Genomic DNA, 144,179 nt, shown 5'->3' on the forward strand with positions numbered 1-144,179 from the left:
GAGAGGATTTTGAATAGGATCATAGAAAAATATATCGTTGAATATTAATATAGTTCGGGAGGTATATAACGTCAGCAAAGGTTAAGTAAGAACATCGTTTTCCACAATTCATTAACTCTAGATTTTTAATAGGGATATTGAAATCAAAACTTAATTGATATTTTCTATTTGTTACTTGGGAAACAGAAATATAAATAAGTGTTCGTGACTATTAAATAAGTGAAATTCATGAACATAAATTCGATAGAAATAGACATCATCGAAACTAAGTGAAATCAAACCTCTATATAATTTTCTCTCATTGATATTTCTCAATTGTGTGTGTTTTCTTGCTGATTTTTCTAGTCAAATTATTTAATTTTGAATAAATCTGATTTTCTGAATTTTCTAAATAAAGTCTGGTCTATTTTAATTACAAGCATTAATATAATATTGAATACATACTTATCGTGAAAACGATACTTTACTTATCATATATTAAAACTTGACATCGTGCACTTGCAAGCATAAAATACACAACAAACAGCAGCAAAGATAGATCAGGTATTAGGTGGTCAAGAGCCTAGACATTATCGTAGACACTGTCATAGCTATCAATATATCGATGTAGGATGATCGTGCCATTGATTTGTTTAAATTAATAACTCTTATTCTTATTTACCTTAAAGTGGTAACCGGGTTACTACACTAACCAAATTCAAAATAATCTTTAGAACAATCCCTTTAAAATAAGCAAAAAATCTCCAAAACACTCTACATGTTTCTTCATCTCTGCAACTTGTGGACTTGTTAATGATGTGATGATATTTTCCTACATTTTTGTGTGTTAATTGGTGTGATTAGAAGAGTTTTCATTGATTAAATTTATTGTATAGTTACTAATGAATGTTTTTGGTTTGATTTAGGAAAAGTGAATAAATGGAGATAAAGATGGAAGGAAAAAAGTCGAGATAAGAGAAGAATATCTAAGCAACAATGGTCAGAAAATCATTTTTAATTTTAACTAAATCCAAATCCGATCTTCACCGTTCGGAATGCATTTCAAGATGTTTTGAAGCAGCTGTCCAAATTTTAGCTCAATCCGACGGCTAGATCTCTGGATATAAATTTTTCAAAATCACTGCTCGCTAGAAAAAAAATGCTCGCTCGATCCGTTCAATTAAACCGATCGAGCGGGAGCAGAAAGAAAAGTTGGACAGAAATTTGGCATAATTTGAGGAGCTCGATCCATCCAATTCTACCGATCGAGCGCGCGAGACGAAAAGTTGGGAATTTATATTTTAAATAGGAAACTTTCTTGGGAAAGACTCTATACTTTAAATATCATCTAGAAATCGAAAATATATCATCTTTGGACGGCAGAAAGCTTGAAGAACTCTCTTGGCGGCTAGGTTTCTTCTTTTTTCTTAGATTTAATTTTCTTTCATTAATTTTTCTACAAAATTCATGAATCGTTGTGGCTAGTTTTTAGTACTTGGTTGAGGAAGACAAACCCTTTAGTTATTTTATTTGTGAGATTCAGTTTTCTATTGTTTAATTCCAAATTGCATATCAAGAGTTGTTTTGGATTGATTGTCATGCTTGTATATGAGATTTTAGGATTGATCACCTTAGGATTTTGCTATACAATCTATTGCTAAATTAAAATTCAAATCTGTAATTGTTTGAATCATCTAATTTGTGAAACAACTATGATTAATATTTTCTGCTGTTGAATTTGTTAAATCGTAGGAACAACAATTGACTAGATTAAATACAATCGCTGGTATTTGTGTTGTCTAGATTCATCAGTTTTACTCATTTGAATGCTGCCGTGGATTTAAATCTAATGGCTGTTATTGGGTTAATTTATGGGATAAGGGTTAACTTAGAACGCTGGTATCTAGTTAACTAAAATTAAGGTGAAACAGGAATTAAATTTCCAATGATGAATATTCAATGTGGATTAATTATTTTTAGGGAATCGATGATCGAATGAATAATTTCAAGGGTGTAGTCGACCGATACCAAGTCTCGTTAGTTTATTGATCTTTCTTATTTTAATTCTTGCATAGTAGTTAATTCCAAAATCCAAAAAACCCCTTTTATTATTTTCAGTATTTTAAGAACACTATTTAAATTTTACTTTTCTCGTGGGAACGATCCCTACTCATACTACTGCATATTTTGTTATCTGATTTGAGTTGGGTAATTTGGGCGTGACACGACTTAGCGCTACCAGTTAACCAAGCACATCTTCCCTGCACGTAGGGATACCCGAAAACGTATGTCGTATCAAAAATTACGGTGTAAGAAAATTTTATTCTGCTAACGTACTGAAATTTTGGGTATATCAAAATTTTCGATACATATAACTAGCCTACCGATTATATCAAAATTTTACGGTATATCGAGGCTTCGGTACGGTATTGGTATATACCGTTTTATACCGCAAAAAACCTTATATTTTTTAAATTTTATAAATTTATTTTTTAAAAATATTATATATTTGTAAATATTTTATTTAATGTTTTGGTATATCGGTATACCGGTATGTATTGAAATTTTCACATTTCATACCGTTATCATACCGAAAAATTCGATATCGTTACCGTAGCGTACCGAAATCATCGGTTTACCGAAAATTCGATAAATTTGATATTTTTTTTCGGTATGATAACCTCGATATACCAAAAATTCATTATTTTTTCTCACCGTAATTAGGGGTGGGCAATCGGATTGGGTAGTTCGGGTCCCGACCCGACCCGAACCCGATCGGATGCAAAAAATCGGGTAGATCGGGTTTTTAATCGGGTTCGGGTAGTAACCGAACCCGACTAATATTTTGTCGAATCGGTTTCGGGTAGTAAAATGCTACCCGAACTACCCGATCGGGTACCCGACTACCCGATTTTTTAAATTTATTTAAAAAATATATTAATTATATTAAATCAAAAGGAGGAACACAACTTTATTAATTCCCAAACCACAAAGAAACCACCGAAAAATATTCCAAGAATTGAATGCGTAAAAAGATACAAAATAAAATACTAATAAAAATTTGAATAACGACAATGGAACTTGAAAGCATTAAAATAAATTAAATTAATAAAAATAAAAATATCGACATTGGAATTTGAAAGCAGTTAAAAAAATTAAATTCCCCGCATATCATAATGTTTCATTCAAGAATCAAGATTCTACCGAAAATTGATGAAGAATATAAATCCGAAAAATCCTAATTAAAATTCGCAAACCCATTTCAATAAATGAAAAGTCGATACAACCACAAAATCAGCCGAATTCATTACCATTCAGAATAAATTAATTAATTAACTACTAAAACACAAACTTAGAAACAAAAGGAGTTACCCTTGGTTGCTCAGGATTCAGGAACAAAAGCTTTTGAAACCATCTCCAAATCTACCTCTACCCGTCCAAATTCCTCAAAAGTATTATTTCTTAGATTTTTAAACACTCCACCCACAGTAGCCCAACACCTGGAGATTATACAAAATTTGCATCCATTTTTGCATTTTTTTTTAAAAACGGGTAACCCGAACCGAACCGAACCGAACCCGACTTAATCGTCGGGTACCCGAGGTTATCGATTCGGTTTCGGGTAGTATAAAACACTACCCAATTGATCGGGTACCCGATCCGAACTATCCGAAACCCGAAATACCCGACTCGTGCCCACCCCTAACCGTAATACCTGCAAGCTTTCATGATCAGCTCTTGGTCAAGATGAGTATTCAAAATATTCATTTTCCATATTGAGGGAGAGTATTAGAATAAATAAAAGAAAAACACGATTATACATATCTGATATCACATTTACACTTTGTTTTGTATTTACGTCTTCTTCTTTTTTTCTTCATCGTACACATATATTAACGGCGGTAATTCTCTAACTCGAGAATTCATATTTTTCACTTCAATACAATGCATCAATTCCTTCTCTCCAAGCTCATGATCTTCAATTATAATATTTTTGCAATTTTGATCATTTATATATTTCATTTTTTATAACTTAAATTTTTTTTCAAAGGAGTGCTAATGCAATATTGCATACGTTAATTATATGTTGACGGCACGTAATAATTGCAAAATTAAAAAATAAAGAAATAATTATAGCGGATCGATTAAAACTAAAATTTGACAAAAATGAAAGATCAATTTTTTTTAAAAAAAAAAAAATTATTTTCCTTGCAAAAAAAAAAAATTATTTTCCTTGCAAACTTAATGTACAAATCAAAACATTTCCTTTTATCATAATTCAAGATTATGTTCAAAACAGTGGCCTATCAATTTGCCTTCGTCAATCGTGTAGCATTTTAGTTTGGTTAATTCCCTTGACAAAATTCTTGATGTTTCTATTGATCCATGCCCACGGCTTCAAAAAGCAAACACTAACGTTTAGCACTCTATAATTTAATGTTTTTAAGTAATAAAAGCGTAATACAAAACTAAGGAATACCATATTGTATATGTTATGGAAAAAAAACAATAATCAATAACAATATCAAAACAAGTGTGTTTTGATACACTAACTTTTAATTTTCGATTATTTTGTTTCAATTGTTGACGTGACAACTTGACATATCAACATTTGTCGGTGTCACACTAGCAATTGAACTAAAATAACCGAAACTAAATGTTAATGTACCAAAAACAAATTCTGTAAAGTCAAGATCAAAAAAGAAAAATAAATAGAACAAAAAAAAATATGAATTTTCCTAAATGTATTCATAATAAATCATCATAAGTTCCCAGCATGTCCATCTGAGGAGGGTTACAAGACAAATAACTAGATTTAAATATCCCAGAAAATTGGTCTTGTATTTGAGGAGGGGTGAACACACCATCCAGAGAATCGGAACTAGTGGGCGATACTCCATACATGTCCATGTATGGCATCGACGATAGCATCATGTGATCAGGCTGCTCCTTAGCTAATTCTCCATTTTGATCATCGCAAAAATCTCTATCTTGCTCGAAATAATCGCCCTCCGTATACTCCGAGATATCGGAATTTTTACCAGTGAGTTGTTGCACCAATGCCCGGAATCTCGAGGCACTAGTCTTCACCTTCATCGGGCTAGAAATATACACTACTTTGAGGGGATCATTCTTTTTCTTCCTATTGACCTTATGGCTATTTTTTTGGCTCTTCTCCAATCTTGGAACCCTTCGATCGATATTGTCCATTCAAGAAAAATTATAGTGAACTTTTCGACGGTAGTAATTAGAGCAACAAGTGGATTGAAATATATATAGGAATAATTAGTTATGAGGATTTTCTTGGGTAATCTAGAAAACGGTGTTTCTTGGAAAGAGATAAAGATTGAATGGGTTGAAGAAAAAGTGGGTGTACTTGATTGGGAAATACGAAAGTTGGAGGAAATACTTGAATAAAGAAAGAAAGAAGGTTCTATTTAGAGATCCTTGGATGACCCGCAAGCTCATAGATTTTCTATGCTATTAATATAATTTAATTATATATATATACATGATGTGATATTATGTGGACGAAGGACAAACACGATAGATATGCACTATAGGATACATTTTAAAATATTTTGTTAAGTTCTCTCATAATTATTGACCATAAAATTAATACCAACTTTATCGACTAAAAAAAAAAAAATACCAACTTTGGAAATATGAAATTGGTATATAATTAACGTCGAGCGTTCTTAAGTGAAATTAATCGAAGATATATGGTCATCGGGTAACGTATCATAAGATAACTACTTATTTAATTATTTACACATGAAAAATGGTCATTGGGTAAAGTTTTGGCTCGATATATCGAAGAGCTTAAATTAGCTAGTACGAAACAACTTGTTTAATATTAGTATCATGGAGACGATACACATATATACATGTGTGTGGTGACATTATAATTGTGTAATATGTTACATCATTTGGTTTGAGGTATGGTATAAATAATATATAGATAAGTAGTATAATGTAATAAAAAATAAATAAGAAATGATAGTTAAAATAGTATTGGATTTGATTGATTGATTATAGTTTATTTGATTTGATTGATTAAATTTTATATAAACATGTTAAATGACTATTTTGTTTTTTTAACAATAAATAAAATAAAAAATATATTATTTATAAGGGGTAATATAGTAATTTAAATTCAATGATTTGATTGATGTGAGATAAATAATTAATGATTTGATTGATGTAAAATAAATAGTTAATATATGAATAAATAATATGATGAGAAGAACATGAGATTGGATGAAATGAGTTATACATATATTAGTAATATGGTGAACAGAACGGTGCCATATATGTATTACTATACTGTAAGCATTTCATAACTTTTGGAGCTTATAATATATTTAAATAGAATTAAATTCTTGCATCTTGTTATGAAACTGAGATTCTAGATGTTTGATAAGATATGCTGAGGAGGAAGAGTAATGTAAAATATATTGGGGTTTATTAGGCTGTCATGGATAAAACTCTAATTGAAAAGTAATAAATTTTTTATTACTCGAGTAGCGTCGGATATTTATTTTACAAAATTTAACCGTGAGATGATGTTTTTGTGAAAGTTTGTGTAATCATAAAATTTAAATAGTTTTATTTTAGTTTTCTAAAAGATTTTGTAATATCTTAAATAACTTATGTTTGATGATTCTTATATCACAAAAACTCATGTGAGACGATTTCACGCATAAATTTTGTAAGTCAGATTTTTTAAGAACGCGTATGATGTCCGTGAAAATTTAATGATTAAATATATGTTTATTAATATCTAATATATAATATAGAAGAGATTTTATTTAAAAAATATTAATTAAAACACAATATGATTAATTAAATGAGAAGTAATAAAGTAGAAAATGAAAGGTAAAAAAGAAATTCAAAATTCAAAGTGGTTTATTTTTATGTAAAATTTTTTAGATATATATATATATATATGATTTTATATACATGAAATTCTCACGTGCGCAGCCGTTGATGGAAGACTAAGTTGTTGTTGTTTAAGTATAATTGGTAGAAGAAAAAGAGCTTGTATGATTGTGGTATATTTGGTTGGAGGAGTTGAGAATGGAGACATACTCTGTACGTGGTTATTAATAGGATAGCTCCAAACCAATTCCTTGTTTATTCAAGAAAAGTTAGGTCGAAGAAATTCTATGGGTATGAACACTTTATTATATTTTATTTTTTATTCATTCATTTCTATTCAAATTTTTTCTAGAACTAAGGTCTAAGGATGTTATTCCTTAATAAGCAATCAATTCTAACACCACCTTTTCTTGATAAAATAATAGCATTTATATTGACTCAGGAGTTCGATTCCTCCTATCAACACCTTCTTGGACTAGCCTGTCACACATGATTTGCCTAGTGTGATTTATCTGACTAGCGTAGTTTGCAAGCTATTACATTAATCCGAGGGTTTATCCAGAGCGCACCAAAAGATAACGACTGCGGGTTTCCACGTCACAAAAAAAAATAATAGCATTTATATCCCGCATATTAATATGCAATATTTTTGTAGAAACTGATTTTTAAATAGTTGTAACTTATTAATTTAAGACAAATAAAAATGGGACACCTGCACTCTCAAAATATGCAAAAGAACTAACATCTCCATTAATGAATTCAATGACAATTTGATATTCTATGATGTGGACTGATGAAATTTTGGCTAATAAATTGTGTTGCAAAACAAAGACAATGAGGTTGATTAGAAGAACAAGGGTGCACGAAAATCGCAAGTATGAAGTTTATATCTATCAAGTATTCATTTCCAAAATATGCTAATAACAAGTTATCAGTTCTCAGGATCGATCCTGAAATGCTGATATATGCGTATACCTCAACAAGATATTCCAAAGCATCACAAATATAATCATACAAAACTAATTCTCTTGCCAAAATATCCCAAAGCACTATCAAACATTACTCAAGTTTTTCATAACTTAAACATTTTCTTGCCGCTCAAAGCAAAATATGTGTTTAAATCACATATATATGTGTATGTACGTACGTATGCACGTGTTCATTTTATGACTCATTTCATAGGTTTCATCCAAGGCTTATACTCCTGACAATGTGTGTAAATGTTAATTAACCAAAACTCGCGAAACTTATAAACGTTCCCCTTGTGACAAGTATATTCATGTGTGTGCATCTGCGCACGTGCGAGTGTGCTTGTGGGTGTTTCAAACGAAATATGGGAATGTAAAACATAAATCAGCTCATAACCATGGGTGGCAATAGCACCTAGGGCACCAGTATACAAGACCAATTTTAATTTTGTTAAAAGTTAAAATTGGACAACAACTTTCTATTACAAATCCCATGAAACATAGGAAAATGAATAGAACACTTATCCAACAGTAGGAATAACAATATGCAAACAGATTTCTCCTTATTACACCTTCAATCAAAAGGTAGATGAATAAAGAAACAAGGTTCAGAAGTAATTGCCTTTGTAGAAATTTTTCAGGAAATCAGACGTGCCATCCTTGACTCCTATATCATGGGTTAAACCATGACGACCTATAACGTACTGGCCGATAATGTGGTGTCGTTGCTTTGAATGCTCCACAATGTTATTCAATTCTTCTGTTCCCTTGAAGAGCAGCATATCAATGACCTGTGGATTCACCTAGAGTAATGAGAAAATGGAAAGCGCAGGATAAAATATTTACTTTATTGGAGATATTTTGAACCATAAAAATCTTCTGAGTTCATCTCAAGTACAGGTATGTCAAATTAGATGGTAACTCCAGTTATGCTTATAAATTAGAATGCAATCAAATGTCAAAATAAATTCTAGAGTATGACGTTGGGATTTCAAGATATTTTTCTTCTATAAACTTACAAATTAATAAAAGAACCAGTAATGATTTCAAATTCATCAAATTCCAATAACTGATTTGCTACACTTATGTCATTTGTTTCAAGAAAGGCCTCAAACTGGCTTCTGAAATCTCAACGGGCGTATTTTCCAAGAAGCATGAGTTAAGAGAATTCAATGCCTTCATAACTTTCTTACGTAACGTAATTCCATTACACACATATTTTATTCTGATATGTTGACAAATTCAGCTTTTGAGAATAGCAGGTACCATATAGTGACACAAGAGATGACTGGCAATCATGTCAAATGTCTTCGCAAATTAGCTAAGATCAGGTTTTCGTATTTAAACACACAGAGTAAAGTTGTATAATCACTTTCTAGGAGAGGTCTACTCCTATTACTCTTTCATATATCACATGCTTGGTTTTTTTATAAACTCGTAGGGATTTGCATAATTCCCCGCCACGACACAAAAAAAAATCAAGTTTATAGATTATAGTTTCCAGAAATGCTCAGATTGACCTTTTAAGTTTTGACCTATGCAACATTGAATAATGTATAATAGCATATGAAATGAAAGTGTGCCATATTCTGGAGTACAATGAATCAACTAGATATTTTATGCCTTCAACTAAGTCATGAATTTTGGCAACAAACAGTAAATGCCTGCATAAGTCCTCTTCAAGCCCTCCCGTATTTGGTTGGTTAGGAAACACCCGGCGAAGTAGCGGATTCTAAGTCCTTTCCGAAGAGAAAGGAACCATGATCTCTCATTGCTTTTAAACCAGTTGTGACAAGAGTATTTGTCTGGAATAAGGACAGGGCACAATCAACAAGACAAACGGATGCATCTGAAACTTGATCAATCTCCCAACAATTCGATTACAGTAATTTATAGTGCTTGTCGAGATTCCCTTTTCAAATGTTCGCCACTTTACAATGCAAAGTTAGCCACAAATTAATTAGTTCTAGTCTGTTGCTCTTCACATTCAAACTCCTTTTCCATATTCATGAAACTTGCAAAATTGAGACAGAAAGGTCAAGAAATTGTAGCACAACGAAAAACTATAGTATTTACAACAGAATCTCGGTAATTCCATGATGTGTAAAAAAAATATTAAACATCTAATCTAGTACTATTTTGAGCTGAACCTTTTGTTTAGTTATTAGCATGAAAATCTGTTAGAAGACTGCTCATTCCTAGCCTCAAGCATTCAGCAAAACACAAACCTTTTTTGCAGTTGTCACATACAAGACTCCAAAAAAATGCACTCGCTTCTTGAACAATCTTCTACTAGTGCAACGACCCACGCGTTGCGTGCTTGTACAGTCTTTTTTTGTAATTATTTTGATTTATGTTAAAATAAAGATAATATCATAATTGTGAAAAACTAATGCAGGACCATACTGCAATTTGAGAACTTGAAGAAAGGGGAAAGAAAGTGACCATACCATGAGATCATGTCGGTCTCATGGTCTCACCCTTAACTTAGTAGATAGATAATATGACTTCAATTTTAGTACTTCTCTACAAGGCTTCTCAAAACTTTGTTATAACTTCACATTCTCACGCATATGTGCGTGTACAAGTAAAATTCGGTGCATTAACCCACACAATGTCTACAATCACATAAAGATCAACCAACAAATTACATACGACCACATTTACATCAGTTGTTAGAGTTCTGAGGATGCCCAGAATTATTTTCAAGGTTCTTCTTTCCCCGCTTCCCTCACCGCACCCACTCTTTCAAGTGATAAATGTCTGTATTAGAATTGTATAGTCTTGGTATGAGTGCATTAGGTTTTTCGAAAACCTCTATGCGAAGAGAAAAGCTATAGAATCTTGCAAGGTCACAACTAAAAATAAAATTGATAATTTTTTTTGGATCACTCATTTTGTCATGCATTTCAACAAATACTGAGCAAATATATGCATTCAAGACAAGACAGTGCACTTGAAACAAACACATTATACCATAGGGATTAGAGAAACCCAACGCATGGACATAACACAGTCTGATAGTATAAAATATTAGATGTTTTTCTAAATTCTGCAGAACCAAGTTTATATTCGGTTTCCACATTCCAAATGCAATAACGTTTTAGCCTGTGAGCGAGAGCGAAAAACAGGAACCATTCTCTATTGGTACTTGTACTAATCTTCCCCGTGTATGTCCAATTTTATCAGGTATAGAATTGTATTCAAAAAAAGCAGGAACATACACAATAACGCTTTTGGTTTCAATTATTTAAGCTGAGGTGGTACTGACTCAAAAGCATTCTTTCCGGGATTAGTAAAATTGATTCACGAATCGAAAAGAAAAGTTCACATTCAACTCATAATTTCTAGATAGATTAAGAGAAAGTGAGGAAGCGGACCTTGGTATTGGTGAGGTGAGCGTTTTTCCGGATCTCGGAGGCGACGGTGGAACGGAGCTGGGAGGGGGAAACAACGTCGTCGAGGTTATATATTTCCATGACGGAAGGGATCGATCGGCACGCCGTCTTGAAAAACTCGAACACGCGCCGCCGCGCCTCGGCCAAGCTCGCCGAGTTCGGCGGGACGCGCACGAACTTCACGGATGACGCCATCAATTTTTCCTTTTCTCGTGTTTTTCCCCGATTGTTATTGTCTATTGACGAGCATCACTTGCCTGCCTTTAAGTTTAACACAAAACACTCAATTTTGGTGAAATGATTTTAAATTTTTTTTGGGTAAATTTTCATTTTATTTATAAATCTAATCCAATCATTTCAATTTATATGTAATTTTAATATAGTTTCTGAAAAATAAAATAAAATATATTTTTATTATATATGATTGGTCAAATGTAAACATTTTTATACGTTGTTTGATTTTGTCCATTCGTGATTAGTGATATGTTTTTCTTGTTTCTGATTTTTAGTCACTCACTTTGATTTTTTTCTCCATTCACAACCAAGATACATTCATAAGTAAGGTAAATGTTCATAAAAAAAAAGTACGGTACGTTCACAAACGAAAACGAGGTATACGTACTTTGTTTCTCTGCTTTTCTTTTTGTTTGTTGTATATGGTTTGTGATAGTCTTCTTGCTTACAATGTTGGAAATTGGTTTTTAAATAATAATAATAATAATAATATGTTGAAAATGAATTTATTGATACGATTGATAGCAAAATAAATCTCAAATTCATTGAAATCCTACACGTTTTTTGCCCAAAAAAAAAAAAGATATTCATAACTATGATTTTTTTAGTTCAAGAAAGATATCATGACAAATATTATATGTGAATATGACGACGATTGAAAATTAAATGGGAATGACATTTGTAATTGGGGCTTTTGATTGCATTCTCAAATGATAACCATAACAATGGGAAAGATTTAAACTTGAAGTTTTTAGAAGTGAGCAGAGATAGATATCATAGCGACCCACCCATATTACATACTAATGACTTAATAATCATGCAAATTAACTTAAGGAGGGATAATGCAAAAACGATAAATAGTAATTCCAAATGTCACTACAGAATAATAAAAATGATAAACTGAAACACGATATATAGTGATCCGTCTCGGAATCACTAAGTAGTCAAAGCTAAAGCATGCAAAATAATTTAATATGCAATAATCAGATAAATCAGCGAAAACTTAAAATAATACAACTAAAATCTACTGGTAAGAATACAACCGGTCCCAAAATAAGTACTGATCAATGTTATACAATCCAATCGAAGATAGTGCTAAACTCCAAAAAGGAAAACCTGATACAGTACAATCCACTCTGCTGATGCTCAATAACCGCTACCTCCTGGTCCGTCCAACCTAAGTCTGATCTTGTAGAATAGGGTGTCCAGAACCAAAACCGGGGACGTGAGCTAACAATGCTTAGTACGAAAGTATGAGTATACACATGCTATGAATGCTAAATGCAAATGATCGGGTACCGAAAACCTATCACAGTAAAAACTCTTGCTCAAAAAATGGCACCATAGTATGTAGCACAATGAGTCGCTACATCAGGAGATACTCCCATACCATAAGAAATAAGTGGATTATCCGGACCCAAATCCATGGCATCCATCCACAAAAACCTCGGGCTGAGCAACCTCTCTATAGGTAATATCAAGGTATAGGCTCAACGTGATAATGCATGCAGCATAATAATCGTGACATAATAAAAGCACATAAGCCATGCCATATAAAACATGCAAAAATAGAACATGCATATTCAATCAGGATATCTCGGATAGTACGTCCGTACTTCAGAATAAGCAACCTAGTGATACTGGTTCCCTAGTCAAAGCCTAAAAGCAGACAGTCATCGTATCACTAAATGTCTACTAAAATCCTTAACTAGACTAATAGCTACTCACTGAAGCTAAACAGAGTCTAGCGATATGCCTACGTCCGTAGTCAGGTCTTTGATGGCGATGACCTTAAACCGTAGGCACAACTTCACTACAATCCCGGTAGCACTCTGCTATCAAACGACCCTCGAAACGACGTCTAAAACACGCCCAAAACCGACTAGAACATCTTAAAGTCGAGAGAGAAGTTTTAGGAATTGGCAAGAAAGAATGAACTCTCGGCCCCTATTTATAGACCACGATCGGAAGTTTCGATCCCTAGTTTGAAACTTTCGAACTTCGGAACCACCAATCGTCCTTCCGAACTCCCTCTACCGAATGCGTGTCTTTGATTGGACAACACACTATTGCCGATACAGTTCGGATATACCGAACTCTGGTTCGGAGCTTCCGAACACTCTCAAGTCCAATAACCTAATCAAAACCTATACCATGTTAGACTATCACAAGATCGGAACTTTCGATCTCCAGTTTGGTGTATCCAAACTACTCGGTAGTTTCCATCACTAACTATGGCTTCTGAAACCAGTTCGGTGCTTCCGGACTTGTAGCGATCCGACCCGGATCCACTACCTAATCAGAGTTAAGAGCATAATTAAGCATGCATTAAATAAAATCGCTGCGGAAGACTTAAATACAAGCAGGCCGACAGAATACAACCGGATAATCATCATCGATTTATACAACCCAATCGAATTTACAAAAACCTACAGCTAAATACTGCTGTCTTCAAGGTCGCTGGCTCCTCCAGGCTCCTGGTGCTCAATCCTGCACCTACATCTGCCCCGTCGAATAGGGTATCCAGATACACAGAAAACTCTGAACGTGAGCTCTAAGCTCAATACAAAAGCATGGATAAACATACAAATATGATGCATGCAAATGACAGGCTATCCATATCTAGGATAACTGTATACGAACTACTCAGACTGGCGCCTGGGATATAAGCTCATCACATCGGGGTAGCTAACCACTGTGTGCGACCACTCATTCTCGAATCACGGATGCGGACCACGGAGTCCTTCAGGTATCAGTACCTAAGGGTACTCGATATCAAACGTCCTAACAGGGCTGAGCAACCCTAACTGGCTCATCTCGAAAGATATACAGATGTTCAGGCACAATATGATATGCACATGCCGCATAACAATAATAACATGCAAACACATAAATGCAACATATAAGCATGCATATCCGCTGGCAATCTCAGTCAGTACTTACGTACCTTTCTAAGACAGTCCTAGTAGTCCCACTCTAGGTTCCAAGCCTATCATCAAGTCTACAATGCAAATATCCATGCATCATTCAATAAGCTCTAAAAGCCTTAACTAAGCTATTGCATACTCTTAAATAATTTAAGGAGACCATAGCTATACCTACGTCCGTCGTCAGCCCACTGATGGCGACTATCCCGCAACTAGGGCACTCCCCTGCTGCGAATCCACAGCCTCGAACATGGCTCTACAACACGAGCACTGCTCCGCTACTATGTCAGACACTGTCTGACTATACTAAAACAAATATCCTACTCCAACTCTAGAATAAGAGTACCCAAAGCCTTAAAATAGGACCACGAGGGCGAAGGAGAGAATTCGGAATTGGCAAGAAATGAATTCCTCGGACCTTATATTTATAGGCATCGATCGGAACTTCCGATCCTTGATCGGAACGTCCGATCCTGCCATCGGAGCTTCCGAACATCCTTATCTGCCACATGTCAAAATCTCACTGGTTGACTTCGGATAGGGGTGATCGGAGCTTCCGATCCTGTTCGGAGCTTTCGATCAACCACATGTCATGGATGACGTAATTCGATCGGAGCTTCCGATCGTTCATCGGAGCTTCCGATCACCTTCGGAGCATCCGATCCTAACTTCGGAGATTTCGATCTGTCTGACCCTCCGGACCATTTCTGATCATTTTGGGTCTATTTCCGGGCCCCGTTAATCCATTTAGAAGCCTCCTTAATCACGTTTTACTAAATATGACATGATCACACGATAATTACTCATTATCGTTAATTCTGGATATGGGCCACTACATTCCCACCACCTTAAAAGGATTTCGTCCTCGAAATCTAAGGTAAACCTCGGGACTATAGTATAAACCATTCGTCCAATTCATTAGTAGTTCCGGTTCAAAACATCTGGTCAAATAACCTTCGACAATACCAAACCTCGCTAAACCTGCAAGGTCTGTTCATTCACTGAACCACATCAAAACATAAACTCGATTTATAATTCGCATTGATTTCAAACTCGCACGCTTTTAACAATCACTCTGGAAATCACTGCCTTCTTATCAGCAATCCTGCGAGAATCGAGTAACACTGCTGACTATCATAAGTTATCCATCGATAACCGCAACAACACGGCACCTTCGGTCCAAATTGCCGACTGTATCAGCCACACTGCCTACAAATCTTAGCGATGACACTCCTGCTAAGATCGTAACTAGCCATCAGCTATTCTCTAGACATGCACGAACTCCATCGCTGCCCACGATAAAACCAGGTACAACACATTGTATTTCACTGGTCTAACGGTAACATTGCATCCCTTGACGTTATCTCAAAGCTCTTAAAACAAATTGATCTAGATTTGACTTTCGGTCAAATCCTATATATCCTTCTTTCAAGAACTCATGTGAGTTACTCTTTATCACGAAGGATAAAATATTTCTTCCCAAAACAGTACCTTATGCGAATAGAAATGGCAACTACCGGCCACCAGCTCGTAGAGCAATCGCACCACTGCACACGACTCTAACCATCTGAAACCCTCAAACTGATTGCAATAAACCTAGATCCGAATCTCGCTATCGTAGATAGCATCTACTCAATCGTATTAGTCATCCTTCCATGGATAACAACAAAATCCTGACAATTCCTGGCGTCATAGTACGTACTTTCAGTACTCACTCTGCCCGATGAATGTTTCCCAAAGAACACCAACTAAGTAACCAGATGACAAAAATCTTTATACACAATTTCTTATCTAAATGCATCCTTCGAGGTCGTCGCTTCGAAATTCACTACCATCCTGCTGAAACCCTCAGATGGACCAACACCACCCTCAGCATTAGTAGCCTATGTCGAATGCTTACTTCTATCTCGGAACTAGAGATAGTATCGACGAAAACGATTCCGGTTAATCCTGTTCCAGATAACCAAATCCTTGGATCCCTAGCGGGGATAACCAAACGGATTCAACTAGATCCCGCACAAAATCTATCAATACTAGCGGCAATCCCGCTATCTCAACCTCTCAATGACACAGCATATCAGAACGCACTGGGATATCAGTGACAACAACCCTGCCAGACTCAGAAACACAAGTCTCAGCTGTTTTCTCATCCCATGAAACAACTAATTCTAACCTGCTAATATTCATTGAAATTCATGAGCACTTGTCGAATCGCCTCTCAAGAACAAATCTCGAGAAATCTGCTGGAAGCACCCCAAGCAAAACACTCTGACTAACAGTCTTCAAAATTTGTCCACTGACAAACCTGGGACAATCACTGAATCCTATTTCCTCAAACTGGATCAATAATTGCTAACACCAAGCAATGCTCAGATCAAAATCCGTCACTGGTAGCCAAAGCAACGTTACCAACAACTACGATCACAAGAGCCAACTAATGAACACTTTCGTGATCCGCAGAATCCAAAAGTCACGATTCCCGCATTCCTAGAGATCCCTTAGCGGCTAAAGAATTTCCTAAATGCACTTGAATAGTTATATCAAAGCATACCATTCCCAGTACTTCTTGATTCACTATATCCCATCTGTACCGATTGGAATAATCTGATCAATCAAATCGATATACTGTAGCTCTCGCCATGCCTGACGATATCAACCCTAATCAGACAATCACTGATCAATGAAACTCTCATGGCTCGATCAATATCGATGATCTCACTGCCACACGTCCACATATCCCAAATACTTGGAATCAAAAGAATCACAGCTAATTCAATCACTCATCTTTGACAGAGTCAGACAACAGTTACAAGTAATCACTAGTGCTAAACCTGCACCAGTCTAGACATACTATCCACTGTCTATATTTATTCAAGATGATCATAAGGACTTGTTCAACCCAAGCCGCAATACAAGTCCAAAAGATTCCAACTATCGTTGAACATGCTCTTGATAACTATATTTCTTGCTAAGACTGCAACAAATCGAGACTGAGGTTACTTGCCGCGGTGTCCCACCTGAAATCACCACCAAGTGTACACTGGCATAAATCACGTTATCCTCACGCCTCAAATAGTCATGTACAATCCTTAGCATCGGATATAATCTATCACTGAAGGAAACCATCAATGCTGAAAAATTAATCATCCCCGAGTCAAATGTTTCAGGAATTTCACAAACCCATCTCCTGGATAGCCCCTATCACAAGAGCATCCAAACCCCGACTAGATCCACTATTCTAGCAATATCCAATAGAGTAAAACTATTTGCTCAGAGTACGCACTCGTCAAGGAAAATCCCTCCAAGACTGGTCCTTATGACAAAACTCCAAACCAATATCTCTGACGACAGTCAGTCGATATCTAAACCGCTGACACCTAACCAGGCATCCAATCCAATGTCATACCCCGTCGTGACTGTTACCAAAACTCTAGACTAAGTAGCCTTCCCATCGCCAAATCCTGAAGCACGAAGGCTTCCAGGAATTCTCCGAAGTACGAAAGACTCCCAGAGTAACACTGGCATAGGGTCGCGCTCCATCATGTCTAGTCATGATCTTAGTCCACAACTCTCGGCATATACTCGACTTGGTATTCCGATGAAATCCCATCATCATGAAGTCTCAACCTATGAAGGTCAATCAGACTACTGTCCTAAGGAAACAACTTAGAACAAAAACTCAAAATTCCAAACAAGATCAAAATTCTCATGCCCCCAGATGAATTACCTCATCAATGGCATTAACCCAGTCAAACGACTAATTAGGTCAGCCCTAGGAAGACACCTAGACTAACCCTATGTCAATTCGTTATCGCTGGCTTACCCAAAATTCATGAGTTAACATAGTTGATCACCAATCAACTAATTCCAAGCCAAACTTAGTAAAATTACTTGTAATCAAACACGAATCTTTGAATAAGTAAAACATGTATCATTACTTCAAGTTATGTACAATTTTCTTTATTACAATCTCATGTAATACATACAGTATTCAAAATACGACAAAATGTACATCCAATAACTTGAACTGATACAACCAAATTCTAATGATTCATTACAACTGAAATATTGTTTACAACTACAACAATACAGTATTTAAAATCATCGAATCTTATCTTCGTCCCTTGAGCATGAAGCTTCACATCCACACACGCATCGATACAAGCATACTCCCGTCCAAGTCTCTCTACATGTCCTCCAGCGAAGAACTCCGGAGAAATGGCACGTGATAGCTAACCAGTTATGCTCTACGTCAGTGCATGTCAGTCGACTTCTTTTACTCACGATCTACCATTAGCGTTCTTCTTGTATCCAAATCATGCTTTTGAACATGAAGTTTCCCGTATGCCTACCAAAAGCATCGATACAAGCATACCGGAAAAACCATGTTCTGCACGAGTTTACAGACCTTACGCTAGAAACCTGTCATGCTTTAGGCACTCAAGACATTCCCTGGTAAAGGTCTATCTGACAATCTCTCCAGCTACGAGTGGAGAATCTTCAAGGACTGGAACCACATGGATTATTAAACAACATTCGTTCCAAAAAGCCCTCAGAGGTATCTGACGCGATATACTCGATCTTCCCTTCCAATCTTCCCTGGTTGAAATCCATATGTTCTTCGATCAACATCCCAATGCATCGAATGATGAACTGTCCATAGCAGTAAGTCTATCTATCGATATGCTACTACTGGTGTTCTCAACACTGCTGCATTCCTTATAGTAAAGGCTTATGCCGCAAACCTCGGCAATGAAGAACCAAATCTTCTTTCGCTAGGCCTCAATCAATCCTACAAGGATAATCAAGAAGTCTTATTATCAATTTCCTAAGTCCCTTGCATGCAGCTCTGATACCAATAAATATAGCGACCCGACCCGGATCCACTACCTAATCAGAGTTAAGAGCATAATTAAGCATGCATTAAATAAAATCGCTGCGGAAGACTTAAATACAAGCAGGCCGACAGAATACAACCGGCTAATCATCATCGATTTATACAACCCAATCGAATTTACAAAAACCTACAGCTAAATACTGTTGTCTTCAAGGTCGCTGGCCCCTCCAGGCTCCTGGTGCTCAATCCTGCACCTGAACGTGAGCTCTAAGCTCAATACGAAAGCACGGATAAACATACAAATATGATGCATGAAAATGACAGGGTATCCATATCTGGGATAACTGTATACGAACTACTCAGACTGGCGCCTGGGATATAAGCTCGTCACATCGGGGTAGCTAACCACTGTGTGCGACCACTCATTCCCGAATCACGGACGCGGACCACGGAGTCCTTCAGGTATCAGTACCTAAGGGTACTCGATATCAAACGTCCTAACAGGGCTGAGCAACCCTAACTGGCTCATCTCGAAAGATATACAGATGTTCAGGCACAATATGATATGCACATGCCGCATAACTATAATAACATGCAAACACATAAATGCAACATATAAGCATGCATATCCGCTGGCAATCTCAGTCAGTACTTACGTACTTTTCTAAGGCAGTCCTAGTAGTCCCACTCTAGGTTCCAAGCCTATCATCAAGTCTACAATGCAAATATCCATGCATCATTCAATAAGCTCTAAAAGCCTTAACTAAGCTATTGCATACTCTTAAATAATTTAAGGAGACCATAGCTATACCTGCGTCCGTCGTCAGCCCACTGATGGCGACTATCCCGCAACTAGGGCACTCCCCTGCTGCGAATCCACAGCCTCGAACACGGCTCTACAACACGAGCACTGCTCCGCTACTATGTTAGACACTGTCTGACTATACTAAAACAAATATCCTACTCCAACTCTAGAATAAGAGTACCCAAAGCCTTAAAATAGGACCACGAGGGCGAAGGAGAGAATTCGGAATTGGCAAGAAATGAATGCCTCGGACCTTATATTTATAGGCATCGATCGGAACCTTCGATCCTCGATCGGAACTTCCGATCCTTGATCGGAACGTCCGATCCTGCCATCGGAGCTTCCGAATATCCTTATCTGCCACATGTCAAAATCTCACTTGTTGACTTCGGATAGGGGTGATCGGAGCTTCCGATCCTGTTCGGAGCTTCCGATCAACCACACGTCATGGATGACGTAATTTGATCGGAGCTTCCGATCGTTCATCAGAGCTTCCGATCACCTTCGGAGCATCCGATCCTAACTTCGGAGCTTCCGATCTGTCTGACCCTCCGGACCATTTCTGATCATTTTGGGTCTATTTCCGGGCCCCGTTAATCCATTTAGAAGCCTCCTTAATCACGTTTTACTAAATATAACATGATCACACGATAATTACTCATTATCGTTAATTCTGGATATGGGCCACTACAGAACTACACTTCGGAGCTTATGAACTGTCCCAACACTTAAAGCTGTCGGAACCATTTTTAATCGTTCTGAATATTTTCAACTACTTAAACCCAAATGAGAATCCCTGTGAGGACCTCGTCTCTAAACAACTAATCTCGAAATAAATATGCAATCCAAAATTAAATTCCAAGGCAGAAAATAAAAGAATTTTTTTTTTTGAAAGAACATGTCCGAACCTCGTGCACACATCTGTGCATTTAACTGAAGGGCACACGGACCCCGCACCACCTCCGTGCCCGGGTCCATGCGGAATCAATACTCTAAAAACATGAATTTCTGCCCGACCACACGGACCCTCACCCGGAGGTGGCACGGGGTCCGTGCACTCACAGAAAATAACACACTCTAACAAAATGCGAGGGGACACGGACCCTTGCACGGACGTGGCATGGTGTCCGTGCCCTGTTGCACCAGCAAAATAAAAGATTCAGCAGAACAGATTCCATGCCAACACAATTCAATTCTTCCATTCCAACATGCTACAAACTCATAAAACATGCATAAAATAGTACAAAGGTAGTTCTAAAGTTGTACATTATTCAAACCAGTAGAACATGTTTCGGTTCTCGATTACAATCCGAATACAAAACAAGTTCGAATTACATAATCAACTTCTAAAACACCAGATCCTCACTTCTATCAACTCAACCACCTAGCCATATGATCTTTGACTCGGTCCTGCCCCACCTATCGCCAAGCACACATACAAAGACAAGACAACAATCGGATGAACCGGTGAGAATAACATTCCCAGTATAAGCAACAAACATGCAATATCATCAAGTATATCAAATATGATATAACGACAGCATGACAAGTAATTTCAAGTAGTAAATCAACAACCTGAAATAATAGCAACTCGATTCAAATGCAATAAAATGCAATGCATGTATACGGGTTTCTAGATTATCAAACTCGGATAATCACAAGGAAATTATTTTCTTCGACTCAGCCTTTGGGATCCCTAGGCAAAGATATTCCCACAACTCACCGACTCTCCCGATCGAGGTGAATGTGGTATATCCTGCTTCCTCTAGACAATGGAGCATCTATAGAGAGTTAAAACGACCATTGGAGTAAACTCAACGACCAATGCCACTCAACTATAATCTCCAAATTGTCTATATCAATAGGTAATCAATAAATTGGCTCAATATGAATGCATATGAATTCAAAGGCATTCAAGTAATTCAACTGCTGCATATAATCAATCAAGCAAGGATTCATGCAAGTATGTGATTTTTTTGGGAAACTCAAATCGATTCGAATTTGAGTGACTCGTCCCATTCAAGTAGATGTTGTCTTATACCTTTCTCGATTCAATTTATGCTCCAAATTTTGAAAACAACAACGATAATCAACAAAGATCCAATCAATCTCATAAAAAAACTAGGTAAAACTCATTACCAACTTTGTCAATTCTTCTACGATTAGAAATTCTGTCAACTCCGAATCCAACGGCTTTCAATCAATCTGAAATGAAGCCACAAAGATCAATATCGACATTTGAACTTCAATCAAACCCCGGTTTGATCAATTCAACAAAACGATATCCAAAACTCAAACCGGCGGTATAACGGCTATATATCGACTAACCGAAAACACAGACATCAATAATATAACTCATTCAACTCAAATCAATATCAATTCATCAACTTCAACTCAAATCCAACAAATCTCAAACCCAAATCTCTAAAATCATCAATAAAATCATAACAATTTCGAACGACGTTCTTTTTTCGATCCGACTGAGAATAAATGATAATAACTAGTTCAAGAACATCATACTCAAAACTCATTTGATTTTAACAACATCCAAAAAATAAAGTATATTTGATCGAAGAAATACTTACGATAGAACAAAGCTCTCGCGGCCGGAATAGCGCATATGCCTTCATATTTAATTTTTAACGGACGGATCGAGCAGAAACCGAAATCTGAAAGCTTGAAGAAGTGTTGGGGAGTCTTCAATGGAGGAGGAGGCGTTGGAGATGATGAAGTGAAGGATAGAATGAGCCAAGTCAACTCAAATATCTTTTAAAGTCTAGATTTGCATTTTAGACCCTGAAATTTCCAAAAATTGCAAATCAGTCCCTGATCAAATACAAATCGGCCCTCAACTTCAATAATCTCCGATTATCTCAAATAAACTCAATCAAGATAAATTTGGGGCGTTACAATTCTCCCCCTCTAAGAATAGATTTCGTCCTCGAAATCAGATAAAATCAACACATAAGATAGAGAATAAAGAATCAAGAAACTGAATAAGGACTCACGTCAGATAAATAAGTCCTGAAATCTCTGTCGCATATCAGATTTTGTCTCTCATGTCGCTTCCTCGACCCCATGACGACTCCACTAAACCTTCACCAACGGAATCAACTTGGTTTTGAGTTGTTTATCCTTTCTGTCAAGGATCTGAATCGGTCGCTCAAAGTAGCTCAAGGTTTCATCCAGTTCAGCCTCGTCAGGTTGAAGAATATGAGAAAGATCTGGATGATATTTCCGCAACATAGAGACGTGAAAAATATCGTGAATACCAGATAAAGAAGGAGAAAGAGCTAATCTTTAGGCAAGATCGTCTATCTTCTCCAGAATCTCGTACGGACCATTGAATCTCGGTGACAATTTCCCTCGCTTCCCGAATCGAACAGTGCCTCTGAAAGGAGAAATATTATGAAAATCTCGGTCTCCCTAATCAAAATCCAGAGGTCTGCGTCTGATATTCGCATACTTCGGCTGTCTGTCTTGTGCCGTCTTCATTCTCAATCGAATAATCTTAACCTGCTCATACATGTCACGAATCAAATCTGATCCCAACTCAGGCAACTCAGAAATCTCATCCCAGTACAAAGGAGATCTGCACTTTTTTCCATACAACTCTTCGTAAGGTGCCATACCGATGCTCGTCTGATAGCTATTGTTGTACGAAAATTCGACAAGAGGCAACGAATCCTGCCAACTAGTGCCAAAGTCAAGCGCTACGGCAAGTAGCATGTCCTCAAGAGTCTGAATTGTCCGCTCAGACTGATCGTCAGTCTGAGGATGATATGATGTACTCAAGTGCAACCGAGTACCAAGAGCCTCTTGCAAACTGTGCCAGAAATGAGAAGTAAACCGAGGATCTCGGTCAGAAACAATCAACCTCGGCACACCGTGCAATCTAAAAATCTCTCTGACATACAACTCGGCTATCTGATCATGACGATAAGTCATCCTGTACGGAATAAAACAAGAAGATTTCATCAGTAGGTCAATCACTACCTAGATAGCATCACATCCATGGACTGATCGCCGTAGCTTCGTGACGAAATCCATTGAGATGTGATCCCACTTCCACTCTGGAATGGATAAACTGTGCAACAGACCACCCGGTCCCTTCCTCTCTGCTTTCACCTGTTGACAGTTCAAACATCAGGATACAAACTTCGTAACATCGCTCTTCATCTTCTTCCACCAGAACTGACTCCTCAAATCGTTATACATCTTCCGGCTACCTGGATGAACACTAAATCGACTGCAGTGTGCCTCTCGCAGAATACACTGTCTCAACTCAGAAATATCAGGCACAACAATATGGTTATTCACAAACAAAACATAATTCCTGACCTGAAACTCAGACTGATGTCCTGATCTGACTTTCTCTATCGAATTTTGGATATTCGCATCGGATTTCTGTGCTTCTTTGATCAACACAAATAATTCTGGCTTGGCTTGGATAGCACAAACTCTGATAGACCTCCTATCTGATTCAAACTCCAAACTAGAAGTACAGCAATCCTCGATCAACTGAGAAACACTGATAGTAGAAAGAGATAAAGAACAAAGCTTTTGGCTCAAAGCATCAGCAGCAGCATTCGAATTCCCCGAATAATACTTTATTTTGCAGTCGAAGTCCTTCAACAAATCTAGCCATCTCCTATGTCTCATATTCAGTTCGAACTGTGAAAACAAAAATTCCAGGCTCTTATGGTAAGAAAAGATCTCGAAGGACTCACCATAAAGATAGTGACGCCAAATCTTCAACGCAAACACAATCGCAGTGAGCTCAAGATCATGAATTGGATATCGAGTCTCGTATGGCTTCAGCTGCCTCGATGCATACGCTATCACATGATTCCTCTGCATAAGAACACATCCAAGACCTAGAAGAGAAACATCTCAATAAACGGTAAAACCTCCAGTACCTGATGGAATAGAAAGAATTGGAGCACTAGTCAATCTCTTCTTCAGATCAATAAAACTGGCCTCACACTCTTTAGTCCAAACAAAAGGTGCCTTCTTCTGAGTCAGCTGGGTAATCGGCTTCGCAATAGAAGAGAAACCCTGGATGAATCTACGATAGTAACCCGCTAAACCCATGAAACTTCGGATCTCAGGCACAGAAGTCGGTCTACGCCAGTACATAACCGCTTCAATCTTGCTGGGATCAATAGAAATCCCATCTCCAGAGATAATGTGACCAAGAAATACGACTCGGTCCAACCAGAACTCGCACTTTGACAATTTGGCATACAATTGTTCAGTCCTCAAAACCTGTAAAACGATCTTCAAGTGCTCTGCATGGTCAGTACGGCTCTTCGAATAGATAAGGATATCATCAATGAAAATAATAACAAACTCATCCAAATAACGCTGAAATATACGGTTCATCAAACTCATAAAGACTGCTGGAGCTTTTGTCAAACCGAACGACATGACAATGAATTCAAAGTGGCCATACCTCGTTCTAAATGCAGTCTTAGGAATGTCTTCATCACGAACCCTTAGCTGATGATATCCGGACCTCAAATCAATTTTCAAATAAACACAATAACCCTGCAGTTGATCAAAGAGGTCATCTATTCGAGGTAAAGGATACATATTCTTTATCGTCGCTTGATTCAGTTGGCGGTAGTCGATGCAGAGTCAAAATAGAACCATCTTTCTTTCGAACAAAAAGTACCAGAGCACTCCAAGACGATACACTAGATCGGATGTATCCCTTGGAAATCAAGTCCTCCAACTGCTCCTTCAATTCCTTCAATTCGAACGGAGCCATTCAATATGGAGCCTTGGAAATCGGCTGAGTACCTGACAATAGTTCTATACTGAATTCTACCTCACGAACAGGCGGTAATCCAGGAATATCATCCGGGAATACGTTATGAAACTCTTTAACCACTGGTATGTCAGTCAACCCAGGGCTAGACTTCAAAACATCCATTGCATAAATGAGAAGTCCCTCTGGTCCTCTCTATAACAGTCGAGTCATAGACAAAACAAATATTAAAGGAATTTTGGATCGAGAACCCTAACCAAAGAATTTGCACTCCTCGGCCATCTCCGGTCTGAATCTAACTACCTTCTGAAAACAATCGACTGTAGCACTGTACTTGGTCAAAGCATCTATACCAACAATGCAATCGAAATTGGATAACCCAAGTACAATACAATCAAATGCAATCACATTCTCATCAAATTCCAGTTCATAGTTCCTGACTAACCTCACTGAAACAATTCCTCCACCCAAATGTGAAGTAACAGAAACTATAGTAGGCAAAGGCTCGCTAGGCAAAGCATGCATCAAAACAAATTTCTCAGAAATAAAAGAGTGAGCCGCACCCGTATCTATCAAAACAAGAGCAGGATAACCAAATATCGAACAGTTACCTGCTATGACATCATCAGGTGTTGCCTGAGCCTGATCCTCATTCAAAGAAAAAACTCTAGCCTATTGTCTAGGAGGCTGATTCGCATTCTATCCACCTCCCTGTCGACTCTGCTGTGGTGGCTGAAAGGAATGTATAGCAGATGCTTGCCTCACAGGCTGAGCTGACTATCTCGACGAACTTCCACCCTGTGATTGCTCCAACCCACGCTGAGGACAGACCCTCGCGTAGTGCCCAGTCTGGTGGAAGATATGACAACTCCCAAGTACACCCCTACACTGATCATCGTAGTGGCGACCTCCGCACTTGTTGCAAGATTCTCTAGAGAATCCTGAGATCTGCCCTGAACTGAACTACTTCGAGCCTCCGAAACTCAAAGAACTGCTCCCAGATTTCTTAAACTGCTTTCCCTTGGGACTAAATTAGTTCTTTCTATTACCTCCACTGCTACCACCCTCTGATCTCTGAGGTTGGTTCTGATAATGAGACGGTTGTGCCTGAAACTGTCTCTGCTATTGCTGAGGTGCAAACTGATTCCCTCTTTGCCTCATCAGTCCTGACTCAGCACCCTTGGCCTGATCCATTGCATCCGCAAAATTATTGGGCCTCCCAGTATTCACAAGAGTAAAGATATCAGGATTCAAGCCGTTGATGAACTGATCGGCGTTGTCAGCAATGTGCGGTGCGAACCTCATTAAGCTGTCAAACTTGGTAACATACTCCTCGATATTCAAGTTCCCTTGTTTCAGATTAGCGAACTCGGCACCATTATATTTTCGGTACGAAACTGGGAAAAACCGCTTATAAAACTCAGATTTGAAAACATTCCAGTTAATAGCTATACCTCAATTTTTAATGGCTCTCTTTGTCACGATCCACCAGTTCTTAGCAACACCCCGCAGCTGATGAATAACCAACCTGGTTCTGCGGTCATCAGAATAGTCGAGAGAATCAAAAAGCTGATCTATATCATTCAACCAGCTATCACAGTCAACTGGATTCTCCGTACACTTCAGAATCGGGAGTCGGAAAGATTGGAACCTCTTTAATAAGTTCTCCATTGGCATAGATGTGGCATCCATATGATCTGTCACTGTACTGCCCTGTTCGTTCGGAGGAGTGACTGCAGGCGGATTCTCATTCGGAGAAATAACTGGCGGTGTGTTCATATTCAACATTATTCGATGACCTATAATCTGATAATCAAGAGTTAGGACACAGATAATCCAATTCCATCAATTCCATTTGGTGCCCAAAACCTCTTTCTCGAATAATTCAACCATCTCGAGAAGATTCGATTTCGATCCAGGAATCCAAGCAATTGATATCTCAATTAAATCATGCTTTAAAAATTTAAATCACATAATCATGTAATTCAAATAATTCTCAATTAATAAAGAATGATCGCATGGTATTTAATAAATCAATTAAATAACTCAAACACATGCGAGAATTCAATTCAAGTGGACTCGATCTATCCCGCTCACTCTAATTCAGTCCAAGAAACTTATCGCTCTGATACCACTTAATGTGAGGACCTCGTCTCTAAACAACTAATCTCAAAATAAATATGCAATCCAAAATTAAAAGCCAAGGCAGAAAATAAAAGAATTTTTTTTTAAAAAGAACATGCCCGAACCCCGTGCACACATCCGTGCACGGGTCCGTGCATTTAACTGAAAGGCACATGGACCCCGCACCACCTCCATGCCCGTGTCCGTGCGAAATCAATACTCTAAAAACATGACTTTATGCCCGATCACACGGACCCTCACCCGGAGGTGGCACGGGGTCCGTGCACTCACAAAAATAACACACATTAACAAAATGAGAGGGGACACGGACCCTTGCACGGACTTGGCATGGGGTCCGTGCCCTGTTGCACCAGCAAAAGAAAAGTTTCAGCAGAACAGATTCCATGCTAACACAATTCAATTCTTCCATTCCAACATGCTACAAACTCATAAAACATGCATAAAATAGTACAAGGTAGTTCTAAAGTTGTACATTATTCAAACCAGTAGAACATGCTTCGGTTCTAGATTACAATCCAAATACAAAACAAGTTTGAATTACATAATCAACTTCTAAAACACCAAGTCCTCACTTCTATCAACTCAACCACCTAGCCACGTGATCTCTGACTCGGTCCTGCCCCACCTGTCGCCAAGCACACATACAAAGACAAGACAACAGCCGGATGAACTGGTGAGAATAACATTCCCAGTATAAGCAACAAACATGCAATATCATCAAGTATATCAAATATGATATAACGACAGCATGACAAGTAATTTCAAGTAGTAAATCAACAACCTGAAATAACAGCAACTCGATTCCAATGCAATAAAATGCAATGCATGTATACATGTTTCTAGATTATCAAACTCGGATAATCACAAGGAGATTCTTTTCTTCGACTCAACCTTTGGGATCCCGAGGCCAAGATATTTCCACAACTCACCGACTCTCCCGATCGAGGTGAATGTGGTATATCCTGCTTCCTCTAGACTTTGGAGCATCTATAGAGAGTTAAAACAACCATTGGAGTAAACTCGACGACCAATGCCACTCAACTATAATCTCCTAATCTTCTATATCAATAGGTACTCAATAAATTTGATCAAGATGAATGCATATGAATTCAAAAGCATTCAAGCAATTCAACTACTGCATATAATCAAGCAAGCAAGGATTCATGCAAGTATGTGATTTCTTTGGGAAACTCAAATCGATTCGGATTCGAGTGACTCGTCCCATTCAAGTCGATGTTGTCTTATACATTTCTCGATTCAATTGATGCTCCAAATCTGGAAAACAACAACGATAATCAACAAAGATCCAATCAATCTCATAAACAAACTAGGTAAAACTCATTACCAACTCTGTCACTTCTTCTACGACTAGAAATTATGTCAACTCTGAATCCAACGACTTTCAATCAATCTGAAATGAAGCCACAAAGATCAATATCGACATTCGAACTTCAATCAAAACCCGATTCGATCAATTCAACAAAAAATATCCAAAACTCAGGCACAACGGCTATATATCGACTAACCGAAAATACAGACAACAATAATATAACTCATTCAACTCAAATCAATATCAATTCATCAACTTCAACTCAAATTCGACAAATCTCAAAACCAAATCTCGAAAATCATCAATAAAATCATAACAATTCCGAACAACGTTCTTTTTCCTATCCGACTGAGAATAAACGATAAGAACTAGTTCAAGAACATCATACTCGAAACTCATTTGATTTTAAAAACATTCGGAAAATAAAGTATATATGATCGAAGAAATACTTACGATAGAACAAAGCTCTCACGGCTGTGATCGCGCATATTCCTTCATATTTAATTTTTAACGAACGGATCCAGCAGAAATCGAAATATGAAAGCTTGAAGAAGTTTTGGGGCGTCTTCAATGCAGGAGGAGGTGTTGGAGAAGATGAAGTGAAGGATAGAATGAGCCAAGTCAACTCAAATATCTTTTAAAGTCTAGATTTGCATTTTAGACCCTGAAATTTCCGAAAATTGCAAATCAATCCCTGATCAAATACAAATCGGCCCTCAACTTCAATAATCTCCGATTATCTCAAATAAACTCAATTAAGATAAATTTGGGGCGTTACAATTCTCTCCCTCTAAGAATAGATTTCGTCCTCGAAATCAGATAAAATCAACACATAAGATAGAGAATAAAGAATCAAGAAACTGAATAAGGACTCACGTCAGATAAATAAGTCCGGAAATCTCTGTCGCATATCAGATTTTGTCTCCCAAGTCGCTTCCTCGACTCCATGAAGATTCCACTGAACCTTCACCAACGGAATCGACTTGGTTTTGAGTTGTTTATCCTTTCTGTCAAGGATCTGAATCGGTCGCTCGAAGTAGCTCAATGTTTCATCCAGTTCAGCCTCGTCAGGTTGAAGAATATGAGAAGGATCTGGATGATATTTCCGCAACATAAAGACGTGAAAAACGTCGTGAATACCAGATATATAAGGAGGAAGTGCTAATCTTTAGGCAAGATCGCCTATATTCTCCAGAATCTCGTATGGACCGATGAATCTCGGTGACAATTTCCCTCGCTTCCCGAATCGAAAAATGCCTCTGAAAGGAGAAATCTTAAGAAAAACTCGATCTCCCTGATCAAAATCCAGAGGTCTGCATCTGATATTTGCATACTTTGCCTGTTTGTCTTGTGCCGTCTTCATTCTCAATCGAATAATATTAACCTGCTCAGACATGTTACCAATAAAATCTGGTCCCAACTCAGGCAACTCAGAAATCTCATCCCAATACAAAGGAGATCTGCACTTCTTTCCGTACAACGCTTCGAAAGGTGTCATACTGATGCTCGTCTGATAGCTGTTGTTGTACGAAAATTCGACAAAAGGAAACGAATCCTGCCAACTAGTGCGGGTACGGGTTACTATATTCTCCCCTACTTAAGAAATTTCGTCATCAAAATTTAAGTCTATAGTAAAACGCAAAAAAACAAGCAAATGTTCTTTATTACAACTGAACATTACAAAGTATAAATTTTTTTTACAAGAAAAAGTACAAAAGCTCAAAACAACTCTGGATGCTCGGCTCGCATCCGGCTTTCTAGCTCCCAAGTTGCCTCTTCAGTTCCTCTACGCTGCCACTGCACCATCACTAGAGGTATGCTCTTATTGCGAAGCATCTTGTCCTTCCTGTCAAGAATCCTGAGGGGTCTCTCCACGTAGGACAAATCCTGATCCAATTGCACCTCAGTCGGAGGCAAGATGTGCGACTCATCCGCCACGTACTGCCTCAACAAGGACACGTGAAACACATCATGGATACTGGAAAGGTATGGTGGCTAAGCTAAACGATAAGCAGGGGCGGCCCTTGCCCAGGGCAGGCAGGGCACATGCCCAGGGCCCTACTTTTGGGTGGGGCCCCAAATATTTTAAAAAAAATTATTATATATATTTAAATTATAATTATTAATTTATTATACATTGGGCCCATGTAATTATTTTATATTATAAATAAAAATATAAATAAAGAAAGTCAAATCACATTATGGTAGCGTGTGAATTAATTTTGCAATTGAAATCTCCACAAACCTAACACATGCACGATGACACACTGCAACTAAGGGAGAAAATCAAAGGTATACACCCAAAACGCACCCAGTATATTTTCTTAAACAATTTGCTTTGATTTGATGTTAGATATTAATATTTGTTATTAATTTTATGTAGGGTTTGAAAACTCGAGGATCATAGAGGTTACAAATTCGAGGATTAGAGGTATGAATTTTTCGAAATTTTATTTTGAAAATTGGGGATTTGGTGAATTTGAATTTGAATAGCTAAATTAACTGGTTATAAATTAAATTAGCATCTGGATTGTGAGTTTTGATAGTTCATTGTGATTTTTTTTGGATAGTTCATATTTATGAAATACGAAAGATAATTTCATATATATCAATTATGTTGTTGAATTTGTACTTAATGTATCAGCACTTGAAGAAATATGTTGCCTAGAAAATACCCATCTGGAAGTGCTAAAAGGAAAAAAAAGGAAACGAAAAAGAAGATTACTCAATCAATGAAAGGTTCGATGGATAAGTTTGTTTTGAAAGAAACGAATGTAGTGCAAGAAATTTTGATTGACAATTTTAATGATCAGAACGCCCAAGAAAATCGTTCTGAAGAACAAATAGAAGCTGGTTATGTTGCAAACACTATGGGTATTGATGAAGACAAAAGAAATAATGAGGAAAGTGAAAGAATAGAATTTATAGATCATTCTCTGAATATATTTGATCCAAGAGTTTGGGAGAGTCTTGATACAAAAATGAAGGATTTACTCGTTGAAAAAGGCCCAATTAAAGAGGTTAATTTTGAGTACCCTCGTGATGAACTTGGTAGAAATTTTTCCTCGGAGTATTATAACATAGTGCTTCCAAACAAAACAAGTCATGAGAAAAAATGGCTAGTTTATTCAAAGGAGTTAGATAAAGTATTTTGTTTCTGTTGTAAGCTTTTCAAAACACTACAATCACGAAGTCAATTAGCAGAAGAGGGATCTAGAGACTGGAAACATTTAAGCGAGAAGCTTAGAGAACACGAAAAAAGTCGTGAACATCTTGCTAATTTGAGATCTATGGTGGAGTTACAAGTGAGATTGAGAAAAAATGAAACAATTGTCAAAGAATTGCAGGAACAGATTAAAAATGAGACACACCGTTGGAGAAGGGTTTTGACCAGAATTGTAGCAGTTGTAAAATGTTTGGCTAAAAATATTTTCTCCTTCCGTGGAAAGAATGAAAATTTGGAGGATAATTCAAAAGGTAATTTTCTGGGCCTGATTGAGATGATTGGCGAGTTTGATCCTATAATGCAAGAACATCGTCGGCTCATTAAAGGAAAAGAAATTCATCATCATTACCTCAGTCATAAAATTCAAAATGAGTTGATAACAAATATATCATTAAAGGTCAAAAATGTTGTCATTGAAAAAATTAAGAAAGCAAAGTATTATTCAGTGATACTTGATTGTACTACTGATGCAAGTCACAAGGAACAAATGACTTTAATATTACGGTGTGTTGATGTCTCATGTATTCCAGTAAAAATTGAGGAGTACTTTATAGAATTTCTGAATGTTGAAAATACGAGTGGATTGAGCCTTTTCAATGAATTGTGTGCTGCATTGGACTCTTTTGGACTTTATATTGATAATATTAGAGGACAAGGTTATGATAATGGCTCCAACATGAGAGGAAGACATCAGGGTGTTCAAAAAAGATTGCTTGATATAAATCCGATAGCCTTTTATATGCCATGTGGTAGTCATTGTCTTAATTTGGTGATTGTGATATGGCAAACTCTTGTGTTAAAGCAAAATCTTTTTTTGGAGCATGTCAATGCATGTATACAGTGTTCTCCAATTCTACAAAACGTTGGAGTATTCTACTTGATTGTTTGGATAATTTGACGCTTAAGTCATTGTGCACCAAGAGGTGGGAAAGTCATATCGAAAGCGTCAAGGCCATTAAGTCACAAGTTGGGCAAATCAGAGAAGCTTTACTTAAGGTAGCAGATTTAACTGATGATGCAAGATTGTCGAGAGATGCCAGATTGTTAGCAACACGTGAACTTAGTAGCTTTGAATTTTTTTCAAGATTGGTAATTTGGTATGATATTCTCTACAACATAAACTCGGTTTGTAAATCCTTACAATCTGAAACTATGCATATTGATGTTGCAGTGAAACAGTTGAAAGGGCTTGTTTCTTTTTTTGAGAATTACAGGGAAGAAGGATTTGCATCTGCCATAAATTCTGCTAAAAAAATTGCTTCCAATATAGGAGTTGATCCTGTATTTCCCGAGCGACGACAAACTTCTAGAAAGAGACAATTTGTTGAGATTGCTAATACTGAAAGAGAACCACAAATAGCTGAAGAACGTTTTAGGACTGATTATTTTCTTGTTGTGGTAGATATTTCTCTTTTGGAGTTGAGGAGTAGGTTTGAGCAATTGAATTCTTTCGAAGCTATGTTTGGATTCTTGATGGATGGAGGACAGTTAATGGCATTGGATGAAGACTATTTGAGAAAATATTGTGTGAATCTTGAATCTGCTTTGAAAAAGAATGATGTGTTTGATATTGATGCTAATGACCTGCTTTTAGAATTACAAATGTTGCAAAGCATGCTACCTCTAGAAGCATATGACACAAATAAATCTTGGACATCCATTAAAATTTTAGAGTTTGCATTGAAAATGGAAGTTTTTCCTTTGGTCGTGGTTGCCTATCAAATTTTATTGACTATTCATGTGACTGTAGCATCAGCTGAGAGGAGCTTTTTCAAGTTGAAATTATTGAAATCTTATTTAAGAACCACAATGAGTCAAGAGAGACTAAATGGTTTAGCGACTCTCTGCATCGAGAAAGACATATTGGAGGATATATCTTACGACGACATAATTGATGACTTTGCTTCAAAAAACGCAAGAAGAGTGCGTTTTAAATAATATTTATTGTTGAATAAATTATTTTTATGAATTATGTAAAACATTATTTATTATGTGTAGTACCTTGATTTATTTATTTTGTTTTACTTTAATCAAAATATTCAATATTTTTATATATATTCGACTTTTCAAGTTAATGCGAAAGGGGCCATATTTTAAGTTTTGCCCAGGGCCTCGTTTTTCTCAGGACCGCCCCTGACGATAAGACACGTCTCCAACCTTCTCAAGAATCTCAAACGGACCAATAAATCTCGGCGACAACTTTCCCTTGAGTTCAAATCTCATCACCTTCCGGAAAGGTGAAACTCGCAGGAACACATGTTCCCCTACCTCAAAATGTAACGGTCTGTGGTGAGTGTTAGCGTAGCTAACCTGTCGATCCTAGGATGCCTTAATCCTCTTACGGATCATCTCCACTGCATCGATCATCTGCTGAATCATCTGTGGACATTCGACTTGATGTTTGCCAATTTCGTCCCAAAACAAAGGCGTACGACAGCGGCGTCCATATAAGGCCTCGAATGGTGCCATGCCAATGTTGTTGTGGTAACTGTTGTTATAACAAAATTCTACCAAAGCCAAGTGGTCATGCCACGCTGGTCCAAAATCCATCACTGTCGCTCGAAGCATATCCTCGAGAGTACGAATGGTCCTCTCACTCTGCCTGTCGGTCTCCGGATGATAAGCTGTACTCAGACTCAGAGTAGTACCAAGAGCTCGCTGGAAACTACCCCAAAATCTAGAAGCAAACCTCGGATATCTGTCGCTGACAATACTCGAAGGAATTCCATGCAGACAAACAACCTCTTGAACATATAGATATGTCATTCGATCGAAAGTAAAGTCCCGATTATAAGGCATGAAATGCGCGGATTTCAACAATCGATCAACAACAACCCAAATAGCATCGCAGTTCCTGGAAGACATCGGCAAGTGGGTGAAAAAATCCATCGTCACATGCTCCCACTTCCACTCAGGAATCTCTAAACTCTGGAGCAATTCACCGGGTCGTCAAAATTCTGCCTTGACCCGCTGACACATAAGGCATCGAGACACGAACTGATACACACTGCATTTCATTCCTTTCCACCAAAACCTCGTACGTAGATCTTTGTACATTTTCGTGCTGCCTGGATGCACAAAAAATCTACTACGGTGAGCCTGTGACAGAATCTCCTCTCGTAGTGTGGAATCATCAGGAACTACCACACGTCCAGAGAGGCACAACAGACCATCATTCTGCAAATGAAAACCAGAAGTATTCCCATCCTGAGCCAATCGGGCTAACTTCTGCATCTTTGGATCAACGACCTGCGACTCACGTATACGAGTATACAAGGCTAGTTTGGCAAGCACCAACGAAACGCGAACTCCCTGTTGTTCCTTCTTGTGTCGAAAAGTGAAACCCAAGGAACAACACTTCTCTACCACTCATGCAAATGATCTGGTACAAAGCGAACTCACGTACACTTTGCGGCTAAGAGCATCCGCAATCGGATTAGATGTGCCTGGATGGTACTTGATCTCGCAATCGTAGTCCTTCAAAAGATCCATCCAACGACACTGCCTCATGTTCATCTCAGCCTGAGTGAAAAAATATTTCAAACTCTTATGGTCAGTGAAGATCTCAAACCTTTCACCGTACAAATAATGACGTCATATCTTAAGTGCAAAGACAGTGGCTGCAAGCTCTAAATCGTGTACGGGATAGTTCTCCTCGTGAGTCTTCAATTGCCTAGAGGCATAGGCAATCACATGACCTCTCTGCTATAACACACATCCCAAACCTCGGAGAGAAGCATCGGTGTGAACTACAAAGCCACCTGATTCTGACGGTAGAGCCAATACTGGAGCTGTAGTCAGACGGCACCGCAACTCGTGAAAACTCTCCTCGCACTTCGACGTCCAAACGAAAGGTACATCCTTCCTCGTCAGCTGCGTCAAAGGCTTAGCAATCTGAGAAAAGTTCTCCATGAATCTCCGATAGTAGCCTGCCATCCCAAGAAAACTACGAATCTCTGAAACTGTCGTCGGACGCAAACAGTTCAAAATGGCTTCCGTCTTACTAGGGTCAACGGAAACACCGTCTCGTGAAATCACATGACCAATAAAGACAACTCGATCAATCCAGAATTCACACCTGCTCAACTTAGCATACAACTACCTCTCTCTCAGTATCTGCAATATTGTACGGAGATGGAAAGGGTGCTCGTCAACATTGCGAGAATACACCAGGATATCATCGATGAACACTACCACGAAATTATCCAAAGAGTCGCGAAATACTCTGTTCATCAAATCCATGAAGACTACTGGAGCATTCGTCAAACCAAATGGCATCACTAAAAACTCGTAGTGACCATACCGCGTATGAAATGCTGTCTTAGAGATATCCTCATCTCTAACCCTCAACTGGTGATATCCCGACCGTAGATCAATCTTTGAATAAATAGAAGTACCATGTAACTGATCGAAAAAATCATCTATCCGCGGAAGAGAATACTTATTCTTCACCGTCGCTTGGTTAAGTTGTCGATAGTCTATGCAAAGACGCATCGACCCATCTTTCTTCTTAACAAAAAGGACTGGGGCTCCCCATGGCGAAACACTCGGCCGAATTTAGCCCTTGTCAAGAAGATATTGAAGTTGATTATGCAACTCTCTCATATCAGAGGGTGCTAAACGGTACGGAGCTCTAGAAATCGATGCTGTCCCTGGCACTAACTCAATGCCAAACTCGATCTCCCTCACTGGTGGTAAGCCTGGAATCTCTTCTGGAAACACATCGGGAAACTCACGGACTATGGGTATCTCCTGGATGTATGGTCCCTCCAAATATGCATCGATGGCGTAGATAAGGTAGTCTTCCCCGCCAAACTCTAAAGCACATCGGGCTTTCAGAGCGAAAACCACTGGCATCGGGGGTCGTGATCCCTCACCATAGAAATAACATGCCTCGCCATTCTCAGGATGAAACTGAACAAACCGCTGATAGCAATCCACTATCGCTCTGTAGGTAGTTAAGAGATCAATCCCAACAATGCAGTCAAAAGCCTCCATAGCTAGGATCATCAGGTTAGCACTAAGCTGATACCCCTCAAAATCCAGAGAGCAACCAACCACTAGACAATTAGCTAAGACCTTGCTACCCATCAGAGTAGATACCACTAACAACACGTCTAAAGTAATAAACGACAATCTATACTTCTTAGCAAAACTTGCTGATATGAATGAGTGTGATGCACTAGTGTCAATCAACACATACGCAGGAAAACCACATAAACTATAAGTACTTGCAATCATCCGGTCACTGTCTGCCTCCGCATACTCCTGGTTCAGTGCAAAGACTTGCCCCTAAACACGTGGTCGTAAGGAAGAATGACCACGGGAAGAAGTCTGTCGTGACGATGGCTGCGACTGCTGGCGCTGCTGATGAGAAGGTTGCTGCTGATACTGCTGCTGCGGCTGTTGTACTGATGCCTTGGAACCTCTGGAACCACTAGCCGCTCCTATCAACATAGGGCAGTCCCTCTTCATATGTCCCTCCTGACCACACTGGTAACATGCGCTGGCTGAAATAGGGCACGGTCCTGCAGGATGTCTTCGCTTGCACTGACGATGTAGTAGCCCAATTCCATTTTACAAGATTAAGTGATTTTAAACATGTTAGAAAATGACATATAATTTTAAAAGTGTCAAAACATGTTTAAGGAGTCCTTATTTGGTTAAAATAAGTGGAAAATCAGATCTGGAACGTCCGAAAATGGTGGGGTAGGTCCCGGGGGTCCCAGAGGACCAAAACCAGTTCGGAAGCATGAGAAACAGTTTGGAGCTACCGGGCAGATCGGAGCTTTCGATCCGAGATAGGAGCTTCCGATCCGAGAACGGAGCTTCTGATCTCAACCAAAAACAGGTGTCAAGGAGATTGAAACACGTGGCCAGATGCAGGAGATCGAAGCTTCCGATCCTACGATCGGAGCTTTCGATCTCGGCCGTCCAAAACGTGGCAAACATGCACCGATCGGAGCTTCCGATCGTGGCCTATAAATAGGGGTCCGAATCCCTCATTTTTAAGTGCAATTTTCCCTCTCCTCTCCCGGTAATCGCTCTATTTAAGGGCTTCGGGACTCTTTCTTTAAGAGTTGGAGTAGGAAATAGTTTATTTTATAGCGGATAGTGTCTGCAGTAGCAGCTAGGCGACGGAGCTCTGGCGAGGCATCTAGGAGTCGTAGCTAGGCTATGCCCAGGCTCTGGGGCATGCGATATCAGCGGGCTGACGACGGACGAAGGTATGGCTTTGGTTCCCTATAGTAAATAGGGAGTAGGCTATAGTTTAATTAAGGATTTTAGAGCCTAGTAGGTGATGTTTGGCATGCTAGGTAATGCATGGTTATTTATGTTGTAGTGCTGCATGGTAGGCTTGGACCTAGAGGGGGAGCTTCTAGGATCTGCCTTAGTAAGGTACGGAAGTATTATTCGAGATATCCAGATTGAGTATGCATGTATTATGTGTTTGCATGGATTATGTGATTGCATGTTTTATATGCCTTTATATACAGCATGTCATGACTGTATGTTGCATACATGAGCATATTGAGCTTTTACCTTAGAGGTATCCTGTAGTAGGGCGCTCACCCTACGAGTTTGTGGATGGTTGGATACGTAATTCTTGTGTCAGGTCACCTTTATGGTTGGACACATGTACTAGTATCAGGTCACCATTATCCACTGGGTATATGAGCCACCTCCTGATGCGACGGCACAGCGTGCTATATACCCTGGGCCCGGTCTATGAGCTTGTTTCTTGACCTGAGAGTCTTGGTACCCAGTTCACTTGCATACATGCACACATAACACCGTATACTCATACTCTCATACTGAGCATGTTAGGCTAACTTTCGGTTATTTTCTGTTGGCTAGATGCCCTATTCCATGGGGCAGATGTAGGTAGTTCTCCCGGAGACAGAGAGGTTAGGTGGTGACCAAGTCTGGATAGCGGGGTTGACCACTAGGTTTTGCTTACCTGGTATTTGACTTACTTTAATTCCGCAGTTTCTCTGATTAAGATTATTTTATTAATTAATTGCATGCTTAAGTTCTGATTAGTAGGTGATCACGGTGCGGGTCACTACAAACGACACCGGCTCATCCTGTGGCTACCGAAACGCTGCACTCCGCCAGATCCGGAAGAAGAAGAAGAAGAAGAAGAAGAAGAAGAAGAAGAAGAAGAAGAAGAAGAAGAAGAAGAAGAAGAAGTACCACCTTGCTTCCTGAAAGGCTGGCCTCTCGGACCCAAGGAACTAGTCGGTCTAGATGAAAAGGAAGGAATCATAGATCGGTTCCTCCGAAGACTATCCTCAGCTTGATGGAAACGGTCCACCAAACCCTCATAGGTCATGTCGCTCCCAACAACAACCATCTGATGAATCTCAGGGTTCAAACCCTGAAGGAAATGATCAAACTTGGCCACAGAACTCTCAGCGATATGCGGGAAATAAGGAAGTAGATCAAATAACTTATGCTGATACTCCTCAATAGTTATCGTCCTCTGTCGCAGTCTAAGCAACTCACTAGCTTTTGCCTGACGAAGGGCTGGAGGAAAATACAATCTCTGAAAAGCAGTATGAAACTCAGTACAAGTAGCTGCTCCTCTCGCTGCTACAAACGGTGCTGAGTAGATCTCCACCACTTCCTCGCTCGACCCTCTAGCGGAAAACCAAGAGTCTCCATATTTTATGCATCTATGAAACGGAACTCTCTGAAGCAATGCTCCATCCTCTCTAGCCAGTCCTCAGCAGTCTCTGGGGTCTCGCCTCCCGCTAATGGCTTAGGGCTCACTTGCATAAACCTATGCATGCTGACTCTCCTCCGCTCTTCGCAGTGTCCAAGGAGATGTCGACGACCGTCTCCATCATCCCAACGACCATCACCTCCACTGTCATGGCTCTCGTCGTAATTTTTCATCTGTCAATTAATAACAAATAACAAATAATGTATTAATACGCTTTACTAATTACCAGTTGCAATGCGCTCTGATACCAATAAATGTAGCGACCCAACCCGGATCCACTACCTAATCAGAGTTAATAAATCGCATGCAATAATAATAAAAGTGTGAATAGCGGAATATTCAAAATACAACAAATCCAATCGGCATAATACAACCGACGATAAAAGTAGTGTATAAATACTCTTATACAACCAAATCAAAAGTCTTAGGGTAACAAACCCTACCGCTAAAGTCTCGTAGCAGGATTGAGGTTACTAACTGTTGCAGCGAGGCTTTAATGGTAGGGTTTATTACCCTAAGACTTTCGATTTGGTTGTATAAGAGTATTTATACACTAATTTTGTCGTCGGTTGTATTCTGTCGTTTGGATTTGTAGTATTTTGAATAATCCTCTATTCACGCTTTTATTATATTGCATGCGCTTTATTAACTCTGATTAGGTAGTGGATCCGGGTAGGGTTGCTACAGTAAGTATCGCTAACTTTTGCATCTTTGGATCAGAAAACTGCACTTCTATGATACGGGAAAATAAATATGGCTCAGCTAGTACTGAAAACACTCGGATACCCTCTCGTACTTTCTTGTTCCGGAACATGAATTCCAAGGAACAACACTCCTGAACTGTACTAGCCAAAGGACTAGTTCGAAGAACACTAACACTCACCTTACGGCTAAGTGCGTCTGCCACTAGATTTGTAGAACTTGGATGGTAGTTAATCTCGCAATCTTAGTCCTTGAGAAGATTGCATCCAACGACGCTGTCGCATGTTCAATTATGCCTTAGTGAACAAATAATTCAAACTCTTTTGGTCCAAAAAGATCTCAAACCACTCGCCATACAGGTAATGTTGTCAAATCTTCAATGCAAACACGATCGTTGCAAGCTCTAGATCGTGCACTGGGTAGTTTCATTCGTTGGTATTCAACTGTCTAGAAGCATAGACAATTACGTGCTCTTCTTTGTCAACACACAACCCAACCCTTGAAGAGATGCATCGGTGTAAACCACATAGCCTTCGGGTCCAGAAGGTAATGAGAGAACAGACTAGGTAGTCAGTAGACTCCTCAACTCGTCGAAACTCTGCTCACCCTCGCTCAACTAGACAAAAATGTTGGAAAACGTGTTCAGATCAATTAGAATTGATACCCGGTGCAGCGGAAGTTTAAAAATTTATTTTATTAATATGGAACGATTCCATATATGGGTATCAAAACTTTTACGATTAAATTAGTGTAAGTAAAACAAATAATCACTATTAAATATTTTAACTTGAAATCTCGAAGCGAGATTATGGACACCAACAGAATTTAATCTGCTCTTGTTGTATATCCCCGGAACTGATGAACGAACGTTTCTTCAATCAGGTCCACGAATAGAAAACAAAACCCTCTGATTGACTGCACTAGAAATCAATCAGAAGTTTGCGTAGAGAATAAACAGATATGATCTGTTAATTCAGATTGTAATTTTTCACAAAAACACAACCCGAATTTTTCTCCAAAAGGGACAGAGGATTTCGAAAATCCCCTTGAATAATATAGGCTGAAATTCGAAAATTGCAAGACTGAAATCTTTTTTATTTTCGAACACAGTACATATATTTATAGATAATTTCTAGACTATATTAAGTTATAATTGCATTAGGACTCTAACTTCTTAGGGCCCACAATCCAGAACTTAAGCCCAACAAGCCAAGCCCGTTGTTCTAGAAATTAATATAAAATTCATCGTGACTCCGATTGATAAACTGATTTTACCAATGTGCACAGAAACCATTTCTGCATCTTTTAGAGTCAAGATAATTTTTCTGAATCCGAATTCAGTGATTTCCAAAAATGCCCATCCCTATGTCATTTTAGGAAATCCCACTCCCTTTAGTTAAGAAGTCCAACTTCTCTTTCATTAAATTTAACTCTTTAAATTTAACTATCTCTACGGGGTTTTAGTAATCCATTACTTGTGTAACCCTCAATGGTTCAGGAATACAGCTAGCCGTGGGCTCACAACTCCTTGTGACTCAGAACAACAATTTCCGACTTACCCATCGAATCATGGTAAGAGCGCCTAGCAACATCGCCCCATGATTCCATAGGTATTACTGATAGTGCCTGCAAGAACCAGTAGATTTTGGTTAGCGTACAGTACGGTCCCTTCATCCATATATCCCGATCGAATCAACAATCATTGGTATATCGAGAGTCGTTCGAGATTCGATAACTATGCATTACATCTTGGAGATCAAATAGTGACATCGCATGTGTTACTAGGAAAACTCATTAACCTAAAACACATCATGTACTCTGGCCAGAGATTCGTCACACTAATATCTCCTCAGATCGCATAGGATATCCACACTCGCAAGTATGTGGTGAATCCTTGACAACAAAGCATCGACTCCTATATGTGTCGTAACTGTACCCAATCCCGATACCTGATGACCCCAATAGAGTCGGTAAACGAGTCAAAGTACAGTACTAGCATATAGAGTCTCAATGATGTTTCAAGTAATAAGGACTAATGGTGTACAACCAAAACCGCGGACTTTATCCACTCGATAAGTGATAACCACTTGGAAAGTCCGAATAGGGTAGTTCGATCATTCATCATATGAATATCCATTTGCATGCTTTGAACATCTCTATGTTCCATACCAATGAAACGTGGTACTCGGCATCGCAAATGCTAGTCTCAATCTCGAGCGATCATTATCCTTATTTGCGGACGGCTCAATTGACTAGGAACAGTTTAGAATATACAGTGACTATAAGATGTGTTTCATGATAGCCATCCCCATGTGCTACCACATCTTACATACACTATAGTATATTCAAGGTCTTTATCAAAACAACAATAGTATATCATAATATAACATTATGAAGAAAGATAAAGTCAATGCTATTATAAAAGTGTAAATTATATTAAACAAAAGATTATTTTACATAGAGTCATAAAAGCCCTTAGCCACAAGTTGGCTAACCGGGCACCCACTCTTTCAATCTCCCACTTGCCCTAAAGCCAACTAGTCATACTACGTAATCCCATTGCTTCGCGATGTTTGTCAAACAATGGTCCTGGCAAGGGCTTAGTAAGCGGATCAGCGATATTGTCTGTAGAGGCCACTCTCTCGACACTGATGTCTCCTCTTTCCACGATCTCCCGGATGATGTGGTATTTCCTCAGTACGTGTTTGGACTTCTGATGAGACCTTGGTTCCTTTGCCTGAGCAACGGCACCCATGTTGTCACAGTACACCGGGACTGGACCAACAGCTTCAGGAATTACACCCAACTCTTGGATGAATTTCCTTATCCAAACCTCCTCTTTAGCAGCAGCTGATGCTGCAATGTATTCTGCCTCAGTGGTGGAATCCGCTGTGGTGTCTTGCTTGGAACTCTTCCAAGACACAGCACCGCCATTGAGCACGAATACAAATCCAGAGGTTGATTTCGAGTCATCCACGTCACATTGGAAGATAGAGTCGGTATAGCCTTCCAACTTCAATTCTCTCCCTCCATAAACCATGAATAAATTCTTAGTCCTTCGCAAGTAATTAAGAATATCCTTCACGGCTTTCCAATGCATTTGACCGGGATTGGCTTGGTATCTGCTCGTGACGCTCAGAGCATAGGCCACATCCGGTCTGGTAGATATCATCCCATACATGATACTACCTATGGCTGACGCATATGGCACGTGTGTCATCTTCTCTATCTCTTCGTCAGTCTTGGGACACATAGACTTGGATAGAAAAACTCCATGACACATAGGTAGATGTCCTCTCTTGGACTCATCCATAGAAAACCTTTTCAATATGGTGTCGATGTAGGTTGATTGAGTGAGTCCTATCATTCTTTTAGATCTATCTCTATAGATCTGAATTCCTAGAACATAGGATGCCTCACCTAAATCCTTCATCGAGAATCTACCTGATAACCATATCTTTTTTTATTGCAACATCCCTACATCATTCCCCATGAGTAGGATGTCATCAACATAAAGTACTAAGAATGTTACCGCATTCTTAACTACTTTCTTGTACACGCATGGTTCCTCCGGGTTCTTGATGAAACCAAAATCCTTTATTGTTTCATCAAATTTCTGGTTCCAACTTCTTGATGCTTGTTTGAGACCATAGATTGATCTCTGAAGCTTGCATACCTTATGCTCGCTTCCCATGGATGTGTATTCCTCAGGCTGCGTCATATAGATCTCTTCCTTAATGTTTCCATTAAGAAATGCAGTCTTTACATCCATTTGCCATATCTCATAGTCATACCATGCTGCTATGGCAATAAGGATTCTTATGGACTTGAACATTGCGACTGGTGAAAAGATTTCATCATAGTCAACTCCTTGTCTTTGAGTATAACCTTTTGCCACCAATCGTGCCTTGTAGGTCAATACCTTTCCATCAGGCCCAAGCTTTCTCTTGTAGATCCATTTGCACCCAATTGGAACAATTCCATCGGGAGGATCTACTAAAGACCAAACTTGGTTAGAATGCATCAAATCTATTTCCGATTGCATAGCTTCAAGCCATAAATTCGATTCCGCATCAGAAATTGCTTCCTTGAAGTTTCTTGGATCACATCCAATGTCGGGTTCACTTTGATCCCCTTCAAGAAGAAGACCATATCTAATAAGAGGCCTAGAAGTCCTCTCGGATCTCCTAGTAGTAGGCGTGTCTTGTGATGATTCTTGAGGTGTAGGATCGCTATTTTGTATCTCGGGTTCTTCTCGAATTTCTTTGAGTTCCATCATCTTGCCTTTCTTATCCAATAAGAACTCCTTCTCCAAGAAGGTGGCATTCCTTGAAACAAACACTTTTGTTTCAGCAGGATGATAGAAATAATATCCAATTGAATTCTTCGGATACCCTACAAAATAACATAAGGTGGATCGACTATCCAACTTATCTCCCACTGTCTGCTTCACGTAAGCAGGACATCCCCAAATCCTCAAGTACGAATACTTAGGAGCTTTGCCATTCCATAACGTATGGTGTTTTATTTACCACTTTAGTGTGGACGTTGTTTAACAACAATACCGTCGTTTCAAGCGCGTAGCCCCAAAACGAAGGTGGGAGCTCAGTGAAGCTCATCATGGATCGAACCATGTCCAACAAAGTTCGATTGCGACGCTCCGAAACACCATTAAGATGAGGTGTCATAGGAGGAGTCCACTGAGAGAGAATCCCATTCTTTTTTAGATAGTCCAAAAACTCGGTACTTAAGTATTCTCCACCTCGATCCGATCGAAGTGCCTTAATACTTTTACCTAGTTTGTTTTCTACTTCAGCCTTGAATTCTTTGAACCTTTCAAATGCTTCAGACTTATATTTCATTAAATATAAATACCCATACCTAGAATGATCATCAGTAAAGGTAATGAAGTAGGTGTTGCCACATTTAGTACCAATCCTAAATGGACCGCAAACATCTGTATGGATCAAATCCAACAGATTTTGACTATGCTCAGGTTTCTCTTTGAAATAAGATTTAGTCATTTTTCCCTTTAGGCAGGACTCACAAGTAGGTAGAGAGTTAATATCAGACATATCAAACATGCCCTCTCCCACTAGTTTGTTCATCCTCCTTGAGGAAATATGACCTAGCCTAGCATGCCAAAGGTTTGCCGGGTTTTGACTATCGTCCTTCTTTTTAATTGTTGTTACCGGTTTATTAACATAATTAATTGGAACGTCTTTTAATTTTAAGCTATATAGATCGTTTTCAAGTTGTCCATTTCCAATCAAACATTCATTCTTGTAAATATTGCAAATCTCATTCACAAAATTGCAAGAAAAACCATCTCTATCAAGCATAGAAATAGATATAATGTTTTTGACCAAATCCGGAACATATAAAACATCTCTCAAAAATAACTTAAAATCGTTCTGCAAAACTAAATAAATGTCTCCTATAGCTTTGGCTTCGACTCTAGAACCATTCCCGAGCCTTAGCTGGGTCTCACCCATCCTTAGCTTACGACTTCTTGTCATCACCTGCAAATCATTGCAAATATGAGATACACATCCGGTATCCAATACCCAAGAAGAAGTATTAAGCGAAACATTTATTTCAATGTAAAACATACCCTTTGCAGTTCGCAACTGTTCGAGGTATTCCTTGCAGTTACGTTTCCAATGACCAGGTTTCTTGCAGTAATGGCAAACGTTTTCATCTTTTATCCCAATTGAAGCCTTGGCCTTTCCCTTCTTATTTGGTACAATCTTCTTGGGCGGGGCAGAACGTTTCTTACCCTTTCCACTTGGTCCTTTCTTAGAGTTAGAAGAGGAGCCAACCAAGAGTACCGGTTTATCCTTCTTTAGTGTGGCTTCATATGTGACAAGCATATTGACCATCTCTTCAAGGGTGGCCTCTATCTTGTTCATATTGAAGTTCATCACAAAACCGTCAAACGATGAAGGAAGTGATAGAAGCAACAAGTCCGTGCTAAGTTCATGCTCCAAAGTCAAGTCGAGTGTTACCAACTTTTCAATGAGCCCAATCAGGCGCACCCCATGCTCACGGACCGAAGTCCCATCTTGCATGCGGCTCGTCATGAGCTCTCTGACGGTGGCATACCTCTCCGACCTTGACTGAGCTCCAAAGAGTTCCTTGAGGTTCTTGTGAATTTCAGCAGCATTCATGGTATCCTCGAATCTCCTTTGAAGTTCATCAGACATCGAAGCCTGCATGTAGCATTTGGCCTTGATATCATGGTCCCACCATAAATCAAGTTTGGCCAACTCTTCCGGACTTGTATTAGCCGGGGCTTCCTTCGGAGGCGGCTTCTCTAACACGTAGAAAGCTTTTTCCGAAGTAAGAATAATTTTCAACTTACGGAACCATTCCGTATAGTTTGTGCCAGTCAATTTGTTTTGTTCGAGAATTGAAAATAGTGGATTGCGTGGATTCATCGTAATATAATACTGAAGAGGAAACAAACAATAATCAGTGATTTTTTTAATTAATTTACTAAGACATAAAATATGGTGAATTTTATTTTATGAATTACACTCCCACTATTTTAACGATTTCACTACCCTCTAGTGAAAACGGGAAACTGTTTTCCTTAGTGAGAACATGGAGTCCAATTGACAAATCATGATCCCGAATAATATCAGCCAACCATAATTTTCAAAAGGTAGAGCCCAATTACTTCCAAAGTAACCCCCATGTTTTACCTCATGTCCAATAAGGGCCCAATAATATGACGCCGTTTATTGTGACATGTCAAGATGACCCATCAATATTAAGTTGTGATAAACGGTCGCCATGTGGATCCCCCAATAATATGAGCCAATCTCATGGGAGTTCCACCCAACTTACAACATGTGTCGATCCAATGTACAGATTTCCGACGAACGGGCCCCCCCAATAATATGAGCCGGACCGTATCCGCGGGTAGCATCTCATACATTGATCGTTGATGGAAGGTAGAAATATTTAAACAATATTTAAATTCCCTTTTTATTAATCTTGATATCAATTTTAAATCATATTTAAAATGAGGGATTTTAATTTTGAAAATTTGTCTCATCATGCAATTTATGTATGCTTGCGGGATTCATAAAATTTAGTCTAAACATGCATACATCAATAATATCATATATTATTTAAGGATGATCGATCCCATTAACTAATCGACCCGTGGTTGCCAATCACGAGTCTAAGTCCAATCCTAGGTGATATGCAAGTATGCAATGCAATTCTATTACATTGTTCTTTCAATTTACATTTTTTCGGTCTTCATTGTCTGCTGGGCCCACCATTTCTTCAAATCTTTGTCTCCCACTAAGTCTAATAAATTTACAATAAATTTCGATGACAAATATGGGATACATTTTTAGGGGTGGGAACGGGCCATAAACCAGGCCCACTTTTATTACATATGACAATCATATTGGGCTATAAACCAAGCTCATTAATAAACACCAACAACAATAAGACAAATGTAAATCACCTAACATACACCTAAAACATTGGTCATGGCAATCGATCTTCCTTTATCCATTAATTAATTCAATAATTAAATAATTGGATAAACATGCAAAGGCATCATAATTTAAAAGATAAAATCATATTTTATCTTATACATCCATAAGATCATATCTTATCATCAATTGTACCAAAATAATTAATTTTATAAAATTTAATTTAACGGATAAAATTTATAAATTTTCCAAAAATTCAAATTTATCCAAAAATCAATTTTAAAATTTTCGGACTCGAACAATTCGATCCGATGCCTCGTGAACCAATCAAAAACAATTTTCGATCGGATCAAAAACAAGAATTTCAAAAAATTAAAATTTTAATTAAAAATTAAAAAAATAATTTTTTCCGGGCAGCGACGATCGCTGCCCCATTTGCCCATTAAAATTTAATTTTAAATTTTTGTTTTGTTTCAAAAACCGAGGCTTAAAAATTTTGTACAATCGATTAATTTAATCGTTTGATCTGAGCAACCTGGCTCTGATACCACTGTTGGAAAACGTGTTCAGATCAATTAGAATTGATACCCGGTGCAGCGGAAGTTTAAAAATTTATTTTATTAATATGGAACGATTCCATATATGGGTATCAAAACTTTTACGATTAAATTAGTGTAAGTAAAACAAATAATCACTATTAAATATTTTAACTTGAAATCTCGAAGCGAGATTATGGACACCAACAGAATTTAATCTGCTCTTGTTGTATATCCCCGGAACTGATGAACGAACGTTTCTTCAATCAGGTCCACGAATAGAAAACAAAACCCTCTGATTGACTGCACTAGAAATCAATCAGAAGTTTGCGTAGAGAATAAACAGATATGATCTGTTAATTCAGATTGTAATTTTTCACAAAAACACAACCCGAATTTTTCTCCAAAAGGGACAGAGGATTTCGAAAATCCCCTTGAATAATATAGGCTGAAATTCGAAAATTGCAAGACTGAAATCTTTTTTATTTTCGAACACAGTACATATATTTATAGATAATTTCTAAACTAGATTAAGTTATAATTGCATTAGGACTCTAACTCCTTAGGGCCCACAATCCATAACTTAAGCCCAACAAGCCAAGCCCGTTGTTCTAGAAATTAATATAAAATTCATCGTGACTCCGATTGATAAACTGATTTTACCAATGTGCATAGAAACCATTTCTGCATCTTTTAGAGTCAAGATAATTTTTCTGAATCCGAATTCAGTGATTTCCAAAAATGCCCATCCCTATGTCATTTTAGGAAATCTCACTCCCTTTAGTTAAGAAGTCCAACTTCTCTTTCATTAAATTGAACTCTTTAAATTTAACTATCTCTACGGGGTTTTAGTAATCCATTACTTGTGTAACCCTCAATGGTTCAGGATTACAGCTAGCCGTGAGCTCACAACTCCTTGTGACTCAGAACAACAATTTTCGACTTACCCATCGAATCATGGTAAGAGCGCCTAGCAACATCGTCCCATGATTCCATAGGTATTACTGATAGTGCCTGCAAGAACCAGTAGATTTTGGTTAGCGTACAGTACGGTCCCTTCATCCATATATCCCGATCGAATCAACAATCATTGGTATATCGAGAGTCGTTCGAGATTCGATAACTATGCATTACATCTTGGAGATCAAATAGTGACATCGCATGTGTTACTAGGAAAACTCATTAACCTAAAACACATCATGTACTCTGACCAGAGATTCGTCACACTAATATCTCCTCAGATCGCATAGGATATCCACACTCGCAAGTATGTGGTGAATCCTTGACAACAAAGCATCGACTCCTATATGTGTCGTAACACTACCCAATCCCGACATCTGATGACCCCAATAGAGTCGGTAAACGAGTCAAAGTACAGTACTAGCATATAGAGTCTCAATGATGTTTCAAGTAATAAAGACTAATGGTGTACAACCAAAACCGCGGACTTTATCCACTCGATAAGTGATAACCACTTGGAAAGTCCGAATAGGGTAGTTCGATCATTCATCATATGAATATCCATTTGCATGCTTTGAACATCTCTATGTTTCATACCAATGAAACGTGGTACTCGGCATCTCAAATGCTAGTCTCAATCTCGAGCGATCCTTATCCTTATTTGCGGACGGCTCAATTGACTAGGAACAGTTTAGAATATACAGTGACTATAAGATGTGTTTCATGATAGTCATCCCCATGTGCTACCACATCTTACATACACTATAGTATATTCAAGGTCTTTATCAAAACAACAATAGTATATAATAATATAACATTATGAAGAAAGATAAAGTCAATGCCATTATAAAAGTGTAAATTATATTAAACAAAAGATTGTTTTACATAGAGTCATAAAAGCCCTTAGCCACAAGTTGGCTAACCGGGCACCCACTCTTTCAAAAAAGAACATCCTTCCTTGTCAGGTGCGTCAACGGTCTAACAATCCATGAGAAATTCTAGATAAATTTACGGTAATACCTTGTTAAACCCAAAAAGCTATGAATCTCTGAAGTTGTCGTAGGACGCGACCAATTCAATATAGCTTTAGCCTTACTCGAGTCCACTGATACACCCTTATGAGAAATGAGATGACAAAAGAATACCACTCGGTCAATCCAAAACTCGCACTTATTGATCTAGGCGTATAACTGTTTCTCACGGAGAATCTGTAGTACAAGCCTCAAGTGCTACGCATGCTCGTTAATACTACGAGAGTAGACCAAAATATCGTCAATGAAAACCAAAAAAAACTTGTCCAGATAATTGCGGAAGACTCTGTTCATCAAATCCATGAAAACTGCAGATGCGTTTGTCAATCCAAAAGGCATCACTAGAAACTCGTAATGACCATACCTGGTACAAAATGATGTCTTCAAAACATACGCATCTCGAACAGGAAGTTGATGATACCCTGACCTGATATCAATCTTGGAATACACAGAGGTATCCTGAATTTGTTCGAACAAATCATCAATTCACGAAAAAAGGATACTTGTTCTTAATCGTCTCTTGTTTCAATTGTCTGTAATCGATACAGAGACGCATAGAATCATCATTTTTCTTGGCAAAAATAACTGGTGCTCCCCAAGGTTAAACGCTCGGTTGGATATATCCCTTATCCAACAAGTCCTGCAACTGATGTTGCAATCCCCTCATCTCTGCTGGTGCTAGACGATAAGGTGTACGAGAAATCAGTGTCGTCCCGGGCATAAGCTCAATCCTGAACTCGACCTCTTGAACTGGAGTAAACCCTAGAATCTCATACTGAAATACATCTGGGTACTCGCAAACTACTGGTAAATTCTCAACAGAACTGCTACCTGCGGACATATCAATCACATAGATAAGGTAGCCTTCCTCACCCGCCTTTAAAGCCTGAAAAACCTTCAGATCTGAAACTAGAGGCAATATAAGGGGTCGCACTCCCTCATAATAGAAAAACCAACTATCTTCCTCAACCGGACAAAATTGAACAACCTTTTGATAATAATCCATAGTAGCTCGATAAGATTCAAAACATTGATACCCAAAATTCAGTCAAAATCCTCCATCTCTAGAATAATAAAAATCACTGATAACTCAGAGCCCTCAAACTCTAATGAACAGTCCAGGACTAGACGCTTGGCCAAAGTCGAATGACCTGTCGGGGTAGATACAACAACTACTACGTCTAGGGGTATGTATGGAAATCTATAACCCTTAACAAAACGTGCTGAAATGAATGAATGCGATGCACCAGTATCACACTACTTAGAGGACATTGGCAAGTCGGCGCAACCCGTCGGTTGGCAGGACTTCGGTATCACAACGTCCTAACAAGGACTGAGCGACCCTTTACTGGCTTATCTCAAAGAGACACATGCTCAATATGATATGCACATGCAGCATAATATCTCAAAGCAGTAACATGCAATCATGGCCTATAAATGCAACACATAAGCATGCATACCCGCTAGAAATCTCAGTCAGTACTTACGTACCTCAATTCAATCCTAGATGTCTCCGCATCTAAAGTCCAGCACTACAATGCAAAATACGCATGTATCATCTATTATGCTTTAAAAGCCTTAACTAAGCTATTACATACTTTCTAATAATTTTAGGGAACTTGGGTCATACCTACGTCCGTCGTCAGCCCACTGATGGCGACTGCCCCACAACTTAAGCACAGCTTTGCTACGATCCCGGGACGCCTCCCTATCGCTCGACCATTGGGTACTATGGCCAAAAACCCCTAAAAACACTCAAGAACGAGAGAGAAAGAAATCGGAATGAGCACCAAATGAGGCTCTCGGATGGCCTATATATAGAGCACGATCGGAAGCTTCGATCTTCCATTCGGACGCTCCAAACCACCTGATTGGATGCTCAGATCTCTTGATTGGACGTTTCGATCTTGCATGCGCGCCGTGTGTAATTGTTCTTCGACAAGTGTCCCTGTCAGCACTTTGGAAGCTCCGATCACTCTTCGAAAGCTTTGATATCTCCACCCCAGATGTCACCCATGACATCATCAAGCTGACCTCATCCTTGTACAGCTAGCCTGTGGAGTTTGGACGCTCCAAACAAAGATCAGACGTTCCGATCACCCCTGGTTCCGAACACTAACTATGCTTCCGAACTTGTACACAGATCAAATGCTACGATCCTAGTTCAGACCTTTGGATCCCACCAAAGACTCAGGGACCCTCTGGGCTATTTTTGAGTGTTCTGGATCAATTTTCGAACTCCTTAGACCTATCTAGAAATCCCTTAATCATATTTTACATATCTTAAACATGATCTCTTGATTAATTACCACTTAATCATTAATTCTGGGTTTGGGTCACTACAGAGCCCCAATGGATTGCTGGAACAAAATCGTTATCACCTTATACCCAAAGTCCAAAACCCACTAATGATGAAAGAGTTCCGAATTATCAATTTGTGCAACGTCTGCTACAAAATAATTTCACGAGCATTGACTAACATATTGAGGCCGATTATGAGCAGTGTCATCGATGAAACATAGAGCTCTTTTGTTCCCGGATGATTGATCACAGATAACTGAATGCGGAATAGGAAAACATGGAAAGATGGCTTTGCAGATCTTAAATTGGACATGAGCAAAGCTATGATCAGGTGGAGTGGTACTTTATTGAATTAATAATGCGCAAGATGGGTTTCTGTGAGGGGTGGATAAGCAAAATTATGAGATGCATATCGAGTGTCAGCTACTCCATCTCACTAAATCAACAGTTGGTGGGTCACCTTAAACCTCAACGGGGGACCCATCAAGGGGATCCTATCTCCCCGTATCTATTTACATTTTGTGCTCAGGGGCTCTCGTCCATGCTTTCAAAATCAGAATCCAGGGGTTGCCTCAAAGGCATGCGTATCAGCTCCTCTTGCCCAGTGCTGACGCACCTCTTTTTTGCAGATGATAGTCTGGTATTCTTTAAAGAAACGAGAGAGATATGCTCAAGTATAGTGGAGTTCCTGCGTAAATATGAAAAATCTTCTGGACAGGTGATTAACTTTGAGAAATCGATGTTGTTTTTTACACCAAATACGATGTTATCTATGATAGAATGGATACAAACTGAACTAACAATCCTGGTGGTGCAGGGCCATGAGATCTATTTGGGGCTCTCGACGTTTTCTATGCGTGTTAAGAAAATAAAGTTTGGATATCTGCTAGAGAGAGTGGTGTGCCAAATAAATGGCTGGGAGGGTAAACCGTTTTCAGTGGGAGGAAAGGAAGTTTTTATTAAGTCTGTGCTGCAAGGTATGTCATCATATGCCATGTCTTGCTTCCGTATTCCGAAGGCGACCTGTGCCTTTATTGAGAAGTCTTGTGCAGACTTTTGGCGGGGTACAGATAAAGGTAAAAAGTGCATGCATTGAAGACGTGGGATTCTTTATGTCAACCAAAAAGCCAATGAGGGATTGGGTTCTGGAAATTGGAGATTTTCGATAAGGCATTTCTTGCCAATCAGATATGGAGAATTATTCAAATTCCGATAACTTTGGAGGAAAGAGTCCTGAATGCTAGGTGCTTTAAAAATATTGATATTATGAAGGCTACTCTTGGGAGAAACCCCTTCTTTATTTGGAGGTCTCTTTTATGGTGCAGAAATCTGTTGATGGAGGGCTTGCGCTGGCGAGTTGGCGATGGAGCTACAGTTGATTTGTTCAATGATAGGTGGATCCCATCGATGCGTGGTACACTTGGAGATTGGAATGTACAGCTATCGAAAATTTCCCATGTTAGCTCGATTATCCAGAATCATCAATGGAACGGGCATTTAATTAATTAGGTCTCCCCGCCCATCATAGTCCTGGCAATACTAAGAATCCCACAGCCCTATTCTGCCACTTGAGATACACGATTTTGGGAATATGATCCTAAAATAAGAAAGATCAATAAACTAACGAGACTTGGTATCGGTCGACTACACCCTTGAAATTATTCATTCGATCATCGATTCCCCAAAAATAATTAATTCACATTGAATATTCATCATTGAAAATTTAATTCCTGTTTCATCTTAATTTTAGTTAACTAGACACCAGCGTTCAAAGTTAACCCTTACCCCATAAATTAACCCAATACCAGCGATTAGATTTAAATCCACGGTAGCATTCAAATGAGTAAAACTGATGAATCTAGACAACACAATACCAACGATTGTATTTAATCTAGTCAATTGTTGTTCCTACGATTTAACAAATTCAACAGCAGAAAATATTAATCATAGTTGCTTCACAAATCAGATGATTCAAACAATTACGGATTTGAGTTCTAATTTAGCAATAGATTGTATAGAAAAAGCCTAAGGTGATCAATCCTAAAATCTTACATACAAGCATGACAATCAATCAAAAACAACTCTTGATACTCAATTTGGAATTAAACAATGAAAAATTCGAATCTCACAAATAAAATAACTCAAGTGTTTGTCTTCCTCAACCAAATACTAAAACTTAGCCAATAATATTCATGAATTTTCTAAAAAAATTCATGAAATAAAATTAAATCTAAGAAAAGAGAAGAAACCTAGCCGCCAAGAGAGTTCTTCAAGCTTTCTACAGTCCAAAGATGATCTATTTTCGATTTCTAGATGATATTTAAAGTATAGAGTTCTTTCCAAGAAAGTTTTTTATTTAAAATATAAATTCCCGACTTTTCGTCTTGTCCGCTCGATCGGTTAAATTGTACGGATCGAGCGCCCCAAATTATGCCAACTTTCTGTCCAGATTTTCTTTCTGCTTGTAGTGACCCTGCATGGAATCACCTACTAACTGGCAACTAATAACATGCATTAAACTTAATACAGCAAAATAATTAACAGAGTAAAACGTGCGGAAACATAATCCATAAATTACATATCAGCTTAGTAAAATATATCCAGGCTTAATATTGTAGTGATACAACCATATAGAAAAACTTAAAAGTAAATATTATACAGCTATATCGAATCCTGTTGTATAATTAACTCCTCAAGACTCCTGCTCCCTAGTCCTGTCTTGAACTACCAGCTCTGTCCATCCTGCGACCTGCCCCGTAGAATAGGGTGTCCAAGATAACAACTAGGACGTGAGCGCTAACGCCCAGTACATAAACATGAGTAAACATATGTATATAATGCATGCAACATGATGACTGGTAAAAGGTCATCTGAAAAGTCATGCTCAGTACCGGCGCCATATGAGTGCTGTCACCGCACGGATCAACCTCTGGGTACAACCACACTCGTCTAGTACACCAGAGTAGTCAGACATACATGTCCCCGCCGTCGCGGTACTCTCAGTGATAAACTATCGAGTATAGAGCTGAGCGGCTCTATAATCAGGTATAACAATATATAGGCTCAACGTGTATATGCACATCACATATGAATATAGAAAGCGGTAAATCATATATCATGCCATATAATAATGCCAAAAAAATGCAACATATAAACATGTATACTCGCTGGAAATCTCAGTCAATGTGTACGTACCTCTAGGCTAGTTCAAGTCTAGTAGGATCCTAGGTTCCAAGCCTATATTCAAAAGTTTACCGTATCACTACACAAGTTCTATAAGCCTTAACTAAGCTAATAAGTACTCCCAAAACTTAAATAGATTCCCAGACCATACCTTCGTCCGTAGTAAGCCCTTTGATGTCGCTAACTCTGGATGACTATAACAACTTCTTTGTTATTCCAGAATCTCACTATTACCGATAGGGCCCTCTGTATAACACTTACTATAAATTGAACACTCGGAATACTTGATTTATATCTAATTTCTCGTCCGAATGGCCCTATTTATATTCAAAATCTGCCGGAGTTCGGAGCCTCCGAACTAGGGTTCGGGCCCTCCGAACCTGCATGCCCGACATTTGTCGAAAATCGCGGATTAGTCATCTAGCATTGCTGTCTGGGGGAGTTCGGAGCCTCCGAACTGGGCTCGGAGCCTCCTAAGAGCTGGGTTCGGATCCTCCGAACCCAGGTTCGGATGGTCCGAACTTGGTATTTGAGTTCGGATGGTCCGAACTCATTTCGGTGCCTCCGAACTATCCGAGACCCCCGGAACCCTTCCTACCATTTTCGGACATTTCGGAGCTGATTTTCCAATTATTTTTACCAAATAAGGACTCCTTAATCATGTTTTGCCACTTTTAAAATTATATGCCATATCATAGCATGTAAAGTGGAACTTGGCTACTACCTTTATATGTAGCGCTCCATCTGGTGATTCTGAAGTCCTATTAAGCCCTGAAATTGGTTAATTACTAACCCTTAATCATGTTTAACATATTATTATCTTAAAATAGAATCTGGGTTACTACACTGCTCCCACTCGATCGGTTAAATTTGATGGATCGAGCGAACATCTTTTTTTTCCAGCGAGCAGCGATTTTGAAAAATTCATCTCCGGAGATCTAGCCGTCGGATTGAGTTGAAATTTGGACAGCTGCTTCAAAACATCTTGAACTTCATTCTGAATGGTGAAGATCGGATTTGGATTTTTTAAAATTAAAAATGATTTTCTGACCATTGCTGCTTCGTAATTCTTCTCTTATCTCAGCTCTTTTTCTTCCATATTTAGCTCCATTTATTCACTTTTCCTAAATCAAACCAAACATTCATTAGTAACTATACAATCAATTTAATCAATGCAAACTCTTCTAATCACACCAATTAACACACATAAATAAAGGAAAATATCATCACATCAAACTCCCCCATACTTAATTCTTGTTCGCCTTCGAGCAACACAAAACCAAAAATAAGCTCGAACTCATAATCCATAACAAAAATAACCATGATCTTCATATTTGTGCCTCAGGAATAAATTCAATGCATGATCAAGAAAGGCGTTAAATGCTAACAATGGAACAAGTTCAATATCCAGACATTTCAACCAGAGATATAGCCCTGAACATGTGTGTGTGTGTGTGTGTTTGGTCATTAGCCAGTGTCATGCACACTTCGCAGATTCATTCAATGTAAAACACCACAATAGCTCTTGGAATTTATAGGACTAGAATTTCAATCCACATTCCAATGGCTCCCCTCACCTTACTAATTCCATTCTTTACTCTTTTTATTTTTCTTTTTTCGATTAAGCTCAAAAGGGAGGTTGATAGGCTAGCGACTTCCTAAGACTATCACAAGGCTCACACGACCTTCACTATGTCATATACAATTCACAAGTCATGACTCATGCGTGCTTAAGAAAAATATTCAACAACCATATCAAAGTCTGATTTGCATTGGAGATCATAATGTTCCAAGGTTAGCAAATCATCTATTTTCAAAAGCATGCACGTCATCAATTAGATATCATCATGAGCTAGTGAATTTCAACAGTCAAATTCATCACAAACTATGAGCTCTAAATTTTATTTTTTTTCATAAAAACGGTTAAATTCTCTCTGACTGGCTAAGTCTGTCCCCCATACTTCAAATCTTACATTGTCCCCAATGTAAGAAAAATGAAAAACAAAAATAAATAAAAAAACTAAGAATGAAAATAAATACTTCCCTTTGGTTGCCTCCCAAGTAGCGCCTCTGTTTACAGTCGTCGGCCCGACTGTATTCTTCTTTTGCTCATGGTGGTTCATATCTAGTTTTTCTAACCACCTTCACCCACTTGCGTAGTTTTGCAGTAATTTTTGGTCTTTGCTTCCTCTTCTTCGATTTCCTGGGTACCTGCAGATCAGAACGAAAACTTTCAGCAGTAAAATTCTCAATAGGTCTTACAATAACCTCCTTAACTTTATCCTCATTTACAACATTCTTGTGTTCTTGCGACAAGTGATTAATGACATCAAAATTATTAACAACAATTTCACAATCAGGAATTTTCAGGGTATCAAAAATATGAAAAATTAACAACCTCCTTATCAAACTCCATAGTGAGAGTGTCATTGTTAACATCTATGATGGAATTTGAAGTTTTAAGAAATGGTCTTCCTAACAAATAGGACTATTCAAATCATTATTTTTCATATCAAGCACATAGAAATCAGCAGGAAATACCAAATTGTCAACTTGCACAAAAACATCTTCTAACAGACCCATAGGATAAATAGTAGATCTATCAATCATCTGGATAACAATTTCAGTTTTATTTAAAGGCCCTAAGTTTAAGGAAGCATAAATAGAGTATGACATGACATTAATCGATGCTCATAAATCTAGCATGTCCGTGTCAAGCTGAACATCTCCTATTTTACAAGGAATAGAAAACATACCTGGTCCTTGCATTTTGTAGGTATTTTTCTGTGAATTACGGCAGAAACCTGTTCTCCCAATTCAACTTTCTGACACCCCTTCAATTTGTGTTTTCTTTTCACAGTACACAACTTTTTCAAAAATTTAGCATAGCGAGGTACTTGTTTGATAGCATCTAATAAAGGAATATTCACCTCACATCTACGAAAAAATTCATACAACCCCTTAATTCCTTCATCCTTCCTAGACTCTTTCAATGCTAAGGAAAAATGGGCTACAGGTTTATACTCAGAAAAAAGAGGGAACTTACCTTTTGGTGCATCCGTTTGAACTGTTTCGTCCTCCTCTACCTTGGATTCCTGCTCATCTTTGTTCTGTACTGGTTCTTTCACCACTTCTTCATTAACCTTCAACTCCTTTCCACTCCTCAAGGTGATTGCACTCACATTCTCCTTCGGATTCACCACTGTCTATGATTGTAAGTTGTTAGAATTCAGTGCCTCCAACCTATTGACTGCGGTTGCCAACTGCCCCATTTGAGTGTTCAAGTGTTGGATACTTGCTCGAGTTTCCTGTTGAAAAGTTACAGTATTAGTAGCAAGATCCTTAACAATGTTTTCTAGAAACTCACCAGGCGTTGGAACTTGAGGACGCTGTGGCTGTGGAGGATACGGTGGCCTATAAGCTTGAGCATTCGATTGATTCACTGGAGGTGCGGACTGGTTCATTGCATGATTTCCATATCTGAGTTTTGGATGATCCTTCCAACCTGGATTGAATGTATTAGAATAAGGATCATAATTTCTCTGCTGTGGTGGCCCAGTAAATCCTCCTGCTGTATTGACTTGTTCAGTAGATCCATCTTGAAGTGTGAGACACATGTCAGTTGCATGTCCCACTGCAGCATAGATTCCACACTTTTTCACATTCTGTCCATTTCCTACAGTCATTTGACGCACAAGAGACGTCAGTTCAATCAATTGTTGTTCAAGAGAAGAAACATTTACCTCGTTGCCCCGTCTGGGCGCTGGATCACTCCTGTTAGTGCAAAATTGCTGAGAATTAGCAGCCATATTCTCTATCAAGTTCCTTGCTTGTACTGGAGTTTTGTCCACGAAAACTCCTCCACTGGCCGCATCTAACATACTCCTGTCATGAGACAACAAACCTTCATAGCAGTATTGGATTAAAATATTTTCACTTATCTGGTGCTGTAGACAGCTAGCACAAAGCTTCTTGAACCGCTTCCAATACTCGTGAAGTGACTCTCCTGTATACTGTTTAATGTCATAGGTCTCCTTTTTTATATTTGCTGCTCTTGAAGCTGGAAAATACTTTTCTAAGAAGATCCTCTTCATCTCAGTCCAGGTGGTAATGGATCCAAAAGGTAGGTAGTATAGCCAATCCTTAGCAGCATTCTTTAAAGAAAAAGGAAAGACTCTCAATTGAATTTGCTCCTCTGTTACTCCATGGGGTTTCATGCTTGTGCACGCCACATGGAATTCCATTAAGTGCTTGTGGGGATCCTCACCTGCAAGACCATGAAAAGCAGGCAACAAATGTATTAGTCCAGATTTAAGCTCAAAAGTAGCATTATTTTCTAGAGTAGGAAAAGTAATGCATAAAGGCTGCTGGTTGGGATCAGGAGTGCCCAATTGTCTCAAACTCAGATTGGCGTTGTCAGCCATTGCTCTTGTCAGATCTTCAACCACGCGCTCGGCCTCTTCTAGTCTCTCACGAGCTTCTCTCCTTCTCCTATGCAAAGTTCTTTCTATCTCCGGGTCGTATGGAAATTCTTCTTCCGAAGAGTCACCAGAAAGCATGAACAAACCCGAGAAGCACTGGGGAAAGAATAAAAAAACAAAAAAAAACAAGAACACGAATAAATTAAACACCGTTCCCCGGAAACGGCGCCAAAATTTGATAGCGCTAAGTCGTATCACGCCCAAATTACCCAACTAAAATCAGATAACAAAATATGCAGTAGTGTGAGTAGGGATCGTTCCCACGAGGAAAGTGAAATTTAAATAGTGTTCTTAAAATACTAAAAATAATAAAAGGGGATTTTTGGATTTTATTAACTACTATGCAAGAATTAAAATAAGAAAGATCAATAAACTAACGAGACTTGGTATCGATCGACTACACCCTTGAAATTATTCATTCGATCATCGATTCCTCAAAAATAATTAATTCACATTGAATATTCATCATTGGAAATTTAATTCCTGTTTCACCTTAATTTTAGTTAACTAGACACTAGCATTCTAAGTTAACCCTTACCCCATAAATTAACCCAATACCAGATATTAGATTTAAATCCACGGTAGCATTCAAATGAGTAAAAATGATGAATCTAGACAACACAATACCAACGATTGTATTTAATCTAGTCAATTGTTGTTCCTACGATTTAACAAATTCAACAGCAGAAAATATTTATCATAGTTGCTTCACAAATCAGATGATTCAAACAATTACGGATTTGAGTTCTAATTTAGCAATAGATTGTATAGCAAAATCCTAAGGTGATCAATTCTAAAATCTCACATACAAGCATGACAATCAATCCAAAACAACTCTTGATACTCAATTTGAAATTAAACAATGAAAAATTCGAATCTCACAAATAAAATAACTCAAGGGTTCGTCTTCCTCAACCAAGTACTAAAACTTAGCCAACAATATTCATGATTTTTTTAGAAAAATTCAAGAAAGAAAATTAAATCTAAGAAAAGAGAAGAAACCTAGCCGCCAAGAGAGTTTTCAAGCTTTCTACCATCCAAAGATGATCTATTTTTGAGTTCTAGATGATATATAAAGTATAGAGTCCTTTCCAAGAAAGTTTCCTATTTAAAATATAAATTCCCGACTTTTCGTCTCGCCCGCTCGATCGATTAAATTGCACGGATTGAGCGCCCCAAATTATGCCAACTTTCTGTCCAGATTTTCTTTCTTCTCCCGCTCGATCGTTTAAATTTGACGGATCGAGTGAGCACTTTTTTTCCAGTGAGCATCGACTTTGAAAAATTCATATCCAGAGATCTAGCCGTCGGATTGAGCTGAAATTTGGACAGATGCTTCAAAAAACTTGAACTTCATTGTGAACGGTGGAGATCGGATTTGTATTTCTCTAAAATTAAAAATGATTTTCTGACAATTGCTGTTTCGTAATTCTTCTCTTACCTCAGCTCTTTCCTTCCACTTTAGCTCCATTTATTCACTTTTCCTAAATCAAACCAAAAACATTCATTAGTAACTATACAATGAATTTAATCAATGCAAACTCTTCTAATCACACCAATTAACACACATAAATATAGAAAAATATCATCACATCATTTCCACAATATCATTCCGACAGCGGTGAATTTTCGTAAGCACCATGTACCGGTGGTATGTTGGTGTCCTTTGTGCCATTACTCGGAGAACACGACGCACCATGCCCTGATCTAATGCCAAGCCATTAGGAATTTTTGGAAGGAAAGTGAAGTATGGAGAAAACTAGGACGTAGTATGATATCCGATTCCACATATCTTTGTTGGTGCCTTCGTAATATGGAGTCAAGAACACAGGTAGAGAAATTTGCAGTTCAAGTTCGGATGCTTTGGGGAGAGAGATGTCGGGCAACTCATAGTAAGGAGAACCATGAGCCGCGAGCCACCTTGAGCAGCGCTGTTACGCTTCTGCATGATTACCAGAACTCGAGTAGGGCCTTACCTCATTATCGGTCTACTGTACCTATCGAGTCTCCCTCTCAGTGGCAGGTCCCCCTGGAAGACTGCCTACGCCGGGATGTGGATGCAAGTTTCAATCAGGAAACTAATTGTGGAGGATTAGACGGGGTTATTCGAAATCATCAGGGTCAGATCGTGGTTGCTTTTGGTAAACAAATTCAGATGTCCGGTTCTGTTGTCATGGGGGAACTACTAGCCATACGGGAAGGGTTGCAGGTGGTTATAAAGAACTATCCTAGATCATTGTTTATTACGACTCATTTTTGGCAATGCAAGAAGTCACGAAGTCAATATGTGATTTGAGCTTTTCTAGTCTATGTGCACAAGAAGTTAAAGATTTGATTTCTGAACTAAATATTATTTCTTTCAGTCTTGCAAGAAGAACAACCAATGTTGTGACACATTCTCTAGCCAAATTTGTTGTTTTTTCCCTTGCAATTTCTGTTAGGTGCCTGAGAATTATCCTAGTTAGTTGGTTAACCTTGTAATTCATGACATTAACTAGTGTGCAATAAAGTTACAAGTTAAACTGTAAAAAAAAAAAAAACTAATTACAAAAAATTTATATTGTGGGAATTATCCACTATCACTTATACTATTAGTATTAAAATGTCACACTTTAGTCCGTTAATTAGTCATCACATATATATATATGTGTATTTTAAAAAATAAAATAGTCAACTTAAATTTATTTTTTTTCAAAAAAACTATTTTTTGTTAAAAGAATATAATGAATAAATTTTTTTTAAAACTATTATAAATACTAACTATTTTCACATTACTAAATAAACAATTGTGTAATATCAATATAGTATTACTCTTTCCAATATATATAAATTAAATGATTTCATAAAAAATATTTTCCCCATAAAGTTTGATTATATTTTGAATCAAAAATCTTGAAATAAATTTTTAAACCAATAATTATTTTTGAATTTAAGATTTTCAACATATAATTTTCGAATATTTTTAAAAAAACTGTGTTTACATAAAAAGAATCCGTGAACGAATGTATTTAAAATATTAACATTTATTAGGCCGTTCATAATTATTAAATAAATTAATAACGTAAAGATAATTTGGCATATGCTATGTCAAATATTTTCAAAACTAAATTATTTTTTAAAAAATGAATAAAATTTTGTTGTTATTTTAATTCCAAAATTAGTATGATAAATTTGTTAAAGAAAATAAAAGGATGTGTCACTATTTTTTATTTTTTAAAAAAATAAGTAAAAAAGCACGTTGTAATTTTTAAGTCGTGAGTAAAAATAAGAGACTTAATTGAGAAGATTTTAATTTGAAAAAAAAAAATTGATTTCAAGCTTATTATTTAATACATAAAAATTTAGTTTTTGTTTAGCCCATAAAACTTATTTTATTTTATGAGCCCAAAAAAAAGTTCCTCTAGCCCAATCACTCCAGCCCATGAAGCAGAAAAAAAAAAGCATCACAATCAAATTGATTCGGCCCATCAAAAAGGAGTCCAAAAATTAAAAATTCAGCGGCAAAGAGTGGAAAGGAATTGGATTCAAACAATTTAAGACAAAGTCAAAATTGGTTGGAAAGGAAATGGGGAAGAGAACGTGGACCATTTTCATAGGAAGTGGGAAGTTACTCCAAGCAAGAACAAAAAGCTTCTCGGAAGCAACAATTGGGCTCTCGAAAATTCAACATAATTCAAGCTCAAAAAGCTCTGAAAATCTTCAGTAATATTTCTGCAAAATATTTCAATTTCCATCTCGTTATTTCCAGAAATTCTAGTGCACATATTTAGCATTTTTCGTTGGGTTCCTTGAACTATTACAACAACTTCTTTTATGTTATTTTGATAAATATTTGTCATTTCGAATTTTCAGTAGCAAAGAAGAGATATTCGATTGCTATTAATAATTCTCCTTCTATATTTCTTTTGTTCTTTGACATATAACTGGTGAAATTGAGACCGACGACGAAACCGATGCTCATTTCATTTTGATTTAAGAAGTTAGATTTTTTTACTTTTCAATTATATCATCTTTTGACACGATTGTACCTGGAACACCTGCAATACACCACTCGAGCCATTTTTATGAAGAAACATAATTTTGGCACGCCCAGTTGAACCTGATGCCGCCGAGGAACCGAAGAGATCAAGAGAAAGGAGACATCAAGTTGTCACAGGAGGGCCCAACAGGAGATTATGTTCCACATGTTGATGCTGCTGAAATTGTTGTTCAGCCAGAGGTGGAAAATATTGAGAAACACCCACAAACCAGTGAAGGAGAATATGGAGGAATTCCATAAATGCTGATGGTTCTTTTTTTGACCACTTTGACTCCATGGTCTCAAAGAAATTTGAAGACATGTGATAAGTGTATTTTATGCACTTAATTTGTTGATAATTTTACTTGACTCTTGTGAGATGTATTGGGAGATATTGCTTGAAGTTGTTGTTTTTGTGATCGTAGAAAAGAATAAAGAATAATGAGTTTAAGTGAAATTAAGCCTAAAAGAATGGAGAAAAGACTGGAAATCAAGAGTTGGAGAAAATAAGAAAATGGACAAATTTGAGACCAATGCGCGCCCGCGTGGTTTAGAGGAGCGCCCGCTCCTTCGGTGGAAAAGTTGAAGAAAAATGTGAGAGCTAGGTGCGCCCGCGCGATCCGGGAAATTTTGGAGAATGAATCAACATGAGTGAGGCGCGCCCGCGCAGTCAACTGGGAGCTCGCGCCGTCGCGTGATGCAAAATTTTAATGTTCGAGTTTTTACGGAAACTTTTGGTATTTTTCTTGGGCTTATTTTGGACGATCTTTGGGGCATATAAAAGGAGTTTTCTGAGCCTAAAGGGGAATGAATCGATCTTAGACGCAGAGATTGGAAGAAGAACGCTTGGCTAGATTTCTTCTCAGTTTTCTTAATTTTTCTTAGATTTACTTTTTCTTTCATGAAATCTTCTAGAGAATTCATGAATATCGTTTGCTATGTTTTAGAACTTGGTTAAGAAAGACGAATCCTTGAGTTTATTTATTTGTGAGATTCAGTTTTTCATTGTTTAATTCCAATTGCGTATCGAAAGTTGTTTTGGAGTTATATCATGCTTATATGTGAGATTTTATGATTGATCACCATGTGATTTTATCATACAATCTACTGCTAAATTAGATGTCAAATCCGTAATTGTTTGATCCCTTTAATTTGCGAAACAACTGAGATTAATATTTTTCGCTTGTGAGTTTGTTAATTCGTAGGAACAACAATTGACTAGATTAAATACAACTGTGTGTGTTTGTGTTGTCTAGGTTCATCAATTTCACTAGTTTGCGTTCTATCTTGAATTTAAACCTTAATCGGTTGTATTTGGGTTAATTCATTGGTAAGGATTAATTTAGAACGCTTGTGTTTAATTTACTAAAATTAAGGTGAGATAGGAATTAAATTTCCAATGGTGAATATTCAATGAGAATTAATTAATTTTAGGGAATCGATGATCGATTGAATAATTTCAAGTGTAGTCGACCGATACCAAGGCTTGTTTTCAATTGATTTCTTTGTTAAAATTTAATCTTGCATGCTAGTTAATAGAATTTCATTTTAAATTGCTTTTATTTAATAATAGTTAATTTCAATCCAAAACCCCCTTTGTTTATATTTAATATTTTAAGGAACACAATTAAATTTCACTTTCCTCGTGGAAACGATCCCTACTCACTCTACTACAGAATTTATTTATCTGATTGAGTTGGGTAATTTGGGCGCGACACGACTGAGCGCCACCAAATTTTGGCGCCCTTGCCGAGGACGGTGTTTAATTTATTGTGTTCTATTTATTTTGTAAAATTTTATTTTATTTATTTTCTTTGTTTCTAGTACTTTTCCAGTCGTTCATGCTTTCAGGTGACTCTTCAAAAGAAGAATTTTCATATGACCCGGAGATAGAAAGACCTTTGCATAGGCGAAGAAGAGAAGCTCGTAGGAGACAAGAATATGACGAACGCTTGGTTGAGAATCTTAAAGGGGCAATGGCTGAAAACGCGAACCATAGCCTGAGACAACTCGGCACTCTTGATCTAAATCAACAGCCTTTATGCATTACTTTTCCTACTCTAGAAAATAATGCTACATTTGAGTTGAAATCCGGATTAATTCACTTACTGCCTTCTTCTCATGTTCTCGCAGGTGAGGATCCTCACAAGCACTTGACGGAATTCCATGTGGTATGCACGAGTATGAAATCCTATGTAAGTTTCCTCATCTTTCTGAATATAAGCATGTAGCCCCTTTTCCCTTAGCACTTAAGGAATCTAGGAAGGATGAAGGGATTAAGGAACTCTACGATACTTTTCATAGATGTGAGGGAAACATTCTGTTGCTAGATGCTATTAAGCAGGTACCTCGCTATGCGAAATTTTTGATGGAATTGTGCACTGCAAAGAGAAAACAGACATTAAAGGGATGTCAGAAGGTAGAGTTGGGGGAAAATGTATATGCTGTGATCCAAAAGAAATTGCCTGCAAAATGCAAGGATCCAGGTATGTTCTCTATCCCATGCACAATAGGGAATGTTAGACTAGAAAATACCATGTTAAATCTAGGGGCATCGATCAATGTTATGCCGTATTCTATTTATGCATCCTTGAAGCTTGGTCCTTTGAACAAAACCGAAATTGTCATACAATTCTTTATAGAGCTTACATAGGTGCTCAGGGATACGTGACCAATGTCCTGGAGTGCCACATCTATAACAAGCACTCTCATATCTTTTTGAGTGATTTTTATTTTCATTCATATTTTCATGCTGCCTTTTTGGTGGGTGGTTCGTGACGTTCTTTTGAGATGAGTTATTGAAGTAACTATCTCGATAATTTTCATATATTCGGCTGCGACCACGACCGCGATCATTTCTACGTCCACATTCATGCCCACGTCCTCGACCTCGACCAAAATCTAGTTTATGCCTTTGATTTTGGTTTTCATTTTTACTTACGACATTTGCTTCTGGAAATGCCTTAGATACAATGGGTCGGGATTGATGATTTTTCATTAACAATTCGTTGTTCTTTTCTAGTGATATTGAGAGCAACGAATTCAAACTTTGCCAAATTTGACATGGTGGTACTAGAAAAATAACAATGCATTTTTTTAGTTAATTTTCATTAATATGACAATACAAAATAATGGAAAAACGACGAGTACAATCATGTTTAAAAATAAATAAAAAGTGCGAGTCGGATATTCACCGATAAATACAAGAATCGTGGACATGATAACCATAATAGTTATAAAAAATATCCTTAAAAACGCCATCATCTTCTTCTTCGAAAAACCGAGGAGAAATATTTTGAGAGAAAAAATGAATTTTGATGTGATTGAAATGAGTTTGAATGATCATATTTATAGGCCAAAAAATAGCCGTTTTGTTACCGTTTTGTGACTGTTGGGAGTAAGAAAAAAAATTGATTATGTGTTGAATAAAAAATTATGATAATAATGCGATGCATATAATGATAATCATAATTAAATAATTATGTATATCATATCACATTATTATAAGGTCGGTGTCATAGACTTCCTTTTGTATAATAACATGAATTATACAAATATGGTTAGCATATAAATACACAATAATATATATCATATCACATTATTATAAGGTCAGTGTCATAGACATTCTTTTATATAATAACATGAAATTATATATAAATATAGTTAGTACGTATACATAATAAATATATATCATATCACGTTATTATAAGGTCGGTGTCATAGACATCCTTTTATATAATAACATGAAATTATATATATATATAGTAAATATATATAAATAATAAAATAAATATTCTTACTTGTTAAATATTTTTTGTCTTCTCCTTGTGTTTTGGAGCGTCGAAAATTATAGAGAACCTTCGAGCGATCGTGCTGATAACGTGTTGTGAAAAAGTAAAAATTTAAGGTAAAAAGTAAAAACTCCAAAACTCAAAATATATCAAACTCTACATTCACAAATTTTTATCTCTCAATTCAATTGTGTTTTTCTACACAAATAGAGAGTCCTATTTATAGATCTCATTTGAAGATTAGTCCAAATATTAATAAATCATCATCTACATCATCACACACTAATTTTTCAAATTTTACAACTCTTATTTTCAACATTCAACTCTAATATAATAATAAAAGTGATGCTACATGTACAACGAAATTTATACACCAAATCTTACAATACAAAAAATTCAATACAAGAATTTAATCTATCAAAATCCCACGATACATTAAATACAAAATTTTGCGATAAAATAGCAAAATCTCATGATATTATTGTTATAAATATCATTGTACACGATATTTGTTATACTTTTAACATTTTTAATAATAATAATATATTTTCAACAAAAACAACAACTTTTCAACCAAAATAATAAATGAAGGTTATTAATTATGTTGGTAAAAAAAATAAATTATTTTGAAGTCAAACGAGTGATTTTCTACTCTCTCTACCCTCCCATTCTTCTCCATCGTCTCTCTGCAGTTTCCCCATTCCTCCTTTCAAAGTCTTAACCACCGGTGATCGTTTTTCGGAAAGCTCTCGCAAAGGCTATCAATTGATAGCCATTTTCCAGGTTTTATCACGACCCTTTCGAACCCGTCGCGCTTTTGCCGCCCGTTTTCGCCGGAATTCGTGAGGAAGCTTTGGTTTTTGGCTTCATAGCGCTCGTTCTATTAGATTTGAGTTCGATTTTGGATCTGTAGAAGGTAATTTCGAAAACTAGGCTTTCGAATTTTCTGAATTTTGATTCATTTAAATTACAATAATTGATATTTGTTATATCATTGGTTGTAGGTACCATATTTGTGCTGATTGGAGGTTTTGATATTTTTTTGGAATTTATTTGGATCATATTTCGAATTTTCAGATTTAATTAGTTGGCATTTTCGAATTTTAGTGTTTAATACTTTTATTTGGACGATTAGATGCTATTGAGTTGTCATAAATTAATTCCAGAATTATTGACAAATTTTCTGAAAATTCAGATTTGTTCAAGTTTGGTCATTTTCGCTATTTGTACATTGATAGGATGTAGCGATCTGAAATATAAATTTTGGAAATTTTTGTTTGAATTTTGAAACTAAAATTGTTGAGTTCTTGGATTATTTAAATGAAATAGTAATTGATATGAAATAAACAATATTTCCACAGCATTGGATTCTTCGATAAATATTTAAGCTATTTTTTATGGTAAATTAAGTGTCAGTCAAGGTACGTATGAATTGTTTTCATCAAGTGTCTACAATGACGCGGGATGATATTAAGTATCTTGTAATGAGTTGTGATGTGATGAGTTGTGATGTGATTTATGTGTTTATGTGGATTATATGACCGCATTCACGCATTTATATCGATCATTAATGTGCACAATTGAGAATAATCTCTATTTTTTTTAATAAAATAAAATAAATTCTCATTTTATTTCAAATAAATTTTATTGGAAAATATTATATGATATTCGTCAAATAAGCACGTTAACAGTATTACATAGCACGTTGAACTTTGACTCCTTTGACTGCTATTGATATTGATTTCTTGAGATGTATTGGGTCATTGATAGACCGAGTGACATAGGATTTAACACACTTTTGATGATTGCATGAGGCTGGGCGGGTCGCTCCCATCGCCCTCGATGCTACATGCGTGAATGAGCAGCGATGATATGATATATGTTGCATTCTTGGTATAGGTGACCGCTATTACTGTTATGATACGATTCGTTTTGACTCCGTTTGATATCTCTTATTCCATTGTTACTTTTCATGTATTGCATTCCATTGCATTTACTTGATTTTATTTCATGTCTGTTATATTTGTCGTAATTTTTCCAGTTCGTCGTACTGAGGCCCAACCCCTTCTTTTATATTTTTTTTATTTTTATATGTTGCGATTGTTTGTGATTCTATAACAGGTCATCCAGGGGATTTGACGCGTCTGGTGGTTGTCCATGTTTCTCTGTCTTTTTCTCCTTGAGAATCTTGTTTGTCAATGGATTGACTAGCTCCTGTCCTAATCAAACACTGTAATTGTTTGGTTTAAAATCCCTTTTGCTCTGAGGATCGTTGGTTGAACAATTTTGACATAATATCAAACCTAGTTTCTGCTTTAATTGGGGAGAAAGACGCCTGACTTTTCTCCGTCTGGCTGGCAATGTCAAATAAAGGACTGATGCTCATGTTTTAGTTTTAGCTCCCAAGAGAATTGCTTATATTCATAGTTACTTTTATCGCAATAAAGTTAGAATCTTGAATTGTTGCACAAATAGTTGGTAATTGGCGTTATTTTGTTCGAATCCGTTGATGTTGTCCAATTACTATTTGGCTGCAATATCAGTTTTGCTTTCGCTCGTATTCATGCTAAGATATTAGATGCATCCGTTTGTATGATGATAAAACATGCCATTTTGATCTCTGCTGTTAATCTAAATGTCAGTAAGCTGTGTCCCACACATCTAACCATTTTGCTTGGGTGATTGTGTCTGCCATTAACTTGTAGCTGTTGGATCAGTTCTTTTCCACTGTAGGCACATCGTCAAATATATTGATGCCATATAATGGTGTGGCCACTATACTTGAATCCTCTTGTCAATCATTGTTCATTGAACTTCAAATTCTTTTTTTTTTCTTTTCTCATCTCAGGAGGGATGGATGCTTGCTTGGTTTGACTGTTTTAAAGTTGTTAAATTTGCTTGTATTGTTGGGGAGTTGTACACAATTAATGTGTGGGTTTCTCCATTCAAGAGATCAAGACAAAATGAAGAACACATATATCCCAAAGCGCTACGTGATAGTATTTTTGACATTCATCTGCACTTGTGTCTGCTACATAGAACGTGTGGGTTTCTCCATTGCATATACTGCTGCGGCTGATGCAGCAGGGGTAAATCAGTCAAGCAAGGGCATGATACTTTCAACATTCTACTATGGGTATGCCTGTTCTCAAGTTCCTGGTGGTTGGGCTGCTCAGAAAATAGGGGGAAGGCGTGTCCTGTTTCTTTCATTTATTTTATGGTCTCTGACTTGTGCATTCGTTCCACTAGACCCTAATCGAGTTTCAGTCCTGGTCATAGCCCGCCTGCTTGTTGGAGTGGCCCAAGGCTGCATTTTTCCCTCCATTCACACCATTCTAGCTCAGTGGGTGCCACCGCATGAGAGGTCGAGATCTGTTTCTCTAACCACTTCAGGGATGTATTTTGGTGCAGCTGCTGGGATGCTTGTTCTCCCAAGTCTCGTCAAGTTTCGGGATCCGCAATTTGTATTTGTTGTTGAAGCTGCTTTAGGTGCCATATGGTCTTTACTGTGGTTTAAGTATTCCAGTGACCCTCCTCGTTCTGATCATCCAAAGGCTGCAGCTGCTGGTTTTGGGGAACCCTTTCTACCCATCACGGGGAATGAAAAGACAATACTCGAAAACAGAGGACATTCTGTTAGAACATCAAAAATTCCGTGGAAGAGAATTATGTGCAGCTTGCCAATTTGGGCAATAGTGGTAAATAATTTTACTTTCCATTATGCTCTTTATGTACTCATGAATTGGCTCCCGACATATTTTGAGCTGGGCCTCCAGCTAAGCCTACAAGAAATGGGTTCCTCTAAGATGATGCCTTATCTTAACATGTTTCTTTTCTTAAATATTGGTGGGGTGATTGCAGATCACTTGATTACGAGGAAAATTTTGTCTGTGACTAGAACGAGAAAGCTTTTAAACACTGTGGGATTTATGGTATCCTCTTTTGCTCTGATGGCTCTTCCCTTGTTCAGAACAGCCGATGGGGTTGTGTTCTGTTCTTCTGTGGCTCTCGGTTTCTTGGCACTCGGAAGAGCTGGTTTTGCGGTGAACCACATGGATGTTGCTCCGAGATATGCAGGGATCGTTATGGGGGTCTCTAATACAGCTGGCACCTTAGCTGGAATAGTTGGGGTTGATCTTACTGGCAGACTTCTCGAAGCTGCCAAGGCGGCTCGGTTGGATTTATCAAGTCCTGATAGCTGGACAACAGTTTTTGTAATCCCGGGTTCTCTCTGCATCTTCAGTGCGCTTATTTTTCTTCTACTGTCGACGGGAGAGAGGATTTTTGACTGAGTATGAGGCAACATTCCTTTTTTATATTACTGAGTAAGCCTTTTTCGCGTCAAGATGACACATTTGAGTTTTGACATACACAAAATCGTAAGCACTAATTGCCAGCTATTTAAATGCAAAAGATGGATGAGTTCACGTTTTCTTGGTTTACTTCTATGATCTTTTAATTATTTATTGTTTACCCATATTTTGCTTTCGTATCATGCAATAATATTAATAAAATATAACTTTTCGTGACATCTTTTACCATGTTATGTATGATATGTTTAGATTGATAGCAAAACCCGTTTCATATATGTAATTTATTTGTACTACTAAATTTTTAGTTGGAACCAAACAAATAAAATTGTCCTTTCTGGAGATATAATCATTTAAGTGAAATATATGATTTGTTATGTAAGAATATGAAATGGACAACTTGAAAAATCAGATGTTACTCAATTATATATATCGGATCAATCCGTGGAGTTAGAGCTGATCAAAATTTCTTAAAAACTGTTCTTACAAATCGAGCTGAATCAATCCACACCATTATATCTAATTTTATTTAATATACTGCGATTCTAAAATAAATTTTAATCCTCACCGCCCACTATAATTTGAAGGTAAAACCGCATCGATTGCACCGCATAATTAAAAAGATTTTTTTTATTAATTATATTATGTAATATTAGTTATTTTATATTTGATCTAAAGTCTAAAATTAAACAAAACCTACTTTCACCTTCTTCCTTATTCTATTGCAAGTCATTACTTGCTCTTTATTATTAAATTTCCCAGCTTCTGAAAAAAAAAATAAAAATTAAAAGCTTCTCGTCTTTTGAAAAACTTGTTTAAAACTTGAGCTCCTAATTCAATGATTGGCTAAAATGAACAAAAGAAATACGCTGGTTAGATAATAGAATCTATAATTTTTTTTAATCAGGCATTCAATGATATTTAATTGATAATCAAATGTCAGTTTTTCAATAATTTTTTTGTTTATGTTATATTTTCATTAAATTTAATGTGTCTTCAATTTATATGTGTTGTTCAATTATGTTCTAAAAAATTGGAGTCACTGTCATGACTTCTATTTGCTCAGTATGTTATTGTAGTAAAAACCTCCTAACCGTCAAAACTTCACAAGAGATTTTACCTAAAAAATAGTGATTTAAAAAAATTTATTGAAAAATGTTCACATCACACCATGATCATCATGCTTGCTTCGAGCATAGCTTAAGGATAACATCAAATTTTTATTTTTTTATTTTTATCTTTTTTAATTATTTACGTAAGTTTTTTTTACTTAGTCCACTAAAGCACACTTTTTCCAACCCAAGGTTCAGTCCACCTTCTTAATTGCCTGTGTTAATATATAGTATAATTGAATCAATTATTTATACGTAAAATAAAGTTTATTACATAAGTTCAAGCTCCCAAATCTAATTTTTAGGTCATCCCGAACAAACCCATGAGTTAATCCATATTGTTTAGATATGAGCTACTCATTGAGCAAAATATCACGTACCAAGAGATCTTATACATGGATACTAGAAGATATTTTATCTGTTAAATATCCATTATATAGGTTCTCGTGCAGGCATGAAGAAAGCTATATATGATCTGATTGAGCAATAACTTTTTTGAGACCGTTTAATATTTTTTAGATACAAAATAATATTTTTTCATGAGTTGAGTGGGGTTGGATATCTGTCTCATAAAATCGAATTGTGAGAGTCTGAGATCATCTCCCATGATTTTTTTATGTATTTTTGTTTTGGCTAGTTTAACTTGTAAATTACCTTAATGTGATAGAGATATTACACTTTGGTTTTTTGTTTTTGGATTTTGTTTTTAGTTTCGACATTTCAAATTGCATTTTAATCTCTTGATAATTTGTACAACCATGATATTACTCATATTCGAATATAAATCAAATTATATATATATATATATATATATATATATATATATATATTCCACTTTTAAATGTTATCAGATACTGAATTTAAATTTTTTAAATTTCAAATATATATATATATAATTAAATAATTACATAATGTATTGTTAAACTGAACTTAATTTGATATATAAGTGATTGAAATAAATTGTATAATATACTACATAATTATGTATTGTATTAGTAAATATATATAATACGATTAAATATGTACTAAACTCGATTTTTTCTAAAATAATGCATTTATTTTTTTTTATCTATTTTTTTGGTCATGGCCTAGTTAATTATTTTCATTTGGTGTTTATTATAAATAGTAAAATTACAATTAATTATAAATTAAAAAGAGATTAAAAAAATTTAACAATAAAATTTTAAATATATAAAATGAATCAAAAAATTTTAAAAAAATACGAAAGGACTATTGATAAGACAAGATCTTAATTTTGGTGATGACATAAACTTAATTTTGGTGATGACATAAAAGTGTTTTACTCAAACACGTTCGAGCAGACCAGATGATATGGTGAATAAAAACCAAGAACATATTCAATCTACATCATAATCAGTTTTTTAATATTTGATCTTAAACAAGACTAAAATAACAAGGAATATCTTATCATATTAGTAATTTTATTGGACCGAGCTAGTTTTGGCTAAATGAGAACTAGTCTAGTCCTTCTAGATCAATCTTCATTGCCCGACCAATTCTAGGCCACCGGACCAGTTCAGACAATTCAAAGCATATCAAATATTATCTTCAAACTTCGTTCACACTTTGATTTAAGATTGATCTAGGTTGTTGGAGAAAAAAATACAAATAGAATAAAGACATTATTCTCATATCTAGCTACATTTCTATTGCCCCGTACGATCTGTACTATATTTGAAAAGAAAACAAAGACACGTGATACATTCTGGTGAATTTTCGGCTATTCTTGGAAGAAATTTTCACCGGCTAGATTTGTAAACGTAGAACATTCTCTCCTATAAATATTAAAAGATGTACACAGTTGCAACCCTCCTGAATTTTTGAATCATAAAGCATATGTTCTCAAAGCTTTCACAATCTTCACTCAAGCAAAGAACCAGATCGAATACTTCGAGCTGCTATCACACATTCATTGTTATATCAGATCAAATTTAGTGATCAACTCGTGATACACAATCAAGCTTCAGGTATCATTAGTAGAATTTTTATTTGTTGTAAATTTATCAGAAAATGTTTTGATTTTGAGATAGCTTTGCTAGGAGTTCCAATCAAGGGTTGATTGGATTGAGTTTGTGCAAAGTGTTGTATAAATCAAAATTTTCTAGTGAACATCTTTCTGAAAACATAATAAGGGGTAGAAGTTTTAAGCTTCAAACTTCCATAAAAATATCTCGTGCCCTTTTACTTTTATTTACTTTTAGTCTGCCTAATTATCTAGTTCAATCTAGCATGTGAGAGTATTTTATCCTGATCAGCTCAGTTCTCACAAGTAAATTTTGTTAAGAAAAATTTTCGACAATCGAGCTGCTAACTCAGCTCAGTTGTTAAACAATTTTTTAAAAGTATTTTAAAGTCTGTATTCACTCTCTCTCTACACAAGTGGTATCAGAGAGGGGTTTCGCTTAACTTGAACTGCTTTTGATAGCTATGACATCCTTTAACAAGATTTCTATGTTTTCAAAGAGGAATATGATGATTGAAAAATTTGTATGCAGACACACCTGTCTGCACATGACGATGATATGTGGTACATCATCACTAATTAACCAATGAAGATTTTGACAGTCAACACTGCACTGGTCATACTGAAGGAGCATTCCAGATGATAGAAAAACCCAGACCAAAGTGGATTACTAAGGACAAAAAGAAGGCCAATCTAGACAATGTGGAAAAGGTATATTGTACAAAAATCTGGACAAAAATATGTTTAGCAAGATCAAGACATGTACTATTGCTAAGGAGATTTGGGAAAAACTCACTCAACTTTGTGAAGGATATGATTAGACCAAAGAAAACAAATTCACTGTGGAAATTAAAAAATTTGATAACATCAAAATGAAACTTGAAGAAACCATGAACGAGTTTGATGAAAGATTCAACAACATCATCATCGAGTTGAATGGATTGGGAAAGAGCTACAACAACAGAGAGGTTGCTCTAAAGGTTATGAGGGAATTACCAAGAGAATGAGATGTTTAAACCATTGTCATGAGGGAATCAAAGTACCTCAAAAGATCGAACTGCATGATCTGTTTGCAGACCTCAAAGCATATGAGTTCGAGCTGGGCGCTATAATTGAAGAAGAACCAAATGCTCCTCAAACCACCAAAGCCTTAACAGGAACAGATAAAACATCCACCTCAAAGACAACAGAAAAACTTAGAAGTGATTTCATGTCACTGTTTGCGAAGAAATTTGGCATATTCAAGAGAAAGAACCATAAGAACTTTCAAACTTCCAACAATTCAAGTTTTTTTAAAGAAAGAACCAGTGAATGATGATCAAGAATGCTGCAACTGTGGAAGAAAGGGACACTTCATAGTAGAGTGTACCAGACCAAAGAAAGATGAGAAGAAGTCATCTAACGAGAAGGATCTAGAGAAGAAAGAAAGAACTTCCGCAGAAAAAAGAGAAAAAGGCTTTGATTGCAGAAGAGAACAATAATTGGGCTGAATCAGATATGAGTCATCCAGTTCAGAAACATCTTCAAGTGAAACTGATGAGGAAGCTGTCAAATGATTAATGACTGGTGATGACTCAGAAGCCATATATGATGGAGAGGTACTTAAATTTACTTCTGATGAATTCAGTAGAGAAGATCTTATAAATGCGCTTCATGAGATGATAATTGTAGTGACCCTAACCCGGATTCACTACTAATCAAAGATTAAAGCTTAATGCATGCAATAAACATAATCAGAGATAAACGGCGGAAACTTAAATAAATGTTGTCCCGGCAGAATGAAACCGACAATTAAAATCTCATTAATACAACCCAATTGAAATAAATCAATTGATCCTAGCTACTACTCCTGTAGCTCGGCTTGGTCACTACCTAATCCCAAGTCCTGCAGGAAAAACTGCAACTGCCCCGTCGAATGGGGTGTCCAGAAAACACAGAAATACTGGACGTGAGTATTAAAGCTCAGTACGAGATGTACGAATATACACATGCTATGAATGCAAATACAAATGCAAATGAATGGGTACCGGAAAGCTATCAGAGATAGAACACTGCTTAGTCAAATGCGCCATGGTTTGTAGCACGTTGGGCCGTCACATCAGGAGGTGGTTCCCATACAACTTAGGTTTTCATCAGTTTAACCCATACATTCCCACACTTACACATATAGTTCCCAAATTCATTGTCTCCAAATTCACGCTTTCGCTGCAAAATCTGATAAAACCAAATATTACATCGTTCTTATTTGTCATTCTAATCTTAATCAAACTCGAAATTTTATATTTTTAACTACTCTTAGTACCATAAGTAAAATCATAATCATACGCCAACATAAACTTAAACATAAAACCAAATGTTTTACTCTAATGTTCATCTTCTTAATACCACAAATTCATGATAATTCAATTTCCATTGATTGTATAAACTCATATAATCCTAATATCTATCCTCAAATAACTGTGAGTCATGATTTTATTCTCAAATCGTTTGTTAAAACTTAGCAATTAAAACATCAACTTCAAAAATAAACTTATTTCACAAAACTTAACCTTGTAATCTCAAAAGAAATTTCACATTTCAACTTATTTTCTTGTAAAAACTTAATCCACAATCATTCTTCTTAAATCCAAAGCAAAACATCGAGAACATTCTTCGTCAACGAGTATGTCCTATACAACAAAGGTGCCCAATAAAAAAAAAAATTCAGTTATCATCTTACATTTCTCATGGTGCAAGTGCAACATCCACTAGAAAATAATCATAGCCATACTGTCCAAAGAAGAAATTTTACATCAACAAATTCAGTGTCATCACAAAATCTTTTAATCCAAACTATAACATCCAAAGTATATCGAACTAAATCAAATAATGATCACTTAGTTTCGTGAAACAAGATATTCCTATTAACCCAGTTTAGGAAAATAACAACAATCTCCATCCATGTTTTTGAGAAATGATAATTACTACCTCAAGATGCTCTTAATCAATTCAAGTTCAACACGATCACAATCCAAAATCCATTCAACACTCGAAAAATTTTCCTTTGAAAATCACACATGATCATAACTGTAAGAGAATCGCAATCAAAAATTTTCAAACATAGAACTTACAGTCATTGAGGCAGGATCATTCGAGTCCTTGGCGAAATTGCATGCACGAACTATCACCCAGAGCCAACCGCTCTGATACCAACTGTCACGTCCCGTATTTTAAACATGGAATAAAAATAGTTGCGGAAAAAGCGTGGAAAATTTTTTCAAAACTTAAAACCATGTAGGGGATGCATCACACTAATTCCAAAAGAATTTAAAATCTAAATCTTTAACAATAAAACTCGTGACTCAATGCTCATGAAGTATAAGAACACTGATGCAATCCTATAATAAAGATCATTTAAAATACGACACATCAAAACTTACTACTATCATTTAAATAGGATGGGAAAATGTGAGTTACTATAAACAAACTACATACATAAAATACATTTGAAATAATCGAGGAACTCACATAACAAATATCAAACTGAAATGAACATTTAAAAGACGAAACATTTGAAATCCTCGAAACCCATCTTTAAAAAGACTGACGATGTAAATAATTAAATCATTATTTTTAAACATCGTACATAAAATATTGTAACAATATAACATAAATAAACATAGGCAAATATTTTTGCTTTAAATACATCAGAGCTTCTGAACTATAGTATCATGCAATGTCTTCGCCTCTTGGACTTTTCAGCCGTGCTACCAAAGCTTTTTACATGAAAACTGATAAACCATCTGCACCATTCAAGTATAGTGAGTCTAAAGGACTCACCAAGATTAAAATATTCATATCGATATCATTATAGCTTCAAATTACTTTAAACTTAAAATGACTTGAACATACGTAACATGATACCTTGAACTTGAAGAACTTTAACTTAAACATCATGAAACTTTAAACTTAAAATCTTAAACATTAACTTCATGCATTTCTTCAAAACTTACTATTTCATTCTCAAATAAATATTTGCACTTAATATCTAATGAAAATCATGCAACTTGGACATACATTAATCCATGAACATAAACCATGAACATAACATAAAAACTTATCATTTTGGGGTGATGAATTATGTGAAATTGTGGCAACCGTCATAATGGGCACATTCGTAGTCCCTGTTGATCAACAAGCATTTTCTTTCTTTTCGGAGGCCCCTCCGGAGCTCATTCCGGAGTACCTAACCCGTACATTGAGCCATATGGAATTACGCCTCATAACATTCGTTCATTCATGTTTTGAGGCCCCTCCGAAGCTCATCCCGGAGTACCTAACCCGTACATTGAGCCATATTTGGAAAGGTCCCTCCAGAGCCCAAACCGAAGTACCAGTCCCGTATTGCCACTACAAAGACACATAAGACATCAAAATATTTTCGTGCATCAACATATCATATCTTCATGTTTCATCATAACATTATTCATTCATGCTTCATCATCTTATCATTTCATCATAACTTTCATCATTCATCATATCATTTCATTCATTATGAAGCATCATTGTTTCATCGTAACTTCCGTCATCACTTTCATTTTATGAACATACAACTTTACTCAATAACTTCATGCATGCCATAGATGATAAAAAATCATACTTTCATATTGAACATAGGTTTCATGAATGAAACTTAGACATGTACATGCATCACATAACGTAATCGATCCACGTAAGTCGTTCTTTTCGTTCTTGACTTAAAACTTGAAACTTTTTGTATAGAAACTCTTAAATATATTTTAGAAGCCTTAAAAGATCATAAACATGAATTTAGGATCCTAAAATAACATAAAAAAATCATGAATTCCGAAGGCCATGCGCGGCCGCTCAACTTCTCTAGCGCGGGCGCGCATGACCTGCGCAGATGGGTCTGCTTGATCGCTCTCAAACTCTACTTTACATTCTGAATTTGGAAACGTGGTAAAAATAAAAGTTGTAGACCTTGATCATGGCTTTCAAATTCCGAAAACCTCACCTTAATTGGATAATTCAGTAAAGAGTTATTCTCATTCACCCAAGATTTGTCAGTGCAAGAATTTCAAAACAATTGATGCATTTCGGGGCGATTTTAGTCAAAATTTCAAAATGATTTTAACAAAACTCAAAACATGAAAGTTGTATATAAATAAGTTATATTTCAAATAAAATTGGCCTCTTGTAATTTGAATTAGAACAGTAGTCTTGATCATCAAAATTGTAACCAGTGTTGCTAATCCGGTGCTACCGAACACGTCTCATTTCAAAGTTTTAACTTAAAAGTTAACTCCAATACTTCCAAATCATAAAAATCATATTTTTCACACTATAATACTTGAAATAAATTTCATAAAAACTACAAGAACTCTTCAAACTTAAAATAAACATGAAACTCTTGATTCAAACTCAAAAACTCGACAAGAAAGACTTATGCTTCACGATTTCATACCATCACATAACATGCTCTTCAAACCCTTAAAATCAAAACTTCATGCTCTTGAAATTATTGAAAATCATGCATACATATCTCAACATACATCTTTTCATATCAAAATAATTATATTTTGAATGGTGGTTTCAAAACCTTTAAAATTGTACTTAAGCCTTTGATCTTTGAAGAACGAAATCAACATGGACTTGTAGAGATTTAGCCTTACTAAAACGGAATCAAGACATTCTAAAAAGGTAGCCGAAGGAAGATGATATCCAAGAGGTTTTTAGCTTTCCTAAGATCAAAATAATACCTTTGCATGGTGAGGAGACACCAAAAACTGAAGACAAAATCCAAGAATAAATGCAGCAAAAACCAGGTGCAGAAATAGCTTACAAGAAGGCTTTGATATAGGCTGAAACGTCCACCAAAAATAGCGATGCATAGCTCAAATCGAAGGTACGGATGTAAGAAAGATAACCCTTCAAACGGATTAAAGTTTGGACACCAGATGAAGAAGTTATAAGCATAATACGGCAGCTGCTCAAAGGGATACGAGCTGAAGAAATGGAGATTGAGAAGAAGAGAGAAGAAGATGGAACCGTGTATAATAATGGAGAAAGGGAAAGGAAATGAGAACAATGGAAGAAGGAGACATGAGAGATAATGGGGTGGGGACCCGGGTAGATAGATAGGATAACGATCATTTAATATGTATCGTGCGTTGACTACTTAAAACACAGTCAGAATACACATCCCGACTCGGACTGATAAAAACAATAACCCCCGACTCGAACATTAAAAACATATCAATATTATACTCGAAACGCTCGTAAAAATATACTTTATGATCTCGTGCATAGGTTAGTCTCATTTTCTCAATCCAGGATCAATTCAATTGTAAAAACATTTAAATTATTTAGCAAGACATAAAAATATGTTAGACATATACCTAGCATAAATTAATTTAAATCACAACTTTACACTTCATAAATGAAGTGCATAAAACTATTAAAACCATTTAACACACAATAAATAAATGTATATTTTAACACATGAAATATCAAATTTTAAATCATTTACACAACACACAAAAGTATTTAGTTGATAATAAACATTAATTTATAAATAATAAAATACAATAACTTAAAATTCCTTTAATAAATCATGAATTGATTTATGGATTTTTCGGGTATTACAATCTACCCTCCTTAAAATAATTTCGTCCTCGAAATTCGAATGATCAATATTTAACAACTTAGGTTTTCATCAGTTTAACCCATACATTCCCACACTTACACATCTAGTTCCCAAATTCATTGTCTCCAAATTCATGCTTTCGCTGCGAAATCTAATAAAACCAAATATTACATCGTTCTTATTTGTCATTCTAATCTTAATCAAACTCGAAATTTTATATTTTTCACTACTCTTAGTACCATAAGTAAAATCTTAATCATACACCAACATAAACTTAAACATAAAACCCAATGTTTTACTCTAATGTTCATCTTTTTAATACCACAAATTCATGATAATTCAATTTCCACTGATTGTATAAACTCATATAATCCTAACATCTATCCTCAAATAACTGTGAGTCATGATTTTATTCTCACATCGTCTGTTAAAACTTAGCAATTAAAACATCAACTTCAAAAATAAACTTATTTCACAAAACTTAACCTTGTAATCTCAAAAGAAATTTCACATTTTAACTTATTTTCTTGTAAAAACTTAATCCACAATCATTCTTCTTAAATCCAAAGCAAAAAATCGAGAACATTCTTCGTCAATGAGTATGTCCTATACAACAAAGGTGCCCAATAAAAAAAAATTCAGTTATCATCTTACATTCCTCATGGTACAAGTGCAACATCCACTAGAAAATAATCATAGCCATACTGTCCAAAGAAGAAATTTTACATCAACAAATTCAGTGTCATCATGAAATCTTTTAATCCAAGCTATAACATCCAAAGTATATCGAACTAAATCAAATAATGATCACTTAGTTTCATGAAACAAGATATTCCTATTAACCCAGATTAGGAAAATAACAACAATCTCCATCCATGTTTTTGAGAAATGATCATTACTAACTCAAGATGCTCTTAATTCAAGTTCAACACGATCACAATCCAAAATCCATTCAACACTCGAAAAATTTTCCTTTGAAAATCACACATGATCATAACTGTAAGAGAATCGCAATCGAAAATTTTCAAACATAGAACTTACAGTCATTGAGGCAGGATCATTCGAGTCCTTGGAAACATTGCATGCACGAACTATCACCCAGAGCCAACCGCTCTGATACCAACTGTCACGTCCCGTATTTTAAACATGGAATGAAAATAGTTGCGGAAAAAGCGTGGAATTTTTTTGCAAAACTTAAAATCATGTAGGGGATGCATCACACTAATTCCAAAAGAATTAAAAATCTAAATCTTTAACAATAAAACTCGTGACTCAATGCTCACGAAGTATAAGAACACTGATGCAATCCTATAATAAAGACCATTTAAAATACGGCACGTCAAAACTCACTACTATCATTTAAATAGGATGGGAAAATGTGAGTTACTATAAACAAACTACATACATAAAATACATTTTTAATAATCGAGAAACTCACATAACAAATAGCAAATTAAAATGAGCATTTAAAAGACGAAACATTTGAAATCCTCAAAACCCATCTTTAAAAAGACCGACGATGTAAATAATTAAATCATTATTTTTAAACATCGTACATAAAATATTGTAACAATATAACATAAATAAACATAGGTAAATATTTTTGCTTTAAATACATCAGAGCTTCTGAACTATAGTATCATGCAATGTCTTCGCCTTTTGGACTCTTCAGCAGTGCTACCAAAGCTTTTTAAATGAAAACTGCTAAACCATCTGCACCATTCAAGTATAGTGAGTCTAAAGGACTCAGAAAGATTAAAATATGCATATCGATATCATTATAGCTTCAAATTACTTTAAACTTAAAATGACTTAAACATACGTAACATGATACCTTGAACTTGAAGAACTTTAACTTAAACATCATGAAACTTTAAACTTAAAATCTTGAACATGAACGTCATGCATTTCTTCAAAACTTACTATTTCATTCTCAAATAAATATTTTCACTTAACATCTAATGAAAATCATGCAACTTGGACATACATTAATCCATGAACATAAACCATGAACATAACATAAAAACTTATCATTTTGGGGTGATGAATTATGTGAAATTGTGGCAACATTCATAATGGGCACATTCGTAGTTCTTGTTGATCAACAAGAATTTTCTTTCTTTTCGGAGGCCCCTCCGGAGCTCATTCCGGAGTACCTAACCCGTACATTGAGCCATATGGCATTACGCCTCATAACATTCGTTCATTTATTTTTGGAGGCCCCTACGGAGCTCATCCCGGAGTACCTAACCCGTACATTGAGCCATATTTGGAAAGGTTCCTCCGGAGCCCAAACTGGAGTACCAGTCCCGTATTGCCACCACAAAAACACATAAAACATCAAAATATTTTCGTGCATCAACATATCATATCTTCATGTTTCATCATAACATTATTCATTCATGCTTCATCATGTTATCATTTCATCATAACTTTCATCATTCATCATGTCATTTCATTCATTATTGTTTCATCGTAACTTCCATCATCACTTTCATTTCATGAACATACAACTTTACTCAATAACTTCATGCATGTCATAGATGATAAAAATCATACTTTCATATTGAACATAGGTTTCATGAATGAAACTTAGACATGTACATGCATCACATAACGTAATCGATCCACGTAAGTCGTTCTTTTCGTTCTTGACTTAAAACTTGAAACTTTTTGCATAGAAACTCTTAAATATATTTTAGAAGCCTTAAAAGATCATAACCATAAATTTATGACCCTAAAATGACATAAACAAATCATGAATTCCGAAGGCCATGCGCGGCCGCTCCACTTCTCCGGCGCGGGCGCGCATGACCTGCGCAGATGGGTCTGCTTGATCGCTCTCACACTCTATTTTAAATTTTGAATTTGGAAACGTGGTAAAATTAAACGTTGTAGCCCTTGATCATGGCTTTCAAATTCCTAAAACCTCACCTTAATTGGATATTGCAGTAAATAGTTATGCTCATTCTCCCACGATTGGTCAGTGCAGGAATTTCAAAACAATCGATGCATTTCAGGGCGATTTTAGTCAAACTTTAAAAATGATTTGAACAAAACTCAAAACATGAAAGTTATATAAATAAGTTATCTTTCAAATACAATTGGCCTCATGTCATTTGAATTAGTACAGTAGTCGTGATCATCAAAATTGTAGCCGGTGTTGCTAATCTAGTGCTACCGAACACGTCTCATTTCAAAGTTTTAACTTAAAAGTTAACTCCAATACTTATAAATCATAAAAATCATATTTTTTACACTACAATACTTGAAATAACTTTCATAAAAACTACAAGAATTCTTCAAACTTAAAATAAACATGAAACTCTTGATTCAAACTCAAAAACTCGACAAGAAAGACTTATGCTTCACGATTTCATACCATCACATAACATGCTCTTCAAAACCTTAAAATCAAAACTTCATGCTTTTGAAATTCTTGAAAATCATGCATACATATCTCAACATACATCTTTTCATATCAAAATAATTATATTTTGAATGGTGGTTTCAAAACCTTTAAATTGTACTTAAGCCTTTGATCTTTGAAGAACGAAATCAACATGGACTTGTAGAGATTTAGCCTTAATCAAACGGAATCAAGAAATTCTAAAAAGGTAGCCAAAGGAAGATGAAATCCAAGAGGTTTTTTAGCTGTTCCTAAATCAAAATAACACCTTTGCATGGTGAGGAGACACCAAAAACCGAAGACAAAATCCAAGAATAAATGCAGCAGAAACCAGGTGCAGAAATAGCTTACAAGAAGGCTTTGATCTAGGCTGAAACATCCAGGAAAAATAGCGATTCATAACTCAAATCACAGGTACAGATGTAAGGAAGATAATCCTTCAAACGGATTGAAGTTTGGACACCGGATGAAGAAGTTATAAGCATAATACGACAGCTGCTCAAAGGGATACGAGCTGAAGAAATGGAGATTGAGAAGAAGAGAGAAGAAGATGGAACCGTGTATAATAATGGAGAAAGGGAAAGGAAATGAGAACAAGGGAACAAGGAGACATGGGAGATAGTGAGGTAGGGACCCGGATAGATAGATAGGATAACGATCATTTAATATGTATCGTGTGTTGACTACTTAAAATACAGTCAGAATACACATCCCGACTCGGACTGATAAAAACACTAATCCCCGACTCGAACATTAAAAACATATCAATATTATACTCGAAACACTCATAAAAATATATTTTATGATCTCGTGCATAGGTTAGTCTCGTTTTCTTAGTCCAGGATCAATTCAATTGTGAAAATATTTAAATTATTTAGCAAGACATAAAAATATGTTAGACATATACCTATCATAAATTAATTTATATCACAACTTTACACTTCATTAATGAAGTGCATAAAACTATTAAAACCATTTAACACACAATAAATAAATGTATATTTTAACACATGAAATATCAAATTTTAAATCATTTACACAACACACAAAAGTATTTAGTTGATAATAAACTTTAATTTATAAATAATAAAATACAATAACTTAAAATTCCTTTAATAAATCATGAATTTATTTATGGATTTTTTGGGTATTAAAATAAATATTGGATCCGAGGCTCACTTTCAACTCGCCCCTTTCCTCTCTTCTCTCTCTTTTTCTCTCTCGTTCTTAGCCTTTCTAGTCAGATCTAGGGATTTCTAGGCATCCTAATGGGAATTCGGAAGTAGCGGAGCGATCCCGACATCGTAGAGGAGTTGTGCCTAAGTTTTGAGGCAGTCGCCATCAGCGGGCTGACGACGGACGCAGGTATAGCTATGGTCTCCTTAAATTATTTAGGAGTATGCAATAGCTTAGTTAAATCTTTTAGAGCTTAAATATTGATGCATGAGTAATTGCATTGTAGAGTTGGATGGTAGGCTAGGAACCTAGAGTGAGACTGCTAGAACTGCCTTTGTAAGGTATGTAAGTACTGACTGAAATTTCCAGCGGGTATGGATGCTTATATGTTGCATTTATGTGTCATGGTTTTGCATGTTATTGCATGGGTTATTATGCGGCATGTGCATATCATATTGTTCCTGTACATATTTTGAGATGAGCAATGTAGAGGGCAGCTCAACCATGTTCGGATGGTTGATGTCGAGTGCCCCACGACCAACGGGTAGGCCGGCACTGGCATCTGGGGGACACGGTCCATGTCTGGTAGGAATGAGGGAAGTAACCAGGGGTTTGATTCCTCAAGTGTCACTACTCATATCCTAGGCGCCTGTCTGAGAATTTTGTATACAATTATCCTGGATATGGATACCCATTCATATTCATTTTCATGCATCATGTTTGTATGTTTACCCGTGCTTTTGTATTGAGCGTAGTCGCTCACGTCCAGTATTTTCTGTATGTTTGGACACCCCATTCGATGGGGCAGGTGCAGGTAGTACGTCCAGTAGTTCGGAGAGACCAGCGAACAGTGAAGACAACTAGATTAGTTGTTGGTTTCAATTCGATTGGGTTGTATATCAAATTTGTTTAGTCAGTTGTATTTCGCCGACCAGCATTTATTTATTTAAAGTCCTCCACAGCGAATTATTGTATTTATTTTAATTGCATGCTTAGTTATGCTCTAAACTCTAATTAAGTAGTGGATCTAGGTTAAGTCGCTACATTTATTGGTATCAGAGCAGCATGCAAAGAGACTTGGATATAGTAATGAAACTTTGTGTTATACTTGTAGGGATGATTAGACCTTTTTTTAGAGAAATGATGATAAGGCGTTTAAGTTTCCTGAAGACTATCATCATCGGCAGGATTTTTAAAGATTTGACTTTTTGGATGCTAGCAAGTACGGACAAGAGCGAAGGATCGTGTCCGAGTTATCAAGATTTCTAATCATATGGATCCTAGATTTGGATCGATTACTCGATGCCAGAGGCAGTGGCAAAGGATTGGTTGGGACACACTTGATGCTTGCATCTATACCGTTCGACCATGATGACACACCTTTGAAGATTCTCCACTCGTAGTTGGAGAGATTGTCATTAAAATCTTGCGTTTAACAAATCATGTCGGATGTATTCGTGCAGATCTTTAAGAGATATGGGGAGATTGAGGAAATATACTATACTAGAATGCTTATGTCAACGATCGGAAAACAGAGTAGATACCTCAAGATCAAGATGTGCATTACAATACAGACATGTTTTAAATACTGTATTTTGTTGTAAATAGTATTTTAGTTGTAAGTAATGAATCATTAAACTCTGGTTGTATCATTTCAAGTTATAGTTGTGCATTTTTCGGTGTATGTAAATTCTCAAGAATTTGTATCACATGAGATTGTAATAAAGAAATTGTACATAACTTGAAAAGATGATACATGTATTATTTTAGATTAATCCAGTGAGTAGTTGATTAGTGTTCAACTGTTGTAACTCATAGGTTTTGAGTAAGACGATTGTAACTGCTTGACATGTGGTTAGTCTAGGTGTTTTTGTGACGCCTAAAATCCAATCTACTAAATCGCATGCATTAATTTAATAGATATTAGGATTTTTATTTTTAAGTTTATCTGATTTAAATTCCTTATTTGAATTGCGTGCTAATAGAATATTTGATTATTTATTTAAATGATTTTATTATGCAATTTATTTGTTTTAAATATTTTAAAGGTTTAAACTTGCATATTTAAATGATTTTAATTGTTTAGCTTATTTGTTTAAATATTTTGAGTGTCCAACTTATTAATTTAAATAAGCATAAGTTTAGCGGTTAATTATTTTAAATTATTTTAAATGTCTAGCTTATTTATTTTAAATCTTTTTTAATTGTTCAAATCATTTTAAAAGTTTTTATTTCCGTTTGTGTTTTTATTTAAATTATTTTAAACATTAGTCTAGCCTGTTTAAATTATTTTAACTGCTCTGTTTATTTTTTAAAAATTTTATTTATCCACGCGACATCAAAATATTTAAAGTACTGATTTTTTTAATTCTAGGATAGCATTTTAATCCCAGGCTAGTAAAATCCAAATTTAATATTTTAAATTTTTAAATTTTGAACTTGTATTTTTTTTCAGCGCAAATTAAACTCCTAAATTCTAATTCCTAAGTTTAAATAGCATTTTTGGAGTTGTGTAGTATTTTCCCTTCTATTTATTTAACCCTTAAAAATTCCATTTAAAATACACAACCCTACTCCCCAAAACTCACACACTCTCGCCTACACACATACACGCCCCTCACGATTCACTCCTCTGTTTTGTCTCCTTCAAGAATCCATCGGCATCTTCCTCTCTTAAGCTTCCATTCCTTCATTTCTTCTCCAGAAATTGTTCCATAGCTAACAGGTCGTGAATCTTAAGCTCATTCCCAGCTCGATTTCAGCTCTAGCTCCAGCCCTATTATCGGCCGCCATAACTCCTCCATCTTCTTCTTCTCTGGCATAGCTTCTTATCGGCGTACAGGGCAAGATGGTTTCCCCTCCGTTAGAGCTCGAGTTCAGCCCCTTTCCATCTCGCGTCGGCCATAGCTCAATCGAGTTCCTTGTTTTTTCGAACGACCGCAGCTAGCATTTTTGTCCCTTTCGATTTCTCTGTTTTAGCTTAGGAAAGAATGTGGTTCATTTTCCTTACCTCGTAAATCTATTATGCTGTGTGTTTGGTTTATGGTTGCATTTCATTATTTTGAAAATGTATAGCAAGTGCTCTGCTCGATTTTTTCCCATTTCTGTCGTGAGTTGCATTTTTTTTACATGCTTGAGGAAAATGACATTTTAATTACTTGATGAAGATTGGAATGATTTTGAGTTTAATTGTATTTGGCATTGATGCCCTGTTATTTCAAAGAAAAAAATTTCAGAAACTTGCTTATCATGTAAATGCTGGGTTTGAACAGTTTATGTGGATTGTGATGTTTGGTTGGTGATTTAGGAACTACCATGGGTGAATGTAGTCACATGGTAGTGTTTAGAATGGCTTGAAGTTAATTGTGAGTTGGAGGTAAAGGAACTTTGATCGTGGAATTGGTTGGGCTCGGGTTTGGATGTGGTTAGGGGCTGCTCCTTGGAGTCACACCAGGCTTTGGGAAAGCTGTTCTAAGTGTTTAAAAAGAGTGTATGGGAGGTAATGTGGTTTGGTTATGGGCTGGAAACTTGGAAGTTCAAGGTTTGAAGGTCTTGAAAGAAAGCTAAGCTAAGGTTTAATTGTGCATAATTGTTTTAGTGTAGGAGCTGTCCGGAAATGGGCGGTTAAGACAGGGTTAGAGAAGAGTTATGGCTAAGGGATTGGGACTGGAAGTAGTTTAGGATGTTAGGAATATGTCGGTTCAAGCGGGAATCAATTCGGTTAATTCTTGGTTGAGTTCTAGATTTTTGAATGTATAGGTGCAGAATTATTGGATTTTAAGCTTGCCGCCCGGAATCTGTATTTTTATAAATTGGTTGCTTGGGAAATAAAATTTGATAATGACTTCTTAATATATTTGTAAGTGAAAGGAGGTAGTGGTTTCAAGCGGAACTCTTTTTTAGTAAGAATTGAGTAAGTTACAAATTTTTCGGTCAAACCGTTCGCATTGTCTTAAGCGCTACATTTTGGTTTACTTTTTCCCACCTTTTGGTTTGTCTCCCAAATCACCACCCCGATCATCCATGTGTTAGTCATATGCATGATTATTGATTAATATTTACATGTACGTCATATTTACATATGCATGCTAAGTCACATATTCAAGAAGGAAAGAAAATATTTTGAACGGAGTGAGATGATTGTGACTACATATTCACATGTAAGTGTGGTGCTGGAGACGTTTAGCTTCCCTTATCAACTATTCATGTGTATTGTGTGGGGCTGGAGACGTTTGGCTTCCCTTACCAAATTTTCATGTGTATGTGTGGGGCCAGGAGAAATCTTGGTCTCCCTTACCACCAGGGCAAGATGGGTTGAGAGATATCCTGACTCCTTGCGGTATAGTGCACTACAGCCATGATCATGATCGAAATCACAGAGTCACAATTCAAGGATCTAAGTTCACAGTTACAATTCACAGTTTTTATGACTACATTTTAGCACAGTTTATGCAGTTACATTTATTATAAATGACTTAGCCATATATATGTTATATTCATGTTCTCTCATTTTAGAAGTATATTTTTATTCAAATTAAGGGCACAAAGTATTTTATTATCAAGCTATTTTTAATCTGCGTGTGCTTGTATTTACGTAGTACTTGTTATCCCCCCCATATTCTTGCTGAGTCCTTTAGACTCACTACACTTATTTGTTTTCTGGTGAAGAGTATTTCATTGAGATCGAGGGGCAAGACTATCGAGTAGACGGCGACGCGGGCACTACACCTCCCTCCGACCTATGCTAGTTTTCCGCAACAATTTATTTTAACATTTCATAGTCTTTTATTCTGTTACTTGGATTAATGTAAACGTAAAGATTCATTGATCGTCTTTGGGCATGTAAATATCAAAGCATTAATTATTTTGATGGTTGGATTGTCTGATCTTCTTCTCAAGTCTTCGTTCTTTTCTCGGTCAAAATTATTTAGTGTTGTTGGTCGTTTTATTTTTGACTGATGTATGTGACAGGTGGGTTGTAACATAATCAAAGGGGTCATGCCGAAATTTTTAAGGATTTTTTTTGAAAATCCGTATTTTATTTAGTTTAATTTAAAGTAGAGTTAGGGACGTTTCAGTTGGTATCAGAGCATGGTTCTAGTTTGGGTTGTGCCTACTGCAGGTTGCAAGAAACTCGAGAAGTCTCGCCTCAAAGTCTGTAAGTTTTTAAAGAATTTCATATGTTAGTCATGCTTGAATTGATACTGTAAATGTTTTGATGTCATCTTCTTTTTAGAATATTTTCAAGACTAGATGTTTAATTTATTTAAGTGTGTAGTTTAGTGTTTATTTTTGTTTAAAACTTCTTTTATTATTTAAAGTGTATTATTTGACTGTTTATATTTGTAGCATGCGGTTCCATATTAAACGGAGTTGGTGTACTAATATTCCTTCTAGTTTTGGATAGTACGTGGATGTTGTTTGAGTTATTAGGTAGTGTTAATAATTTTATGAGATTGTAGGAGTTTGATGGAAAATATTAAACTTGCGTATTAGAAGGTATTATTTGATCTTTCCTTGTTGTAATTTATTCTCTTAGGGATGAAATATAGTTGGATAAAACTAAATGAATAGTTTGCTTAGAAATTGATAGATGTATGTTTTGTCAGTTAAGTTTATGAATCGAACTCGTGCGAAGACGTGAGATACGTACTTTGTTTTATATTATTATGGATAACTTGAGTTTTCTTTTGTTATTTAGGCAAATATGTTTTTTGTAAAATAGTGAGTCGGTTACTATGAGCCTTTCATTTATGTGAACTATTATTTCGATAATTATTTTCTTATTCTTCATTTGTGCTTGTATCTATTGCAACAAATACTTTTGAGTATTCAAAAATTTCTTTGCACATCCTTTGTTCATTTATGGATTTGTATGACATCAGTCAACGTGGTATTCTGGTACTTTGACCTTGGTTAAACTTCTTAATAAAATATTGTGTATATTTCGCACTTCTTGAAATTTTTCTTCGGTTTTAGAGCCACATGTTGATGTGAGTAAGATCCACTCTGTCTTCCTTTTTAGTGATCTACTCATGTTGTGGTTGACATATGAATATGTCTTAGGACCGTTGTTTTCCCTAATTATTGACTTGCGTGGACTTCTCTCGACCGAAGTCACGCCAATTGCCTTGTTTGTGCTTTGATTGTTTGAGAAAGATTTCTTTACCCACAGATGAATGATTACGAGATTTGGATCTTGTTGGCTCATGTTCATTATTCATGGAGCCTTCATTATTATTCATTCACCCCTAAAATTGGATTATGAGTGAGTTGTTTTCACTTATCTATATTTTTATTTTCAACTCGTTTGTTGTAATGCTTGCATTATTTCATTTCATATTAAACATCATTACTTGTATGTTTGTTTCCTTTCATGATCCATCATGATGAGAATATGGGTGGATCATAATTTCAAATATCATTTCAATTTCTTGTGTAGAGATTTGCTTGTAACCTCAAAGTAAGTGTTTAGACCGTTGGGATTTAGTATTAATACTAGGTTAAATCCTAAGTTATTGTTGTGATCCGAGGAATGATGACTACTAGCCATATCTAGTTTTAGCGAGAAGACTTCTGGTTAGTGAATTAATCGACTGGGTGTTTCAATTTTAAATGAGATCGTTAAGAGTAAACAGATAACTTTAGTAAGCTAAATGGGTGAACAGTTTCGAGATAGGAAATAGAATTGTCCCTAGAGACTTTTGGGTACTTTATATTAGTATTCAAAGAGTTTGTGAATGTCAACCGGTAAGACTATTGCACCAACTATGGGAATAGAATGACGAATAGAATATTCAGGCAGTTTTCCTCATAAGCTGTAGATTTATTTACCGGTGAAATACTAAGGTACTTGAGGAACAATGAGAAAGCATTTTCAATCGAATTAGAAACTCTTCAAGGTGTCCAATTGTATACTAAGTTCTTGAAATATGAATTCAGGTTGTACATATAATGATTTGGAAATTTTTGGATTTACAAACTTGCGGTCAAGTTAAACTAGGGATTTGAGATATGTCTTCTAGCGATAAGTAAGAATTGTTTGGTACTTAAAAACCGTCTAATCCAATAAGTGGATAATAACTCGTGGTATATTTTTGAGGTGTAAATTATGGATTTCTTAGTTGTTGTGTAAGGGATTGAACATAAGCCCAAACCATTAAGTGTAGCACTACTAATAAGTGGCATAGACCTTTAGAATTTCAAAATGGATATTAAGTTGTTCTGGAAGGTATCATTGTTCTGTAATATTACCGATTTGGGAATATAATGAAATTACTCGTTTTGTCGGTTCTTATGCGATTGTCGAGGAGATAGGTAATTTGTTTTATATGTTGAGCTGGCGCAGAGTTGTTAGGGATGCATGATGGGTTCATTTGTTGTGGAAGTACGAGTTAGAATCATCTAGTATCTTGAGGTCTAACGAGGTATAATCATATAGTCACTTAGCTATCATATTTAGAAAAGTTTAGTGTTTAGTTGCTAAGTATTTTAGGAACTTGTGAATTTCTTAAGAGCTCGAGTTCTATATTGTACGAGTTAAGTTTAATTGGTAAATAGACATTAAGCGTAGTATCATTGTTAGAAAGTTTTTAAGTTATGAGTATGATCGACATAAATTCTTTAATGGGTATACATGAACTTTAATGCTTGAAATTGCGATCCAGGATTTAAGGTTATCAAACTATGGAAGGTATCAGATATTTTAGGAGTTTAGGTGGCGAATTGAAAACTCTTACAGTTACATGGGAACAGTGATTAGAAAATTTTCTTAGGCTACAATCATACGGGGATAAATTGGAGTTTGCAAATTTATTTTGCAGTAAGAGTTAATTAGGCCCTTAATGGTATATATATCAGTAAACATCAGAGTGCCCAGCGAAAGCTGATTTGGGCCAACTCATGTGGGTGCATAGTTGGAAAATTTAGTGTTGATCTGGTCTAAAGTATTCAAACCTAGTTAGTAAGTCTCGAATTTCGAGGAAGAAATTCCATTTAAGGGGGAAAGAAATTGTGACGCCTAAAATTCAATCTACTAAATCGCATGCATTAATTTAATAAATATTAGGATTTTTATTTTTATGTTTATCTGATTTAAATTCCTTATTTGAATTGCGTGCTAATAGAATATTTGATTATTTATTTAAATGATTTTATTGTGCAATTTATTTGTTTTAAATATTTTAAAGGTTTAAACTTGCATATTTAAATGATTTTAATTTTTTAGCTTATTTGTTTAAATATTTTGAGTGTCCAACTTATTTATTTTAAATAAGCATAAGTTTAGCGGTTAATTATTTTAAATGTCTAGCTTATTTATTTTAAATCCTTTTTAATTGTTCAAATCATTTTAAAAGTTTTTATTTCCGTTTGTGTTTTTATTTAAATTATTTTAAACATTAGTCTAGTCTGTTTAAATTATTTTAACTGCTCTGTTTATTGTTTAAAAATTTTATTTATCGCTGCGACATCAAAATATTTAAAGTACTGATTTTTTTAATTCTAGGATAGCATTTTAATCCCGGGCTAGTAAAATCCAAATTTAATATTTTAAATTAAAAATTTTGAACTTGTATTTTTTTTCAGTGCAAATTAAACTCCTAAATTCTAATTCCTAAGTTTAAATAGCATTTTTGGAGTTGTGTAGTATTTTTCCTTCTATTTATTTAACCCTTAAAAATTCCATTTAAAATACACAACCCTACTCCCCAATTCTACTCCCCAAAACTCACACACTCTCGCCTACACACATACACGTCCCTCACGATTCACTCCCCTGTTTCATCTCCTTCAAGAATCCATCGGCATCTTCCTCTCTTAAGCTTCCATTCCTTCATTTATTCTCCAGAAATTGTTCCATAGCTAACTGGTCGTGAATCTTAAGCTCATTCCCAGCTCGATTTCAGCTCTAGCTCCAGCCCTCTCATCTGTCGCCGCAGCTCCTCCATATTCTTATTCTCTGGCGTAGCTTTTTATCGGCGTACAGGGCAAGCTGGTTTCCCCTCCGTTAGAGCTCGAGTTCAGCCCCTTTCCAGCTCACGTCGGCCATAGCTCAATCGAGCTCCTTGTTTCTTCGAATGACCGCAACTAGAATTTCTGTCCCTTTTGATTTCTCTGTTTTAGCTTAGGCAAGAATGTGGTTCATTTTCCTTACCTCGTAAATCTATTATGTTGTGTGTTTGGTTTATGGTTGCATTTCATTATTTCGAAAATGTATAGCAAGTGCCATGTTCGATTTTTCCCCATTTTTGTCGTGAGTTGCATTTTTTTTAAATGCTTGAGGAAAATGACATTTTAATTACTTGATGAAGATTTGAATGATTTTGAGTTGAATTGTAGTTGGCATTGATGCCCTGTTATTTCAAAGAAAAAAATTTCAGAAACTTGCTTATCATGTAAATGCTGGTTTTGAACAGTTTGTGTGGATTGTGATGTTTGGTTGGTGATTTAGGAACTACCATGGGTGAATGTAGTCACATGGTAGTGTTTAGAATGGCTTGAAGTTAATTGTGAGTTGGACGTGAAGGAACTTTGATCGTGGAATTGGTTGGGCTCGGGTTTGGATGTGGTTAGGGGCTGCTCCTTGGAGTCACACCAGGCTTTGGGAAAGCTGTTCTAAGTGTTTAAAAAGAGTGTACGGGAGGTCATGTTATTTGGTTATGGGCTGGAAACTTGGAAGTTCAAGGTTTGAAGGTCTTGAAAGAAAGATAAGCTAAGGTTTAATTGTGCATAATTTTTTTTAGTGTAGGAGCTGTCCGGAAATGGGCAGTTAAGACAGGGTTAGAGACGAGTTATGGCTAAGGGATTGGTACTGGAAATAGCCTTGGATGTTAGGAATATGTTGGTTCAAGAGGGAATCAATTCGGTTAATTCTTGGTTGAGTTCTAGATTTTTGAATGTCCGGTGCAGAATTATTGGCTTTTAAGCTTGCCGCCCGGAATCTGTATTTTTATAAATTGGTTGCTTGGGAAATAAAATCCGATAATGACTTCTTAATATAGTTCTAAGTGAAAGGAGGTAGTGGTTTCAAGCGGAACTCTTTTTGTGTAAGAATTGAGTAAGTTACAAATTTTTCGGTCAAACCGCTCGCATTGTCTTAAGCGCTACATTTTGGTTTACTTTTTCCCACCTTTTGGTTTGTCTCCTAAATCACCATCCCGATCATCCATGTGTGAGTCATATGCATGATTATTGATTAACATTTACATGTACGTCATATTTACATATGCATGCTAAGTCTCATATTCAAGAAGGAAAGAAAATATTTTGAACGAAGTGAGATGATTGTGACTACATATTCACGTGTAAGTGTGGGGCTGGAGACGTTTAGCTTCCCTTACCAACTATTTATGTGTATTGTGTGGGGCTGGAGATGTTTAGCTTCCCTTACCGACTAGTCATGTGTATTGTGTGGGGTCAAAGACGTTTGGCTTCCCTTACCAAATTTTCATGTGTGTGTGGGGCCAGGAAAAATCTTGGTCTCCCTTACCACCAGGGCAAGATGGATTGGGAGATATCCTGACTCCTTGCGGCATAGTGCACTACAGCCATGATCATAATCGAAATCACAGAGTCATAATTCAAGAATCTAAGTTCACAGTTACAATTCACAGTTTTTATGACTACGTTTCAGTACAGTTTATGCAGTTACATTGATTATAAATGACTTAGCCATGTATATGTTATAATCATGTTCTCTCATTTTAGAAGTATATTTTTATTCAAATTAAGGGCACAAAGTATTTTATTATCAAGCTATTTTTAATCTGCGTGTGATTGTATTTACGTAGTACTCGTTATCCCCTCATATTCTAGCTGAGTCTTTTACACTCACTAAACTTATTTGTTTTCAGGTGAAGAGTATTTCATTGAGATCGAGGGGAAAGACTATCGAGTGGACGGCGACGCTGGCACGGCACATCCCTCCGACCTATGCTAGTATTCCGCAACAGTTTATTTTAACATTTCATAGTCTTTTATTATGTTACTTGGATTAATGTAAACGTAAAGATTCATTGATCGTCTTTGGGCATGTAAATATCAAAGCTTTAATTATTTTGATTGTTGGATTGCCAGATATTCTTCTCAGGTCTTCGTTCTTTTCTCGGTCAGAATTATTTAGTGTTGTTGGTTGTTTTATTTTTTACTGATGTCTGTGACAGGTGGGTTGTAACATAATCAGAGGGGTCATCCCGAAATTTTAAGGGTTTTTTTTAAAAATCCGTATTTTATTTAGTTTAATTTAAAGTAGAGTTAGGGACGTTTCAGTTTTCCTAGGATTGACCTAGTTAGTCGATTGAATATGGTTAGTGTCAGCGATGAGGTGATTCCTCAGGAGGCATGGGAATATTGTTCTAAACTGCTTTCTTTAGAATGTTGAGTTTGTTCTAGGTTGTTTCCTTAGAACAATAGTTGTTTGACCTCTTTAGGTTGAGACCTTGTGATGACGGATTTTCATCATGGTTCCAGGTCGAGTAATACCAAGAGTGTGAGATATTAGCAGGAGTAGACGTGAGGTGGTGCGACCCTATGCCGGGGTACCTGGAAGCCTTTGTGCTTCAAGAGGTGGCGGTGGGAAGGCTACTCAGTCTAGGGATTGGTAACAATCACAATGGGGTATGACCTTGGTGTGGATAGATACCGGGTTTGGTATCGGCTGAAGTATTCAGAGATTTAGCGTGGGATTTCCCATGGGATGAAAATTATCTAGGTAGACAGATCGAGGGAAGCTTCTTGGGTTAGTTCGCCTTGGTGTTCTCTTTGAGTGAATAAGGTAGTGGTTAGTAGTTTTGAAATGGCGCAAGATGAGTGCTAGTGACTACTTTTAGTTATCTCCTGTTGCTGTCAGGGATAGATGTGTGAACCAGCGTGATTCTTGCATTTGGGAATAGTAGACTTGTGACAATTGGGTCGTGGTTATTGGTCGAGCCATGTAGGTTTCGAGGATCGATGGTTTTCTGATGTGATTTTCACTGACAGGCCTAGTGTGAGCCGCAGTAGATTGTCATGATCGACGAGTAAGTCCAACCAGTGATGGTTTGGATGTAGTAGATCGAGAGGTATTTGAGATAGTACTTTGACACAGTGTGCTCAAAGAATTAGTACTTGGTACAGTCTCAGAGCAGTTGACGATTTGAGTATAATTGGAATCTCTAGGATTTACAGAGACGGATCTTTTGGGATTGCTGCTAATCGAGGACAATTGCAAAATTGACTCGTGTAGTCAAGTTTTGGTGATAACTTGGCTATCAGCTGTAGTAAAGAGCAAGAAAAGAATTTTTAGTTTCCCAGTTTAGTGTTTTCTTGTTAAGAATAAGCCGAAATTGATCCAAGCAATTGCTTAGTATTAGCCATAGTATACTCAAGGTTGAGTAAGGAAGGGATCAAGTGGTTGCTCCATGTTGTTAGTGGACGACAATTCTCGAGTACTGTCAATAGAACATTTTGCTAAAGTGTTCCAGCGGTGACATATGAGAATGCCATTGAATTAAGATCCATCAAGTATTGGGAATTCCAATAGGCATTAGTAAGTAAACATCAGTTGTCTGATCATGGTATGAGACAATAGCTGAGACTTGGTTTTCAGAGTCTAGCAGGATTGTTGCCACTAATCTTCCCATAAGATTTTGATGTGTTGTGCCATTGAAATACTAGAATGGATTAAGGACAATGCATCTTGTCTAAATATTTTGGACTAATTGCCATGGTTATTGTGTTTCAGCAATAGCCAATAGTCGGATACGCGATGTGTCGTGAAGATTATTCCGAGCGTGTTAACGCTAGGCGTATCCTTTGAAGTACTTGGTAACTAGGTGGATTACGCTAGTGCCAGGAGTGACGTATTCGTCAAGAATCTAAGTCTTTTCCAATTCATGTCAGGGATGATGTGTTTCAGCAGGAACATGAGTTAGTGAAAATATTGAATCCGTTGGGACTAGTTTCTTTTAAAATCAGTTGGTCAGATCTCGCGAGGATAGAATTAGCGATGATGGTGTCATCAAAGACTCCGAGATGAGTTATACCAGGTGCAAATGACTGTTTATTTTGAGACAGTATAGGAAGCATTTCCATATGCCGGTGTACTGTGGGATGTCTCAGTTGAGCATTTTGGTGGAAGCTTGCCTTAGTCTTGATGAGCGTACAGTGATTGCAAGTATGTATAACTACCAGGAGGATGTCCAAAGTTAACTAAATCCTGTAGAGAGATTTGACTAGCCTATCGATTGAAATTCATGGCTAAGTAACATGTGGTCGAGATGATGTAGTTCATCATAGATGCGATGATTGCCATTACGGCGTATGCGTGGCTTCGCAGGCCAATGGTTAAGAGATGACTTAGTATCATGATTGGCAAGTGAGGATAGTTTTCAACAGAGCACAGTGATGAGTTATATTGAGAAACGTGAACTGTGATTAGTACTAGACTTGGTGGTCTGAGTTCTTAGTATTGCTTTAGAAGCTTGTCTTTGCTTCAGGGGAGCATGGGAAGGATGAACCAGTCTGGGAATCCTGTAAAGCAATTACGTTGAAGTGTAGCTTTGTGTCAACTGAATTCTCTTGAGGAGATATTCATGAGTTGATATATCAAGACAATGTTGGGATAAATATTCTACACTGAGAACTTTTGGGAACCATTAGATAGTTGGACCTAGTTAGTGATTCGAAGAATGTCGTAAGCCAGTTGGGTTTCGACGTGAGATTCATCTGTTTAATGCTTACTTTGGGATATTGAATATGAGCAGAAAAGTTTTGTTTGATTTGACCAGTGTAATCATGATTCGAATGGTGCGAGATTCATGACAAGTGGATACGCAGGAACTGTCTTCCGAGTTGATCAATAGACGCTCCAATGTGTCTCGAGTTGCGAGATATGATCATACGAGTGTCAACTCGTTAGAATAATCTTTAGCGATTCTAGTTGAGGTGGGAAGGTGTATCAGGGGGTTGAGATACATTCTCAGGTATTCACTAGATTTCGGGATGAAATATTTTAAGGGGGGGGGGGGGGGGGAGAGAATGTAGTAACCCGTATCCGAATAAGGTGATTAAGAGATTAATCAACATTAATTAAGAAATTAATGTAAGAATAGATTGGAAGGTCCGATGGGGCAGATCGGATGCTCTGTCGGCAAGATCGGACGCTCCGTTCTGCTAGGACTGACATCATCTGTGATGTCATCATGTTGACGTCACTTCTTACGCATGCAAGGTGACATCGGACGGTCCGATGGTCAGGATCGGACACTCCGATCGTACGTCAGGACAGGTGTGTGGTTGCATGCAATTGGATGGACGCGTGGCAGAGATCGAACGCTCCGATGGACAATCGGACGCTCCGATGGGGATAGGATGCTCCAATGTCATGATTGGACGGTCCGATCGCAGTCTATAAATATGGGATCCGAGGCTCACTTTCAACTCGCCCCTTTCCTCTCTTCTCTCTCTTGTTCTTAGCCTTTACAGTCAGATCTAGGGATTTCTAGGCATCCTATTGGGAATCCGGAAGTAGCGGAGTGATCTCGGCGTCGTAGCAGAGTTATGCCTAAGTTTTGAGGAAGTCGTCATCAGCGGGCTGACGACGGACGCAGGTATTGCTATGGTCTCCTTAAATTATTTAGGAGTATGAAATAGCTTAGTTAAGGCTTTTAGAGCTTAAATATTGATGCATAAGTAATTACATTATAGAGTTGGATGGTAGGCTTGGAACCTAGAGTGGGACTGCTAGGACTGCCTTAGTAAGGTACGTAAGTACTGACTGAGATTTCCAGCGGATATGCATGCTTATATGTTGCATTTATGTGCCATGATTTTGCATGTTATTGCATGGGTTATTATGCGGCATGTGCATATCATATCGTGGCTGTAAATATTTTGAGATGAGCCATGTAGGGCCGCTCAGCCCTGTCGGACAGTTGATGTCGAGTGCCCCGCAACTGACGGGTAGGCCGACACTGGCATCTAGGGGACACGGTACACGTCTGGTAGGAATGAGGGAAGTAACCATGGCTTTGATTCCTCAAGTGTCACTACTCATATCCTAGACACCAGTCTGAGAATTTTGTATACAGTTATCCCAGATATGGATACCCATTCATATTCATTTGCATGCATCATGTTTGTATGTTTACCCGTGCTTTCGTATTGAGCATAGTCGCTCACGTCCAGTATTTTTTGTATGTCAGGACACCCCATTCGACGGGGCAGGTGCATGTAGTACGCCCAGTAGCTTGGAGAGACCAGTGACCAATGAAGACAATAGGATTAGCTGTAGGTTTCAATTAGATTGGGTTGTATATCGAATTTGTTTAGTCGGTTGTATTTCGCCGACTATCATTAATTTATTTAAAGTCTTCCGCAGCGAATTATTGTAATTATTTTAATTGAATGCTTAGTTATGCTCTAAAATTTGATTAGGTAGTGGATCCGGGTTGGGTCGCTACACCGGCTCCAAATCCATGGAAATCCATCCACTAAAATACACGGGGCTGAGCGACCCCTACTATGGCTATGCAATCAAGGCATAAAGTTGAACGTGTCTATGTATGCAGAATAATATCCGTGACATAACAAATGCACATATAAAAATGCCACATAAAACATGCAAACATAGAATATGTATATTCTACCAGGCTATCTTGGATAATACGTCCGTACCTTACTAAGGATAGTTCTAGAAGCATCCCTCTAGATTCCAAGCCTATCATCAGCTCTACAATGCAAAGTACCCATGCATCATTAACCATGTTCTAAAAGCCTTAATTAAGATATTGCATACAACTAAATATTTTTAGGAAGCAAAAGCTATAACTTCATCCGTCGTCAGACTGCTGATGGAGATAGTCTCCAAAACTTGGACACGGCTCCGCTACTTGTCCCGTAGCACCTAGCCACTTACGGATTCCCAATAAGACGACTGGAAAGCCTAAAACTAGTTAGAAGAAAAGAGGAGAAAGAGGAAAGGTGCACTCAAATGGGAGCCTCGACACCACTATTTATAGAACACGTTCGGATGATTTGATCCCACCTTAGGATCGTCCGAACTCTACATGCTTGACAAGTGTCACTGCCAGCACTTCGGATCATCCGAATAGGCACTTTGTATCGTCCGATCTTGATATTACGTCATCCATGATGTCACACTCTCGGAAACCTGGCTGGACTACTGTTCGGAGCGTCCGATCTATACTTCGGAGCATCCGAAGTCCAATTCTCAACCAATCAAAATCATTCCTTATCTTATCCTATCTGATGGGGATCGGACCGTCCGATCATATTTCGGAGCGTCCGAACTCTGCCCATCCGAACTAGTTCAGGGCCTCCGAACTCACACACTTCGGACATCCGATCCTGAAGTTCAGAGCCTCCGATCTTTTCGAAGACTTGAAACCCTTCCGACTATTTCCGAGTGTTCTGGATCCAGTTTTGAACTCTTAGAATCGACTGGAAATCCTTTAATCATGTTTTACTTAATCTAAACATTATCACTTGATTAATTATTCATTAATCATAATTTTGGATACGGGTTACTACAATAATTGAGTATAGGAGACTATCTCCTTAGTTCGAGGAATTCAAAACAAACATAAAGGACATACTAGTTAAGTCAAACTAGATGAACTGTATAGAATCTAAAAGGTAAGATAGTCTGGAAGCTCAAGTAAGTTTGTTGATGACTGAGAACACTAACATGAGAAATGAAATCCAAGTCTTACTTTCAGAGAATCAAAGGTTGATGAACTTATTCAACACTTGGAATAAGTCTTCTATTTCATTAGATAAACTGAATGAAATTCAAAAGCAAGATGGTCATAGGACTAACCTAGACTTTAGCATGAATGACAGCAGTTCATCAGTCCTGTCTGGACAAACATAGTTCAAAATTTGTGAAATTTGTCATGTCCAGCACAATATATGAACACTTGGATCCTGAAATTCCTGTTAGTCCTCCAAAATACTGAGCATAACAAGCTTTTACACAAAGGATTGAGATATGTTCAACAAGAGAGTTCACAGCGTAGATGGACCAAAACCAGACCAGCTGAATTTGGACATGGTCAAGAAAGACAGAGCCCTATGAAGGCAAAACATAGATCATTTTTAAAAAATAAACCAGTTCAAAAGAGATATTGGAATCCTGATATGAAAAATCAGCCTAAACAGTAATTCACTCGGCACTCACAACATAGTGCACCAAAGGTATCAATTAGATCATATACTATTGGGGGGTTTTATGCTGGTAAGTCTGTGAGGATAATTCAAGTGTGGGTTCCTGTAGTAACCCGATCTCGTTTTAAGTAATTATATTAGCTAAGAATTTTTAAAATGATTAAAAATGATTAAAGAATTTTAATTTGGTTTTATTGAGTAAAAAATCGGATTCAGGACGATAAAAAATGGTCAGGGATAGTTCCAAGGGTTCGAGTGGTTCAGAAGGTCCGAACCTCTGAACTAGGAAGTTTGAAAGCTCCGAAGTGATCGGAAGGAGCGTTGAGTTCAGATGCAGACGGTGTTTTCGGGAGCTCCGAACTTACGATCGAAAGTTCCAAACTCCCTCGATCATATTGGGTATAAGTTTTGATTGGTGATTCAACGGGTGACAGATCGGAAGCTCCAAACCTAGAGATCGGAAAGTTCGAACTCCGTCGGCAACAATGATTTGTCCAGTCAGGAACACATGTTTGGTGGACAGCCATCGGAAGCCCGACCAGGCGATTGGAAGCTCCGAAGAGCATTCAAAACGACTTAATTGACGATCGGAAGGTTCGATCGTGATCTATTAATAGGGGTCGAATTCCTCATAGTTAGTGTGTTTTTGGGGGGTGTGGCTGAGTGATTCAGTGTATACTTCTTAGTTTTTTGTCTTATTGAGGATCGGGCGATAGCGAGATGCTACAGGGCTTGTAGCGGAGCTGTTCTTGGGTCAGGAACTTCGACATCAGCGGGCTTATGATGGGCGCAGGTATAAATCTGGACTCTTAGTAGCCATTGAGAGTAGCTATTAGTCTAGTTAAGGCTTTTAGATACGTATTGGTGATCTGGTATTGTCTTGACTTGTAGGCTTGGATTGTAGACAGATGTTCTTCTAGATCAGTAGTTGAGGTACGCAAGTCATTACTGAGATAGTCAGCTGATTATGCATGTTTATGTGTTTCATTATTCTGTTTTGCATTAATATCTATCATTAGATGAATGATATTAATGTTCATGATTTGTATGCGGCATTGACATATCTGGTATGCACTTTCTTTCTATTTTGAATTCCTCAAACTGATGAGATAGTCTCTTGTACTCAATTACCATCTCATTCAGATTAGAGATAAGATCTTCCTTCATAAATTCATCAAGAGAAATAAAATACCTCTCCATCGCCCGTGGGTTCTGAATCATCTCCCTCCAGTAGACATTTTACAACTTCATCATCACTTTCAATGGAGGATGTTTCTGAGCAGGATGTCTCTGTGTCAGACTCAGTCCATTTTTTGTTGTTATCTTCTGCCATTAATGAATTTTGATATTTCTTTCTTCAAAAGCTCTTCTTCTCTTCTCTGGATCCATTATTATCAGATGACTTCTTCTCATCCTTCCTTGGTATGGTACATTCTGCTATGAAGTTTCCTTTATTTTCATATTTATAGCATGCTTGATCATCATTAGTTGGTTCATTTATGGCACTACTAAGTGTATAAAAAGATCAAATTTGGGTTTCAGTGGACCATAATTAAGCTGCAATAGTTCTCTTTAAAAGTTGTGCTTAGCAAAGGAGGTTTATAAAGATAGTCTTGATTGAGATTAGAATGACACATGAGACCGATAAAGTATTTTGTTTATCAGAGCACGTAGCGGAAGCAAGGTTATTAGGACACTGATATTTGGAAGCTAGAAATGTAAGCGTGAATTTAGTAGATAAGATTTTTGAGAGCATCTGTAATTGAAGTTGATTCATCTAAGGTAGAGGTGTTATAAGGGAGGTGGTGTAAGATTCCCTTGCATTGGGTTGAAGTTGAAGAGAGATCTGTGTTGGGACCCTAGTTAGTTGCTCAAACAGTGAGCTTGATAAAAAAGATCAGAGACAAAATGTTGACAGCTCAGAGTCGACAGAAAAGCTATGCCGACCAGCAGCGTAGAGACTTGGAATTTGAGGTTGGTTACCAAATGGTTGAGGAAGCTTCGTGGGAGATCGAACAGGATATGCATGGTTGCTATCCTAAGATGTTTGTAAGTCGAATTTCAAGGAAGAAATTTTTTTAAGGAGGGTAGAGTTGTAAGGTCCAAAAGTCCACTATCTCGATCACGAAAATTTTAAATGATTTATGCATGTTAAATATGAAATTTAATTATTATGTGAAAGTTATGCGATTTATGTTATTTGATGGTTGCAAATTATTCTAGTGTTTTCAGGTTTGGAATTAATTCTGGACCAACAGAACGATGCTAGCCTTTGAGCAAGTTGAGAAAATGTTTTATTCTTAATCAGAAGTTTAAAGTTGATGCAGTGTATGTTAAGTTGGGTAGATTATTTTATTTTAAAAGTTTGTTTGCAACTAATGAGCCGACATTCAAGCCCATTAGTCACAAACATAGAAGGCATAAAAATTTTTCAATTATTTTCCCTTCTACATGCCGCCTTCCTCTTCTACATTCTCACGTTTCACGTTCAAAAAGCTGTATCAAAGCTTGGACTCAATTCTTCAGATTTCGAGGCTAGGTCACTTCCATGGTGCAGGTTAATTCCAAAGTTCAATCTATCAGGCAAGTTTTTAATGTTTTGAAACCTCCATTCAAGGATATAAATATTTTTGGTATAAACCCTATGTGAGTATATGTTGATTGATGCATGATTTATGAAGAACTCATGAGTATGTTGTTTATACGTGAGGCGTGAGGTGTTTCGGATGTCTTTGATTAAAGTTTATTGATGTTTATGGATGTATATGTGAAAATCAGGATTTTTGGTGTGAGTGTGTCATGGATATGAAGTTTTAAATCAAACCGTTGTTGTTGGTCATTTTTGAGGCAAATTCTTTTCAAGTTTTGAAGCTTTTGTGTCCTTGGATGATTTCCTTTCAATTGTTAAATATTTCTGGGTGAAAGAGAGTTTTTAAGGATCAAAAAATGCGGAAGAAGTCACGAGGGCGACTGCACGTCGCTACCTGAAATTTCAGGTAGCGAGCTACGCGCTCGAGCGGCAGCTTTTGCCCGCTCAAGCGCGGACGCGTGCGCAGGGCGCGCTCGAGCGGAAAATTTTGGCCGCTCGAGCGCACAGGGTCTGCCCAAAATTTTCAAAACTCGCAATTCAAGTTCAAAATTAATTTTTATGATCTTTTAAGTTATTTTAATTGTTTATAAGACATTCTATTGGAAAATTTTCAGGTTTTAGATGTCCAGGACGGACGGAACGACGCATGTGGAACGATTATACCATGTAATGTATGTTTATGCCTTATATCTTCTTGAAAGATATTTTCCATGAAAAATTACGAAATGTTATGAAGTGTTTTATGCATGAATAGATTTCTATATCAGTTTTAGCATGCATGAAGTTTATCAAGAAAGTTTAAGAGCATGAAATGACAAAGTCATGAGAAGATATGATGTTTCATGATGCATGATAAGGCCCCTTGATGTACTATGCATTCTTGTGGTAGAATTATGTGATTGGTACTCCAGGATGAGCTCCGGAGGGACCTTTCCAGAGAATGTAAGTGTGCATATTGGTTAAGGTTGGTATGGACGGTATTCGGTGCGCATATTAACCAAAACCAGTATGGATGACAAAGAAAGAGATGGTGCGCATATTAGTCTAGGCTAGTATGGACGGTATGAAAGAGCGCATATTGTCCAAGACTAGTATGGACGGTACAGAGATGGTGCGCCTATTAGCTAAGGCCAGTATGGACAATATTCAATGTGCATATTGGTCAAGGCTAGTAGGGATGGTACATCTATATACTTGTTGTTCAACGACCGTGATCACAGGAACCCATGCGCTCATAAGATATTATTATCGCAATTACATATACCTCGTCACACGAAAATGATAAGTTTTTATGTTACGTTCATTTATGATTCTGCATTGAGTTTCAGTTTTTCCCTATAAGTTTTATATGCAATTTCTTGCTGAGTCTTTAGATTCACTATACTTGAATGGTACAGGTAATGACGTTATCAATGCATTTATTCATGAGTAAGGAGTCTGGGCATGAGGAGGAGCAGACGGTCGGGTCGGCGAGAGATGCATGAGCACTATGTTATGAGAACAATTTTATTGTGCACAACTTACGTTTATTCTTGAGGACGTAAAATAAGTTTTACTCATTTTATTTTTGGCCCTTATTGGCAAAGTTTTTGAGAACTTTTTTATCCTTTTGGTGGTGCACATTTAACCATTTTTACATAAGATTTTTATATCTGCAAAATTTTTGTCCCAAGAATTTAGTGAATGAATGTTTAGTAGCGTTACCGAACTTAGGGACGTTTAATGATTTGTTTGAGCTTTGAAAGTTCTTGTGGTTTTTCGTCATAAACTTGCCAAATTTCTTCACAAATAGTGACATTGCTTCACTGCTAAGTTGATCTACTGTCTGTATGTAGATGTATCATCGGTTTCTGTTAGAGCTTTAATGGATTGTGTAATGGCTGGTTCCTCTTCAATTCTAGCACCCATCTCAAACTCATATGCCTTGAGGTCTGAAAATAGATCATGCAGTTCAATCTTGTTGAGATCCTTTGATTCTCTCATAGCAATAGTCTTCACGTACCATTCTCTTGGTAATGCCTTCATGACTTTTAGGGCAATCTATCTGTTGTTGTAGCTCTTTCCTAGTGCATTTAGTTTTATAATAATGCTGCTGAATCTTTCATAAAATTCGTTCATAGTTTCTCTAGGTTTCATCTTGATGCTATCAAACTTTTGAATGGCTGATAGTCATGTTTGTGTTGCATATTTTAATGTCGTTTTACTGTTGTTTTGCATGCATTTATATGTTTTAATTAAGTATTTTGTTCATATTTCATGAACCTAGTCTACATAACATGCTTCTGAATTTATTGTGTAGGAAATAACATTTTGTTGGAAGATTGAATCAGAATCATGCTCGCTCGATCTGCGGGTTTTTACCGATCGAGCAAGGAGGAAGCAAATTTTGGATAGAACGCATTCCGCTCGATCGGTCACTTTTTACCGATCAATCGAAAGGAAAGATGGATGCAAAACAGAGTGCAATCCGCTCGATCTGCATGTTTCTACCGATCGAGCGGGTGATGAAGAAAATACGGAAGATTTGGCTCAGATTTCTGCTCGCTCGATCGGTATGTTTTTACCGATCGATCACGATGCAATTTTCGGAAAAAATACGTTAAAAAGGGAAATTTGTTTTTGAAGGATTCTAGTCTTTAATTAGGTTTTTATTCTGAATTTGTCTGATATTTTATCATTCTTGGACGCATAGAACAAGGAATAACGCTTGGCGGCTAGGTTTTTATTCTTAATTTTCGTGTTTTTTCTTTTCTTTTGGGAATTTTGTCTATAATTTCATGATTATGTGTGGCTAAGTTCTAGAACTTGGTTGAGAAAGACGAACCTTTGAATTTATTTGTTTGTTAGATTTAAATTTTTAGTGTTTGATTTTTATTTGAATATCAAAAGTTGTTTGGAATTTATTTTATGTTTGTATGTGAGATTATTGGATTGATCACCCTGTGATTTTATCATACAATCTATTGCTTAATTAGATATCAAATCCGTAATTGTTTGATCCCTCTAATTCTCGAAAAAAATACGATTATTATTTTCCGCTTGTGAATTTATTGATTCGTAGGAACATCTTTTGACTAGATTGAATTCATCCGCTTGTGTATATGTTGTCTAGATTCATCAGTTTTACTAGTTTGAGTGCTACCTTAAATTTAAATCTAGATCGCTTGTATCTTGGTTGATTTATTGGTAATGATTATTTAGAATGCTTATGTCTAATTAACTAAAAATTAAGGTGAGATAGAAATTTAGTTTTCAATGATGAATATTCAATGAGAATTAATTTTTTTTAGAAAATCAATGATCGAGTGAATAATTTATTTATCTGAGTTGAGTTGGGTTAATTTGGGCGCGATACGACTAAGCGTTACCAAATTTTTGCGCCGTTGCCGGGGACGGTGTTTAATTTATTGTGTTCTAATTATTTTGTTTTATCTTATTTTGTTTCTTTTCTTTTCTTCTAGTACTTCTCTGGTCGTTCATGTCTGCAGGAGAATCTTCAGAAGAAGAATTTCCCTACGATCCTGAGATTGATAGAAATTTTCACCGAAGACAAAGAGAAGGTCGAAGGATACTAGAAGAGGATGAACATCAAACTAAAAATCCTGAGGAAGATATGACTGCCAACACAAATCTAAGCCTGAGACAACTTGACACTCCTGATCTCAACCAGCAACCTTTATGCATTACTTTTTCTACTCTAGAAGTTAATTCTACGTTTGAGTTAAAATCCGAACTAATTCACTTATTGCCTTCTTTTCATGGTCTCGCAGGTGAGGATCCTCATAAGCACTTGATGTAATTCCATGTAGTATGCACGAGCATGAAACCCCATGGAGTAACAGAGGAGCAGATCCAATTGAGAGCCTTTCCTTTTTCTTTGAAGAATGCTGCAAAGGATTGGTTGTACTATTTACCTCTTGGATCCATCACAACCTGGACTGAAATGAAGAGAATCTTTCTGGAGAAATATTTCTCAGCTTCTAGAGCAGCGAATATCAGAAAGGAAATATACGTCATCAAGAAATATATGGGGGAGTCACTTCATGAATACTGGGAGCGGTTCAAAAAGCTTTGTGCTAGCTGTCCGCAACATCAGATAAGTGAGAACCTTTTAATTCAATATTGCAATGAAGGTTTGTTACCTCATGACAGGAGCATAGTAGATTGATATGAATCTAAGAAGTGCTCGAAGATTCATATTATTTCAAGATTTGTTTGATGTTTGACAGTCAAGGATAGACGGATTTGGATTACATGGCAATCAAGTTGAAGTGCTTGAAAATCAATTTGGGAGTTGCCCATGAATATTGAAGATCGAAGATTGACAACTTGTTGCTCTCGTGTTTTGGCATCTAGGGCCAATTCCTTGATCTGAGTTTCTTTATTCTATTTCATATAGAATTTTTAGGAGTTGTTTTATTGTTTTCTCACATGTTGAAAAAATTGAGTTTGATAATAATTCACTAGTTTTAGGGTTTTGTAAACTCTTTGATTATTTTCTAGTGAAAGTTTTGCCTTGAGGCGTTGCAAGAGTATTGTATACTCTTGCTTAAATATCTGAGTCTATTTAGTGGTTGCTAGTTTATTTTATTCACGCTTTTAATTATTTTTCGCTGCATATTACTCGAGGTGTTATTGAAGGTGTTGTCAACACCTTGTGACAACACCTAAATCTGTTTATGTGCAACCGTTTATCCCTTACAACTTTCATGATATTTGGAGATAGATTGTAATTACCATATATTTGGAGTCGAAATAAAAATTTGAATTGACATATATTGCATTATCTATATTCTCAAACATCTAAAGCGTTGATTTTTCTTTTGTTGCTTTCTCTAATGTATCATGCGTAGATGAATAAACATTTTTTGAAATTGTTTCAACCCATACTATTTATGTATGTTAGGTTTATTATCTTTTGCCAATAACAAAATTTTAGAAGTTGAATATATATATATATATATATATATATATATATATATATATATATATTGATATATCACCATTGGTATGAGGCCTTTTGGGTGGTTCCACAAGCAAAACCATGAGGACTTGTACCCAAAGTGGACAATATCATACCAATGTGAGATATCGGGTTCCGTTGATCCAACAAGTGGTATCAAAGCCATGGTTTGATCTAGCCAATGTGGGTGAAATCCTCGGAATTAAACGAGGGAGGTGAGGCTCCCGATAAGATCCGTGTTAAGCTCTCGAGGGGTGATGTTCCCGGGAATTCATGTAAGGCGTGTGGCTCAACGCAGTGAAGTGGAGTAGCCTCGATTGGAGGACGGATTGAGGGGAGTCCCGGACCATGTGAATAATAGTGTGACTTCGTTTGAGGGGAGGATTGTTGGGATATCAACCAAAGTCCCACGTTGGTAGATCAAGAAAATGATCATGGGTTAATAAATGGAATAGTATGTCCATTGGTATGAGTTCTTTTGGGTGGTTCCAAAAGCAAAACCATGAGAGATTGTGCCCAAAATGAACAATATCATACCAATGTGAGATATCGGGTTCCGATGATCCAACAATATAATTAATTGGTGTCTACATTACGTGTAACGCACATACTTGATGGTTATTTTAAATGAACATATATCATTCATCTTCTAAATATAAATATACTAATAGAACCCAATGGACAACTAGTATTGTTGCTTCATGCTTGGGAAGCATTTGTTACCCTGATCAAGCCTCAACTAAAATCATCTTAAGAGAAGGCAAAAAATACGTTGATTCACGGAGTTCTTGAGGCCCAATCATCATAATTGTAGTTTAGCTTTTTTCATTTCCCATAAGAGACTTCAAAAACCAAGTTCGGGGGGAGTTGATCATTCCCAGACATGGACTTCCAAAAGTTATTCCACGCCTTCAGAGGACCAGCTCCCTCAACACTTGTTCCCCTTTTACTAAATAAACCTCTGGCCGCAAATCCCTTCAACTCAGTCGAGCCCATACAACCCTGTATTCTCGAAACAAAACCACCTTCGCCCGAGAAGCCAACTCCACAAAACCAATCATCTCGATCATTTTTCTGTGTGTAGAGTTGAGTGGGATTGGGTTCGGATGGCGGTTCTTGCTTTGACGAGTTATCATCGACACCTACGTAATTTTCCATCCCGAGTGATTCCCAATCAACATTTTGCAAAAGCCTAGTGACTCTCTCAGTGGCATGTGATGGAGAATTTTTTAAACGTAGTGCTTGTTCGCTAGCTAATCCTTCAACTTGCAGCTTCAACTTTTGAAGTCGATCACCGATTCTAGCAGCAACAGCATCGTAGATTTTACCTCTACAAATATTTTGATTTGCATCTTCATTGATTAAATCATCAAAACTAATGGGATCACCGACGAGTATAGTTACCTGTCCATAGCATGTTATATAAATAAGATGAGAAGATGTTATCTTGAAATATATTCCAACAGAAAGAAGATTGTTATTACCAGTAATAGTACCCAAAAAGACGTTGGAGATAATATATGTTGATGCGATTATGAAGATACATACAGTTTTGCCGATTTTAGGAAACTTGGCTCCGACAGGCATGACATCTTGCATTCCAGTGTGGACAAATGGAACAACTATTGGTACACAATCAGCATCCAAGACCAACCTGTGAAACATGTAATGTAACATTTATTTTTCCCGAACTCAGGCGTCAAGAAAATTCAATTGGGTAAGGTGACATTAAGACTGTTTGGTATTCTATATCTCACCTAGACACCAGAACAATTCAATACAACCAAATAATCCTTGCCATACTAAATGAATAAGTTAGAAAATTGCACAGTTTGACAAGGAAAAATGTCAACATCAAGACCTTGAGACATGAAAAAAAAGGGGCATCTCTACAATTCTAGTGCTGAGGGTAGCATAACGGATCTTGACTAATTGGTTCATGGAATTGGTAATGTTTAATTGATTAATCCAATGCATTTCACATGTTCCACTCACAATTACCAATTCGTAAATGAATAGGTGGTAGTTACAATACAATACATGCAAAGCTGGTAGTTGCAATGTACCACATGCAAAGAAGGGCAGCAGAAATTGGCTTCGTAATTAAGAATAGTAATGTAACTAGAACATTTCACAGCACAAATCCATAATTGCAGATGGTAGCTACAGAGTATAATAAGGATCATTTTTATCATTAAAAACTAGTTCTGAAAAACCAAGTCACCATCATGTAGTAACTAAATTCAGCTTACTGTTTCAAACACAACAACAGAACAACCTGTAGGAGATAAGAGATTAAGCAAAATTGTTATTAGAAAAGGTCCAGTCAGAAAATCCAAATCGAGCAACGAAAAATTGGAGGGCTATACTCAATGAAGTTCAAGTTTTATTTCAGCAAAAGGATGTTTAATTTGAGAAGAAACTAAATGTCCAGTCAGAATATCCGAATCAAGAAATGCAAAATTGGAGGGCTATACTGAAAGAAATTAAAGATTTTTTTGTTTTGAAGCACAAGAACTTAAAGATTTATTTCAGCAAAGGATGATTAATTTGAGAAGAAAGTGAATCTCCCCTATGCTTTAAAAATAACAAACCGTAAGGAATTGTTGGGACTGCTGATCCAAAACCTGACCACCACAAACCCAGAGTCTTTAAATTTTACACCATAACAAATTACAGCATGGTCACTTTTACTTGTGCACATAATATACAAAAATATACCGAATTCACCATATTTCAGCAGCTGAAACTTGAACAGCAATACCTCCCAATGCCTCTTTTGGTAGAACCCATATTTTTCCCGCCATCTCGAGATCGACTACCTTCGGGAAATATATGAACCCATCCACCACGGTTCAGTTTGGAAATAGCCAAGTCCATACCCTGCAATAATAAGCAACCAAAAAGCAGCAATGTTATCTTCTTAATATCGTTTTCACCAGAAATATCATCCTGAAACAGCAATAATGGATATTCCAAGATATTTGTTATAAAATTAAATAGTGTCAGAGAACTTGTGAAGATTCAGATTAATATATAACTTGTAAGAGTTACATATCAGTCATTATTATTCTGCATGAGCTTGCCAAATTTTTCAAGAAATTTTCAACATTATTGATCAAATTCTAAAAAAAAAATGGCAACCAAACAATACGTATTTGATAAAATGAAGATTTATCAAACATATCAGAGGGAAAGGACTTAATATCCAATCACTAAACAAGTAAACACAGGTATGTAACATAAAAATGCTTTGCATGATCGTATTAAATAGAAAACATTGATTATGACTAACTGAAGGAAAAATATCAATCCAAAGAAAAGGAATACCTTCTGATATATTCCATCCCCACGAGAAAGCGGCAAAACTTTGACATGCTTGAAGAAAGCAGCTGTGATAGGATTTTTAAAACATCGATCGGATGCACAAAGTGTCCATCTCAAACGATGAGCATTTAGCAACATGCTTGGAGGAAGCAAAGAAGCAATAACCAATGGGTCATCCATAGAAGCAACGTGATTGCTGACCTAAAACAGTATAAATGTAGAAATGTCCACCCTCATGAAAGATGAACCCAGTAGTATCAACAATTTTTAGCAAGTACACACCAAAGAAAAGATATTTTTACTAACACCATAAATGCATCAAGGTATATTGTATGATTTGAATAATACCAAGAGTTGATGGGATGTTGAATACCGTGATAAGAGACTTGTCATCTGGCCTAAGCAGTAGCGCCTCTTGCAGTTTATCTGCACCAAATATCTAGAAACAGAGAAGTACTTTGGTTATCCCCAATAGAGTCACGTGACAAGACAGCAGAAAGAGTAAGTTGGATCAACCTGGATACGGTTAAAGCCATGCATGAAAACATGGCAAACATTTCCAATCACAGGGACAGCAATAGCCTGGACCAATCGAGTCAAGACCGAATCATCTTCTGCAACGATATCCTCCTTGTCCACTGCACCACAGAATCGAAAGATTAGAAAATCGATAGAGCAACTCTGGATTTAAGCAGGCAAAATCATATTTCTAACATAAACCAATCTCTCCACTACAGATATATTGCAATACCGAAGTTAAGAAGTATTTGATTAGCCAAAAAAAAAAAAAAACCTCTTTTACGGTAAAAGGCCGAAGAGGAAGACAGCGAATCGCGACGAAAATTGGAGAAACGGCGGAGCGATCGGTGGAGTGTGGCGGAGAAGTAGCCACCAGCAGGGGTGCGGCGGTGGTAATGGTCTATCACCGCCACTCTGAGACGCTCCCTCAGCCGAAGTTGCAGACATTTAGCTCCCTCAGCCAACAAATCACCTGTGCGCCCAACCACCATGTTTATCTAATCAACACATTCATACTAATTAATATTGATAAGAGACGACTGATCACTCATGGAATAACTTTGGGGGGAAGTTATCTTGCCTCTCACTTTCTAAGTTTTAAGATTTGCAAGATTGTTGTTTCAAAAAAAAAAACAAATAAACAAAAAAGCCAAAAAAAAAAAAAAGATTTGTAAAATTGTTATAAATATATTATTATTGGTGATAATTATCTTATTTAATTATATTTAAAAGATTTGTGATCAAAATAAATATGTCAATATGATATGATTTGTATCTTGTAATCTTTCTTTATAAATGGTCTGAAAGGTGTCAAGTGTTCGGGACGTTCTGGAGATTCGAACTTGAGCAAGGGCTAGATCGGACGTTCTGATCCATTCGGTAGCTAGAGTTGGAGTTCGGAAGCTTCGTATAGTTCGAAAGATCCGAATATGAGATCGGTAGTTCCAATCTTGTAACAATCACACTTGGTATGAGATTTAATTGGGTGATTGGACTTGAGGGAGTTCAGAAGTTCCGAACTAGAGATTGGTAGCTCCGAACTACAGTCGGCAGACATGTTGTCCAATCAGAGACATGCGTTTGGAGGAAAGAGTTCGGAAGCACGATCGGAAACTCCGAAGTGCGTTTGGTAGTTCCGAACTTTGGATCGGAAGCTCCGATCGTCGTCTATAAATAGAAGGCCGAGGGCTTCAATTCAGTTGCTCCTTCCTTCTCTCTCTCTCTCTCTCTCTCTCTCTCTCTCTCTCTTCTAGCTCGTTCTTGTGGGTTTTTGGGCGTTATTTCGGAGGCCAGTCGATAGAGAGGTGCTACCGGGATCGTAACGGAGTTGTTCCTACTGCTTAGGTTTTGTGGCCATCGTCATCAAAGGGCTAACGATGGACGCAGGTATATCGCTAGATTCTGATTAGCTTCAGTGAGTAGCTGTTAGTTTAGTTAAGGTTTTTTAGTAGACTTTTAGTGATACGATGATTATCTGTTTATAGCCTTGGACTAGAGAGCCAGTATCACTAGGTTGCTTATGCTGAGATACAGACGTACTTTTCGAGATATCCAAGTTGAATATTCATGTTCTATGTTTGCATGATTTATATGGCATTATTTTTATGTGCATTGATTATGTTACGAATATTTTGCTGCATGCATTATCACGTTGAGCCTTTACTATTATTATAACTAGTAGAGGGGTCACTCATCCCCATTATATTTTGTGGATGGATACCATAGTTTTGGATACGGATATGTCCACAGTTTATGGTATGAGAGTACCTCCTGATGCGATGACCCAGTGTGCTAGATACCATGACGCCTTTGACTTAGCAGTATTCTATCGATGATAGGTTTCAGGTACCTTTACTTGCATTTAGTATTCATAGCATGTGCATACTCGCACCTTCGTATTGAGCGTTGTTAGCTCACATCCTTGATTTTTGTTCTGGACACCCCATTCCATGCGGAAGGACTTAGGTTGGACGGACCAGGTGGTAGCTGCAGTGACCCGTCCCGAAATCACTAGATAATCAAAGCTTAAGCATGCAAAATAACTTATTTGTAATAATCAGATAATCTAGCGGAAACTTTAAATTTTACAACTAAAAACCACAGAAAGGATACAACTGGTCCAAATCAAATACTACAATTGTTATACAACCCAATCGAAACATAGTACTAAATTCCACAATAGAAAATCTGGTAAAGTACAATCCACCCTACTGAAGTTCAATGACCGCTACCACCCGGTCCGTCCAACCTAACTCCTGCTCTGTAGAATGAGGTGTCTAGAAAAAAAACCATAGAAGTGAGCAAATAATGCTCATTACAAAAGTATGAGTATACACATGTTATGAATGCTAAATGCAAGTAATGGTACCGAAAACCTATGTGGAATACTGCTCAGTCAAAGGCGCCATGATATGTAGTACATGGGGACATCATATCAGGAGGTACTCTCATACCATAAATCCGTGGACATATCCGGATCCAAAACTATGGTATTCATCCAAAATATAATGGGGCTGAGCGACCCCTCTACTAGTTATATCAATGATAAAGGCTCAACGTGATAATGCATGCTGCATAATATCCGTGACATAATAAATGCACATAAAATAATGCCACATAAAAACATACTGTAGTAGCCCAGTTCCATTTTTACAAGATTAATTTGACTAAACGTGTTTCGAACAAGTAAAACATGATTAAGAGATTCAAATTATGTCAAACGGACCAAGAAATCGGATCCAAAATGTTCAAAAGTGATAAATGGGCTTATTTGGGCTCGGGTGATTCGGAAGGTCCGAACCCAAACCTAGTAAGGATCAGAGGGTCCGAAGGGTTCGCAAGAGGCGAAAGAGTTCGGAAGCTACGACACGTTCGGAACTTTCGAAGTACGATCGGAGCTTCCGATCATAGTTAGGCAGTGTGCATTATCGACGTGTCAACTTGCTCGGACACGCAGGAGTTCGAAGCTTCCTATCGTTACATTTCTGCAACTTGGCTGGCATGCGAGTTTGGAGCTTCCGAAAAAGAGTTCGGAGCTTTCGAACTCTTTCTATAAATATGGCATCTGAGGCTTACTTTTAGCTTGCCAATTCACAACTTTTCCCTCTCGTTTCTTGGTTAGTTTAGGGGCTTTCCAGCCATCTTTGGCAAGGGGCGGGGCCTTGGCGAGGTGTTTAGAAGTCGTAGTAAAGTTGTTCCCAAGTTCTGGGCCATTCGACATCAAAGGGCTGACGATGGACAAAGGTATAACCCTGGATCCTATAAATAGTTTGGAAATATCTATTAGCTTAGTTAAGGCTTTTAGATATTGTTTAGTGATATAGTAATCTTGTGATTATAGGCTTTTTTAGTAGAGCTGGTTTAGCTTGTCTGCTAGTATTAAGGTATGAAAGTAATGTTCGAGATACCCTGACTGAGTATGCATGTATTATGTGTTGAATTATTTATATGACATGATTTTACTGCATATATTATGTCACGTTATTATGCTTCATGCATGATCATCTTGAGCGTGTATCCTTGTAATATCCTGTAGTAGGATTTTTCACCCTATCCTGTTAGTAGATGGTTGGACACGTAGATTTGTGATCAGGTCACCTATATCCATTGTCGGGTATGTGAGCCACCTCTTGGTGCGACAGCCCAGATGCTACGTACCTAGGGCCCGAGTATGTTCTTGACCAGAGATTGTTGACCTCGAGTCTTGGTAACTCGTACACTTGCATTCATGCATATAATATTTGTATACTTATACTCTCGTGCTGAGCATAGTTCGCTCACGCCCTTTATTTCTGTGATATTTGGACACCCTATTCGACGGGATAGGCCTCAGGTTGGATAGCGCAGGAGATGCTGGGAGATCCTAGATGCCGAGGTTGTTAGCGTGAGGAGTTTTCCATCGCAGTGTTTGTGTATAATTTTCAGGGGTGTTGGTTTTGGGAATATTTTATTTGATATGGTTGTATTAAAGATTTCAGATCTCTTTATTTTGGGCTGCATAAATTTAATTTAGTTTCTGCTGTTAATTATCTGATTATGTTTGATTAGGAATTATTGCATGCTTAAGTTTTTAATTAGTAGTTGATCACGGTGCGGGTCACTACACATACAATCATAGAATATGCATGTAGTGACCCAACCCGGATCCACTACCTAATCAGAGTTTGAGCATAATTAAGCATGCAATCAAAATAAATACATAAATTCGCTGCGGAAGAATTAAATAAATGCTGGTCGGCAGAATACAACCGATTAAAATTCGATTATACAACTCAATCGAATAATTAATCCTAAAGGCAAATAAAACCTACAGCTAATCCTGTTGTCTTCTCTGGTCGCTGGCCTCTCCAAGATACTGGGCGCACTACCTGCACCTACATCAGCCCCGTCTAATGGGGTGTCCAGACATACAAAAAAACTGGACATGAGCTACTATGCTCAGTACATAAGCAATGATATATATAATATATGCAGCACATAAGTGTATTTAAAACCAAGGTAAAACAATATACTCAGGGGTGGCAGAAATATATAGGGATGTGCCGGATAGCTAGTCCGTGGTGCCGCCCCTATATTCCCCTATCAACTATAGCGTCTACTCCGCCATCGTGGTTGCTCCTAGTGATAGCAAAACCAGGGGTTGAGTCTCCCCAGAACCTGACTCGAATCCAAAACAGGACACAAGGATCACATAGAAACTGAAAACACTTGACTCGAGTCCATGATGAGTTACAAGCTCCCTATGAAAACTATCAATGACTCACATCTCACGAGATACAGTCCAGTATAAGAAACATGCATGTGCTAAAGCAGTAAAATATATAAAACACGTAGCACATACTCATGCAACACATATAATCATGCTGACCATCTCAGTCAGTACTTACGTACTTTTCAAAAGGTAGTCCTAGCAGTCCCACTCTAGGAAGAAAAAGCTATACTTTCGTCCGTCGTCAGCCCACTGATGACGACTGTCCCGCAACTAGGGGCACACCCTTGCTGCAGCTCCACAGCTACGAACACCGCTCCGCTACTATGTCAGACACTGTTTGACTCTACTAAAAAATATATATTCTACTCCAACTCTAAAATAAGACTACCCAAATCCCTAAAATAGAGCCACGCGGGCGAAGGAAAGAATTCGGTGCGATTCTGAAATGAGCTCCTCGGCCTTCTTTTATAGACGAGGGTTCGGACCATCCAAACCTGCCTTCAGACCGTCCGATCTCTACATTCATGACATGTGTCACCTGATAGCACTTCGGACCGTCCGATCAGGACTTTGGTTTTTCCGAACTCGAATATTACGTCACTCATGACATCACCCTCCCGAACACCTGTCTGGCTACTGTTTGGACCGTCCGATCCTTGACTTCGGATCGTCCGAACTCTACTTCCAACCAATCAGATTATTTTCCTAATCATATCTTATCTGATGGAGAACGGACCGTCCGATCCCTCTTTGGATCGTCCGAACTTCACCCTTCCGAACATCTTCAGGCCCTCCGAACTTGGACACTTCGGACCTTCCGATCCCAGGTTTGAAGCCTCCGATCCTGCCTAAGACTCGGAACATTCCCGACCATTTTCAAGTGTTCTGGATCAATTTCCGGATTCCGTTAATTCATCTAGAATTTCCTTAATCATGTTTTACTTAATCCATACATGATAATTTGATTAATTATCCATTAATTATTAATTTCAGATACGGGTCACTACAATGCATACTCAATCAGAGTATCTCGGATAGTACGTCTGTACCTCAGCATAAGCAACCTACTAACTCTCTAGTCCAAACCTATAAACAAATAATCACGTGTCACTAAAAGTCTTAACTAAACTAACAACTACTCACTGAAGCTAATCATAGTCTAGCGATATACCTGCGTCCGTCGTCAGCTCTTTGATGGCGATGACCCCAAAACTTGGGCACAACTCCGCTACGATCCCGATATCATCTTTCTATCAACTGGCCTCCGAAAGAATGGCCAAAAAACCCTAAAATCTAGTAGGAAACGAGAGAGAAGCTATAGGAATTGGCAATTGAAATTGAACTTGGTCCTCTATTTATAGACCACGTTCTAAACTACTGAACTCGCGATCGAAACTTCCGATCTCTCTTCGAAGCTTCCGATCGTGCTTTCGATCGATCTCCACCAACCATGTGTCCCTGATTTGACAACTCGGCTGTCGACAGCAGTTCGGAACTACCGATCCTAGTTCAGAGCTTTCGAACTTCTTCTTGTCCAATCACTCAATCAAAGCCCATGCCATGTCCGACTGTTACACGATTGGACCGATCTCATGTTCGGAGCTTTCGAACTGCCCGTCGCTTCCGAACACCAACCTTGGATTCTGAACAAGTTCAGTACTTCCGAACTCATCTTCAAAACTTTCGAACGACTTGGACCTTCCGATCAGCAATGCTAGATTTTGAACCTGTTCGGAGCTTTCGATCCTACCTTCGGAACTTCCGAATTGCTTCAGTACTCTAAATCTTAGAAACCATTTTTTATCGTTCTAAATCCGATTTTGAACTCTTTAAGCTCAAGTTAGTATCCATTAATCATGTTTAAGCAATAGATTAGCCCAATTAGGAGTCGAGCTACTACAGTAGCAGTCGTTGAGCTACAGGAGATTGGATTGTATAGTAACAGGTTTATTATTATAGATTTAGTATCTCTTCAATCGGATTGTATTAACAGTTATCAGTATTGTCTTATGGGCCGGTTTTATTCTTGCCGGTAGTTTCTGTTGTATTGATATAGTTTTCGCTGGATTTTCTGATTATTGCAATTAAGTTATTTTTAATGCTCAAGCTTTGACTATTTAGTGATTTCGATACAAGTCACTACACGCTAGAAGTAATACTTTTGACATAAAAACTAATAGTGTCAACATGAAAACTAATACTTTTGTCCAAAAAACTTAATAATTTTAACCAGAGAAAAAATATTTTTTATGTCAAATAAGCATATGTTAGAAATAATATTTTTGATATAAAAACTAAAAATTTTTACCAAAAAAATAATATTTTTAATTTCAAATAAGCATATGTTAGAAGTAATATTTTTTATATAATTAAAAAATTAATGCTTTTAACAGAAAAACTAACACTTTTGTCCAAAAAAGTAATACTTTTGACCAAAGAAAAATACTTTTTATGTAAAATAAGCATACATTAGAAATAATACTTTTGACATAAAAGCTAGTATTTTTGACCAAAAAAATAATATTTTTAATGTCAAATAAGAATACGTTAGAAGTAATAATTTTTTTAACATGAAAACTAATATTTTTGTCCAAATGAGTAATACTTTTGACATAAAAACTAATACTTTTATCAGAAAAACTAATATTTATGTCCAAAAAAGTATACTTTTGACCAAAGAAAAAAATACTTTTTATATCAAATAATCATAAGTTAGAAGTAATACTTTCGACAAAAAATTTCAAATACTTTTGCATAAAAACTAATAATTTTGACCAAATAAATAAATTTTTTTATATTATTTAAATACACATGGATAAAATTACTAGATTATACTGATTTGTGCTCATTAACTCTAAACAAGGAGTTGGAACAGTAAAATTACTAGCAATCTACTTGCAATAAAAACTATCGTGACAAGTTTACTCAATTACAAATGGCTCCGAAAAAAAACTTTAAACAATGGCCAATGTAGTAATCTCAACCAAGTAGTGAAACTTAAGTCTACCTCAAGCAAGGTAAACAGATGAAAAAATTCAATACCAAACTGAGCACCCACCGGCATCGGCCAAGCCCAAAAATCAAAATCAGTTTCTCGAAACACTTCTCGCATCCAATTGTAGTTTTAGAAACATAAAAACAAGGACAAAAAGAAAGAAAATACAATGAGGCAAGAAATTTATACGAACTCTTCGATTCCTCAACCGACTTCACGCATCCAACTTGTAGGAAGCCTCATTTCTTTGTCCCACTCATATATTGAAAATAGTAATTACTGTAGGAATCTTAAAAATTCCTTAACATTGAAGGAAATGTAGAGATTGAGAAAACTTTGAATAATTTTATTGATATCACAATAAGTATATTTATGCAAGAATGTGCTAGACTATTAATTTAGATGGATACAAATAAAATCCTAAGATAAACAACTATACACAAGGAAAAGATCATATCAATAAGGATACAAGATAAAATAAAATCCAATCAAATCGACACATATCTAACAGGCCCCTCAAGATGGAGGTTCCGAGGAAACAAAATCTTGAACAATAACTGGCAAAGACGCTGTCCTGACAGAGGTTTGGTAAGGGCATCGGCAAGCTGGTCAGCTGAAAAAAGCATGTGAAACACGCAACTTGCCACCTTGAACAAGCTCACGAACAAAATGATAGTCCAAGGCAATGTGTTTCATGCGAGAATGAAACATAGGATTAGCTCAGAGATATGTAGCACCAATATTGTCACTGTAAAGAACATGTGCAGAAGGCAGAGAGACACCAAGCTCGGAAAGAAGAGAACAAACCCAATAGATTTCAGTTGCACCCGAAGGTATTGCCCTGTATTCGGCCTTAGTAGATGATCGAGCTATAGATTTCTGTTTCTTGGAACTGCAGGAGATAGTATTAACACCAAGAAAGATGACATAGGCCGTAGTGGAGCAGCGATCATATGGATTACCACCCCAATCCGCATAAGTGAATCCATGAAGAGATGTGGATGGATCCGAGCGAATATGAAGTCCCTTGTTAACGGTCCCATGCAAGTAGCGAAGCAGGTGCTTGAGAGAATTCCAATGAATTTCGGAGGGGGAGTGCATGAACTGGGACAGGAGATTGACAGTAAAGGAAATGTCGGGGAGAGTCATGAGGACATATTGAGGGCTGCTGACCACTTAATTCGGTGATCTAGCAAGTGCACTAGGTCAAGTAATAGTAAAGTGGACAGAGAGGCCAAATATCGATCCCACAGGGACTGTAGTCAATTCTCAAGAATTAATTATTTTACTTAATCTAGACAAAAATAATAAAGAAGGATGCAACGAATTAAATAAAAATTTAATTACTAAAAATAATAAGAATTAAAATAACTGAAAGATAAATATAATTAAATTAAGACAACCAAGACACACGTAGGTACCGAATAAATCATGTAACATGTAGCCGATTCAGGACTCAGATTTAATCTTAGATTACTGGAATTCTCATAACTTGTTCAAAGATCTATTTCTAGAACAATCAAATCTACTCAAATATTGACGGATTAATTTTTCGTAATTCTAATCAAATTTGAATTGCATTAAATATTTGTGAAAATTCAGTTTTTATCTAAATCCGCACACTGAAACCGAATTTTATTTTAGTCGATTTTACCATATGTTGATTATTAAAGTGATCAAAATTAATCCCTCCTTTGTCGACTTGGAACCGATTAACATGCAAGCAAACAATTGATCAGACTATCCACAAGACAAATATGAATCTAACAATCAATAAAATAAAATCAAGTCTGAAAAATCCAAAAAAAAACATCCAAAGTTTTCTACATGAATTTATTCGGCCCAATCACGTTGAAGAAAGCTGTAAAGTGCTATAACAACTGCGTTCAACATATCATCTTCCACATGACCTTCCCCAAACCTGTTGGGATTATAGCCTTCCTAGAGTCACCTTGAAGGATCGATGTCTGAATAAGGATATAAGTTAAATGCTCCAGGAATGAATATGGAAGTACTGAATGCCGGGAAAACACCTAATAAACCATAGAAAGCATATAATAATATGTATTGTCAAAAATTGTTATACAATACTACAACATTTCATCTTCTCCCTTTCACCTGCCAAAACTTTCTCTAAGTACTTGTATGTTGGATATAAGGATCATTGAAAGTATCTCCACATTTCATGAAGAACACAACAGAAAAATAAATCAAAATGGTATCAAAATAAGATGGTTAAGAATCTTACCGCTGGTTGAAGATTGAGATATGAAGAATATGTAAACTGTTTAAGTGCGCATCTTGTAGTCGATGATCATATAGAAAGGATGAAAGGTCCACGAGATGCTCCTCCAGGCTCTAATGTATAGTAAAACATTTAAACATTAAAAAAATTTAAATTTTAGTAAGAATTATGACAATATATATATATATATATATATATAGAGGGAGAAGAAATTTACATTCAAATACTTTTCTAATCTATCAACTAATTCATGAGAGAATTGGTCAGGTAGATTAGTCGTATATTGTAGAATTTCTCCAGCCAAAGCTCGGTGCTTGACTTGTTCTTTTTACCCTTGACTGGTTCCCCAAGAGGTGTTTTCAGGTACTCAACATCAAATGCTTGGACAAACTGGCAATAGAACACATCAATGTTTAAAACAAAATACAGGGTTTAGAAGGAAAAAAGTGAGATTGGATAATCGTAAAATCACCTCTGACGTATCTCGAATTCGATGAAGGGAAGAATCAACACGAGCATATATAATGTTCCTCTGCAAAAAAAATTCAAGTTCTTAGAAATACTCGGACTTCAGTCAAACTTTTCTAACAAAAAAATTAGAAAGCTAAAAGAAAAGGAGAGCAGCAAGCAAGAGATATAAAAAGTTCGTAAGAGTGCAGATGCACCGAGGGGAGCAAAGAAATTTCAGTAAATGGTAGTAGTTCTTGCAGGTGAAAATTTTCAAGTCAAGGAGAGCATAAAGCTAGGAATACGTACACGCAATTCCAGCTAACCAATAATCATTGAGTTCTTTTTCCAGAAATACACAAATAAAGAAACCTGCAAATGAGTAATCTTCTGAGAGATTAACATGTTCTATTCAAGGATCAATGTATTAAACAAGCTGTAGCTGATTAACTAAATTATCTCTAAAACCATTGGAGTGAAAATAATAGTTTAACGATTACCTCAGAGGTATCTTATCACTTTGATGATTTAATTAAAATTCATCCTAAATTTCAAATCTTTAGAATTCTACAGACTAAAATGTCGTTAGTATTGGCTGGTACACAACCAGAATATGATTCAAGAAACTATTTTTAATGGAAAATCCTAAGTTCATCTTCTTCTTTGTTCTCTGAGAACTTTTCTTTTCGTTCTTTATATTCATTTATTGATCACAAAACCTAACTTTTCCCAATCAAATCTCAACCAATACTACGATAACCCTAGCAGAAGAAACCCCATTCCCAGACAACAAAAACAAAATCAAACCCTGATTCAAAAGAACAAACAGGAAACTTGTATCGATTCAAAATGGCAACACCATAAAAAAATCTTAAGATTAAAAACAGTATCTTTCAGGAAGAAACCCATCTATCCTTATATGCAAACCCATCTATCCTTATATAATTAATTTCTTATATTTCAAGTTTACGAAAAAAGAATTAAAATTAAAGAAAAATGATCTTACGGCGGCGATCGGAGGTTCCATGCATGTAATGTTAGAGCTGATTGGTGAAATTTCGTATAGCTTCCGCAACACACATATCTTCAACTCCATGTGAAACGTGGCAGTCCTCTTTAATTTAAATTGGATCAATACCTAGTATTGCACACGAGTAATGAAATTTGAAAAATTATAATAAATTAAATATTATATATGTGCTTAAAAAAGAAATGAAACTATGGACAAAATATATACTTTGATAATTAAAATTGTAAGCTTGATCAGGGGTGTCGACGAAATGAAACTATGAACAAAAAATAGGTTCTTCAAGAAACGATTTCAATACAAAGCAAGAATCAAACTCAAACCCAGTAAATTCCATGAAATCCAGACACATTCCTAGCACATTAATCGTATACATTTGTTTACACCAAAATAAGAACCCTAAAAAATCACTCCTATACGTAACACATGAATCCATGAAAAGTCCAACACCTAAACTCTATAGTAAAAAAATAAAATATAATGAATAACATCCAAACATAATATTCATAGAAAAAAATTATTCCAACATGTCTATACCTTAAATATAAATCTAGTATAATGTTAACATTTTATACGTACTGTTAAGTAAATCATTTGTCAATTCCTATTTAAAAATAATAATAATTAAACATTTTTGTAAAAAAAACTTTTATAAATATTTATCTAAATTGATTCTGGTTACAAGAATTATAATTAAAACACGTATTTTACCATTAGTTACTTTAAGTTTTGCCAAAAACAAAACCAAAAAGAAAAAGGAAGAAGAAAAAACAAAGTACTTTAAATAAATTAGCTTTCAAGTTTGATTGGGAGCTGCAAAATAAATGAAACAATAGTTACCAGCAAACATTCCTCATAACTATAAGCAAGAAGATCAAATAAAATGACAACATCATGCACATACACGTCAAGAAGGCTGTTGTATATGAGAAGATTTTTCAATTCGAGAGCAATTTTGATGGCCACATGATTAGGAATCTGTAATCAGGACCACAAAAAGAGAGTTACAACCATCAGCAAAACTAAACTTAGGAAAAAAAAGAATCAAAACCCAGAAATGAAACACACGAAGAAGAAATTTTGACGAAGATACCACACCCTGAGCAAAAATCGAGAGAGCAGAAATACAGATCAGAATTCTGACCCAACCACCTTTAACCTGAGATAACATAGATAAATAAATCCAACTAAAAGCTCAGAAATTCCAGAAATACTCATCCGATTAAACACCCAAACCTTGACAAAATCTATTTGGACGAACGCATTAATCCTAGCACATTGATCGCATAAATTTGTTTACACCAAAATAAGAACCCTAAAAAATTGCTCTTATACATAACACATTCGAATCCATGAAAACTCCAACACCTAAACCATATATTTTTAAAGATCTTACCTTCGAGTTTCTTGAATGTCGCAGATCTAGCAAATGAATGGTCGTAAGTGCAGTTGAGAAGAAACCAAAAGCAGGGAAGAGGCTCTCGAAGGAGGGCGCCACCGCTGTCGTCGCCGCTGCCGCCGAAGCTTCCGAAGAGAAGAAGAAAAGGCGGAAGAAACGTGGTGAAGAAATTTGGGGTTAGGTCAATTCCAACTAAAAAAACGCTGTGTTGGGATGCCTTTAGCCCTTAGCTTGTATCGATGGTGAGAATAAAAGATTATTATTTATTTATATAAAATTATTTTAATTAAAGACATCATTTTTTTTACAACAATTTTTAAAAAATGTTGTCTTTAATTCCAAAAAACACTCCGATTAACAACATTATATGAAAACTGTTGTAGGTTGTATAAAAAATGTTGTCGTAGCTAAAAAAAAGGTAAAAGACAACAGTTTTAAAATATTGTTGTCTTCGATACTAAAAAATGCTCAACAACATTTTTTAATAAAAATGTTGTCAAAAGGTGGAAGACAACAGTTTTTCCTTAAAAATGTTGTCTATTGACTGTTGTAGATTGAAGATTTTCTTGTAGTGATAATTGCTGTAGTGACCCGTCTCGGATAACCTACATAACGAGACTAAAAGCATGAAATTAACCTAAGATAAACATAATCAAATAAAACAGTGGAAATTAAGTTAATAAAACCAAATAGAAAGTCTAGAGTTACCCAAAATACGATACAACCATATCGAAAGAATACGAAACACAACAACTGAAAGATACCCCCCGAAACCAACTCCTCAGAATGCTGCGGACTCTACCTCAACGACCACTCCCGTTGGGAACATCCAACCTAAGGTCTGTCCCGTGGAATAAGGTGTCCAAAAATATAAACGAGGACGTGAGTGATAGCAACGGTGAGTACGAAAATATAAGTATACACATGCAATAAGTGCATGAACGCAAATGTACAGGATACCAGAAACCTATCACGGTCAATTTTTCTCAGTCAAGAAGGAGCCATAATATTTAGCACTCTGGGCCATCGCATTAGGAGGTGGCTCGCATACCAGAAAAATATGTACATATAGGTGACCTGATCCTATAATAGCGGGTCCAACCATGCACTAAGGAAAAAAAGGGACTGAGCAACCCAAGTACAAGCTATAACAAAGGTATAGACACAACAAAGGTAAAGGCGAACCCAAGTAGCAGAAAAAGTACCCCATGAATGATAAGAAGTTCGGGAAGGACAGAAAGACCATGATAGCAGAAGAAAATTCTAATTGGGTAGATTCTAGCTCTGATTCATTTGAATCTGACTCTCAATCCAATAAAAGTGAGGATGATAAAGTTCAATGCCTCATGGCTGACGAAAAAACAAAAAATATCAATGAAGAGGTATTAACTTCAAATCTCATGAATTTACACACAGTGACTTAGCTACTGCTTTACATGACATGGTCAAAGAATACCACAAACTTGTTTTGACACTCGAGGAAGTCAAAACTGAAAACAGAAGTCTAAAAGAACAAAGCAGTAAGCTCATATGCAAGTATAAAAGTAGCTGTGAAATTTTGGAGACGGAAGTGAGTAAGTTAAAACTGAGAAAGAAAGAATCCGTAAAGAATATCAAACCCTTTTCGAGGAAAACAAAAAATTCAAATTACTGATAACTGCATGGAACAATTCTTCTATCTCTCTGGTTAAAATGCAAGAGTTACAGAAGTCAATATCAGATAAAACTGGTCTTGGCTTCAGTAGCAATGAATTCTCATCTTCTATTGCTAGTATTCAATCACAAGTGGTCAATGACAAAGGAGAATATATAAAATTTGTCAGGGCCACAGTGATGCAAGAAGAAAATCATGTCACTCAAACTGAAAAGACTGTACCTCTGCAAGGCAGAAGAAAAACTTTGGAATATGATACACTGAACCTGATAAGTACAATCGATCAGAAGCAAGGCCCAAAAATAGACCTAATTCTGGAAGGCATACCTCTGTGAAGGTAAATAAATTTTCAGTATTGAAACTATAAACCTGTCAAGAAGAGGTACAAACTGGACAAAAAGAGTAACAAGCTTGTTCAGCATACTAGAACGCATGTGGTAAAGAATCATTCTTACTCTTCTCATTATGCACACACCCCTTTGGGAACCAAAAGCACAAAAGGAACAAGATTTGTGAAAATATGGGTCCCAAAAGGACTAATTAATTCTGGACCCAAGTAGATTGGTTGTAGTAGCCCGTATCCAAATTAAGTTAATCAAGTGCCTAATTATGATTAATTGGATAAAACATTATTAAAGAATTCTAAAATGAGTCTAAGGAGTTAAAAAAAATAGATTCAAAAAACTCAAAAATGGCCTAAATGGGTCCAAGATATCGGAAGGATTGGATGATCCGAACCCCAGGATCGGACCATCCGAAGTGCATGGAGTTTGGAACCATGGTTTGAGTTCGGAGGCTCTGTGGAGATCGAACGATCCAGTCATGTCTAGATAAGTGGATATGAATTTGATTTGACAACCCATGGAGATCGGATGATCCAAACATATTACATAATCAATGACGTCACAACAAGGACACGTGTTTGGATTGGGTTGAAGGGGGGATCGGACGATTCGACCTCACGGATCGGACCATACGATCTATGCATATAAATAGGGGTCGAGAGCCCCCATTTTGACTCGCACAAATTCCTCTCCTCTCCCTTTCTAGCTAGGTTTTAGAGACTTTTAGGCATCTTATTGGAGGGCCGGAAGTGGCAGAGCGCTGCGGGAATAGTAGCGGAGCAATGCCTATGTTTTGAGGAAGTCGTCATCAGCAGGCTGAAAACGGACGCAGGTATATTATTGGATCCATATAGATATTAGGGAGTATGTAATGACTTATTTAAGGTTTTTAAAGTATTATAAGTGATATGGTGATTATTGTTTATAGGTTTGAACTTTCAGTACCTGGACTGCTAGGTTGCTAGGGTGCTTGAGTTGTTTGGATAGAGGTACGGACGTATTATCTGAGATACCAGGTTGAATATATATGTATTATGTTTGCATGTTTTCTGTGAAATTTGTATATGCATTAATATTATGCTGCATGCATGAACATGTTGAGCTTTATGCCTTGATTTGCATAGCCGTAGTAGGGGTCGCTTAGCCCCGTATTTTTAGTGGATGGATTTCATGGATTTGGATCCGGGTATATCCACAATTTTATGGTAGGGGAGCCACCTCCTGATGAGACGGTCCAGCGTGCTACATACCATGGCTCCTTGACTGAGCAGTCTTCTGGATAGGTTTTCCAGTAACTGTAATATATCATGTGCATACATGGTATATGTATATTCTTACTTTTATACTGAGCGTTTTATTCTCATGTCCTTCGTGTTTTTTGTTGGACATCATATTCTATGGGGCATGGCTTAGGTTGGACGGACCCGGAGGTAGCGGTCGTTGAGCTGCAGTGGTTTCGTGGTTTTTCTGTGTCCTTATCAGGTTGTTAGTTATGGATTTTATAGTGATTTCAATTCGATGGGGTTGTATAAAATTATTTAATTTTAGCCCGGATGTTCTGCCGGTGATTTTGTATTTATGGTTTAAGTTTCTGCTGAATTTAATTATTTGTGTTTTAATATTTAATTACATGCTTAAGATTATGTTAGCAGTTGATTCCGGTCTGGGTCACTTCATTGGGTACCAATCGCTTACATTTGTGATTGCAGGAAAAAGAAGTAGAAACTGCAATCAACAAATCAATCAGGTATTTAGATAATGGCTGTTCTAGACATATGACTGGCGAAAGATCCTTAATGATTGACATTACAACATACAGTGGACCCAAAATCACTTTTGGAGACAACTCTAAGGGTAAAACTGTGGGTAATGGTAAGATTACCCATGGTAATTATAACGCCTAAAATCCAATCTACTTAATCGCATGCATAAAATTAAATAAATATTATGATTATTATTTTTAAGTTTAACTGATTTAAATTTTTTATTTGATTTATGTGTTAATAAAATGTTAATAATTTATCTAAATGATTTGTATTTTACAACTTACTTGTTTTAATGATTTTAAAGGTTTAGCTTGATTATTTAAATGACTTTAATTGTCCAGCTTATTTATTTAAAGTGACTTAATTTTATCGGTTAGTTATTTAAATTATTTTAAATGTCTATATTATTTATTTAAATGATTTTGATTGCCCAATTTGTTTTAAAGATTTTTAATTTCGATTGTGTATTTATTCAAATGACTTTTAAATGTTTATCTATTTTATTTAAATTATTTTAATCACTCCGTTTATTATTTAAATTTAATTTTATCATTGTGACATCAAAATGTTTAAGTATTGACTTAAAAAAAATTCTTGAGTTTCCGTTATTTCAGGGCCGACGAGCGAAAGCGGAGTCGTGAGTTATAAATTATTTTTGAGATTTATGTAGTAAACTAGAGAAAATTTATTATATGATTATTTTAAGGATTCTCGAGAATCATAAATTATTTTAAATCCAAAATTTATCTTTTTGACTAGTGACATCTTATATACTTACTCATACACACAGAAATACCACATATTTTATTAATTGGACACCTAGACTGCTTTTTCCCCCAAAAGAAAACACTCCCTCGCACACAACCCTAGTAGCCGCCACTCTCATTTCTCACCCCAAAGAAGAATCGGCTTCCTTCTCTTTCTCTTCAACTCACACTGCCGCAGTTTCCCCTCCCTCCACCGGCCGAAAATCGCGTCGAGGAAGATAGGGAATCCCTTCATTCACGTTTTTCCGCCTTTTCCTGGATTCTTTTTACCTAAGGAAAGTATAAATCATTCCTTTGGCCACCAAGTAAATATATTATGTTGTATACCTTGCTCTTGTGTGTATTTTGATTTTTCTTTAAATTTTGAGCAAAGGTTTTGGTTTTTGTCATAAAATCAGTAGGGGTTCCTTCATTAATTCAAAATTCATGCATTTTTCTGTTGGAATGAGCTATGTAATGTGTTTTGATTGAATCTTTGAAGGCTTGCATTAATCTCAAAAATTTCAGATTTTGTATGAAGCCATTGAGCTCATTTCTGAAATTTTTTTATGGATGATTTTTAAGAGGCTGCCTAAGCTAGGTTCTTGGAGTTTGAATGGTGTTTTTGGGTGAGTTTTAACCCGGTTGTGTAGTGTGTCCGTGTGTATGGGGAGTTGGAAGGGGGTGTGTCGACCAAAGTTTGGGTTTTGAGCTAGGTTCGATTGGGAGGACATGGTTCGGGGGTTTAGCGTGGTCTAAGGGGTGGTGATAATGTTAGTATGTAGGCTGGAAGTTGGGAAATTGGATTGGTGAAGGGTTCAAAAGGGGTTAAGATAGTAGTGAAGCCTATGTAGATTTTTGTTTGTGGTTTGTAGTTGTTGGGAAGTTGATGACTAGGCCAAGATTAGACTCAAGATTTGGTTAAAGGAGTGGTTCTGGAAATATTCAAGGGTGTTAGGAATAGTTCGGTTCAAGCGAAAGTCATTTCGGTTGAGAATTGGTTGGGTTTTAGCCTAACAAATGGAAGTGGCACAGATTGTTTCTCAGGTGAAGCTGCTGCCCGAAACACTTGTTCGGAAAAATGTTCAGGTTTACATGAGGGTTAGTGGATGGTGTCCCTAGTTAGTTTAGGAAGGGTAGGAGATTTCGGTTCAATCGGAAGCCATTTCGGTTAAGGAAGGGTCGAGTTAGGGATTTTATGGGTCGAACGCTCATAGTAAGCCTTGTTTGGAGAAGAAAGGGAAGTGGTAGTTAGTTTAGCTTAGCTTGGTACAACCACTTATCCATCGCATTTCCTTGATCTAAATCATGTTTTTTTCATCTAAAATTTGAGTATTTAAGTGAGTTATTTTCAAAGAAATATTTTTTCAAGATGAGTTAAGTTTTATGCAAGTTGAGTACAAGAATTTTGTGCTTGTGAGTCAAATAAAAGTTTGAGTTTTGAGTTGAAAGAAAAGGTTTTGAATGAGAAAAGTTGATTGTGACTACAGACGGGAAATGTTGGGCCGGGATATGTCTCGGTTTACTTGCCAAACAGACGGGTAAGGATGGACTAGGAGACATCTCGGTTTCCCTTACCAACAGACGGGCAAGGAGGGGCCAGGAGAGATCTTGGTTTCCTTTCCAAACAAGAGGGTAAGGACGGGCCAGGAGACATCTTGGTTTCCCTTACCAACAGACAAGCAGGGAGAGGCCGGGAGAGATCTTGGTTTACTTGCCAAACAGATGGGTAAGGACGGGCCGGGAGACATCTCGGTTTTCCTTACCAGCAGACAGGCAAGAGAGGCCGGGAGAAATATTGGTTTCTTGTCAATAGAGGGGCAATGTGGGATCAGGATAAATCTTGGTTTCTTTGCCAGCATAGTACTATAGCTATAGATTGATCAGTCGAACCCTTAGTCACAATCAAGGATCTAAATTCACAGTTCATTTTCAATTTAGTTCAGTTTCAGTTTGGCTCGACTCAACTCAAATTCAGTTTTAGTTATGCATGAGTTTCAGTTAAAGTTTCGAGCATGAGTTTTAGTTTCAGTTAAAGTTTCAATTTTTCAGTTCAAGTTCAGTTTTAGTTATGCATGCGATCTTTTATAAGTTAAGTTTATTTTTGTTTGAGTTGTTTGTTTAAAGAAAAGTTTCAAACTATTTTGAGTACAAATTAATTAAAGGGCGTGTGCATGTATTATGTATCACTCATTATTACATGCTTTATATTTGTTGAGTCTTTAGGCTCACTACATTTGCTTGGTGCAGATGAGGTTGATGTTAGTGCGAGGGGTAGGATTTCTTGGGCTGACGGCATCTGGTAGTGCACTACTATTCGACCAATGCTTCCTTTCCGCATTAGTTATCTTTAACAAGGAATCAAGCAACGTTATGTTTTCCTTTCAGAGTTAGTTTGCAGGATGTGTTTTCCCTACGATTGGTTTTGTTGGCATGTTAAATATTTTACTTTTAAACTTTTGGGTATTCACATACTTTAACTATTTTCATTTTAGTTTCTAGCTCGTTTCACCGTTTATATTTTTGTCTCGTTCAGTTCAATCTTTTGTGGTGCCGATCAGACAGGTGGATCTCGAGTGTTTTAAATAGGTCATGTCAATTTTTTTGAAAATTCCACATTAGTTAATATTAGAGGTCAGGGTCGTTTCAATAATGTTATTATTAAAGATTTCTTACTCGTAGAAAATGTATGTTATAGTTTAATCAGCATTAATCAATTATGTGACAACGGGTATACAGTAGCCTTTCATAAACTCTCATGCAAAGTTAAAGATAGTACTGGCTCTACTGTATTTCATGGAATAAGAAATGGAAATACTTATAAAGTCAACTGGAATGTTAGTCAATGTTCTCTTCATATCTGTCTAATAGCATCTCTTAAAGAAAAACAGTGGCTCTGGCATAAACGTTTGAATCATCTAAATTTTAAGTCAATCAACAACTTGTGTAGACTGAACCTTGTCAAGAATCATGTTTGCTCTGCATGTCAGATGAGAAAACAGATTAGATCCAGCTTCATAGCAAAGGAAATCAGCATACTTCAAGATTCTTGGAGCTACTACAAATGGATATTTTTGGACCCATCTCTAGTACCAGTCTAGGAGGCATGAAATATACTTTAGTTGTTGTTGATGACTTTTCTCGGTTTACTTGGGTTATTTTTATCAGTGGAAAATACCACACCAGTAGCCTCTTGATCAAACTTCTAAAACATATTCAAAATGAAAAATAAATTTTAGTGTCCAAAATTAGAAGTGATCGAGGTACTGAATTTACTAACAAAATTTAAAGGAATATCCGTTTCTTTCAAAAACTCTTGAAACATATTTGACAGAACAGGGTATTCAGCATGAATTATCAGCCGCCAGGACACCTCAATAAAATGGAGTAGCTAAAAGAGGAAACAAAACACTCAAAGAAGCGACAAGTACAATGTTAGCAGATGCAGAGGTCTCTCAGCGCATTAGGCAGAAGCAGTCAACACTTTCTGCTACACTCAAAACAGAACCATAATGAACAAGAAGATTGGGAAGACACCTACAAGAAATGGAAAGCGATTAAACCGAATATTTCTTATTTTCATATATTTGGATGCAAATGTTTTATTCAAAATAATGGTAAAAATCATCTTACTGCATTTGATTCCAAAACAGATGCTGGCATATTTCTTGGTTACTCTGCAGTCAACAAAGATTTTAGAGTATTTAACAACAGATCATTGACTGTTGAAAATCCATACATGTTGTATTTGATGAATCTGATAACTCTCTAGAAAATTTTACTGATCTTCTTATGAGTAACAGATTTGACAGGATTCACTTGGACTTAGACAGTGAGGATAAAGCAGCAACCAGATAAAAACTTTTGCAAACTCCAGAACCCGAAGTCCAAATTCAGGAAACAATTGAAGAACCTTTGACAACTCTTGAGCCTACTGATAATATTCCAGAAACCAATTATCACAGCATCAAAAAATTCCCATAGCAGAACCTTACTACTAATGGAACCAAAATCACCCTCCATCTCTAGTTCTTGGTGATCCATTGGCACCTTTAAGAACCATAAGGCAAATTATCAATGACTACATGCATGTTGAATTCGTCTCTTAGATAGAACCTAAAAATATAGATGAAGCTCTACTGGATCATAACTTGATTGAATCAGTGAAACAAGAGCTCAATCAATTTGAGAGAAACAGAGTTTGGAATCTGGTATCTCGTCCTAATTATCAAGCAGTAATAGGAACCAGATGGGTTTTTAGAAATAAGATGAATGAATATGGCACTATTGTGAGAAACAAATCTAGACTTGTGGCTCAAGTCTTCAAACAAGAAGAGGGAATAGACTACGACGAAACCTTTGCACCAGTAGATCGACTTGAAGCAATCAAAATTTTTCTAGCATTCGCAGCCTTCAAAAACTTCAAAGTTTTCCAGATGGCGTAAAGAGTGCCTTCTCGAATGGACTACTGAATGAAGAGGTGTATGTTGAACAACCTCCAGGATTTGTGAGTCATTATTTCCCTGATCATGTTTATAAACTACATAAATCTCTATATGGACTCAAACAAGCACCAACAGCATAGTATGAAACCTTATCCCGATTTTTGATTAAATGCGATTTTATCATTGGAACAGTGGACACACCGCTATTCAATTTTTTCAAAAACCAAAACACACTTCTTGTTCATATATATGTTGATGATATCATTTTTTGGTCCAATTAACCCAAACTCTTTGAGAATTTTGCTAATATTATGCAAGAACAATTCAAAATGAGTATGATGGGAGAACTAACATTCTTCCTAGGACTACTAGTCAAGCAAAATGACACAGGAATCTTTATAACCAGATGAAGTATACAAAGGACCTACTGAAGAAATATAGAATGGAGACATGCACTGTTGCCTCTACGCCAATGAGTTCATCCACAAAACTCGACAAAGAAGATGTAGAAATCTCAATAGATATTACTCTATATCAAGGGATAATCGGTTCTTTACTTTATCTTACAGCCATTAGACCAAATATTATGTTTGTTGTCTGTATCTGTGCTCTTTTTCAATCACACCCTAAGGAAAGTCATTATATTGCAGCTAAAAAAATTTTAAAATATTTAAAAGAGACACAAAATGTTGGACTATGGTATCCTAAGGATTCTACATTTAATCTTGTTGGATATTATGATGCAGATTATGCAGGATGTAAACTGGATCAAAAGAGCACAAGTGGCTCTTGTCAATTACTTGGTGATAGGATTATATCTTGATTTAGTAAAAAGCAAACTTCAATCGCTACATCTACTGCAGAAGAAGAATATCTCGCAGCTAGAAGTAGTTGTTCTCAAATTCTTTGGATCCAGCAGCAATTGCAAGATTATGAAATCACTGCTACTGAATCACCAATATTATGTGACAATACAAGTGCTATTGCTATCACTTATAATCCAGTATTGCATTTCAGAACTAAACATATAGACATCAGACATCACTTTATTCGAGATCATGTGATGAAGGACATTCGTCTGGAATATGTGTCTACATATCAACAAGTTGCAGATATCTTTACTAAACCCCTACCTGAGGCTACGTTTTCCTATTTTCGAAATATGCTTGGAATAATTGAATTATATTGATATACATATTCTTAGGGGGAATTTAATGATATTCTATTATCCTTGCTCTATGTTATTTTCAGCATTTTATATATTGCATGAAATAAATTCAAAAATAGCATGAAATAACTTCCTTTTATTAATGTTTACTGCTTTACATTTGATATTTCCCTCTCTACCATGGTTTTCCACATGTTCATCCAAGGAATTGGACCTCGGACGGTTGTCTTGTTGTACTCATCGGTAGAGAAGATTCTTTCTAATTCCTTCTGCTCTACTAAAAGCATCAGGAACAGGACACCTTCCGGCATGAAGATATCCTCAGTACTGGTTGTTCCAAACCAGCATTTGTAGCTGTGTTCCCTATCCACTGGCACCCTAGTAGCACGGCGACAGAGGAGGGGGAATGCAGTAGACCTAAACTTTGGGAGTCTTTCAATCCGAAACCAGGTTTTCATGGTCTTCTAGAAGACAATCTCCTAGTACTTTGCTTTGCCAACCTCTACTGCTCTTGCCTCCAACGCCTCAGCCATGTCCATCAGAGGAACTCCCCTGGAAGAACATGCACCTGCCATTACTTTATGTTATAACTTGTATGTATGCTTTGATAGATGGAAATTGTGTGTTCGTATCTTCCTCCGGTATTTTGTTTTATAGAAGCAGCATAGGGTATTGTAAACTTTAAGAGACGGATAATCATGACTTATGACTGTTTACCTTCTTTTGCTTCTGAGCGCTTACTAAAATATTATTTAAAACTTTTGGCGATTATTTGTACGAACTGAAAGTTGCCATTAAATTTTTGAATTGACCAACCATTGCCTAGAACGTAAGCCTTATTGCGTGTATATCTTGTTTGGGTCTTTTCAATTACCTTTTTTTCCCTCATAATTTTCTTAGAAGCATATTTCTTGTGTTACTGATTTCTTTCTACTTTTCAGGACCTATTTTGCAATCGTCTTCATAAAAAAACTATGGCATCTTACACTATTAACACCTACCAAGTTTATTTCGCTTCAGTTTATACTGTCAAAGATGAAGCACTGGTCAACATGTTAAAATCATTGGAAGCATCAGGGCTCTGCATCTTTTTAGAAACAAATTCGGTCATGTACAAGAGGCCGCTTTTGGAATTCATTTCTCATGCTACTGTGAGCAACGACAACATCATTTCATTTGCGTCTGGAAGAAAAACCCTCTCAATCACGGAAGAATCCTTCGCTACTGCATTTTGTCTTCCTCGCGAAGGAACTGCTGATTTCACCACCATCTCTAAAGAAACTATTTCTTCTTCCATGAAGAAATTCTCTGCTACTGGTGAAGAAGTTTCTACTTCATGTTTCAAGAAGATTTAGAAGATCAAATTCCAAATCCTGGCAGATGTTGTGTCAAAGGCCATCCTGATCAAAGGAGGAACTTTTGACAAGATCACAAAAAAGAAAGCCCAGGTAATGACAGCTATTACCAATAAAATATATTAATTGTTCTTATGTTATTTTTAAAATTTTGTGTGAAATGGTGAGAAAGAATAGAACTGTGTTTGCTATTCAAATCAGAAAGTTTTTGAGAGATGCGGGTTTTGATTTCACTTCCGACAAAGACGGGTCTAAAGCTACAATGGTAGATGCAGACGATGTGTTGGATCTAAGGCATAAGTCACTTGTATTTTTTTCAGTTTCCATTAAACCTGAATCCAGTGACAAGCCAACCCATGCTCCCAAATCCACCTGCTTCAAAAGGAAGTTGATTGGTCTTAGTGATTCTCAACAGACTCTCTCCAAAGAATCTATTGCACCCACCCAGCCATCACAGAAACCAATTAAAAATAAATCCAAAACTACTTTGGAAATCAAGAATCCCAAGAAAACAGTGGCTATTGCTGACCTTGAAAAAATTGATACCTTGAAACTTCATCAAGTCTTTTCCTGTCCCACTACATCATCAACCACCGTAACTGTTTCCAATGCTCCAAATTTTCCTACCAAAATTTTGGAAACATTTTCTGATACTCATCGTCCATTGACTGGAATCATAATTCAAGAACCATCTTCTATGCCTCTCCAGCAACCATTATCAGTACTTGCACATCATGACAAAGGAAAATCAGTACTGACCACTATACCCGATGACGATGATGAGGATTATGATGATGATGTACTAACCCTGATCAAGACAACGGTAAATATCCAAATGGAGCAAGTAAATCTCTATGCTGAGACAGAAAGTGCATTCTATGACAAATGGGTTCACATTCGCACAATTTAGAATTTATCAGCCTTTAAAGGAAACAAAGATAAATTTACTCAAGCTCTTAGATATGAGCTCCAAGTTTTTGAATCTACCAAATCCAACTCTGTTCTTGAAGCCTTGAACAGAAGGCACTACCTGTTGAACAATTGATAGTAGCAAAGCTGTCAAAGATTCTTACTGTTCTTCGAAGCAATCTCGATCCAAGAAGTCCTACTGCACACCTTGATGATGCATTCATCAATCATCTGAGCACCATGTTACAGAATATGGATCTTGAGGTTTTCCAAATAGAAGCAAATTTTCCTGCTACTGCTCCCCCTGAACAAGTTGTTGTACCTTCACCAATGCCTGTTCGACATTTCTCTCCTACACTTGAGCAAACATTAGTTGTTGAGCCTTCTGATCAACCTACATCATCTCGTATGCTTGTTCGCGAATTCTCTACCGTAGAGTATGTTGTAAGTTCATTCATCAAGGAACCTTGCACGTCTGCTGCTTCAAAAGAAACCCCCACTGCTACTACAGTCAAAGAACCAGTCGCTCCTATGCTCAGGGAAGTTTCTCCATCTCCTGTTTTACCAAAAATGTCTTTGGTTTCTATTCCTACAATGGAAGCAATGCTCCTAGATATTGCCATATTTTCTTCTGAATATTAGCAAGAGGTTCGATTAGCAGCTGTCACTATTGAAGAAGCACCGTTGATAGCAGAAGCTCATAATCCTGCCCCAACATTTGTCTCATCTCTAGCAGCTGCTGCATCAGAACTCGTTGTGGATCACAATACTTCTTTAGTTCTATTTTAAGGAAATCCATCTACCTCTGGTACTCCTCCTTGTGTTACCTTTGACAAAAAGCAATCTACAATTGAAGAAATCAAGCAATGCATCCTTCGACCAAAAGTCCCTTATCTGAGCAAGAAATATATGTTCCAGAAAAGCTCAGCACATTAAAGTCTCTCTGTAACAATCTTCAATCCACGATCAATGAATTACACTATGCTCAGATAGATGATCGAAAAGCTGTTACTTCCTTTACTAGGAAAGTAATGGATTATATATTGAAGATCTATGAAGAGCTCACTCGAGTCCATGTTAACGTATCTCTACTGAAATGGTATACTACTGCTTCTTATGCTACTCTATCTCTTGGACAAGCAGATGCTCTTTCTACTGCTAACAAGAATACATAATCTCTTTGGATTATTAGCTCTCAGATAGAATGACTTACTACCGCGGATCATGCTCATTCTGAAGCTATTAGAAGTCTTGATGCGAAAGTAGATACCATTTCTACTCAGATTGTTGATCTCTTTCAGTTTATTGAGAATGCTGATGCCAAAAAGGGGGAAAGGCACACAGAGTCCAGGCAACCAGGATTCTCCTCTGTTGTTTCTGCTGCTAGGACAAATCTATAAGGGAACAGACGATTGAATCTTGAACCATAACCAGTGGATATCCAAATGGATGATTGTGTTCGAAACTGATTTGTTTTGACATACTCTGTTTATTTCATTACTCTGATTTATCTAACAATTATCTCGATTTACTGATTATTTTATTGCTAGGTTTTGGCATCACCAAAAAAGGGAAAATTGATGAGGAATTTAGTTTTGGCGATAAGAACCAGTTGCATTAGAGAAGTTAAAATCAGTAGTAATATAAAGTTCACATAAAATAGAAACCACTAGTCTAAGACCGAGAAACTAGCTATATCAGTGTCCTACAGAAGCAATAGAAACTCAGTCTTGGTAAAATACGTGAAACAGTAGACAGTACCAGTAGACTTAAAACAATTAATCGGAGCAAACTACTTTACAGTTGTCACCTCATTTATTAGCCATTGTGTTTTTAATAGTACATCTCATTTAATGCCTCGAACTAGTATTTATGGTGCATTTATTGCACACTCTTTTTGAGCATGAAATATGTGACATACTAATAAACACATTCCTCGTTTACAGGTAAAAATAATGGAAGAGTTAATAGAGCCGTTTACTAACGTTTGAATTAGATGTTATACAAAGCTCTTTGGCTCATTCGAGTGAAGACATACATACACAAGAGACAGACATACAAGAAAAAAATAAGTATATGATCAAGTTAGATTCAGTCTCAAACACTCTACACTCGAAAAAGAAAACTCTTGCACACTCAACATTGATATATCAGATCTGTTAAGATCATTTATTCAAATAAATTAGCTGTATCATTTCAATATATAAATGTTGTAAACTTTTGAAAGAAGTTCTTTGAAAATTGTGTGAGTTGTAAAAGAGTTGAAGTCCTAGGAGTTTCAGCAGGAAGTAGATAAGCCCTACTAAAATGGGTTTGTACCAGAGTGAGTGTATAAATAAAATCTTCTAGTTATATCTTCTGAAAACAGAAGAAGGGGAGACGTACAAGGTGTTATCCTTCGAACTTTCATAAACAAATTTGGTGTAACTACTGCTTTATTTATATCTTCTATTCAGAATGATGTTCGCCTGCAAAGCTGTTAATTCAGTATCAGGCCCTGGAGAAAAGAATTTTTGGGATTGTTCATTCACACCCTCCCATCTAAAAACTCCGACCGATCCTAACAAAATCCCAAACCAAAATTTTCTCGATCCGAATTTTCGGAATTTTACCCATCCTGATTAATATTAAGAGAGGGATCTGGAATAAAACATTTTTTCTAATATATTTTACTAATAATTTTATTAATAGATTGGACTAAATGTTATTGGGCTTCAACTCATATAATAATTAATTACGGTCTTAATTCGCATAAATTTTTATTGTGGAATGATCAAACAGTAGAATCACGAAATGATATTTTATTCTTGTGTATTCTTTTAAAAATATTAACTAATAATTTAATTAATTCATATTTATAATTATTTAATTATAAAAAATATATAGAAAAAGAGATGAAAATTGACCATATATTAAAAAAAATTTATCTAGTAATTTGTATCTTAATATTATATTAATAGTTATCCGATACACAATGTGATGTTTTTCTCTTTACAAAATCTTGAATATTTCAATATTATATGTTTTAAGAATTATTTTTCTTTATAAATATAAGTTTCTAAATAGTATTTTT

General features: G+C 36.7%; 6 protein-coding genes and 1 long non-coding RNA gene across 10 annotated transcripts; 2 read left to right on the forward strand and 5 right to left on the reverse strand.

Moving 5' to 3' along the window:
• Nucleotides 1-8,201: 8,201 nt before the first annotated feature.
• LOC140882288 (NADH dehydrogenase [ubiquinone] 1 alpha subcomplex subunit 6) lies at nucleotides 8,202-11,492 on the reverse strand. The gene is made up of 2 exons (XM_073288213.1): nucleotides 11,210-11,492; nucleotides 8,202-8,620 (listed from the first exon to the last, which is right to left on the reverse strand). Exons 1-2 carry the CDS (start codon nucleotides 11,420-11,422, stop codon nucleotides 8,438-8,440), a joined length of 396 nt encoding a protein of 131 aa, XP_073144314.1. The 5' UTR covers nucleotides 11,423-11,492; the 3' UTR covers nucleotides 8,202-8,437.
• A 20,443-nt stretch (nucleotides 11,493-31,935) lies between these two features.
• On the forward strand, nucleotides 31,936-34,442 carry LOC140878752 (uncharacterized). The gene is made up of 2 exons (XM_073282369.1): nucleotides 31,936-33,253; nucleotides 33,346-34,442. Exons 1-2 carry the CDS (start codon nucleotides 31,936-31,938, stop codon nucleotides 34,440-34,442), a joined length of 2,415 nt encoding a protein of 804 aa, XP_073138470.1.
• Nucleotides 34,443-34,823: 381 nt separating this feature from the next.
• Nucleotides 34,824-36,746, reverse strand: LOC140878753 (uncharacterized). Its single transcript, XM_073282370.1, has 4 exons — nucleotides 36,607-36,746; nucleotides 36,230-36,507; nucleotides 35,539-35,866; nucleotides 34,824-35,208 (listed from the first exon to the last, which is right to left on the reverse strand). The coding sequence occupies exons 1-4, from the start codon at nucleotides 36,744-36,746 to the stop codon at nucleotides 34,824-34,826; spliced, it is 1,131 nt and encodes a 376-aa protein (XP_073138471.1).
• A 315-nt stretch (nucleotides 36,747-37,061) lies between these two features.
• On the reverse strand, nucleotides 37,062-37,595 carry LOC140878754 (uncharacterized). The gene has a single exon (XM_073282371.1). It carries the CDS (start codon nucleotides 37,593-37,595, stop codon nucleotides 37,062-37,064), a length of 534 nt encoding a protein of 177 aa, XP_073138472.1.
• A 31,744-nt stretch (nucleotides 37,596-69,339) lies between these two features.
• LOC140881105 (probable anion transporter 5) lies at nucleotides 69,340-73,213 on the forward strand. 4 transcript variants are annotated; one of them, XM_073286143.1, is made up of 2 exons: nucleotides 69,340-70,925; nucleotides 71,542-73,213. In XM_073286143.1, exon 2 carries the CDS (start codon nucleotides 71,621-71,623, stop codon nucleotides 72,983-72,985), a length of 1,365 nt encoding a protein of 454 aa, XP_073142244.1. In that variant the 5' UTR covers nucleotides 69,340-70,925; nucleotides 71,542-71,620; the 3' UTR covers nucleotides 72,986-73,213. The 4 variants fall into 4 exon arrangements, with proteins under 4 accessions (XP_073142244.1, XP_073142241.1, XP_073142242.1 ...); XM_073286140.1 differs by having other exon boundaries at nucleotides 69,340-69,609; nucleotides 69,698-73,213; XM_073286141.1 differs by having other exon boundaries at nucleotides 69,340-69,609; nucleotides 70,815-73,213.
• A 39,399-nt stretch (nucleotides 73,214-112,612) lies between these two features.
• Nucleotides 112,613-116,465, reverse strand: LOC140883332 (uncharacterized). Its single transcript, XM_073289760.1, has 7 exons — nucleotides 116,170-116,465; nucleotides 115,893-116,014; nucleotides 115,750-115,815; nucleotides 115,380-115,577; nucleotides 114,814-114,932; nucleotides 113,598-113,703; nucleotides 112,613-113,453 (listed from the first exon to the last, which is right to left on the reverse strand). Exons 1-7 carry the CDS (start codon nucleotides 116,384-116,386, stop codon nucleotides 112,875-112,877), a joined length of 1,407 nt encoding a protein of 468 aa, XP_073145861.1. The 5' UTR covers nucleotides 116,387-116,465; the 3' UTR covers nucleotides 112,613-112,874.
• A 9,029-nt stretch (nucleotides 116,466-125,494) lies between these two features.
• Nucleotides 125,495-127,365, reverse strand: LOC140879331 (uncharacterized). Its single transcript, XR_012149394.1, has 6 exons — nucleotides 127,300-127,365; nucleotides 126,603-126,665; nucleotides 126,319-126,378; nucleotides 126,064-126,236; nucleotides 125,850-125,959; nucleotides 125,495-125,634 (listed from the first exon to the last, which is right to left on the reverse strand). It is a non-coding gene; the product is annotated as an uncharacterized lncRNA (long non-coding RNA).
• Nucleotides 127,366-144,179: the final 16,814 nt, after the last annotated feature.

Source organism: Henckelia pumila, chromosome 2, assembly GCF_033568475.1.
Source record: "Henckelia pumila isolate YLH828 chromosome 2, ASM3356847v2, whole genome shotgun sequence".
In the NCBI taxonomy this organism is placed as follows: Eukaryota; Viridiplantae; Streptophyta; class Magnoliopsida; order Lamiales; family Gesneriaceae; genus Henckelia; species Henckelia pumila.

What these genes read in the sequence shown, in the direction of transcription:
- LOC140882288 (XM_073288213.1), bottom strand. Translation starts at nt 11,422, where the DNA reads ATGGCGTCATCCGTGAAGTTCGTGCGCGTCCCGCCGAACTCGGCGAGC. An exon ending in CTCACCTCACCAATACCAAG is followed by an intron (nt 8,621 to 11,209) that starts GTCCGCTTCCTC and finishes GTGAATCCACAG; the next exon opens with GTCATTGATATGCTGCTCTT.
- LOC140878752 (XM_073282369.1), top strand. Translation starts at nt 31,936, where the DNA reads ATGTTGCCTAGAAAATACCCATCTGGAAGTGCTAAAAGGAAAAAAAAG. An exon ending in AGCCTTTTATATGCCATGTG is followed by an intron (nt 33,254 to 33,345) that starts GTAGTCATTGTC and finishes GCATGTATACAG; the next exon opens with TGTTCTCCAATTCTACAAAA.
- LOC140878753 (XM_073282370.1), bottom strand. Translation starts at nt 36,746, where the DNA reads ATGGATTTGATGAACAGAGTATTTCGCGACTCTTTGGATAATTTCGTG. An exon ending in CACCGATGCTTCTCTCCGAG is followed by an intron (nt 35,867 to 36,229) that starts GTTTGGGATGTG and finishes CATGAGTGGTAG; the next exon opens with AGAAGTGTTGTTCCTTGGGT. An exon ending in TACAAAGATCTACGTACGAG is followed by an intron (nt 35,209 to 35,538) that starts GTTTTGGTGGAA and finishes GAGTATTGTCAG; the next exon opens with CGACAGATATCCGAGGTTTG.
- LOC140878754 (XM_073282371.1), bottom strand. Translation starts at nt 37,595, where the DNA reads ATGGGTAGCAAGGTCTTAGCTAATTGTCTAGTGGTTGGTTGCTCTCTG.
- LOC140881105 (XM_073286140.1), top strand. Translation starts at nt 71,447, where the DNA reads ATGCCATATAATGGTGTGGCCACTATACTTGAATCCTCTTGTCAATCA.
- LOC140883332 (XM_073289760.1), bottom strand. Translation starts at nt 116,386, where the DNA reads ATGGTGGTTGGGCGCACAGGTGATTTGTTGGCTGAGGGAGCTAAATGT. An exon ending in GGCCTTTTACCGTAAAAGAG is followed by an intron (nt 116,015 to 116,169) that starts GTTTTTTTTTTT and finishes TCTGTGGTGCAG; the next exon opens with TGGACAAGGAGGATATCGTT. An exon ending in ATGACAAGTCTCTTATCACG is followed by an intron (nt 115,578 to 115,749) that starts GTATTCAACATC and finishes ATACTGTTTTAG; the next exon opens with GTCAGCAATCACGTTGCTTC.